General features: G+C 40.7%; 1 protein-coding gene and 1 pseudogene across 2 annotated transcripts; one reads left to right on the top strand and one right to left on the bottom strand.

The window, feature by feature from the left end:
* Window positions 1-6,225: 6,225 nt before the first annotated feature.
* On the bottom strand, window positions 6,226-118,847 carry PCGF5 (polycomb group ring finger 5). 2 transcript variants are annotated; one of them, XM_065894455.1, is made up of 10 exons: window positions 118,795-118,847; window positions 65,300-65,594; window positions 48,474-48,570; window positions 42,638-42,693; window positions 42,465-42,521; window positions 39,854-40,002; window positions 24,778-24,876; window positions 22,045-22,134; window positions 14,340-14,399; window positions 6,226-7,913 (listed from the first exon to the last, which is right to left on the bottom strand). In XM_065894455.1, the coding sequence occupies exons 2-10, from the start codon at window positions 65,409-65,411 to the stop codon at window positions 7,866-7,868; spliced, it is 768 nt and encodes a 255-aa protein (XP_065750527.1). In that variant the 5' UTR covers window positions 65,412-65,594; window positions 118,795-118,847; the 3' UTR covers window positions 6,226-7,865. The 2 variants fall into 2 exon arrangements, with proteins under 2 accessions (XP_065750527.1, XP_065750526.1); XM_065894454.1 differs by lacking the exon at window positions 118,795-118,847 and having other exon boundaries at window positions 7,866-7,913; window positions 42,465-42,524; window positions 65,300-65,411.
* Window positions 118,848-128,271: 9,424 nt separating this feature from the next.
* LOC136136003 (ADP-ribose pyrophosphatase, mitochondrial pseudogene) lies at window positions 128,272-129,289 on the top strand (annotated as a pseudogene).
* Window positions 129,290-144,179: the final 14,890 nt, after the last annotated feature.

Consider the following 144,179-nt stretch of genomic DNA (forward strand, 5'->3'; position numbering starts at 1 on the left):
ATCTTTTCATGTGCCTATTGTCCATCTGTGTATCTTCTTCGGAGAAATGTCTATTTAGGTCTTCTGTCCGTTTTTCCATTGGGTTGTTTTTTTGTTATTGAATTGTATGAGCTGTTTGTATATTTTGGAAATTAAGCCCTCATCAGTCGAATCATTTGCAAATATTTTCTCCTGTCCTGTAGGTTGTCTTTTCGTTTTGCTGTGCAAAAGCTTCTAAGTTTGATTAGGTCCCATTTGTTTATTTTTGCTCTTATCTCACTGGTCTGTTCTCATGATTAAATGGGTGAGAGTAAGGGAAGACATTTGTAAAGTATGTGCTAGACCCTGTACTGCATCCTTTACATATCATTAGTACATTCAGTGGGAATACATTTTATGAACGGCCATGTGATTGGAATAGCTCTAGGTAAGCAAAATTTGAGTTACTTGTTGGCATTTTAGCTCCCGGCAAATCAGAGAGAACATTGGGTAACACCGGGTTGCAATCTGTGGATGATCAGATGGAGATGGAGAATGGCTGTGCTGTTCTTTGTTGTTTCCACTGGCATTGCTCTGAGCACTTCCTGTGGCCTCTCATTCCACCACAAACCTATGGGATAGGGATCTTGTTCCTGCTTTTGGAAACTGAGACTCAACCAGTTAATTGCCCAAAGTCACACCACAGAAGGAGCCTGTATTTGAACCCAGGTCTATGGGGCACCACATGGCTGTTATGAACTGAATAGTGAAGCCCTAACCCTAGGATCTTAGAATGTGACTGTCTTTGAGATAGGGCCTTTGATTGAAGTTGATGAGGTCATAAGGGTGAGGCCCTAATCCAATATGACTGATGTCCATATAAGAAGAGGAACGATCAGGAGACTACTGGGGAAACGGCTAGAGACTTGTTAGCATTGCCTCTGCTTCCCGAAATCTGGATTCTTTCACTACATTGGTTTTATTGGTGCCAGTTACTATGCAAATTGTGTTGTGAGGGTGAGGATGAGGATATACCACAATGACTGTCAACATCCCTCTCAAAGCTCATAATCTAATGGGAGGACAAACATCAATTACTGTGGTTGTGATAAAAGTGTTAAGTGGTACAGAAGCAGCAGCCTCCTGGAGTTGACGGGATCTGAACTGGGCTCGGTAGGAGCAGAGCTTTGGGAGGCGGGGGGCGATCATTTGCTGTTTCTTCTTTCTGGGCATGATTCTCCATTTGACGGTAATCCTGGCACCCCAAATCCCACAGCAGGGGTTTGGGTGTCAAGCCGGACTCTACACGGCTTCCAGCAAAATACGGTCAGCAAATTCCTTGGCCACACGACAAGCAGAGGCTGGCTCTGTTACGGAGGGTGCAGACTCCTCCGTAACTTTCTAAACTGGTGAAAAGATCAGAGCTGAGCCTGTGTTGACAGAACACTAAGAACTGGGTAAACTGGCTCGTTCTCAAGTGCAGGCGTGGCACACTGATTAGCAGGAAACGGTTTCCTTTTTTCCTTGGTTGTGTCCTCCAGCCTTCCCTGAGGCCTTCCCCTGTTCTGGCCCCTGACACGGGGTGCAGTCCTCCCAAGTTCTTTCCCACGCTGCAACAGCCTGCGAAGGGTGATGCTGAAAGGTGAAGGGAGTTTTGCTCAGAGGATGCCGCTTTCCTACCTCGCTGAACGCCTGGGGTCTCTAGCCACCTCCATGGTATCACTAACCTAGGACAAAGCTTCAGGCACTGTAACAATGGGGCAGAGATACGAAGCATCACGACCTTCTGACTTGAATGTCTGTCTTCAGCCCAACTAGAATTCCCCAGGCAAGTTATTAATAAAACAAATCTGTTACCTAAGTAGCTGAAGAAAGCAGCCTGTCTTTCAAATCACTTGGGCCTTTCTTTGGTACTCAGTTACTTTCAGAAGATGATATGGATTAGATTAATTTAACAGAAAAAGAAATTGTTCTAAAGTGTACGTGGACACACACCTCAAGTGTTATTCGAGGGCCAGTCTGCCATCTTAAAAGTAAACAGTTCAGCAATCTTTAGAAAATGTTTATCGTTTCAAATATTCAACAAACATTCATAAAACTGGCTACAGTAATACTTAATGGAAACTTTTAAATGACGGTTATGATCTGCAACTACTGATAATGAAGAATGACAGACAGCAATAAATTATGCAATCAAAATTTTAATAACAAAGATACTATTTTTAACATGGTCAAATATACTTGGCTAAGTCCAGATCTTAAAAAACAAAAGTGTCTAGCCCAACCAGTACAACCATACAGCTTTGTACAGAACATTCCATAGATCAACAGAAAATACAGTTGAGCACAAAAATAAAAAATATTTAAAGAGAATCTCTAAGCAGCATTTTATTTCTGCAAAACAGACATATAGTACTGATTAAATATCTACAAGTGCTTTTCCTTTACAAAAATACATATATTCTTAATAGACTAAGTCATTAACAATGACCTGGTAATCTTTCACTTCAATTTGAATGATTTATAAGCTAAATCTTACAACCACAAAAAGGTTTTTATTTGTATTAAGATGTTACCACTTTTGACCAAAAAAAAAAAAAAACTTAAAATATTTTATATTTCAAAGGAAAATTAGCAACATAACTGTACAACATAGTCTATGATGGGTTTATTTAGTGTGAGGGCTACTCTATTAAAAACTGGTGCTTGCTGTTGTGCTGCCAGATGCAGGAACGCAGCACAACACTGGTGCTCCCCCCACAAGCTCTTGCCGACCACAGCTTCATAAGGACACTTGGGCCCCCATCCCCACTCAAAAAAATACAGTGAAAGAAAACCAACCCCAAACAACGTTAGGCTGATCCCATTCCATTTCGAATGTGCAGGACTCCTGCTCTGCTGGACTGATGTGAAGTCCACGGATACATAATCTATTCACTATCTCTGCACTGCCCAGAAATATTTAATCTTCAGTTTGTACTAGATTAGTTTCTTATTCCATGAAGCTCTGAACGATGGAAGAAAACTGGACCCAGTATTTAATGTGTTTCACTTGATTCTAGATTTAAAGGTAATTAAAATTAAAAAGCATTTCTGAATAATGACTCAAGTTTTGAATCCTAGAGAAAGGGGCATAACAAGTATTCAGACACATTCTAATGAGCATTTAAAATAATTTATTTTTGTTTAATTTTGTAACTTTCTGAAAAGGAAGTGCTCGAGCATTTTAATTCTATTTGAAAATATAGTAAGGATAGCAAATAAACACACTACTTGTGAAAACTACATTACATTAGGAAGAGAATCACTTTTAAATTATTTGGGAAAATGCCACTGTTTTAAGAAAAAACTATGAAAACCCTGTAATGTATATTTGAGTACATTTTAATGAACTTTCAATCTGAACTTTTTTCAACAAAATACTATCGAACTAGGTATATCAAGTAAATCCAGAATTAGTTGGTTATTTTGTGCTTTCAAAGAATTTGAGTTTCTAGTATATTTAATATTTTTCAATTTTTTATAAACCAGATCTGGCAGACATGTTATATTCCTTATTGTAGGGATAGGTATATATCTTAAAATAATAGCATTTCATGTTTCTAACCCAGAAAATTAAAGTTATGGCAAACTCACTCATGTTTGTAATTCCCACAACCAATATCTATATCTCACTGGTATAAAGCACAGCCTGCTGGAAAATTCCTTATGGTAAACCAGAGTATATAATGGAGTGCATCCATCTTTATCCGATCCAATGCGGTTTACCAGGTGGCCTGTCAGGAAGACTTCATAATGTGAGCTTTACTTGAGGTGGCCCACAGCATGGGCTCCCCAAAAGATTGGTGTGAGGGCAGGGCTTAACCTGGTGTATATGCTCTTCATCTGGGGCTTATCTTGCCGAATTTGGCTGTATGGCTAGATTCTAAAAACAAAGTCATTGCTGAGAAACAAGACAAAGAGTTACTTTAAAAAAAACCACAGGCCTTTAGGAAAATTCTGCTTTTGAATACAGAAAATGCATTTACTTATGTGAATCCAACAGAATGCACTATTTTCTATTACAAGTAAGCATGTCCGCACTTCTACCAAAGTCTGTCTTTAATAAAATTTCTCACATTACTAAGAACCCAGGAAGTAAATAGGTATAATTTTAGTCTGTATCACCTCCATGGAATAAAAAGCTTCTCAAATTAGAATTTAAAATCTCAATTTCAATTTTCTTTTCAAAGTATGTATTTCTCCCACTTTTCATCCAGAGGGAGGCTATTTGTTGTGTTAATCTCTTTTTCACCTTTGAGGATTTCCTAAGATCTGTCAGATGGTGCTGGAAAAACAAGAAACATAGCTGAAAGGAAGTATGTTCCGATTATTGCAAGAAAAACCTGCATTTGATTGATCTTACCATGAAAATTAAGTTTAAAGCCTTTCTTTGGTGATATTTTAGCAATTACTCAAGGTTATTGCCTAATTATATAAAAGTAACTTGCAGTCTAAAAATTTCCAACCTCCAAACAGTTAAACTGTCTCTCTAACATGGTTATTAACAGTAAAATGTCTTTGGTGATAACTATTTTCTTATGAAAATCTTTCAAAAAGAGATTATTCTAACTTACAAGAGCCTATTTAGATACAAAACCATTGATAAGAGACAGGGACAGAAAACTCAAAATTTATGCAGTAAATCTAAAACAGAAATGCACTTTAGCAATGAGGCACTTTCTCTTAAATAGTTCCATAAAGCTAAACAGTTCACAATATTATATAACATACTTTTTTTCCCTTAAAGAATCATTTTAAGTTACACATAGTTGAGCAAACTCATTACATTTATAAAATGTGGCATATTAATATGGGACAGATTTTTAATGAATAAAGAAAAATACTTTTCTAAAAGTAGTTAAAAGACATCACCCCAAGGTATCTGGACCTCAGACTGAATGACCTAATACTACCTCATCAGTGAATCTTTTAGTTTATTTGTTTTTATACCTAAAAGTATTCTGTTAATCTGGAGAAAGGGCCATATTTGGGTTTTTCTATTAACTAATGTGATTACTTCTGTTAAAGTGATATCTATAAATAAAGCACAGGCCTTCCTCAGATCCAAGGTTCCTTGACCCTTGTACATCTATGATATCTAAAGCAGAGAAAACAGATTACAAAATCCTTTATGGAAGTAAAGTTCTTTTAGTTTGTCGCTTAAGAAACAAGAGATTAAAGAAAAAATTTAGTTTTATTCTCCAATGTTGCAGATTCAGATGATTATTCCTATAGGCTATTTGTATAAGGAGTTTATCTTATTAGCACCCCAAGTTTGTAAAACTAACCACCTGTATATTTTTGCCTGTAAATTTTTCTATACCTCGTTTCTTACAAGTTCCACAACCTGACTCGGGATAATTAACTAGGGATTAGTGTATTACTAGACATGAAAGTAGTCCCATACTTAGAAAACCGTAGTTGAATATATATGAAGAAGTCTGTGGTTCTAATAGTAATACCACATTACTCAGGACCATCATAAAACGTGTACCTTTCCCCATATAACTGATGCCCTTCTTTATGCAAGGTTTTCACATGTTTTGGCACATATTCCATTGCATTTCAATAGAAGTGTTAATATATTAACATTAAATAAAGGAATTTTATATAAAAGTATTCTCAATTCCATAGTTGCTTCCTATATATTTCCTTGGAAAACAGTGACACTACATAAGATGAGGCAACAAGCCTAATTTAATGAGATCATGTATATAAGACTCATTTAAGGCTGCGAGTTTTGTCTGGGGACCCAAAAACATCCAGGTCTCATTTGTGGTTTTTAAAATGCACTCTCAATTTATTTTAAGTTAATTAAAATCAGCTTCCATAAGTAATCACTGACCTAGATGTGACAAGTTTACAAGAAATCTAAAAATTTCTTAGGGATGTCAGGGAACTGCATTTGACAGCGTAGCAAAATAATTTCTGTAGCTGGGGAGTAAATTCAGTTTCTGGTTTAGGGTAACGGTCTGTGCCAACCATTTTTAAAGAGTTAACAAAAATCTGCCTTTTAAATTCTCTTTGTGAGCCCCTCCAAGCACAAACACAGTCTAACAAAGTGAAATTTTAAAAGTATTGCCATAACCTTTTTCACAAGTCAGGCCAAAAACAACAGAAAACTTTAGACTTTTTGACTTAAAACAAAGGTATAAGGAAAAGATAATTATTACGTTTCAGCCTTTTTATATTGTGAAATGCATCAAGATTTAGCTGTATTTTGTATGTGTTTCTTGGTCGTACACTGTTTTATTTCTAAGAAAGCATTTTGAGATTCAGAAGGCATTACCTTGTGATACATTTTACTGGAAAATGTAGCACATCTACTATGTATACAGTATAAAAACTATGTGTGTAACACACAGATTGTGCTCATGTCAGATTTCTAGAACAGATGTTTTTTCCTAACTTTCAAGATTATTTCCTAAGAATTTCAGAGGTTAAATTTGAAACTGAGGAAATAGGCCTAAGTTTCAAAGCAAGTAGTAAAACTTAATTTCCAAAGAAGTTTATGAAAAATAATGCAAATGTTAAGAGGTTTAAAATGAAGTTCTTCATATAATTTAAGGTGACAAGACTTTTTCTGACTTGCAGACTCATCTCAAAATGAGTGGAAGACTTAAAAAAATGCAAAATCAAGGACATTATCATAGCTCTGACCTTAAAGAACTTATGTATAAAACAATATAATCCCATTTCCCCGATTACTACAGGATCTAAAATGAAATATCCTCAAACCATTAATTCTGGTTAGCATATTTATCTATTACACTGCATTCTGTCTATTTTATACGTATGGTTTGGAAATGTGACAGGTTACTAACAGTTTTAATCTACAATTGCTTTGAGATTTTTGAAATCCATAAAATAGCTAATGTTACCTGCTCTAAAAATCCTAATACTTAAATCATCATAACCTTCTGCATGCCACAGTGACACACACCTAAGGCCAACTGAAAAAGGGAAACAATGTACTTCATTAGATAAGAGCCACAGTATAACAATGCACACATAAAGTGGGCTACACAACGGCGATGACATTTCATGAGGCAGCACCCGCTCGTCATAAGGCATTATGAAAGATTAACCTCACTTACACATTAATTTTGTTAGAAGTAAATGTGATCAGCTGCCAACATTTCAAATGGTTGTGAATCTCACTTCAGCTCTCCAAGAAGTCACATACGTTTTCTGGAGGGTGAACAGGCCCTCCCTGTGCGACTGGTAGACTACACAGACAGATGACTCAAAATGCCTACAATTATAATGTGCTCTAATGTAAAGAACAATTGGAATTCTTCCCCAAAGGACTTGCACACTCAAGAGTGCACTATTTTGCACACAAAAAGCTTACTGAGAACAGGACAGTGGCTCAAGGACCACTTTTCTAAATATATTTCCCATACAAAATAATTTCAAGATATAATAATTATTAGTTCCTCGTACAGTACTCTATTTAAACAAGAATTAATCAAATAGTAAGTATGTGAAAACTGCAACACCACAAAGATTGAGCCATATTACTAGTGTAATCAAACATTAGAACAATCTTGGAACAGGCAAGCAAAATATTCAGAAGGCTGGATCGTGGCTGCATGCCTAACTGATTTCAACCATGACTTGTACTGTACACTGTGAGACAGCACAGATACCTTATGCAGATGGTTCAGTAGCAGAATGGCACTTGGTTTGCTCTTAATAGAAACAACAAAAATGTAACTGACGATTTAGAGACAGACAATGGCCTTATTCGCATGCTGAAAATCTGGTTGTGTCCCTCCAGTCCACACACCGTTCACTGTGCAGTCTGTCGATGAGTAAACACGCAGTGCAGGATTCATTCAGTGGGATCTAGGCCCCGTGGTCTAACCAAAATCAATTCTTGGTCGATACTGCAATACCATGGGGTATGACTATAAAATAAAAACATGATGAATAAGACTGTTGATATAAAAATAATATAGATTATACACAAAAGACTTTAAGAACGTGCAGTTATAGCTTACAGTATTTCCTGCTACTGGTGACTACGACAATTAAGGTTGTAATTATCATTAAGACTATATTTTTAAACGGCTACTATTTTCTAGAATCAGTCAAGTTTTCCATAACTGGCAACAAAGGTGAAGCTGGAAGGCCCGCAGATGTCATACTGCTTGCGTATGTGAATACTACTAATGTTAATACTTAGGGCGAGGCCGGGCCTGTGTGGAGGATGGAAAGCTCTCACCTGCATTCACCTGTGGGGCTGAACAAGACAAGCCCGCAGGCTGGACTCCGTCAGGGCTGCTGTTTGTGAGAGCCCATTGAGTCACGAATTAACAGAGACCTCCTGCTATGAATCTAGGAAAACTGGGATAGTGTTTACAAATCACACATCTTAACTTTGACACTTCTTTTCAGGATTGAAAACTTAACTGTCATTTAAAAAATGTTGAAAAACAAGTAACTAATTGTTAGACGAAACCGCCTCCTTTCAATAGTTGATACTACTAAATATTTGGACTTGACTATTATATAATTGAATGGTTCAGACTGTCCTTCTGTTTTGCTCTATGTAGGGAAGGTATCATACATCAACATACAGCACTAGAGAGGAAACAGCTTCCTGTGGTAAAAGCCACACTGCTACTTCTGTGTCTTTTTTACCCCTTGTTTTGTCATATCACATAGAACTCAAACATCAAAGTCAGAAAGGGTCTGAAGAAACAATGGTTTTCCTTTTCTTAAAGGTGCAGATTCCCCTTTTTAAAATGAAATTACCAGGAGCTACTTTTATGAAAACAAGAAAGGGCTGAGATGGCTACTGACTTGTTTCCCCCCTTGTCTCTGTGTAGGTGAATGCAAAAATCCTGTCTTTCTTTCCTATAGACAAAAGTGGTAGACTGAGATTCCAGAACCCTGAAAATGACTGTTTCTGTAGGTATCATTGCTATGCTACATCCTGGGAAGTCTCACCATTCAGCTCAGGGTTGGACTAGAGGGTAGGAAAGAAAATTCCTAGATCTTGCTGTTCCCAGCTTAAGAAGTAAGGTGACGCTCTACAGTTTTCTAAGGACTGGAGTAAAAGTCACAGTCTCTCAGGGTTTCCATGGTCTAAATCTACTGTGGTTAAATTTTGCTTCCTTGTTTTTTTCTTTTTTTTTTTTTTTGGCGGTACGCGGGCCTCTCACTGTTGTGGCCTCTCCCATTGCGGAGCACAGGCTCCAGATGTGCAGGCTCAGCGGCCATGGCTCACGGGCCCAGCCACTCCGCGGCATGTGGGATCTTCCCAGAGTGGGGCATGAACCCGGGTCCCCTGCATCGGCAGGTGGACTCTCAACCACTGCGCCACCAGGAAAGCCCGCTTCCTTGTTTTTATTTAAACTTTTTTCTGTTCCCTCTGAATCAGAATATCTGTGAGTGGGACACAGAAATCTGTATTTTACAAAACTCCCTGGGTTTTCTGAAGTTCAGGCAGAGTTGGAGACTGCTACCTAGACATCGTATTAACCTAACTTGACTACTTCCCATCCTACCTGACCCAACCCAGAGCTTGCCTCTCATTATAATAATCTTTCTAGCTTTGCTTTCCATTCCTGTTGAATCTGCATACTTTCTGCAAATAATTAAGTCACTCGTTCAAAAATCCATTCATCGTGCACAGAAGAATCCATCACCAATTCTACTAGGATGTAGGAAGAGAGGGAAGTAAAATGCCTTGGCTGTCAGTGGTTGGGATTTTCTCCGTTTTTGGCTGAAAATGGTTTTCTCTTCTCCTCCAAGTAACCATTTGTATGTGTGCGTGTCCTATGACAACGTGAAGTTTAAGAATTATTGGTGTTACAAAACTGGAAATGGTTAAGGTATACTTTAAGTCCTATCTGTGTTTCAGTTTGCCTTCTGAAGAAAAATGGCACTGTGTGCACTGTGATGAAATGTGGCCTATCACTCCTCTTAGCGTTATGGGACTCCACTGAGTGCAGACTGCCAGCCCTCGGCCTCATCATTTACTGAAAGAATCCATACTTCCAAAGTATATGTATTTCAAATGTGATAATTTTAGAAAATGATAAAAATTGGCTGGTTGATGTACTATTTTTCTTAAAAAATAAATTATTTACCATAAAAGTAACCTGGTTTTAGATTTAGAAAATATAGAAAACCACCAAGAAAAAAAGGAGAATCATTTAAATCCCACACCCAAAGATAACCACCACAGTCATTTTAATGTACATCCATCTAGTCTTTTTGTCTACGTTATTTTTCTTTTTAAAGCTGGAATCACGCTACACATATTGTTGGGTAAATAATTTTGTCCATAAAAGAATTCTGTCCATTAAAAAAATTCCATAAACTTTATTTCTACAGTATTTAATATGGTCATACATGATCATTTTTAAAGGCTACATATGATACCTTTATAGAAATGTACAATAAATTATCAACAAATCTTTTACTGCATATTTTAGTTTATTTCTTTTCTTTTGTTTTTGCTATTATAAATTTATTGTGACCCAATGATCTATTCCCCACTCCCCACCCTATCTCCCCTGCACCCTTAGGGTTGGTTCCTAGAAGTAGAACTGCTGATTCAGACAGCATAAGCATTTTAAAAGGCTTTTGGTAAATGCTATCACACTGGACTTTAAGAAAGCTGTTCTATTTTTACATTTCTGAGAGAAATATGAGCGCTCATTCTTCAGGAGCCTCATCAGTAATGAGTACTATTCCTTTCCTCTCTCTTAATTTGGAAATTTAATACGCATAAAATAGTATTTGATTTCTTCCTCCATTTTGACTTCTAAATAAGTTAACCATCTTTATACTAGCCAGTTGTGTTTCCTTCTTTTGTGACTTGTCTTATCATGTCTTTTGATTTTTCTACGGACAGGTGAACTCTGTCCTACAGATCTGTATGGATTCTTTACGTATTAGGGCAGCAAATTTTTCTGTCACATATTGCGAATATTCCTTATTTATGGTATATCTGCCATGTACTTTTCAGTATTAGTAGTCAACTTGGTTTGTTCTCTTTCCTTTTACAAGTACAATGAGAAAGGCCATCCTCACTCTGAGGTTAGGTAGCTATATTCTCTTCCTGATCTTTGATGGTATCATTTTTAATGTGTACCGTTTTAGCCATGAAAAACACCTATAATGGGAGGTATGGATTGAATCCCCCCACCCCATCACCACCACCAAAAGTCTCAGGACAATTAACTGAAAACAAACCCTACTAGATCACATCCCACCCCAACATCTATGCTCCAAGTTCCCCGATACCCGGTCAACTACTGTCTCTGCTCCAGGCCCTTGGCCGCCTTGCAGCCCTCAAACCACCAGACACGACCACATCTCTGGATCTTTGCACTGCGTGCCCTCGGCCTAGAGGGCCCTACCCCAGATAGACACACAGCTCTTACTCTCACTTCTTTTTGATCAAAAATCCCCAACTCAAAGAGGTCTTCCCTTGGCTATCTTATCTAAAATATTCTATTTATCTACTTTAATTTTTCTTCTAACACTATAAATTTTACTCATTTATCTTTCATCTGTTATCATTAGAGTATAGGCTCCATGAAGGAAATGAATTTTTTTCATTTTTACTTCTGTGTTCCCAGGGCCTAGAAGATTGCCCAGTGCATAATTAAGGGCTCAATAGATATTTGCTAATCTTTTTACCCTCCACTAATTTGAAATACTCTTGATAGATTCATGTTCCTGAGCTATTCTTTTTATTCATGTGTCTATGTTTAAGATAGTACCCGATTTTAATTACTTCGGCTTTAAAATACGTTTCAGTAGGCGGCCATGAATGTGCCCCGTGATCACTCATTTAAAAAGGGGACTGACCAGAGGCACCAAGTTATATTTCCTGATGAACTTCAGAATGACTGACTCTGTCAAGTTAAACAAGAATCTGGTAAAAATGTGTTTGAAACTATATTAAACTTCATAATTTAATTATGGGAAGAACTGACATCACTATAATATTTAATGTACTAAATTTCTTGTGTGCAAAGTGGGATTGTGGTTACATATGAGAAGGTCTTTGACCTTAGGAAACATGCTGAAGTATTTAGAGGTCAACTGTCACGATACGTGCAATTTAATTTCAAGCGGCTCCGTAAAGAAACAATAGATATATTTATAAAGAGATTAACGAGATAAGGAGAAGAGGAAGAAAGGGAAAGGGGGGCAAAAACTGTAGCAAAATGTTAATTGGTAAATCTAAGTAAAAGTAAATGATACTCCTTTGTATTACATCAACTTTGTTGTAGTTTTGAAATTTTTCAAAATAAGAAGCTTGCAGGAAAAATTAGGACTTAACATTCAAATTTTATCAAACGCCTTTTCAGCATCTACTAGTATTTATTTGACTTAGTGTTTTTAGGATATAATATGTATATAATTTCCCTCTCCCCAGCATGAAGCCATTCTTGCATTTCTGATAAAAATACTACTTGGTCTTGGTTTATTCTTCTTCTAGCATATTATTTTAGTATATTTAGTATGTTTTCATCATCTTTGTTTTCGTGTTCAAAATAAGATTTGATACTCGTTTTCTAATTGCAGGTTCTCTGTCAGTTTTTGCTTTCACGATTATGTTACCTTTGTAAAATGAATTTGGAAAAATTCCATCTTTTTCAATGACTTAAACCAATTTAGAATGAGAATGATCTATTCCTTGAAAATATGAGGGAACGTGACCATTAAAAGTAGTTTTATATTTAGGTATCTGTAATTTAATTTTTTTTATGTCTTCCACAATTTAGTGATTTACGTTTTCTTCTTGGGTGAATGTTGGTCCACTATTATTTTCCCAGAAAACTGTCTATTTCATGAAATTTTCACAAAATTAAAAAATTTAATAGCATAAAGCTACACATATAATAATACTTCCTTATAACAGTGATAATTTTTTCCTTGAAATTTTCTAGGTGATTTTTGGCTAAAGATGTTCTGACAGGACTATACTCTATAATGAAGTGTTGAAGTCAGAAAAGGAAGTGTGTGTGGATTTTTGAAATTTTGGTCTTATTCTAGTTCTCTAAAACTTTAGATCAGAGTTTAAGAATACCTTTATTTCTCAGTAAATAAACAGACATCAGTGCCAAGAGTAAAAGCAAAAAGCTATGTACGTATGAGTTATAACTAAAGGCAGGAGCATCACAATTCATCTCAAAATCAGCCGTGAAGCTAAGGTCAGCTGAAACATCTACACATATCTCACCAGCTCAGTTAAATTATTTAGTCACCCCTCACCCTCAACTGCATAATATAAGGAGAAGTATGACTTTTTTTCTCTACATGATTTTCTATTGGCCTTTATAGTTGCTAAATGTGCTTACTCCATTACTAAAAACAACAGGACTTAAAAAGTGTGTATTAAGAAACACACATTTTAATGACAGTGTGGGGATTTCCACAATCACAGCATGGACAATGAGACTGAGGGAAATTCTAGATAAAATGCTAATTTAACATTTTCGATTTGAAGTGGTTCTTCTAATACTTAACATATAATTATTTGTCCCAACCCTAAAACTGCAACATCAGAGGTAAGCCTGCTAGTTAAGTTTGTTATATAATTACAATTCTCCTTTCTTGGCTCCAAGGAAATAATTATGAAGACTACTTTAATTTCTGGGATAAAAGAACAATGGAGATTTTTAAGAAATGCCATGGTTAATCCATGGATTAAGGTTGATCATAGACCATCTCTACACTCAACAGTAATCCTTACTATTCTACACTTAGTCTCTTCTGTTTTCCAAATTTTTAAAATGTACTTATATTAGATAAACTTTTCTCAGGTATGTTCACGTTTGCTCAGTGCATTACTAAATCAGTTCACTATCATTTCTGTGCTAAAAGAGGTAACTCAAGTACAGTCCTTAGGACAGGGCCTAGTAAGCGAGCTCACAACTGCATTGAGATGTTGCTGTTATGTAGCTTCACCTAATCTGGCATTTTATCTTTCACTTGTGGGTGAATGATTAATTAAAAACACACACACACAAAGAAGTGATAAGTATAGAGCAGAGATCCAATATGGAGCAGAGATTTCTCATGGGCTGAAAGCGGTAATTATTAACAATTCCTGATGCATAAATAATGGCCTGAACATTTATAACTTCATTTTTAGTCTGGCAAAATTAAAAAGATAATTCAAGAGAACTAAAATAATGGGAAACTTTGGGGATATAAGTTGAAAAGATGAAGTTCTATAGCTCAAGTAAGTCTTAGTTTTGCAAAGTTACATGTCTTAGGAACTAGAGTTTGGGGTGAAAGCAGTCACCTTTGTGGCAGGCAGGCATCAGAGGGTCATATGTACAGTCGTGAGTGCCTCTTACCTGATACAAAGGGCCATCCTGAGGGCAGACTTGCGAAGCTGAGCAGTTCAGACACCGAAACTGCGGAGGAGATGAACTCATCAGATAAGAGGCATCCACAACTGGATACATATTTAAAATATTTTAACGTCAAACATGAGTCAACATGATTAAGTAAACACTTTCCAAAATATGGTAGTTGTTTTTGGAAAAAGTCTTTAATAACTTAGTGACTGGTAAATTTTAGCTTGAAATTATTTCAGTCTCTAGATATGAGTTTTGTTAATATTCTGCAAATATTTACCAAAACGGTGACCTATCCTTCCATCTCCTCTTCAAATACTAAATTCCTGAGAAAACCCTCGCCTTCTCAATCCAGGAGGGGCACCCTCTTTCTTCCAACTTTTCCTGTGAGTAATCTCTCCTAGATCTCCTCTTCAACCACCCTGAGAGGGAACACTGTCTGAGGATCTCAGAGCTCTGAGAGGGGCAGGGAACTTGCCTCAGCCTGTAAGTGATCCATGTTCTGTTTTAGATTAGGTTCTTTATATTCCTCCGATTAGACTCTTAGTCTCCATAACTATTTTAATAGCATTAGATTGTGAAATCTTTGAGTCTGAATCTTATTCATATTTGCAATCTTAAGAGCTAAGGCACAGAATTGGCACACAGCAGCCACTCAAATGTTTTATGAGTAAATCAATGAATTAACATATTTTTAAACCAGTGAGTAGATTCATTTCTAAATCTACCATCTTTTAACGGTTAACCATTCATATTAAAAAATCATTCCCAAATCTTGATTTTTCAATATTATCCTGAACCCTTATTAAGCATAAACATTTGAACTGTAATGGAATTATGAAACATAACACACTTTAAAATTATGCATATATGAATTCAACATCGTGTGCTTCTTCAAAACAGAAAAAAAAAGATTAAAAATATGGGGCTTCCCTGGTGGTGCAGTGATTGAGAGTCCGCCTGCCGATGCAGGGGACACGGGTTCGTACCCCGGTCTGGGAAGATCCCACATGCCGCGGAGCGGCTGGGCCCGTGAGCCATGGCCGCTGAGCCTGCACGTCCGGAGCCTGTGCTCCGCAGCGGGAGAGGCCACAGCAGTGAGAGGCCCGCATACCACAAAAAAAAAAAAAAAAAATGTGAGATACAAATTAACCAGGATAAATCTAACATCCCAGAGCAGGTTTTTAAAATATACTTTGGAAGAATATTTAAATAAGCAATTATTAAAAAAAATATACTGGTAGTTTTTAAAATAAAATTTTAGATATTTTCCATTTCCTGAAAGACTTTAGCAATTTTTTTCCCTAGAAGTTAGTCTTTGAATTTCTGTACTGGGGTCATCAACATGCTGTAAGACACACCCAGCACTGCTATCCTTGACAACCTTCCCCCTTATCTCCGAAGACTCCCCACACTGCGGCCTACAAGACTTTGCCTAACTATGCAAGTCCCAAATAGCATTTAACAAGTAAAGAGGGTAGAAAGAGGCAAATTTCACTGTTTTGTTTTTGTTTTGCTTCCTATTAATCTCTTTGGTATCAGTCAAGGTAGATGTTTGCTTTTCCTAAAATTGCTTGGTAATGCAAAGAAAGCAAAGCAAGGCAAACGTGGTGCAGTAACTTTAGGTAGGGACTGGCGGCGGGGGGGGGGGGGGGGAGTTGTTGGAAGAGATAAAACCAACCAGGATATTATCTGGGAAAAGGGGGAATCCTGAGAGTAGGTACTCAACCTACCCAAGGAAAGGTAAGCAGGAAGAACATGAGTTCATGGTGAAAGCTGAGGCTGAAGAGACAGAGATATTAACAGTTAGCTTGCAGACATGAGACTAAGTGTAGGAGGAGAGAATTATAATAATAATGAAAGCAAACATACATAAGCTATTAATAAAATAACATTTATTATGTCCGGCACTCTGCTAAGTACTTTATTATATTCCATTAATTCTTACTAAAATTTTTCAAGATAGGTATTATTACCCCAATTTTAAGGACCAAAAAACTGAGGCAAAACTATGCAGCGTGATACAACAGGGAGGAAATAGCTGCAAAATACATAATAAAAGATGAATATCCAGAATACATAAAGAGCTCCTAGGAGTCAGTAGGAAAAAGATAAAGTTCACAATGGAAAAAGGGGCAATGGATATGGAAAGAAACTTCACACAAGAAATACAAAATTGAAAATATGAAGTGTTGGTGAGGGTATCAGAAAATGGGCACTCATACATTATTGGTATGACTATAAACTGCTAAAAACTTTTTAGAGGACAATTTATCAGTACCTATAAAAATTTAAAACATGCATACTCTGCTGTAAATCCACGTCTGGAATTTAGCCAATAAATATGCTTCCACATGTGCAAAAAGATATATACACTGGAATACAGCACTGTTTGTCATGTCAAGATATTTGAAAAAAGTCTAAACGAGTCAAATCAAACGAGTATATTAATCAAATTATGCTACAGCCACACAAGTGGAATACTATAAATTTGTTACAAATAATTATTTTAAAATTTACTGATTCTCCACAAGACATATTAACAAATGAGAAAAAGAAGCTGCAAAACAGTACATATGATCCCATTTATGTTTCAAAAAATGTGATGAACACTGCATGGATATTATAAACAGAATCCATGTAATTAGATTGGCAATTAAGTCCCTTCCAAACTGAGGTCTAATTCTTCAATTCTACACCTCAATTCATGGATGTGGAAACTACAGGGTAGGTCAGTGGTCATGGATCATGTCCCCTAAAATCATCTTACTCAAAGGGTGGCCCCAAATATCAGGTGCACATACAACGCCTGGGAGCTTGTCAGAAATGCAGAATTTCTGTCCTCGCCCCAGAACTACTGAATCAGAATCTGTATTTTACCAAGATTCCCCAGGTGTTTTGTGATTTGCATTAAAGTTTGCGAAGCAATGGTTTAAAAAAAAGGTACATTTTCTCCCACTAATAAGCAAAAGATGAACACCAATCTTGAGGTGCAAATACTGTTATGAACTGAAAAATTTCTGGGACTTAGCTAAGTTTGTCTGGATATTTGATTCCTAAAGATAAAAGTCTTTCAAAAATGCATCACAGGACTTCCCTGGTGGCGCAGTGGTTGAGAGTCCGCCTGCCGATGCAAGGGACACGGGTTCGTGCCCCGGTCCGGGAAGATCCCACATGCCGCGGAGCGGCTGGGCCCGTGAGCCATGGCCGCTGGGCCTGCGCGTCCGGAGCCTGTGCTCCGCAACGGGAGAGGCCACAACAGTGAGAGGCCCGCGTACCACAAAATAAATAAGTAAATCGCTGCGATCTTTAATTGCAGACTAAATAAAAAAAAAAAAAAAAAAAAAAAAAAGCATCACAATGCGCTTCCCTGGTGGCGCAGTGGCTGAGAGTCCGCCTGCCGATGCAGGGGACGCAGGTTTGTGCCCCAGTCTGGGGAGATCCCACATGCCGCGGAGCGGCTGGGCCCGTGAGCCATGGCCGCTGAGCCTGCGCTCTGCAACGGGAGGGGCCACAGCAGTGAGAGGCCCGCGTACTGCAAAAAAAAAAAAAAAAAAAAAAAGCATCACAATGAAGACAAGGATCCAGAAAGAGCACAGAGGACAGAAAGCAGGCTGAGCCTGAAGTGAAACCGTCCCAGGATAAAGGGGAGGAGTGGCCCAGATGCTGTGTGGCACAGGCAGAAATGTCCTGTTTCTGAGGAGTGGAGGCAAAACTGACTCCCCGAGGTTCCCCCCAGGAGTCTAGCAAGAGGACAAGGCCAAGAGGTGATCTGAATACGGGGGATCCTGCCTGAGGCAAAAGACCCAGAAAGGCAGAGGTGGCATCCAACATGAAGAGGGAAGAAAACCACAGACTCTACTCAGAGGCACAGAGAAGAGTCCAGAACTTCAGAGGGCACCCCACAGCACCAAAGAGAATAAAGGACTGCAAATGCCAGCCAAGTCAATCAAGAAATTTAATACGATGCCAATCACAATCCCATTCTCAAGCCCACCTAAACAATAAAGGGGGAAAACTAGCCAACACAATTAAAAAAAAAAATAAGGAGCTTTTTCCTAACAGATGCTGATAGACATCATAAAGTAACCTAGAAGGCCCAACTATTTTCCTTTTAAGTTAGTTTGGACTTTATTTAAATATATCCCAAAGAAAATAGACAATTGAGGAGTTTTAGATAGGGCTGTTATGTGATCAGATTTTTATAAAAGCTATAATGTGAAATGCTGGTATAGGATTAAGCCCTACTCAGAAGAACAAAACAATGTCCAGGAACATAGATATACACATCTGCATGTGTACACATATGTCTAGATACATATGCACAGATAACGGTGACATCTCAAAACAATGAGGCAAAGTATGACTTATTCAATAAACTATTTCTGGCAAAAAATTCTTAGAATAAGTTTTAGAGTCTTAGCCTTGTTGTAGGTGTGTGTGTGTAAATGAACAAATCCCAGGTAGATTAAAATGTTTAATATAAAAAAGTACCAGAAGTAAGTGAAAGAACCATAAGGCGGTCATTAGTTTAGGAAATATGCCGACCCCAGGCCAAGACAGAGCCAGTTAGCAATGCCAGTAGAGACAGTAACGAGAGCTTTTCAGACAATCTGGCATCTTGCTGGCAATGAAGGGTACAGATGGGAAAGGACGTGACTGCAATAAATATGCTGGAAGGGGCTTAATCAAGAAAGAATTGTTTTATTGTTAGTTTGTCCATTCACTCCAACTGTCAGAATTCATCAATTATAATAACTCATAATTAACTGGAACATGAGCAAAAATTTAAAATTTGTTTAACAGAAAACAAATGGGAAACAGACTGAAATAAACAAAATGACCTTTAAGCTATATTTTGCCTAACTACTACCTTATAAAAGACAAAACTTTCATTCAATTTACTCTTCAAACAAATACTTACTGAGTATCTGTACTAGGCACTGCTCTAGGTGCTGGAGACTGAGCAGTGAACAAATAATCATCCCTGCCCTCAGGCTACATTTTAGTTGGGGACAAACAATAAACATACAGAAGAGGTATAGTGACGGTATGAAATACTGTGGAGAATGGCAAGGCATGACAAGGGGTTAAGAGTGCCAGATCAGGAGAGGGGTTGGACTATTAACGGAAGTCAGAGGCCTCACTGAGGAGGGGATGTAGAAGCAAAATTCTCTGGGTGAAGGGGGTAAAGGGAACAAGTTAGGTGGATATTTGGGGAGGCAAGGGCAAGCCTGGCATGTTAGAGGAAACAAACACAGAGGCCAGTGAAGCGAGAGGGAGGGAGCAAAGGGTAAGAGCAAAGATGTCTTTGGGGAAAACTGTGTGGGGTCCACCATCTATAGGTCCCTGGAAGGACTTTGGCTTTTATCTAAATGCCATTAGATGGTACGGGATAACTTAGAGCACAGAAGCGACATGTTCTAACTTGTGTTAAGAGGGTCACTCTGGCTGCTGTGCTGGGTGAAGATGGGAGGGGGCACAGGTGGTGGCAAGAGCAGAAGCATGGGATAGGGAGGGTGGGAGGGAGACGCAAGAGGGAGGAGATATGGGGATATATGTATAGGTATAACTGATTCACTTTGTTATACAGCAGAAACTAACACACCACTATAAAGCAATTATACTCCAATAAAGATGTAAAAAAAAAACTAAAACACACAGCTGTGAGAAATTCAAGACGTTAAAAAAAAAAAAGTAGAAGCATGGAGCCCAGTTAAGAGACTTCTATAGAAATTCTGGAGAAGAGTGACAGTGGCTTGGACCAGAGTGACAGAAGAGGAGGTGATAAGATGTAACTGGATTCTCATTACTGTATTTTGACGGTAGAGGTCAAAGAATTTGCTAAGGATGGATGAAACTAATCAGGACTGACTTTAGGGATTTGGGTCTGAGAAACTGGAAAAATGGAACTATTAATCTTGGAACTGATGAGAATGTGAAGGCTGAGGGAGAAACAGGTTTAGAGGAGGAGAACACACAAAAAACAGGGTAGTCATGCCAAAAAAACGAAATGGGCTATTTCTTTACTGTTGTACTAAGTATAAAATGTGGCATCTTTTTCCTATTTATTGGTTGTTTTTACCTGAATAAAAATAAGGTACTAAACCATTTTTCTGAACCAATTTTTATTAAAATATGCCTTAACCAGGGAATTTAAACTATTCGGAAATGTGTAATCAGAAGCGTAACTGTAGTGAAGACTGGTTTCTCTTTATTAATAACAATTTCTATGAATTAGCTCTTCCATGCTTTGACATTAAAATAACTGGCAGTGTGGGAGACCTTTGGGAAGGGATCTGGTGAAGGGACAAGTGAGTATCAGTAGATGTCTTGCAGTGGATGATGAGTTACAGCTCTTCAACCTTAAGGCAAACCTATTCATAATGATGATATCAAGCACTAACACATACTGAAGTGTCCAGTGAACTATCAAAGAAAGCTAAAATTATACCAATATTGTGGTATTACTATTATGTGTAATATCGCAATATTTAGGCCCCAGCAGGGCCAGGCAAGAGAACTGACTACCTCTGTAATCTGCACTTGGTACCCAAAACATTCTGGTTAGATGGATTAAATGAGAGTGATGTATGTAGAACCATTAAAAAATATATAAAATGTCATAGGCAAGTAGTAATTTACCAAATACAAAGACAATTAGAATTTTAAAAAAAGGAGCCCTAGAGAGGTTTCATGAGTTCCTCAAGGCACACAACCAGTTGGTGGCTGGGACTAGAACATAACTTATTCCTCCTGGTCACGAGAACTCAGCCTCACAAGGAAGGCGTCATCCAAGTGGGATGTGAATGGAAAAAAATTCTGAATTAAGAAGTTATGTGCTTCATTTATTATTGTATCATACCAAGACAGTTCTTCTGAAAAAAAAAAAGTTCCATAGATGTTTACATTCAACATAAGTATGTTTTTGAGCCACTGTAATTGTGTGAGGCTGCATTTCTTAATTTTGTGTTTTTTTATAATTACTACTGTATTCCTTACTGCTACATATCAGCCTTACAATCCCTAGCCCCTCAAATTTCCCTAATATCAATGTTACATATAACTCATAAAATACACTTGAACCTTCTAATTAACCCTAATCAAAGATATAGTTCAAAATACAAACTCCTTTGGGGTTTAAAAAAAAATTTCTTAGTTTCCGCCTTTTAATCATCTCTCCCATATTGCCTGGGGCCTAAGGCACGGCAATCTAATTCTGGCATCAGAAACCACTGCAAACTCACTTACCCTTCGGTCCGATTTTATACTTTCAATGTAAAGTCGGTACCTGAAAAAAAGATTATCTAGATTCTACCCTATCTGTTTCCTCTACCACAAACAAAAAATATCTTAACCATTAAACATACTAGCCAGGGCAGAACTTAAAAGTTCCCATAATTTACTGGAGTTTAAAAAAATGTAAGTGCTATCTCCTCCATCTCTAGGTTAGCTGAGTTCTGAACATATTCAAACTGATGTTTTAAACTTACCTTAAATATAACAAAACCACATCTAACACAGATCTCGGCCTTGTACTTGGGACCAACTATCATGGAGTAGCTGAGAAACAATAAGAGGAACCAGTTTCTTCTTTCCCAAGCTAGTTTTTTTTTTTTTTAAGTGTCTAAGTAACTGTTAAATTTGAATAACATAATGGTAAAGAACTAAATATACACATAGGTATATAAAAGCAATTTACGTTTTCGCCTCTTAGTCGCCATCGTGTCATGTAGATGAACTCCATAGTATGATCCTTCCCCATAATTTCACCATTGCACAGCACATCCAACTTTAAAAAGAATAGTTACAGATCCATTAACATAAATAATTCACAATTCGTAAGTGTTTTACATTCTTTTCCCCAAATTTCAAAAAAGATTCAAATACTTATATCAAAATAGAAGTAGTGTCCATTATTTGAGAAGAACACTGGATCTTTCTATTAAAAGCACAGGCTCCTCTCACTGGTATTAACAATTCAGATATAATTAACATGAATCACTGTCTGTCTTGTCCCACATACCTCTATCTCAAGTTCATCACCTAATTCTGAAACGCAATGTGAACCTTCTTAGTCTATGTCTCTGTGCAGCCTTTGAGATTTAGACATATTTCTGTGATTTCTTACTGAATGAGAAGAAATTGTGGAAACCTTATAATTCCTCATGGCACATTTGGCTTATGAATTCATCTCTCATTTGAAGGAGCTGCTTTCCTCCTCTGCATTCGTTTATATTTGCAGAGGGTAAAGGAATGGATATGGATACATGATTTTTGGGTGCTTCAAGGCATTCAAGCTGACAGAACAATTAGGACCAGGCCACAGGCCTGCATCTCCCAGGGCTCTCCCACCTCTCTGCTATGCTTAGCTGGTAACCTGCATAATATTTACCAGGCCATCTTCCCACCTTGTATGGAACTTCAAAAAAGGGTCATACTTATCAGTGCTCACTTTTGCTCTAGAGCTGCAGCCACCAAACCACCCCTGCTGCCCCCAGTCCTTAGGAAGGCCACAGGAGCTGTGGCTATGATTTACAAATTCAACAAAGCATCACTAAACAAGCATTTATTATAGATCCCTATAAATAAAACATTTCGGTTTTCTAGAGATGAAAAGCAAACTGATAGGATTTAAAGTATGGAAAGGAGGAAGAATGGCTTTTAAATAATTCCTGTCTGGCTAGACAGAGACTGGAGTTTTGAACTTTAAGTCTAAAATGAGTATAGTTCCAATTGTACTAGATAAATTATTAGCTAAATTATATTGACTTCTGGATGATTTATGGTGACTTAAATGGACCGCAGAATGTTTTTCAGACACCATTTTATTTTTAAAAGAACAAAGTAGATAGTTTCATTTTCTTTATCTTGCCTGTAAAATAAATTCATAAGCAAAGAGGTAAAGAGACTTACTTAGGATGCAATTCCCAACTAGGTACGCAGCTTCCATTATTGTCATTTGAAAACCAAACCATCCTGCCCCAGTTACCAGTGCTGTTACAGACACTTCAGCTGTTAGGAATGTCATTAAATCATCCCCTTACATGTGGGGCAGCAAAATAAGGGGGGGAACAGTAAATATTACTAAAAATCATAGGGAAAGGTCTTTGCATTGGGATAGATAAGGAGATGTCAGTGAATTCAGTTTCTCCCCCTTCCATCCTTTCTATAGAAAAGTCTACGGAGAAATGTATGTAGTAAGTGCCAGTGGTAAGACTGTATGAGAGTAACAGTCCTCTCAGCTCTAACAACTTCCTGAAAACTAGAAAATAACTCAGTGAGTCACACTTGAAAGTAAGGAAATAAAACTGCAAGTGGTATTTTGCAAGAAGAGAATAAAGAGCAAAACCAAATTATAAAAACAATTTCATTTTCTATTTCACTGTGTTTATATCTATACATCTTTTTCTTTCTTTTACTTCTATCAAGTACATATGGCTTTAACATTCACAATTTTTTTCCTAATGTAAAAGTTACTATCTCTGGAAATTTTTTTATGGGACCAAACACGTAAGAATTAATTCTTAATCCATAGATTAATTAGTAATCTGCAAGACATTTTAAAAGGTCAGGTTCAGAGGTTTCCTCAAAATACAGACTTAATACTTGTCAATACCTATGTTCAAATCCTGTTTAATTTCTACTATAACTGTTCATATGAATACTGTTGTACATAAGCCTGAAAAACTATTTTTCCTTTGATGTCTCTGTTTATACTGGAAGCTAGCCTCCATCTTTAGTTGTTTTAGATGAGACTAGAGGAACTCAAAGGGGAGGAAGAGGAAATTCACACAAGTTGCAAGACTGCCGTTTGGGCAGGTGAGAAATGGTGGCCACATCTCCTTGTAAGGGATAGCCAGAGCTATAGGGTCATAAACATTCTCTAACACTGCACACTTTACAAGCTGTACTGTGATCAACATCAGGGCAACTGACTTCTGTAAGAAACTAGTAGACTACATGTATGCAGATGCAGTATGTTGGTTTTACTTAGGTCTAAGCAAATATCATTTTTGCATGTTACAGAACTAAATAAACATTACAAAATCCCTTTGATAAAAAGACAATGTTTTACATTCTGAAAAAGAAGTCTACAAAGAATTCATTAAAATGGATTGAAAGGTCTCAGATTGAAAGAAAAAGACATACCATAAAGCATGCTGGCGTTAAAAAAAAAAGTATTCATTTAGCTGGGATATTTATTTCAAGAATACTTAATGTTATTTAAATATCTCCTCTAATTATAAAACGTTAGGTTTATTAGTATCATGTTTTAGTCAGGACGTTAAATTCTAAAACACAGATTACACAAATAGAATATTACATTCCAAAAGTTTTTAACATGAAACCAAAGTTTCCACAAAATTAATTTATTAGAATTTTACTTCAGATTAGAATTATCAAAATGATCAAGATTAGATTATTAACTTACCTCATAAGAACTTGGAAGTTTTAGTTTTAAACTTAGAAATTTTTTAATCGTTCCCACAGTTACACGTGTAGAACACCGAATGAATTTCTTCATTAAACCCTAAAGGAAATAAAGATTACTAATGAAAATATTTTACCTCGCTTTTAATAACACTACAGGTGTCATTTCCACTATCATTTTGAGTATTTTCAAGATGTATTCTGAAAATGTTTCAATTTAGAGCTCTTTAGTACTTGTGAGTAAAAATGTTCCTAATTCTTGGGTACTTAGATGATACTCTTCAAGAATATCGTGTACCATCACGTGTACTAGGAAAACCCTTGCAAACACGCAATCTGCATTCCTCTAAACCTTTTGGTAAAGAATACATCATGAGTTTAATTGAAAATAAAGTCACAAAAAGCATATAAAATATTTTGTCACTTCTGAAAGAATTAGGCACATTAAAAAAACCGTCAAACATAAAATTTTTTTTTTTTTTTTTTAAAGCAGTGATTTCAAATGGGGCTCTGAGGAGACTTCGGGTTCAACAGACAGAAGCCAGTTAGGCCACAAGATCCCCACCAACTAGAAGTCGTGTAGTATGAACTCTTGGTTGGGGAGAAATATGCCCAGTCAGTGTCTGATGGGCTGTGGCAGTACTTTACTGGAAAAACAATGTTGTACATGCCTTGATTTTTCGCATTTCGTTAGCAGTACTAATTCATTCATTAAGGCTGAACATCACTAAAATATAAGAACCAATCTAGAATGGACACCGAAAATGAGTCAAAATGAGGTTGCAGACATGATAAACATGAACCAATTTGTGAAACAAAACTATATTCCCAAACCTTAAAAATGATCAATACTAAACCAAAAACAAAACCCAGCAATTGAATTTTTTTTTTTTTTTTTTTTTTTTTTTGTGATATGCGGGCCTCTCACTGCTGTGGCCTCTCCCGCTGCGGAGCACAGGCTCCGGACGTGCAGGCTCAGCGGCCATGGCTCACGGGACCAGCCGCTCCGCGGCATGTTGGATCTTCCCGGACCGGGGCACAAACCCGTGTCCCCTGCGTCGGCTGGTGGACTCCCAACCACTGTGCCACCAGGGAAGCCCCCAATTGAATTTTTTAAAGGTATAAAGTGTTACTTCTACTTATGTTTAGGAAATTAGGTCAACAATTTGGAGATGTTCTTTAATTCACTAAGTCAAAAAGTAGAACTATCCAGTCAAAATATATTCCTAGCAAAATATATTTCCCAGCCGAGACCAACAGAAACTAACCTACAAATGACACCTGATCACAATTCAGATGGTAAAGTATCCATTAAAAGAAAACAAGTTAAAAGTCACATCTAAAGCAAGACGTATTCTACCCATTTCAAATGGGAAGACTGACATTCTAGCCAGCATGAAAACAAAGTGATAGATACACACATAGACATTCTCTGTTATCTGCTCACATCATCTCAACCTCATCAAGGTTTCCTATCTGTTTTCTTGCTCTAAACAGCTTATAAATAATTGTTAGCATGTTTCATAGGTCCCAGTTAAGTCAGAGAATAATGTGAGGGGACTGGAAGACCCTTTAAGTGTATTCTTATCTGCGAGGAAGTCTAACGTTGAAAGAACCTGCAGAAATGACCTGTCGTCATTAGTTATAACCTTCTCAAAATTATTAGTAAGTATAGAGATGTCAGAAAAGCAAAGATTTTAAAAAGTAGGCAAAAGCTTATTTCTGGAATTTATAATCCAATAAGGTTTGACATCGATCGCTAACAAAATTCCATCTTGGATTATTTAATATTTGATTTGTAAGTGCGTTGGAAATAAAAATATAACAATTATGCATTCTCTCTCTATAAAAATATAACTACACCAAATTAACCCTGTTGTTTCCTAGCTAGGTGCACTTGGGAACTGCTGTATAGCTCTCTGAAAAGTAGCTGACATATTTTAAGAGGGGCAATGACAATTAAGGGTGATCAGTACATGATGATAAGGCAGGTGGGGAGAACCTTAAAGAGATGACCCTAAGAGCAGTGCTTCTTCCCTAACCATTTCGTTTCATGACACACATAGGAAATGGAAACATTCGTACTACACACAGCGGGGTTAAAAGGGAGACCCCTGGGGCAGTGGATGTGGAGCCCAGACCCTGCTCTGCTGCCCTGAGGGGATCAACATTCCAGCACACCTGTATATTTGAAGAAGTAATATATGGAAAAGATTTGGGTTGTGTTTCAAGAATGTTAACTTCCCCTTTCATGGAACAATCCCCTTGCCTTTTAACCAGTCCCTTCTGACTCAGGCCAGAAGAGGAACAGTTCCAAAAAGGCTCCTTTCTGCTTCTAAGGTGGTTACCCTAGAGGCTTTTTTTACTCTTTATCCCTTTGTTTTTAGAGAGTTATAAAGACTAGATCTGAAGTCAGATAGTGGTCCATGTCACAAGTTAGATGGGCTTCCAGTTCTAGGACACACTTCAACAAATTCTAGTTCTTGTGATAATGATAATTGGATTTTTTGTTTGTTTTTAAGCCCAAACACCTTACAATGTTTCTTCTCTTGTCTTCAGAATGATATGGTTAGTATCTCCACCAGCTAACGCAATTGTCGAGCTTGACTTTTTTTGACTTCTAAAAAAATTGAAATATAATTCAAACACTACAGAAGTCACCATTTAAAGCATACAATTCAGTAGTTTTTAGTATAGTCGTGAGGCTGTGCAACCACTACCACTATTTGGTTCTGGGACATTTTCATCACCCCCAAAGAAACTCCACACCCACTAGCAGTCACTACTCATTCTTCCCTGTCCCCAGACCCTGACAACTGCTAATCTAACCTTCTGTGTGTATGGAACTGCCTATTCTGGACATCTCATATAAATGGAATCATACAATATGTGTTTGGCTTCTTTCACTTAGCATAATGTTTTCAAGGCTCATTCATGTTGTACAGGTTGTAGCATGTATCAGTATTTAATTCCAGTTTATAGCTGACTATTCCAATGGGTAGATTTACCACATTTTATCCATTCATAAGTTGATGGACATCTGGGCTGTTTTCACTGTCTGGCTATTACAAATAATGTTCTTATGCACATTCATGTACAAGATTTTGTGTGAACATATGTTTTCAATTCTCTTGAGCATGTATTCAGGAGTGGAAATGTTGGGTCATATGGTAACTCTGCTCAACTTTTTGAGGAACTGCCAAACTGTTTTTCACAGCAGCTGCAGCACTTCACCTTCCCATCAGTAATGTACAAGGGTTCCAATTACTCCACATTCTACCCATTCCTTTTTTAAAAATTATAGCCATCCTAGTGGATGTGAAGTGGTACCTCATGGTGATTTTTATTTACATAGCCCTAATGACTAACGATGTGTAGGATCTTTTAATGTGCTTGTTGGCTATCAGACATTTCTCCAGGGAAAATATACAATTCAAATCCCTTGCCCACTTAAAAAAAAAAAAAAAGATTAGCTTTTTGTTGTTGACTTGTAAAAGCAGTTTATACATTCTGGATACAAAGGCTTATCATACATGTGATTTGCAAATACTTTCTCCCATTCTTGCAGGTTGTCTTTTCACTTTCTTGATAGTGTTCTTTGATGTACAAAAGTTTTTAATTTTGATAGTCTAATTTATCTTTCTTTTGATGCTTGTCCTAAGAATCCACTGCAACATCCAAGGTCATGAAAACTTATCCCTATGTTTTCTTCTAAGAGTTTTATAGTTTCAGCTGTTACATTTAGGTATTTGATCCGTTGTGAATTAATTTTTGTACATAGCATGAGGTAGGGATCCGAGTTCATTTTTTACATGTGGATATTCAGTTCTTTTAGCATCACTGGTTGAAAGATTATTCTTTCTCCTTGAATTAACTTTGCCCCGTGTCGAAAATAAACTCATCATAGATATATGGATTTCTGAATCTCAATTCTGTTTCACTCATTTATGTCTACGCTTATGCCAGTTATCACACTGTCTTGATTACTAGAGTTTTGAAGCAGGTTTTGAAATTGTCCTTCCATGTTTTTGTTCTTTAGAGTGTTTTTGACTACTCCAGGTCCCATAAAAGGCAGTTAGAATTTTGGTTAGAATTTTCATTGAATATGAAGAGCAATTTGGGTGGGACTGCCATCTTAGCAATATTAAGTCAGTCTTCTAATTCAGAAACATGGGATGCCCTCCCATCTATTGAGGCCTTCTTAAATTCTTTTGCTGTATTGTAGTTTTCAGTACACAAATCTTACACCTTTTTTGGGTAAACATATTCCTCCTAAGTATTTTATTCTTTCTGATGCTACTGTAAAATGAAATCACTTTTTAAACTTTCATTTTTGGATTGTACATTCCCCATTTATTCCTAGTTCTTGTATCCTGTAACCTTGCTGAGCTTGTTTTCTAGCTAACATCCTTTTTCTGTGGACTCCTAAGGATTTTCAATATACAAGACCATACCATGTGCAAACAGAAATAGTTTTACTTCTTTTCTAGTCTGGATGATTTTAGTTTTGTTTTCTTGTCTAATTACTCTAGCTAGAAACTCTAGCACAATATTGAATAGAAGTGGTGAAAGCAGACATCCTTGTCATATTCCTGATCGAAGGGGAAAAGCTTTCAACATTAACTATGATGATAGCTGTGGGTTTTTTGTAGATACCTTTTTCAGGTTGAGGCAGTTCCCTTCTAGTCATAATCGAGTGTTTTTACCAAGAAAGAGTACTGATTTTGTCAAATGCTTTCTCTTCATCTACTGAGATGATTATGTAGTTTTCACACCTTTATTCTAGTAATATGGTATATCACCATTGAACCAACCTTGGTCATGATGTACAATCCTTTATCACGTTGCTGGATTCAGTTGGCTAGTATTTTGTTGATTTTTGCATCTGTATTCATGAAGAAAACTGGTCATAATTTTCCGTTCTTCTAAAGTTTTTTTTGCAATTTTAATTGTGGTAAAAAACACAGAACACAAAACTTACCGTCTTAACTGTTTTTAAGTGGATACTTGAGCAGTGTTGTGTATATTGACACTGTTGTGAAACAGATTTTCAGAATTTTTTCACTGGGACAAACTGAAAACCTTACACTGACAACTCCTTTTTCCCCCCCTCCTCCCAGCCCCGGTAACCACCATAATACTGTCTGTTTTTATGTATTTGAATAGATACCTCAAGTGGAATCACATAGTATCTGTCTTTTTGTGATTGGCTTATTTCACTTAGCATAATGTCCTCAAGTTCATCCATGTTGTAGGACATGACAGGATTTCCTTCCTTTTAAAGGCTGAATGATTAAAGGCTGTACCCACTGTATACACCACATTTTGTTATCTGTTGATGGATATGTGGAATGCTTCCACCTCCTTGGCTATTGTGAATAGTGCATCTATGAACATGGGTGTCCAGACTCTGCTTTCAATTTTTTGCATATATACCCAGAAATGAGATTGCTGGATCATAAGGTAATTCTGTTTAGGTTCTGAAGGAATCGCCACATTGTTTTCCATAGGGGTTGCACAATTTACAATTTCACCAGTAGTGCACAAAGGTTCCCAGGTCTCTATGTCCTTACTGACCCTTGCTATTTTCTGTTTTGCTTTTGATAGTAGCCATCCTAAAGGGTGATATATTATTGTGGTTTTGGTTTTCATTTCTCTGATAATCAGTGATGTTGATTGAGCATCTTTTCATATGCCTGTTGGCCATCTGTATATCACCTTTAGAGAAATGTCTATTTAACCCCTTTGCCCAATTCTTAATTGGATTATTTATTTTTGTTGTTGAGTTTCAGAGTTCTTTACATATTCTGCATATTAACCCCTAAAGTTATGCAAATGCTGGAGAGGGTGTGGAAAAAGGGAACCCTCTTGCACTGTTGGGGGGAATGTAAATTGATACAGCCACTATGGAGAACATTATGGAGGTTCCTTAAAAAACTAAAAATAGAAGTACCATATGACCCAGCAATCCCACTACTGGGCATACACCCAGAGAAAACCATGATTCAAAAAGACACATGCACCCCAATGTTCATTGCAGCACTATTTACAATAGCCAGGTCATGGAAGCAACCTAAATGCCCATCGACAGACGAACAGATAAAGAAGATGTGGTACATACACATAATGGAATATTACTCAGCCATAAAAAGGAACGAAATTGGGTCATCTGTAGAGACGTGGAGGGACCTAGAGACTGTCATACAGAGTGAATAACTCAGAAAGAGAAAAACAAATACTGTATATTAACACATATATGTGGAATCTAGAAAATTGGTACAGATGAACCGGTTTGCAAGGCAGAAATAGAGACACAGATGTAGAGAACAAACATATGGACACCAAGGGGGGAAATTGGCGGGAGGGTTGTTGGGATGAATTGGGAGACTCGGATTGACATGTATACACTAATATGTATAAACTAGATAACTACTAAGAAACTGCTGTATAAAGAAAAATTCAAAAAAAAAAGGAAGTCTAAAGAAAACAAAAAAACCCCTGAAGTTATGATTTGCAAATATTTTCTCCCATTTTGTAGGTTGCCTTTTCACCACTTTTTTTTTTTGGCGGTACGCGGGCCTCTCACTGTTGTGGCCTCTCCCGTTGCGGAGCATGGGCTCCGGACGCGCAGGCTCAGCGGCCATGGCTCACGGGCCCAGCCGCTCCGCGGTATGTGGGATCTTCCCAGACCGGGGCACGAACCCGTGTCCCCTGCATCGGCAGGCGGACTCTCAACCACTGCGCCACCAGGGAAGCCCGGATTAACACTTTTATCATTATAAAATGTCCTTCTTTGTTTCTGATAATTTTTGTCTGAAAGTCTACTGCCACTCCTGCTCTTTTGGTTACTGTTTGCATGGTATTTCTTTTTCCATTCCCCTACTTTCAACCCATTTGTGTCTTTGAATCTAAGCTATGTCTCTTGCAGACAACATAGAGTTGTATCATGTATTTTTAATGCAGTCTGCCAATACTTGCCTTTAACTGGAGAGTTTAATCCATTTCAAGATAATTACTGTTAAGGTAGGATTTATATCTGCCATTTAAAAAATTTGTTTTCTGTTGTATCTTAGGCCTTTTTGTTCCTCTGTTTCTCAATTACTGTTTTATTTTGTGTTGAAATGATATACTACAAAATGCCTCTTTAACTGCCTTGTCATTTCTTTTACTGTGTATTTTCAAGTGACTTTCTTTGTGATTTCCCTGAAGATTACAACTGACATCTAAATTTGTAACAGTCTACTCTGGGATAATACTATCTTAATTCCAATAGCACAGAAAAATTTGCTCCTATGTAGCTGCTTCCCCCCACCCCTGGCTGTTACTGTCTCATATTACATCTTTATAACTTAGTGTGTCCATTAACATAAATTTAGAGTTACTGCTTTATGCAGTCATCTTTTTTTTTTTTAATTTATTTATTTTTTAAAACATCTTTATTGGGGTATAATTGCTTTACAATGGTGTGTTAGTTTCTGCTTTATAACAAAGTGAATCAGCTATACATATACGTATGTTCCCATATGTCTTCCCTCTTGTGTCTCCCTCCCTCCCACTCTCCCCATCCCACCCCTCCAGGCTGTCACAAAGCACTGAGCTAATATCCCTGTGCCTTGCGGCTGCTTCCCCCCAGCTATCTACCTTACTACATTTGTTAGTGTGTATATGTCCATGACTCTCTCTCGCCCTGTCAAAACTCACCCTTCCCCCTCCCCATATCCTCAAGTCTGTTCTCCAGTAGGTCTGCGTCTTTATTCCTGTCTTACCCCTAGGTTCTTCATGACATTTTTTTCCCCTTAAATTCCATATATATGTGTTAGCATACCGTATTTGTCTTTTTCTTTCTGACTTACTTCACTCTGTATGACAGACTCTAGGTCTATCCATCTCATTACAAATAACTCAATTTCATTTCTTTTTATGGCTGAGTAATATTCCATTGTATATATGTGCCACATCTTCTTTATCCATTCATCCGATGATGGGCGCTTAGGTTGTTTCCATCTCCGGGCTATTGTAAATAGAGCTGCAATGAACATTTTGGTACATGACTCTTTTTGAATTTTGGTTTTCTCAGGGTATATGCCCAGTAGTGGGATTGCTGGGTCATACGGTAATTCTATTTGTAGTTTTTTAAGGAACCTCCATACTGTTCTCCATAGTGGCTGAACCAATTCACATTCCCACCAGCAGTGCAAGAGTGTCCCCTTTTCTCCACACCCTCTCCAGCATTTATTGTTTCTAGATTTTTTGATGATGGCCATTCTGACTGGTGTGAGAGGATATCTCATTGTAGTTTTGATTTGCATTTCTCTAATGATTAATGATGTTGAGCATTCTTTCATGTGTTTGTTGGCATTCTGTATATCTTCTTTGGAGAAATGTCTATTTAGGTCTTCTGCCCATTTTTGGATGGGGGTGTTTGTTTTTTTGTTATTGAGCTGCATGAGCTGCTTGTAAATTTTGGAGATTAATCCTTTGTCAGTTGCTTCATTTGCAAATGTTTTCTCCCATTCTGAGGGTTGTCTTTTGGTCTTGGTTATGGTTTCCTTTGCTGTGCAAAAGCTTTGAAGTTTCATTAGGTCCCATTTGTTTATTTTTGTTTTTATTTCCATTACTCTAGGAGGTGGGTCAGAAAGGATCTTGCTGTGATTTATGTCACAGAATGTTCTTCCTATGTTTTCCTCTAAGAGTTTGATAGTTTCTGGCCTTACATTTAGGTCTTTAATCCATTTTGAGCTTATTTTTGTGTATGGTGTTAGGGAGTGATCTAATCTCATACTTTTACATGTACCTGTCCAGTTTTCCTAGCACCATTTATTGAAGAGGCTGTCCTTTCTCCACTGTACATTCCTGCCTCCTTTATCAAAGATAAGGTGTCCATATGTATGCAGTCATCTTTTAAAGCAGATAGGAGAAAAAATGTTTACACACAAAACATACTTTACTTTTGCCTTTTATATTTACCTGTACAGTTACCTTTACTAGTGGTCTCTATTTATTAATGTGGATTTGAGTACTAAGTGTCGTTTTGTTTAAGCCTAAAGGACGCCCTTCATTATTTGCAGAGGTGGTCTGGTAGTGACACAGTCTCTTACTTTTTGTTTACCTGGCAGTATTTTAAATTCTCCTTCCTTTTTGAAGGGTATAAATTTTTGATGGATATAGAATTCTTGGTTGACAGGTTCTTTTCTTTCAGCACTATGCATATGTCATCCTACTGCCTGCTGGCCTTTATAGCTTCTGATGAGAAATCAGCTACTAACCTTATTGAACATCACTTGTAACTGATGAGTCACGTCTTTATTGTCGCTTTCAAGATTTTCTGTCTTTTAACAGTTTGATCATGATGAGTCTAGCTATGAATTTCTTTGAGTTTATCATATCTGGAGTTTGTTGAACTCCTGGGATATTTAATGTTTTTCATCAAATTTGGGAAGTTTTTGGCCAAAAACTTCAAATATACTTTCTGTCCTTTTCTTGTCTTCTTTGGGGACTTCCATTATGTGTATGTTGGTAAGTCTGATGCTATCCTACAGGTATCCACTCATTTTTCTTCATTACTTTTCTTTCTGTTCCTCAAACTGCATAATCTCAATCTATCTTCAAGTTTTGGGGTTCATTTCCCATGACTCAAATCTGCCACTGAATCTCTTCAGTTAATTTTTCATTTCATTTACTGCACTTTTTAACTCCAGAACATTATTTCTATCTTTTAATTAATATTCTCTAGGTGGTGAGATTGTTCTTGTACTTTCATGTAGATGTTTAGGTATAATTTCTTTTAGTTCTTTGCACATTAAAATTTTTTTTTATTGGAGTATAGTTAATTTACAGTGTTGTTAGTTTCAGCTGTACAGCAAAGTGAATCAGTTATACATATACCTATATCCATTCTTTGAGCTGTACAGTAGGTTCTTATTAGCTGTTTTATATTTATTACTGTGTATTTGTTAATCCTAATTTCCTAATTTATCTGCTCCCCCTCCCTTCACCTTTGGTAACCATAAGTTTGTTTTTTACATCTGTGACTCTATTGCTGTTTTGTAAATAAGTTCATTTGTACCACTTTTTTTAGATTCCACATATAAGTGATATCATATGATATTTGTCTTTCTCTGGCTTACTTCACTTAGCATGATAATCTCTCGGTCCATCCATATTGCTGCAAATGGCATTATTTTGTGCTTTTTTTATGGCTGAGTAATATTCCATTGTATATACGTACCACATCTTCTTTATCCATTCCTCTGCTGATGGACATTTAATTTGCTTTGATGTCTTGGCTATTGTAAATAGGGCTGTGATGAACAAGAGGGTGCATGTATCTTTTCAAATTACAGTACTCTCCAGATATATGTACCAATTTACATCCCCACCAACAGTGCAAGAGAATTCCCTTTTCTCCACACCCTCTCTAGCATTTATTGTTTGTAGATTTTTTGATGATGGTCATTCTGACTGGTGTGAGGTGATACCTCATTGTAGTTTTGATTTGCATTTCTCTAATAACTAGTGATGTTGAGCATCTTTTCAGGTGCTTTTTGGCCATCTGTATGTCTTTTTTGGAGAAATGTCTATTTAGATCTTCCACCCATTTTTTGATTGGGTCTTTTTTTTTTTTTTTTTTGATATTGAGCTGCATGAGCCGTTTGTGTATCTTGGAGATTAATCCATTGTCAGTTGCTTCAGTTGCAAATATTTTCTCCCATTCTGTGGGTTGTCTTTTCGTTTTGTTTATGGTTTCCTTTGCTGTGCAAAAGCTTTTAAGTTTAATTAGGTCCCATTTGTTTATTTTTGTTTTTATTTTCATTACTCTAGGGGGTGGATCAAAAAAGATCTTGCTGTGATTTATGTCAGAGAGTGTTCTGCCTATGTTTTCCTCTGAGAGTTTTACAGTGTCTGCTCTTACATTTTGGTCTCAAATGGATTTGAGTTTATTTTTGTGTATGGTGTTTGTTAGAGAGTGTTCTAATTTCATTCTTTTGCATGTAGCTGTCCAGTTTTCCCAGCACCACTTATTGAAGAGACTCTCTTTTCTCCATTGTATATCTCTGTCTCCTTTGTCATAGATTAGTTGACCATAGGTGAGTGGGTTTATCTCTGGACTTCTATGCTGTTCCATTGATCTATATTTCTGTTTTTGTGCCAGTACCATACTGTTTTGATTACTGTAGTCTTTGCACATATTTTAAATGGATGATTTTTAAATGTATATTTAGTCAAGTTCAGTGTCTGGGCATCTTCAGGGACATTTTCTATTGACTGCTTCTTTTCCTATATATGGGCTATACTTTATTGTTTCTAACTGTCTCATAATATTTTGTTGAAAACTGAACATTTAAAATAATGTGGTAACACTGGAAATCAAACTCCTGCCTGCTCCTCAGGGATTGCTGTTGTGGCTTTTTCTTGTTTCTCATTGTTTAACAACTTTCCTAAACTAATTCTGTAAAGCCTGTATTCTTTACAGTATGTGGCCACTGAAGTCTCTACCTAGTGGTCAGCTAACAACTGAACAGAGATTTCCTTATACACCTGGACCCAGTTAAGTCTCCTGGTCTTTGCTGAGGGACTCTATATGAGTTTTGGGACACACCTCCAACACTCAACCAGGTTGTTGACAACTCTGCCTAAGTCTTCACTTCCTGCTTGTGCAGAGCCTCAAGGTCAGCCAAAGGTGACAGTTTAGGGCCTACTAGTTGACTCTGAAAGTTTTTGCCACTTTTTTCACTGCTTTTATGGAGGAGCAAATTTTTGGCGGTCCTTACTCTACTATTTTCATTACCTTCTTGCTCTTGACTTTTGAACTGAAGTAGGTATACTGTATAAACCATACATGCAACTACTACACCACCACATTTGAGAATCTCATCCTACTACAGAGGAATGAGGTGGCTGAGAAGGCTGTAAAGGAATGCAGGCATAATTTTTCTGTCTTTAAGTGGTATGTAATCCAGTTTCAAGGAAAAAACACACACCAAAAAAGATAAAAGACAGTATCAGTGGCTGGTACCTTTAGGAACACAGTAAATGCTGATTTAATAAATAAATGTAAGTCTTAGAATTTCAGAAGGGATTCACTAAGGTGGAAAAAATAGAGGTCTCTTGGGTCTTGACAGAAGTCTAGGACGGTGGTGAGAACAGGGAAGAACATGCCAAAAAGGAAGGATTATTCAAAGTTTTAGAGGGTTTTAAACATTCTTAATACAAGCCTTTATATATTCTGGATGCAAATCCTTTGTCAAACATGGGTGCCAACTTTTATGTTGGTATTCACAAATAAATGACAATAATCATGTGTCTTGAGAGACAGAGTCACTGATGGGAATAATGGAAGATAAACTCATCAAGATAGGGATTAGTGAAAGAGCTTGAATGCTAACACAAGGAGTTAATACTTGATTCTAGAATGTGGCAAACTATGGCCATAGCCCTCAAGCCAAATCTGGCTATCTATTTTCGTTAGTAAAGTTTAATTGGAACACAGCCAAGCCAGTTTGTTCACTATCGTCTATGGCTGCTTTACTGCTAAAATAAGCAAGCTGAGTAGTTGCAACAAAGCCCATATGGCCCACAGCGCCCAAAGTGCCTCCTACTTGACCCTGATAGTGGCCATGAGTGCTTGCACACACTCAGGCTGAAGCCTCAGCCCTGGATAATAAAAGAAATTAAGGATACAGGAAACAGTTCAGACTACTTTCAAAAATCTAGATATAAGGTGAGCAGCAGTGGACTGAGGGGAATTTTGCAGGACTTATGACTGGTTGAAGGGGAAGGGTAGAAGGTCAAAAACGTCCAAGATTTTGAATTTCTATGATTGGTTGAAAGATAGTAGTGAACCAGATGTAAAATAGATAGTTAGTGGGAAGCAGCTGCATAGCACAGGGAGATCAGCTTGGTGCTTTGTGACCACCTAGACGGGTGGGATAGGGAGGGGATGTGCGGATATACGTATACGCATAGTTGATTCACTTTGTTATACAGCAGAAACTAACACACCATTGTAAAGCAATTATACTCCAAGAAAGGTGTTAAATAAAAATAAATAAATAAAACTTAAAAAAGAAAAATAAGATGGTAGTGGTAACTGAAACAGCACGTTTGGAGTAAACTTAGGTGGAAGTACAGTATGACGAATTTGTCTTTAAACGTGTTAAGTTTTATGTATTACTGAAACTCCCAACTAGGATACTGAAAGTAGTCAGAGATATAATACTTCCACTTGGGAGAGATGGCAGGTTTGGAAAGGGGGATTTGAAAGTTCTTTGAATAGCTGAAAACACAAAAAATAGAAGGACCTCCTAGGATGACTGTAGAGAAAGAATAATTGAGTGGAGGACTAGGTATTAGCTATACTCACATATATAAAGCAGAAGACAGGAAGAAGTAGAGTCAGTGGAGACAGTATAGGAGTGGCCAGAGAAAAGGTGAGAATTGGGGAGCACAGTATATGTCATGTAGGCTGTAAAAGTGGTTTTAAGAATGAAGGTACAAGGATGGAGAAAAGTCTATGAAGGAAAGAGTGAAAAGATAAAAAGTCAACTGGAATGGCAAAGCGTCCAAGATGCCAAAAAGAATATCAAGGCAGGGGGTAGTTAATTTTTCAGATGAATTTCTAAAATGCAATGTTTTATAACTTTCATACTAGAAAGCCTGCAGAGAAGTAGACTTCACATTTATGAAGAGATATTCCACCTTTCTATTGACTTAATTTTCACTACAAGATAATAACTCATGTACTAGAGAGCTAAAGGATGATCATCATCTCTATTAAGAGAAACATCCCCAAAAGAGGATTACAGAAATGACTGGGAATAAGAGAGAAGTGTAAAGTTATTAAAAATTGATGAAAAGACTGACAAAAAGGAAAGCATGCTGCACCAGAGCATAAAAGCCAATAGGGAAGCCTGGAAGGATAAATAGGTACAGTGGCCACTTCTCTAAATACTGCTGTACTCTATTACATGCCTTGTCCAACCAACCTCTCTTAACTAAATGAAATACCTTATTGTATTATAATTGTTTGTATGTGTAAGACCCAACCAAAAGTCCCTGAGTGAAAAAACCTATTATTTACATCTTCACTGACTAATATCCACATAGTGGATAAATATTCATTGAATCACTATGCTAATACATATTTCTTTTTGCAAGATGCTGGGAAAACTTAACCAGAGTTGAAAATTTTTGTTTTTAACTTCCTGACAGGAAAACGTCATTAAATGTATTAGTAAAAAATTCATTAAATGAATTTTTAAAATACATTTAAAAAATTAAATGTATTAGTAAAAAAAACTTGGGCTTCCCTGGTGGCACAGTGGTTGAGAGTCCGCCTGCCGATGCAGGGGACGCGGGTTCGTGCCCCGGTCTGGGAAGATCCCACATGCCGCGGAGTGGCTAGGCCCGTGAGCCACGGCCGCTGAGCCTGCACGTCTGGAGCCTGTGCTCCACAACAGGAGAGGCCACAACAGTGAGAGGCCCGCGTACCGCAAAAAAAAAAAAAAAAATTCAACTTACTGGCCTACAGATCACACACAGGAAGTAAAGGAAAAGTTCACGGGTACTTTATGACATCCATCAAAACCAATTATGTTGTTCATAAAATGTATTAGCCATGACATGGATAGCTTTTTTGAATTGCAAATAAAAACAGGGAAACAAAAGAGAAAATCAGAAGAGGATGAATAAAAGGTTGAGGATGTTTCCCACCATGAAACGATCTGAGTCTGAGTTGGTGACAACACTTAAAAAGGGAAAAACAGTGTATATGAACTCCCAACAAAGGTATAAAAGGAGGTTGAAAGAGGAGAAATACAGGCGTGATTCTCCTCATTGGCCACTAGGTGGTGGCAGTGACCCAGGACGGTTCAGTTGTGAGGTTTAGAAATCAGGAGCCTGAAGTAAGCAACTGCTTGGCTATTTGCAGGTAAGAGACTGTCGGAGAATGACATTCTATTTGTTTAATAAAAAATTTGAAAGCAAACGTTCTGAAACAGTAGGAAAATTCATCAACACGTTATGAAAGGTTTACTATAAAATGATTATGAAAAAAACAACTGTACTTGTCCACTCACCTTTACTACATTGTCCCCTGATTGTCCATTATTTCGTAAACAATCTAGACATATAGCAATTTGTGGGTCACTTCTGTGATAGTCTTTATCATCTTGATTTTCATCACCTTCTTCATCTACTTTAGGTTTGTCAACTTTTGAAGTATCATCTGTATAATTTAAATAAAGCTAAGTTAACTCAGTTATTTTATAGTTAAACAACAATATACTAACCATGAAAACAAAAATAAACTTTAAAAACATTTCTTAACAGTTTTTGAGGAAGAATATATAACTGAAACTTTTAGTACCTTTAAATGTCCCAAGCACTCAACAATGGAAATATTTTTAAAAAACCCATCAGTGACTTATGAACATAGCTTACGACTTCTAGGCTCACTGGGACATCCAAATGAAAGACTCAGGACTAGCTATATTTGGTCACAAAAATGACTGCCATTAGTGATGAGACCACTTAGAAATTGATAAGATATAAAATACTTCCAAATTCTATATATATTCAAAACTTAAAACCAAGTACTCTTTTCAAACTAAAATATTCTCTAAGTTCTCAAAATTTCAAATTATTAGATATTCATAAAATTAGCTAGTGAAATAAGTAGAATGAATTAGCTTTTTTAACATGTATGTAACTATGTAGCATTAAAACACCATCAAAGAAATCTGAGTAGCATACTATAAACAAATGTATTTAACCTATGAAATACCAGAAGGCTACATATAATGCGACTATATTTGTTGATTCATTCATTTACTGAGTGCCTTTAACTCTGTTAAGACTAAGCCTGAGGAAACAATATTGAAACTGTAGTGTTATCATCCTCACCCTCATCGTGTCAGAGTATCTAGGAGGAGGTACAGGCAAGTAAAGAAAACAGACGCAGATGTCGATAAGGACTTTGATATAAGAGGTAAGATAGACCAGGTGGGCACATATAACAGAGTTAATAAACCCAAACTCTGGGGTGAAGCAGAGATTCAGGGGAGATTTCCAGATAAAATGTCTGTAGGCTGAAACCTGAAAGAATTAGTCAGCCAAGCATTACAGTATAGAAAATCCCAGGGAAAAAAAAGACCACTTAGCTCCTCTTTAATGACTGTAGTAAAAGCATTACAGATGTTATCATACAGGGCAGGTGGGTTCTCTCTTCTGCCTTTTTGTATGGAACCCACATAGACAGGAGCTGCCTTCTATGAACCAAGATCCAGCTCCAAGAAAAGGTCCAAATTCTTCACCCAAACTAAAGACCAAATATGATAAAATACTTTAAAAAGGCAGAAATATGGGAAAAGGGATAAACGCAAAGTAGGCTACAGTCCTTCGCTAGTCAATCTGTAAGACACACAGTCATGGACTAACCCGACCCCATAGCTTCTGACGACAAGCCCTGGCTACTGTCCTCCTGAAAAAGCAGGCAAAAACTGGAACATTCAGTCAATTTTACCTATATTTTTAGTACAGCACTACTGTCTAAATTGCAATTTACACTTGGGTAAAACAAGCCTTTAGTTAAGTCGTTCTTTGCCAGGCTTGGCTTCTTTGCCCATTTCAGTGTTTTGATTATAGATTAAAAATAATCCCTTGCTACCTTATTCCAATCATTCAAAACTATTCTCAAACCTCCCCTGCTACAGGAAGCCAGCCCTGCACAGTTAAGTTGAACTAAAAAAACTCTGATCCCCATTTTACATATGAAGTGAGAAAGCCATTTTAATGATATGTAATTGACAATCCTGTGAATCGTATGGAAAAACCAGGGAAGGAAGACTGAGCTCACAAGTGAGCCTATAAAAACAGACATATATCCTTGAAAGATTTCAATGGTATTTTTAGGCCATCTTGAAACAAACCTCATATTTAATGTCAATAGGAAAGGATACTACTTAAAATTTCAGATATGTTGTACTTTTTTTTCTTTTGTGTGAATTATATACACGCTAAAAACATTACTCTGCCCAGTAATGTTTGCCACTTTCCTTAATTATTAAAAATTGCTGATTTCTGAGGCTCCTGGGACCCAAAAGGGAAATTTGGTCACTTAGCATAGGTGATGGGGAAAATTCCCGTAAGTGTCTAGAAATATTTTTCAAATTTTAGGATATATAAATTTGTATCATCTGAGCTCTACCTATGAAAAGTTTGTTCCAGATTATCAGAGCATAGCAAGATCCTCTGATCTGGCTCTCAGCTACATCCCCAGTTCCCTCTCCTATTAAACACACAAAATAAAATACAACAGCAAATGCCTCACTGTTTAGTTGCGGGCTATGGCTATTTCTTACTTCAGTCTCCTTTAGCTCTCCAGCTAATATTGCTATAATCAGCGGTCACTTTTCTGTTTTATCTCCTTTTTCTCTTCCCAATTTCCTCTATTTCCAATTACCTTCAACTGGACTGACTCCAGATTTACATGCATTTATATAAAATCTCATGATTCTATATAAAAAGTTCATAATCAGAGAAAGGTTCAGAATGTAAAGGGGTACATGAATTGTACCCCTTGTACAGGAGAAACTTGAGCTTGAAGAGACAGATTAGTTCACCACAGCTACAAAAAAGCTGACCAATTTGAGAGATTCCATCAGATATAGAAGTAAAAAAAAAAATCACCTTGTCCATTTTCTTGAGGCTTGTTTTTCTTCCAAAATTCAGACTCACGCTCAAGTTCTTCTAATTTAAAAGAAAATATTATGAAAGTAATAGAAACACAATCATGAAGTCTTTAACAGAAATGGTGATTTCACAAAACACAAAACTCTGCAAGAACCCAAAGAGCAACTTACGTTCTCGTAGTCCAGGGACCAACTTAAATATAATTTCCTCTAATGTGTTATCCAACCTTCCAAAGAGGAAAAAAGAGAATATACAAACAATGAAGACATCAAAATCCAACAGGTAAACCATTTAAGATCTGCATCTCACATATACTACAAAATATAGAACATACACAGTTTTGGCACAAGTACCACACCCAACTGCTCTGCGAGTGGAGCACATCTATTGTAGCCTGTCCCAGTGGAACACAGATTAGAAAAATGGTCCCGTCCCCAGCTCTGTCTACAATCTTGCCCCTCTGAACAGGACCTTGATAAAGGGATGGAGTCTATTTCTCTACTCTGAGAATATGGGCTAGCCCTGAAATGTGCTCGGGCCAAAAGGATGTGGCACAAGTGACACTGCTTAGCTCTGAGCGCAAGCCTTATGAGGCGTATCATGTGCTTTGTTGGTGTGCTTTCTTGGAATCCTGCCACCATTAGAACGAGTCTGGAGGACGTGACGCTATGTCCAAGGACAAGCTGCCCTGCTGAGGCCACCTCACACTAGGTCATGGACAGTCCAACCCAACAGGACAGAACCCAGGCCAGGATCGGCAGGGCAGCAACTGACCAGCCTCTGACTGCAGTCACCTGAGCGAGCCCAGCCAAGACCAGCAGACCCACCTGGATCTGTGAGCCACACAGAACTGTGAGGAATAGTAAGTGCTTTTACTGTTGTGTTCAGCATGAAAGTTAGGGGTGGTTTGTTATACAGCAATAGCTGATGCAGCCAGCTATTGCTTTCAAAATCTCCACCACAACTCTGGCTCTTTCCTATGAAAGAAATAATCTCCAGTCTTCTCTTCTGAGAAATTTAGACCATTTTTCCTAGATAAAAAACGTAAATATTTCCCTTGACATTTTTCTCGTCTCCTTTTCCTGCTGTATCTGAGCACAACTCTTCCCTTCCACGGCTTTCATTTCTTCATCTTGTCCTGCTGCTCCTGAGACACCCTTTCCGCTCATCTCCTTCACCCTGCTCGGAGGCACTACTCCTCTCCAACTGAAAACACGGCTACGCTTCTCACATCTAAAAAGCCCCCAAACCTTGGCTTAACCTATTGTCTTTTCAAGCTGTTAGCAGATACACAACCTCTTCTTCCAACCGGAAAAACTATGAAATCGCAGTTGACATTATTTCTGTCACATATTTTTGCTTCTTTTACTCGACTGAACTCCTCAAATCATCCATAACTTCCATAATGAACAGATATAAATTTCTTTGAGAGCTAAAATTTTTAAAATCTTACTTTTAAAGTCATTTTTCTCCTCATTGCTCTGCAGTAGTTTATCAGTGCTGCCTGACGCTGCCTCCTTGAAAATTTCCTTTCCTGGTTTTTCTTTTTTTCTATCAACTCCCTTTGTCCCCAAGATATTTTTCTTTTTCCAACTACCTCTACATCTGAGTATTCTCCTTTGCTCTGCTCTCTGCACCCTCTGACCTTTTCTACAGGCTGCCTTCCTTGAAGATCTCATCCACTTTTGTGACTTCAAAACTAACATATAAGCAGATAACATATATATATACACAAACACACATTGCATCTCTCTGCTGAGCTCAAGTTCCATACTTCCAACAGATGTTGAATATCCCAAGCACCTCCTTTTGTTCATATATGTCAAGACTATCTTATCTATTCTCCTTCAACAAAATACTGAATACCTGTCTTTTTAAAAATTAAATTTAGAAATGATACCATATCATTCCCAAATAGGCTCAAAATGCAAGCATTATTTTAACCTACCTGTCTCTCCTGCTTCACATACTTACTCACCAAGCCCCAGACAGCTGCTTCTCAATGTTTCTCCCACCCAGTCTTTCCACATTCCCATCCTTCCGTTCCCTCAATTACCACCCTATTTAGAGGACGGCATAGAGATGTTTCCCTTTACCTTGACATGCTCATCGTGAATTTTCCTTAAGCACTAATTTGATCATTATTTGCCTGCTCGAGAACTAATTTCTTCCTACCACCTGGCTTCACGTGTTTATATAACTTGAGTTCAACCTGCAAACTGTAACTGGTGCTGCTCTCTTGTTGCTCTTCTCTAGCCAACTGACTTACTCAATTATCCTCAAGAATGCCTCGCCTTTTCCAATCTGTTTTCCTCCCTCATGCCCTTCATCCTGGCTCAAATACTTTTTTCCAGTTCCTACTCTCCAACCAAACCGATGTTACCTGATTCTTCAGGACTTACCTACTAACTCCTCCACAGAGTTTTCCCAGACTATTTAATAGTAGCAGTGTTCAAGAGAAGTATTATTTCTCTTCTTCTTAATATTTGTTTTATCAATGTAATACACATGTATAATTTACAAATCAAACTTCCCTGTAACCTTATATGAAAACACAACATTTTTATGCCCCGCTCTCTCTGTTCCTGATTCCTACAACCCCAGGGGCAACTGCTTTCAAATCCAAGCTGTTTTGTCTAGTATTTACTTTCATATTTCTATATATATGATAGACGGATGATAGATTAAAAAACAAAGCCATTCTTTCTCTGCTGTCTAGGTCTTTCTGACCTCCTTCTGTGGGAGATAAAGGTTTAGCTCTCTGATACCATCCTGCCATGCCCCTTTCCTCCCAACATACGTTTTCCCAACTCTCATCTTCCTAATAGTCTTACTGTCATTTTAAAAATAATGAGTGTTTACATGGTTAGGATTATCTAAATATTCACAGTGTACTCTGATTAAAGATATCCCCTCCTTCAATTTTTTTCTTTCCCTGGCGTTAGTAATTGCTTTCATTTCTTCATCTGCTACATACCCATTGCCAAATTCTCTGAAAGCATTTTCTTCTCACTATGCACAAACGGTTCAGGAATCAACTAGTTCCATTCCTGTCCCCGTGGGACATCACCCCTCACCAACGTCATGTTCTCGCTGCCCTCGCCGTCCATTCAGGACTACCCCACAGCAGTCATTAGAGCCACAGCTTGCATGCACCTTGGACTCCCCTGTCCCTCCCTCACTTGCTCAAAATCATGTGGTGTAACCACACCACCAGTCCAATCCAGCTCTCCATCACCTTCTACCCATGCGCTGGAAAGCCCAACCACACCCCTTCAAATTCGTAACTACAACCCAGGTGTGCCTTTCAGGTTGCCAGGACTCACACTACACTTCGCAGTCCATTTATTCTCTTACTTTCCTGGACAACACACTTTCTTCTCTCGCCAACCCCTACACCCGCCTTTTCCATCCTTACTCTTGGCTGATAAACATCTTCTCCTCAGTGAGACACAAACTTGCAGACTCTGACCACCACGTCTACCTATGGCATCTGCACCCATGTCTACTCTGCCCTCCTACCTGCTGCTATACGTGACCTGTAGGAAGCCAGTCTCTTCTATTAGATTTCACTCCCTCTCAACCACCCAAGAACACTGCTTCAGCAATGCCCTCTCTCCCCAACTCTATTATTACCTTTTTGCTCTTTCTTGGATTAGTCCCTTCACACATGCCATTATTCCTCCCATATCACAACAAAACAGAAAACCTTCTTGACTGTACTTCTCTGAATGGCTACCACCCCATTTCTTTGCTCCCACTCCCATTTGTGGCAAAACTTGAAAAAGTTGTCTATACTCACTGTTTTTAATTCTTCTTCCTCCCTTTCTCTCTTGTAACAATCCAGTTAAGTTTTTGCCTCACAGCTCTACTGAAAGTGCTCTTGTCAAGGCTGATGACCTCCAAGTTGCTAAATCCAACTGTCAACTCTGTCTTCACCTTACAACATCAGACACAGTCCATCACTCCCTCTTCTTTGCTTGGCTTCCAAGCCACACACTTGGATCCTCCCTCTCCTGTATTGAGACTGTGCCTTTTCAGTTTCCTTTGCTGGTTCTTCCTCCTCTCCCTGACCTCTCAATGTTGGAATGCTCCAGGGATCAATCCTTGGTCCTCTACTCTTCTCTCTGCACTCACACCCGTGCATGATCTCATCCAGTCCCACAGTTTTAAATACTGTCTACATGCTGAAGACTACCAGATATTTAACCCCAGCCAGACCTCTCCCCTTGAATCACAGACTTGTATATTCACCTGCCAACTTCTCTCTTCTCTGAAATGATTAACAGACTCAACTTGTCCAAATCCAAACTCCCCATCTACCTGTCCCCCAAACCTGCTCTATCCTTAGTCTTCCTTATCTCAGTTAATGACAAGCCCATTCTCTAATTGCTCAAGTCAGAGATCAGGTCCCCAGTCTCTGAGCTCCTGGCCCACTACCCAGGCTCCCATGCTGCTCCTCAGACAAGTTGCAGGTGCCCTCCTAACTCCTGACTCAGGTGGTGAGCACTGGCTGCTGTCCTGACCTGGGACAGGCACACTTTCCTCAGATTTATGCACGGCTAATTCCCTCAGAGACAGCAATTCTGTGCTCAGATCTCACCTTCTCAATGAGGCCTATCCTCACCATTTTATTTAAAGCTGGCATCTGTCCCTCCCTTCATACCCCTGATGCCCCTCACTTGCAGCACCTTCTCAGAGTTGCTGATTCAGAGGGTCTGAGGCGGGGCCCAAGAACTGCCATTTCTAATAAGATACTAATGGTTTGGGGACCACACTTTGAAAACCAATGGGCCAGACGTTTACTTATAGACAAATTATTCCAACTATAGGTACTAACATAGAAAAGAAGTCTAAAATGTAAGACTTACAAATCCAGACTTACAGAATGATGGCAAACACCACACAGAGATGAAGTTAATAAGGGCTCTCTAGAGAATATCTAATTCTGTTTTTCAATGGGTACTTTCCTGAGATTGCACAGTTGATCTATGGTACAGCTATGGTAGGAACAGTGGGAAGAAAATGGGCTTAGTGGTGAGGACACCTGGCTTGTAGCTGGGAAGTAACATTTGAGTTTGCTAGGACCTTAGGCAATGTTGTATCACTTCTATAAATTTCAATTTCTAATCTTGAAAAAGGATTTGGATTAGGATCTTATGTAGCACTTCTATCTTTAAAAATATATGATTATACTTCTTTATATTATTACTATTTATTTGGTATAATGATTATACCAGTAAGTAAATGGTAAAAAGGTAGTCATTTTTAAAATTCTTTTAAGTTCTACATAAATGTCTGTACACTCTTTTTGAATATATGATACAGTTTTAAAAATTAATAGTATCCAGATTAGTATCCCTGACCATCAGGTCTGCCCTCTTTCCACTACCGCGTAGCTCAGCAAATATAGAGTATTTTGTAGAATATTAAAATACTGAAAATAGGGGACTTCCTTGGTGGCGCAGTGGTTAAGAATCCTCCTGCCAATGCAGGGGACACAGGTTCGAGCCCTGGTCCGGGAAGATCCCACATGCCGTGGAGCAACTAAGCCCATGTGCCACAACTGCTGAAGCCCGTGTGCCTAGAGCCCGTGCTCCACAACAAGAGAAGCCACCGCAATGAGAAGCCTGCACACCACAAGGAAGAGTGGCCCCCGCTCGCTGCAACTAGAGAAAGCCTGCATGCAGCAACGAAGACCCAACACAGCGAAAATAAATAAATAAATCTAAAATACTGAAAATAACTACAACTAAAGTAACTTAGAGCCTGAGATAAAGTTATAATTTTTAACTTGGGAATGTGTTTCTTAAATATTTAATATGCACAGCCTTGTTTTTCATGTCCTCTTAATAAAATACTTTAAATTGAAATAAAATGCTTTAAAATGAAAATCATAAAACCTACATTAACTGAGTCAAAGCGCTAACAAATATGATGCATAATAAAAATTAAGAGTTTATATAATTTATTTAAGTTAGTTGAACTAAAAATACATTTACGTACCTCAACATTTCTAACGGGTTTGTCTCATGAACCTGGTTGCCACACCTTGGACAATCATTGCTGTCTTCAAAGTGCTGGACAATACAAGTCTTACAGACTGGGAAGAAAAAAGATGTTAGGTTAAAATGCATCATTTGAACTTAATGTAATTAGAAATAGTCCTTAAAAATTATCTACTACATGTAAAATACCATTCTTTAATCAATAAAACCTTAAAATTATAACACTATAGGAAAGAACCAACTGAAATAAAGCCTACTGCCACAATATAAAAAGTACAGACTATTTTGCTTATTGTTTTTTTAAATATATTCACAAACCAAACAATTTATTCATAGCACTATAAAAACTGATGCGTTTACATAAAATGATAGGGTTTTCATTTAAAGAAGTAGAACAAGGAAAGGTAAAAGCTGGTAAGTCAGGCCCATCCTTTCTTCTCCAAATAAAAATCAAATCTGAAGCACAAAATCTGTGTAAATTAAAGATTCACTTTCCATGCAATGTTGAAAAAACCTGAAAATCTAGTATGTTATCTTTAGAGATTTTAGAAATTTACCCCCAAACTGGAAATATGAAAAAAATATTCTGTTAAAATTATCTCAAAATTAAATAGGGCTAGAAAGTACTCATAAATGTAAGCTTTGAACATACAGAATCTCAAATTCAAATATTTATGTGTGTGTGAAATTATTAATTACGAAACCATGGATTTTCTACGTAGCTCTATTTAGAAGACTGATGGTATCTGCAGATGTGGAACTCGCGGATATGGAGGGCTGACTGTAAGGGACTTGAGCCTCAGAAGATTTTGGTATCCACGGGGATCTTGGATAAATCAGCAAAATTGATGGATGGCAAAATAAAAAATACATATTATAAAAAAAAAAGTTGGTAAGTCTGCATTTATTTCTTTTACTAAAAGTTTATTTGAATGCAACATAAATAGTTCTTAATAATACTTGACAGTTTTCAGCATGTCTGGATTACTTTTTACTGGCAGGGTGCTCCAGTTACAACGGAACTTCTGGCCTGTGCAGAGTATGATGAGTCTGTGCTCACAGATACCATAATTCCAAGGGGCACTAAGTATGGGTAGTGACATCAAGCTGGTACAAAAGCACGAGAGGTAAACCGAAAGAATGACTGAGAAACCGAAAGGGATAATTAAGATTTTAAATAAAGATTATAAACAAAGACAACAGAAATATGATTTGTGGCTTTTTGGCCACAAGCCTATACAGCCTGCCACTCCTCCACATAATACTAATCTTTCTGGTTATGAATCTCTCCCACCTTTTCCCTAAGCTTCTTACCTATCAACTGTCTTGCTCAAAAACCTTTGACATGTTTACAGCATCTGAACTATAAGAATTTTTCAGTCCAATTCCCTATTCCAATACCCCCTCCTCCATTTTATTACCCTGTGTAATCTTAAATTTTCACCTGGTACTGATCAGCTGCCCCTTTTACAACTCCATTACAAACTACTTTCCCCCCTCCTTAAGCCCCACACTATCTAAAACAAGTAAAAGTTTATGTAAACAATTGATCAAGAGTAAACACTAGGATTCCTACCACTGAGATTAGGTCCGAAAATTCAAACACATCACACATACTGGTCAGAGCAACAATGGTCGGGGAAGAATTCTCCTCAGTAACTAATTTTAAAATTATCAGTACATACAGAGAATAGTATCTTGGTATTTCCTTTCACTTATTTATTCATTGATTCAATAGCCAAGCATTGTACTAGAAGTTGGGGGTGCAGGGGTAAACAAAACAAAGTCCATACCCTTATGGAGCTTATATTCTATTTGGGAAGTGAAAGAATTTTAGTTAGTAATAAGTGATATTTACAAAACAAATAGAAAAATGATAGAGTGTGTGTGTGTGTGTCAGAGAGAGAGAGAGAGAGAGAGAGAGGGAGGGAGGGAGGAGAGGAAGGGGGGAGAGAGAGAAGAAGGGGGGAGAGAGAGAAGGGGGGAGAGAGGGAAGGGGAGAGAGAGGGAGAAGGGGGAGGGGGGAGGGAGAGAGCACAAGAACGCGCACGGGCGTGCTGGGGGCTCGTAGCTATGTTAGGTACGAGTGATCAGGGTAGGACTTCCTAAGAAGGTAACACCTGAGCAGATTTTTTTGTTGTAAGAGTATACCCGAGTCCCCTATTCTCTACCTCTTTTTACCATGACGTACAGCTATTAGGGTAACAACCCTTTACTATAATTCTCACAAAATTTGGATGAAGACAGTATTAGAAAACCTTAAAACAGAAAAAGCTTAGATATGAATATATCTGTCCTCCAAATTTCTTGGCCTCCAAAACATTCTAAATGTCTTTTAAAAAGTTAATGTTTGGGAGGGACGGCTGCCTTGCTAAGCCACACTGAGGTAGAAGGAAAAAAAGCTGAATTATTTTGCAGATTGCTGGTATTTGCTCTTTTCCCAGGGACACTAGATACATCTCTGAAATTTGGGAAAGAAGGCAAATAGTACAGATAAGAGGCAAGAATGAAGGGGTATTATAAAGCCTGATCTTGTCCTGAATCTCTGATCCTGCCCTGGGGCTCTGTCGTTCAAAAGGTTTATCATGCTCAAGGTATTCAGGAATTCCTGGTTGTCTACGGCCTTGGCCAAACAGAGAGGCACATGACATGCCCAGAGCAAGTCTTCATCTAGGTCAGCCAAAAGGCTACGGGCAGGAGCCTATCCTCCCAGGGGCAAAGATACTAATCTAGGTTGTTCAAGAAAGCAATGTGAGGCTCATTTGTCCAGAGGTGCACACAGTTTCAAGAATAAGGCTGCTTAAGGCCAAGGCAGCCCCAGTGCTCAAGGGTGCTGATGGGGAATATTAATCTATATTCTAGATCTGGACTGTCCAACATGATAGCCACTAGTGGCATGTGGCTCCCAAGCACTTGAAATGTTGCTACTTCAAGTTGAGATGTGCTGTAAGTGTAAAACACTTGCCAGACTTTCAGAATGAAAAAAATCTCATTAATGTTATATTAATTACATGTGGAATTGGACATTGGATTAAATAAAATATATTAAAACTAATTTCATTTGTTTTTTTAAGTGGCTACTAGAAAATTTAAAATTACACAGGTGGCTCACATTTTATTTCTACTGAATAGTGCTCAACAGAGGGAGATAGAAAGCCCCATCAGGAGGTGAATTTATTTTTCACATCAACATCTGAGATACAGTATCTTATTCTACTTTTGCAGATGAAGGAGAAGAGGTTTTTACAAGCTAGGTAACCTGCCTTCCCTGATGAATGGCAGCACAGAGACTTGAATCCAGGATTTCTGATATGAAATCAAATTTTGCAGATTAAAAAATGTTTTTAACTTTACGAAGGAAAAGAATGTAATGTAGAAATACCATCCCCCCAAAACATCTTTAGCATCTCTGCTAAATCTGACCACCAAGTAAACATGACGGATAAGCCATCCCATAGGGCATAGGAATTAACCTTACTACATAAAATATTACATTAAAAGAATTTAAAAAATATTTTTACAGAGGCTAAGGCACGTAATTGCCTTACTTAAATTTTTTTCAAATAGTTTAAGAGAAAAATTTAAGATGTTGAAATATATTTTTACTCCAGTTTTCTTTTTTGTTCAGATGATTTGGTGGTGGATGTCATCATTTTCATCATAATCACTAACAATTAAAAGGTTTATGTAACAGGTACCACCCAAACACTTCAAAATATATTTAATTCGACACAATTTCATAATATTCATTAAAGCCCCATTAATTAGGTAATATTATTAGGCCTCTTACAGATGAAGAAACTGAATAGAGAACTTCAGCAGTTTGCCCAAAATCAATGGAGCCAATAAGTGGCGAAAGGCAGGATTTGAATCAAGAGCCCATTGTCTTATCCAGTGCATACCTATATGCTACATTGTCTTCTAATTTTATATCTATACATCTAAGGCATACAGAAAAAGAATGCCTTATCCCTTAATTTGGGAGCCTTAGATATGTCCACTTGTAGAATGAGAACTCCTTTTAAACTGAATATTTTGCACAAAATAGCCCTTTCAGGTAGCTTATATAGTCCTTAAAAAAAAAAAAATTCTAGAAAATACATCTCCCACATGCTTTTAAAAGCTGTTAAATAAAGCACAAACTTATATAAATTAGAACCTGAGGAAATACAGGCCACAACTTCACTGAAACTGAAAAAAAAAAAAAGTAAAATGAGAATTTGCTTTCCCTTAGACGCTTAAAAAAAAAAAATCACTACAAAACTGACCTTTGATTCTTAGTTTATAATTTGGTTTATACGAGCTGAAAAACACATTTTAAAAATATCTTAAAGATTTAACACTAAGCTAACTGCTCAACTGCTGTACTGGTTAACTGGTCCAAGAATGATGTTTAAAAAGGTCCCAGTCTGCGGTTAAGACTGTGTGTGGAGACCAAGGAGAGACTTCATCCTCACCAGCCACTCTACAGAGAGATGCTGGAGCCAGCAGAAACACCTGGTCAGAAAGGGAGTTAGGCTCACCAAAGATATCCCCAGTTGCAAAAACACTTAAATGGTAACAAGTGCCAACATTCATTGAGCATTAACCAAATATCAGGCTCGGGGCTTTGTACGGCCTACTGTATGGACTGCTATCAGCAAAGGAGGAATGCGATACCGGAGAGCCTGAGCAGGCTGCCCACATCTGCCCAGCTGTGTAGCAGACATGGCACCCAACCCCAGGCTGGATGTGCAGTTCAAGGCCTAAAATCCAAACCACTACGCGACACATCTTAAAATCAATACCATTTGGTCCCGAGCACCAGGATTTCATATTTTTAACTGATCTTTATATTTAGCTCATCACAACCATCATTAAACTTCTGCCCAAAGCTTACTAAATGAAATTGTTCCTTTTACCATGTCTTAGGTTTGAACTAGGTTGTTATACAGATTAGCAGGGAAAGAGTCACGGTGTCATCTAAAGCAGTGGTTTTCAAATTGAGATGGGCACCACAATCACCAATGAGATTTTTTAAAAGAACGGATTCATGGTCCCCATCCCAGACCAATTAAATCAAAATCTCTGGGAGATTAGCACCAGGACTCTAACTGTGCAAAGCTCTCACTGAAGCAGCCAGAAGACAACTGGGAAAACCCAGCCACAAAATCCTTACTGGCTAGTGCCTCAGTGAGGCGGCCCCATTCCAGGATTTGGCCCTCTGCCAAATCCTAACCAGAAGCCACTTTCTCATTCACCATTAGGGAATCACTGACACAGGACAAAACATAATCAAAAGAATATGCGATTAATGTGTTCTCTCTATATAATGCAGACTTACATGAGAAGCCCAGGCAGTATGGCACAGTTGTTCTAGATAAAAGATAATCTTGAGGCAGACAGCTGGATCTGAATCCCAGGTTCTGCCATTCGGCAAATTACTTTGTGCGCTTCTCTGTACAGGGAGATAACAAGGGTATCTACCTCACAGGGTTCTTAGGAGGACTAAATGAGATAATATATGTATAATGTGTAAACAAGTGGTAACTTATATTTAATAAATATGAGCTATCACTGTAAGTTGGATCGCTGGATGAGCATAAAATCATATGCATCAAAATCAGTAACCAAATACTGAATGGCATCAGACCACGATTAGTTTGACGCATCTATCTTAAATAACAGATGACCTTGCTAATGGAACCTGAAATATCTATCATGTACTGGTATTAACCCTCTGCAGCCATGTTCACCCTAGAGATAGTCTTGCAACTCAAGTATGATATTTATGGCACACTGCTTCACCTGAATGGGAACTGCCTATCTTTGCATGTATGATACTTCTTTTTCTGGGGTTGAGGGTCCAAGATTGACCAACACTTTCACATTATACACTCCTTCCTCAACTTTACATGTTTAATACAATTCTAGCACAGTCCCACTGGTCTAGGAGAAACCCTGTTGTGTCTCTTCCGGATCACTTTGCATATACCTGCTCTGAAGCACCATTTTATATGGATTCCACAGTTTAACTATTAAAAGGCTATCCTATTTTTTTATTTTCAAGTTCTTGAGGGGAGCGGGTTCTTCACAACAGGTACAAAGCCCATCTGTTGTTGCTATCTTGGATGTATGGTCCGCCCACATCTCTCATAGAAAGCTAACTGCCCAGCTTTTAATGACGCGGTGATCTACGGAGATTTCTCTTCTTGAGCACCAATTCTGCTATCACTGATAATAAAACAATAACAGTCTTTTCTCTCATGTCCTTGGTCATGTCACTCATTAGTAATGCTGTTTATTAAAAGTGATCAAAGGCTGACTTCGTTAAAATCACCTGAGTGTGTTGGTTTTATCTGTCAACCTAGAAGCATATTTTTTCCTCCTTCCTTAAGCACATCACTATCTTTATGTGCCCTTCTTAATAACACTCATTTGATACAGTTCACCTTTGAAAAATTTGCCTGTTATCTACTAACAATTTATAAATAAACTGTGGTCATCTGCAAAGAGAAGAGGCATCAGTTTGCTGCTTTTGATACATATTTACATGTGAAACTGACATTATTTCTAAAGTTTTCCAGAATAGCTGTAATTTGCTTCCATGAGACAGTACCTCCTGGTTTTACTCATATAAGGAATTAATGAACATCTTACGTTATACGTGGCACAGTTCTTTCAAAGGCCTACATGAGTTGCAATTTCATGGAGAACACTAAGGATAGCATTACTTTCTACTGAGGAGAATGCTTTATTCTTGTTTTTGCCAGGACAGAGGGACAGGCAGCAAGGCAGAGCCTGCTGGACAGGGTCAGGACACAGTCTTGGGGCTTCAGCACACTAGGGGAATCTGAGACCAAGCAGGTCAGGAGACCACGAAGTCCAGGAGGGCCTTCCACAGACAGGCTTATGGAGTCAAGTGGGACTCCAGGGTGAGGGCAGACTCTAGTAGGTCAGTGAGTGCAATAATGATCTCATTCCCCTCCTTATCAACATAAATTCCACGACCAGTCAGAATAATCACTTCCTCACACAGACTCTAAATAGCTTTGCTCTACTTAAAGTAGTCTTCCCTTCTCTTCTTTTGTCATGCTTGCTCAGTTAAACTATTAACCCTGGCTAAATCCAACTCTCTGCTTCCTCTGCGCTGCAAGATTACAGCTGAACATTGTGGGAGAAAAACATGCATCGTGCTGATTGGTCTCTCACCTTAAATTCATGACCATGACCCTCAAAAATGGGTCCTTCATCTGCCAGGCAGTCACCCTCAATGCCCTAATTCCATATGCTCTTCACCAATACTTCATACCTTTTCTCCTCTCTCGTCAAGCCCTCACTTATCCTCCCCCATCTCCACTCTCCACTGATGACCTCACTTCCTGTTCTACTGAAAACAAAAGGAAAGAAGAAAAAAAAAGGAAACAGAATTTATATCACCATACCTACTCACTCACTAACATCTAAACTTTGTGGTCTTGCCTGTTTCTAGAACTTTCACGTGTCAATCTCTGCTCTGTTCACTAGACCCCCTTCCAACGACCCGAGAACATTGCTCCATTGCTTCTCTCTCTCGCCTGTGTCAGTATTCTGCTATCTGCTGAAGATTCCCATCAACATTCAAACATATTATTTCCCTATCTTTAAAAAAAAGAATCAAACTTCTGTTGACCCTACTTCCCTTGTCAGCTATCACTCCATTTCAGAGCTACCTATACTCTCTCTAATACCTCTCTTCCCATTCTTTTTTCACCTTCTTTACCTTCATTAAGGTGAAAGACTTACATAATCATTGTACAATTAGCAAAACAATGAAATTAATACATTTCCATCCTCTCACACCCACCCAGACTTCCACTCCTTACCACTCCACTGAAAGTGCTCAGCGAGACTATCCACGGTGCCTGCGCTGCTCAGCCTGGGCCTTTCAGTCCCATCTTATAAACACAACTGACTCGGCCAGTCCCTCCTCCTAGACACTATGTGTTTGCTTTGCCTCCCAGGACCTACTCTGTTTCCTCCTACCTCACTGCCTCCTCCCCCTCAGCGCCCAGGGCTCAGCCTTGGCCATCACCCCTTCTCCATCTATGCTCACTCCCTTGGCGCTCTCACTGATTAAATATGATCTAAATGCTGATCATCTCCAGACTCATATGTCCAACTCCCAACTGGTTGGGATCAGGTATCTGATCAGCCAACTCCTTTACCTTCTTAAATCTGTTCAACTGCCACCTTCCTAATGGTGCCTACCCTGAGCACAGGCTTACTTTAAGTGGTCATACCCTCTCACTGACTGCCCAATTCCCTGTACCCAGCCTGACCTTCCCTTTTTCTGTAGCATTTATCACCAGAGCGTACCGTCATTTATACACTCTTGACTTACCGCCTACTATGTTGCCTGATGTGTCCCAGGTGCCCAGAATAGTACCTGGAGGAGGAGGTGCTCAGTAAATATTTGTGGAATAAATGAGGACACAAGGGTTAGGAATAGAAGAGGGAGCCACGATTTTAGGACTCACAGGTGTACTACTGAAGTCAAGTCAGAAATCAGCCTAGATTCTCAACTAAGGCAAGGGAAGAGAGTCTGAATTCACTAGTAATTTTCTTGACAATTAAAATGAGTTAATTCAATATAAGCTACATAATTTTCTAAAATAAAATGATCATTTTCTGTTAACTGAGTAATGTCAGCAGTTGAGCATTCTGAGAGAATATAGCTTTGTTCACTGGTTTCTGAATTTCTGATATATATATACACACAAGTCTGGCAAAACCCAGTATGTTATACAACACCAGTAGATATGATAGATCTTCAAAGTACCCAAACAGAAATTATCTTTTGCCTCCTCTACACTGGTTGGACTCTACTTGTTCATAATGTTTACACTCAACCTTTGTGCTAGACTCTTAAACGTACCTGTACACCGACCACAATTTCTAACTCTGAATACATTTGGTTTTTAGGTTACGTATTTTTCTCTCAATCCATCACTGGTATTAGTTCCAACTCATCCTGACCTAGATATAATTTATTCTCAGAAACCAATACAGAAGACAACTTATTTGTTATCCCCTAGTTTTGTCTTTCAGTGTCCACTATGAATCTTTGCTCAGCTTTTCAAACATTCTTTACTACCTAATGCATAGTTTCAAAAGCTAAAAGAACCATATATCTGATATAATTCTTCTTAACATTATTACCAATAATAGATGACACCAAGATTGTTTAAGGCCTATAATTATTCTTTCCTATTTAAAAAGAATCATCAAAATGAACACTATAATCATTTTCATGAATGACTAGTTTCTGCCAAAATATTGTTTGAAATATGTAACATCAGTTATACCAGTGACCTCATTTCTACCACAACCCTAGAACATTGTAGTTGCACCTACTGAAAGTACGGTTTCCAGTACGGTTTCTGTTTAGGTTTAAGTACAGTTCCTATTTAGGCCTTTGATTATTACTCTAAAAACAAGTCTTGACTCTAAAAATCAAATTTTATAAAGAATACATTCTTGGAAAGTTCAATTTATATCTCTTCTTCATTATAATGGCTATCACTCAGAATTATTAATAAATTCAGATCCTGATTGGGTACATAATGACAGGTATACAGTCATGAAAACACAGAAGAGGCTTACTATATATATTTTGAAAATTCACATGCTGCTTAAAGAAATTTTAGAAAATGTAGACTAGCAGAAAGAAGAAAAAATAAAATTAGCAAATATCCCAATTTATTATGAAGAGGTACCTGAGTCAGACAGGAATAGGAACCTAGCTCTAGCACTTGTTAGCTGTGTTACTTAACCTTTCTGAGTTTTGTCTCTGTGAAAACACTAGCATGCCAATCTGAAATACTCTTCCCTCAAACTTTTCATAGCTTGCTCCTTCCTATTATTTACGCTCTCTGCTCAGATGGTAACTTCCAAGCAAGACCTTATTCTGTCTTATTTTTCTTCATAGCCTGTGTTATACATAGAATCTAAAATTACATCATTCACTTGCTTTTTGTCTGTCTGTTCTATTGAAACATAAATTTAGGAGGACAGACTGTATCTGTATTGTTTATTGCTGTCTTCCCACTGCCTAGAGTAATGACTGGCACAAGGTAGGTGCTAATAAACATTTGCTGACTGACTTAATAACACCACCTAACTATAAGGGTTCTTGGGAAGATTAAATAAGGCAATGCATGTATAAAGCCCATGACCCCCAATATAACATTCAATAAATAACAGCCACTATCTTAATTTTATTAGCATTTACTTCAATTACTGTATGATTAAAAGTACAAACTGCCTACTTCTAGAGGTGCTGGTTATTAATGTCTGGTCCAGAGCGTGCTTCTCAGACTTTAGTGAATCACAAAATCACCTGAAGGGCTTGCTATTACGCAAATTTCCGGCCCTCTCCCCACATGTCCGGACTCAGTAGGTCTGTGGTAAGGCCTGAGAATGTGCACTTCTAACAAGCTCCCAGGTGATGATGCTGCTGGTGTGGAGACTGCACTTTGAACAGCAAGTATATGTGGCATAAGATTTTTAAACACTGAGTATCAACATATCAAGAGTGCTCTGTACCTTAATTAAATACTTTTATATTTATGATACTTGTTCAAAAAACAATAAATGATGGTAGAACTTAAAATTTTACCATCTTATGATTAAATTATTCTTTCATTCTTACACAGTACTACATAAAATTCCAAGTCCCTTAACTGTCACATCAATTATATTTAATTATCAATTAACCCTTCTTCTTTACATAAATTGAAAACTAAATACAACAATGTTTTTCCAAAGAATTCATCTTAGTTAAGGGACTACCACCATAATTTCTAAAAAGGCAGAAAGAAGAAAGCTTTCTTTTCCTGTACCACAGAATTCCACGTCTATAACCTTCCCTTTTTTCTGAGGAAAGAATCATCAGACTCTTAAAGAGGCCTCTAGCCACAAAAGAGTTAAGAACCAATGCACTGTGTTCTGCACATTTTAGCTGCTGGAACAAAGCTCCTTTGTTCTTAGTTTAAGTGAAAAGTCTTTCATTTTAAGTCAACAACCTATACAACCACCAGCAAATACACTCTAAGCAACCTCAAAAATTCCTCAGGACCCTGGTGCAAGAGATAGAGCATCCCTTAATTTAGAACCACCGATCTCTGCTCCCCAATCCTGCGTCTCTCCCTCTCCCTACCCATGACCCACAAAGCTCCCACCTATATTTCAGAAGACAGGTTTTCAAAATCCGTAGTTCCTAACCCACACTATCTACATGCCTTTCAAGGTACCTTTCACTGCATTTGAATCTTGGAAAGGAAAAACACACAATAAACTAATCAACTGATTGACCATTTATTTATTCATTTAAGCTTTTACTGAACACTCAAGTACCAGGTACTAAGGATACACTTAAGCTAAATCGGCCTATGGGAGTAGACAGGTGGCATATGTTGGAGTAGATGAGCTTTAAAGGATGGGCGGCTGCTAGCCAGGCATACAGGAGACGTTCCAAGCAGAGCAAGCAGCTGAACCATGTGTGTGCAGTGTGTGTCAGGTGGTGGGGGGAGGGAGAGGGCAGAAATCAGTCACAGCTGCGTAGCTTTAATTTATCCTGAGGGCAGTAGAGTACCTTTAGGAAATTTTGGGTTGGCTGAAGCTTGAGCGATGAAGACAGTAAGCCCTTGTAAATGATCACCACTGACACAGCTTAGAAGTGGGCTGCAGGGACTTTGGTGAGAAGGAATGAGGGCCTGAGCGAGAAAGGTCACAGGGGATGAGAGTGAAGGGACAGATTCAAGAGAGATTACAGAGAGAGACTAGATAGAACTCTGCCCCTGCTTTGTTAGGGTAAAGAGAGTCCAGCATGGAGCATATTTCTTGCTCGGACAACTGAATGTTGGCATCCCATTCATTCACTTTTAGGTAATGTTAAGTTCCAGGAGGCTTCAAGGACATCTAAGTGGACATCCAGTGGGATTCTGATGCTTAGAATAAAGATTTGGGAGACATCAGCATAGGCAGTTGAAGTCTCAGAGGAGGTGAGTTCATATAGAAAAGAAAAAAATAGATCCAAATACACCTGTAGAAATTTCTTCTTGGCTTATGAGTTTTGCTTAGCAGAGTTTAAGTTCCAAATTTATCTTATTTACCACGCTACTCCACGGGCTAGCAAAGTGCCTGACATCTAATTCTTTATTTTAGAGAATTCAATAATTATTTGTGTGAACAAATTTATTCCCTTAGGTTTGTTAGGTTGTAAAAATTACCTCATAGACATGTAACCACATGTAACTTAACAAACCACACTTTGTTAGGTTGTTAAAATTACCTCATAGACATGTGGATTTAGTTCATCTAGCATTAAGTGATCATTTAAAGGGAAAACTCATCTGTATTTTAAATTTTTACCTCATTTTAAAGTTTTATTATCTTTTTATCAAACGTCCTTGGTCTGCTGAAGGGAGCTGGTATTAGTAGTTGAGGTATGAGCCTACTTAAAGATGGGGCTTTTATAAGCCCTTTTTTTTGGCGACTCCTCGTCAGAAGCGTGGGACATTCTGCGCTGCCGTCTCTGCCCCCTCTTCCTTCTGACTGCCTTGCCCCTTTCTCTGTCTTCCAGAGAGCTGAGTGCTAAGAACACCAAGGACTGCTGCAGTCAGACAGTCTGCTGTCATTTTGGCCCTTGTTTCTACATGAACAGGGAAGCCAGGCAGTGTTAGCTCCCGAATTTCTTAATGGGAAAACAGGGATCAACAAACTGATTTGAGGAGAGAGAAAGAGTCGAGATGCAGGTGCAGAGTAATCTGAAAGAGTAAAGTAGCTCCGTTTATCCATATCAAAGCAGGGAGAGCCACTCATGATCCCTACACCTCCCGCCCCAAAGCACCTCCACTGCAGCCAGGCCCAAGCATGTATGTCCCTGCCTGAGAAGGCTTTGGGCCCATGGCTTTAGGAATTTCAGAAAACACTCTTTTTGGTTCCTTCTCTGGCATTCATTCTGCTGCAACATCCTGACATATATCTGCTATTACATCATTCTGTTTCCTCATTTTCATCACACTTACCAGCGTCCAAATTTATTGATATTTTATACATTCCCTAACTTGATTACTATTCCTTCAGAACAGAACCAGAGTTCTGAAGGGACTGGTCCTAAAGTCTGCTTTTGCTCACCAATAATAAAGCTCCATTTACACATCTCAAACTCGAATAGTAAGAACAAAATCTTTCTCTTTTATTATGAGTTTCCATAATAAGAACTATTGTTTACCCATTCTTTACTTATAGTATCATAAAATTATAGTTTAGGTACAAAGTTATTTTAATAAGATATTTTTATATGCCAAAGTCAAGATGGAAACTATCTGGGGGTACCTCATTGTCACTTAACACTTCTCACTTTCCTCCTGTCCCATTTGGCCATCTTCTCTATTGGGCCATATTCTCTATTTGGGATCTATACTGATCCCAAATCATTGTATCACATATATCTGTCCCACCTTATACCTAAGAAAACCAGGTAACATCAAAGAGCCAACCAATGATTAAGGAACATGCTTTACAGTACTATTTATTTTATCAATACAAATAGGGGGATATTTTGCAAGTGGGATAGTTTTTGCCTATAAGCCCCAGTATGAATATGAACCAAGAAATATATAGAAATCCAAGGACCAGAAAGTGCATAAAGCTTAGCACTACAGAATCCTCAGGTCTCCTAAGACACTGGGTTGAGTGCCTGACTCCACCATCATTTACTCTACTGTTCTGTGTTCTCTGTGGATGAAAGAGGCCATATTTGTGTCTTTTAATCACAATTCTGCCATGTTCATTCTCTCTCAGTAAAGGGGCTTGCTGACTGCCAAGGGACTTTTCAGGCCAGAATGATAAGAGCTATTAAACGGTCACCTATCCCTTTAGACCTTAATTAAATTGCTGTTGCAAACATAAACATAACCCTTGCTTATAAACTTATTGTTTATACTTCTAGAATCTTTTGTTTTTCCTTCAGAAAAGTAACATTTAGGAGATTCCGTGGTGGCGCAGTGGTTGAGAATCCACCTGCCAATGCAGGGGACACGTGTTCAAGCCCTGGTCCGGGAAGATCCCACATGCCGTGGAGCAACTAAGCCCGTGCGCCACCAACTACTGAGCCTGCACTCTGGAGTCTGCGAGCCACAACTACCGAGCCTGTGTGCCACAACTACTGAAGCCCACGTGCCTAGAGCCCATGCTCCGCAACATGAGAAGCCACTGCAATGAGAAGCCCGCGCACCACAATGAACAGTAGTCCCCGCCTGCCGCATCTAGAGAAAGCCCGCACGCAGCAACAAAGACCCAACGTAGCCAAAATAAGTAAATAAATAAAATAAATTTATATTAAAAAAAGTAACATTTAAACTGGGATTTCATTATGTCCCAAAGAAAATTTTCTTTCAGAAGAACAGATATAAAATCTGTATTATATAGATAAAAACTGGAGAATTTGTGCTTTCTTCTCATCTGCCAAACAGAACTGGCAGGTTTTGCTGGACAAATCCAATTATAAAAACAATGCACTAATGTCAGAAGAAGCAAAACAAAACAGACTGTGGACCATGTCCAGGTGCCATGCTTCGTGTAGTGGGAAACAGGAAAGTATAAGACAAAGTCCCCACTCTAGAGTAGCCACATCCTACTGGTTCTGCCTCCAAAATACATCCACAGTCAATCACTCTTCCCTGCCTCCATCTCACACCTCATTACCCTGGCTGAAGGCCCCATAATCTTTCAGCTGACCTGCAGCAATAGCCTTCTCACTGATTAGCTGTTCCTTAAACTTGCCAAGGGCATTCCCACCTCAAGGCCGTGTACTTGCTTTTCCCTCTGCCCGGAATGCTCTTCCCATATATCCAGAGTTCAATCCCTTCAGGTTTCTGTCCAAATGTCATCATATCAAAGAGGCCAACCCCGACACACTATATAAAATGACCCCAACTCTCCTATCTACAATCCTTCTTTGTTCTTCATAGCATTTAACACAATCTAACGTGGCGTATGTTTATTATTGGTTTTCCCCTTTCTTGAGAGCAGAGATTTTTGACTACCTTGTTCACTGCTGCTATTCTCTGTGCCTAGAATGGTGCCTGGCACATGGTAGGCATTCAATAAATACCTGTTTGATGATGTTTAACTGATAACTGTTCAAGTTAAGATAATGATACAGTGCAACAGTAAGTGAGCATTTCAAGACAGTTCATAGTTAACTGGTAATTGAACAGCATGGGCCCAGTAATACCTCCAAAAAGTATACATCAACATCACTTGGAGAGGTTTGCCAAAATACACATGTCCAGACCTCATCACAACACCCACCAATCTCTCCAGGTGGAGGTGTGAAAAAGTTTACGTTTAAACAGCATCCTAGGTGACTTTTTTTTTTGTGGTAAAATATTTATAAAATCTGCCATTTTAACAACTAACGGGTGATTCTTTTTTTGCAACCCTGTTTAAAACTACCGGTATAACAGTATGTAAGTTAAGCAGAGGGAGAATAGCTTAAGGGGGGATTAAAAAAATGTCCCAGGTTATCTTAGAAAGAGCATGGGCTTTGGAGCTGAATACAGGTCCACTACTCATAAGCTGCGGGACTGGGTAAGTGACTTAGCTCTTAAGCTCCCACACCCACAAGTGAAGATAATCTCTATACTCTCTGTGTCTCCCCACATCCCCTCCAAACTGCTTCAAGGTTACTGTTTAAAGCTAAAATGAAATCAAGTATATAAAGTATCTACTTTGGTGCACATAACAGGCATTAAACTAGAACTTACTGGAATTACCTTCATTGAAATAGGAAAATAAATTCATACTGGCAAAAGCACAAAAAATAGGTGAAATACTGGCCTAAGTGGCTATAAAAATGTCTCTCTACTGATAGTACAGGTGAAAAAGAAACTTGTCAGGAGTTCCACAGATATGATCATTCATTAGAACAGTGATTCTCAAACTTGTGCGTGCTTCAGAATCACCTGGAGGGATTGTTAAACACAGATGTCTGGGCCTACTCCCAGAGCGCTTCTGTAATTCTGGGGGGAGGCCTGATAATCTGCATTTGTAACAAGTTCCCAGGGGATGCTGAGGCTGTTGGTTATTGGTCAAAGGGTACAGTTTCAGTTATACAAGATGAATAAATCCTAGAGATCTACTGTACAGCATAGTGCCCACGGTTAACAATACTGTGTTGTACACTTAAAAATTTGCTAGGAGGGTAGATTTTACAGTGTGTTCTTATCACAATAATAATAAACGAGGGTGAGAGAAAACTTTTGGAGGTGATGGATAAGGTTTATGGCATTGATGTGGGTGATGGTTTCGTGTGTATATACTTATCTCTAAACTCATCAAGTTAAACACATTAAACACGTACAGCTTTTTTATGTCAACCATACCTCAAAAAAGTGATTGTAAAAAACCCACAATGAATTAAAGTAAGCATATCCTAAAAAATCTCTGAGCATATTAATTCTTTCAATAAAATTTTTAAAACGCGAAAACCTGAAATAGTTCACGTAAAAAAAAAACTGTTATAGTTTAACCAATAACTGCTTATGATTTTCAGAACATTTTAAAATCAGATAAAAGTGAACTATAACAATTTAAAAAAGAAACAAGAAAAAATTCATACCACTGGTATCCCAGTGAGAAATTCAATTCTGAAAATAAATTCAAAGTTAATTCTTAGAATACTCATTGTTTTAAAAGTTAAAATCTAGAGGAAAAACCCCAAAATGTGGTAGTTTTAAAAGAAGAAGTGTAACCCAAAACTTCTGATAGGTAGATGACAAAATAAAGAACACTTACAGGTATGGAGGCATTCCGTCACTGTAGTTGGCTTGATCAGGTACCCTTTACAGATATAGCAAGTGATGTAAGGATTGAAATCTTTCACCAAGTGTTTCCTCTGGGTAGCCATTCGTGGTTAGCTAGGACTGGCTCTAGTAGTTCAGGCAAACAGGGGTATTAAGTGAATGAAAGTCTGATCCCAGGAGCTGGTGTGGAGTTCCCAACTGGATGTCCTGAGGCATGAGAACTAACATCCAGACTTCTCATGAGATCACTGGTCATCACTCCTTTTGGTGGTTCTGCTTTCCCATATCTTCTTCCACAGTAATTTTAAAAAGACGAGAGAAAAAGGTGTCAAATTACCCGTACTGTATTAACACCAATGTATTAGCAACAAGTATTACATGTTCCAAACTGGGTGAACAGGTGAATAGAACATTTCCCTCACTGTAACATTAATTTGTAAACCTGCTATGATTAAGTCAGAATAATAACAAATTCATCCAATCCTGAGGCCTCAACTATCACATCTATACAAATGACACCTGAGGCTATTAACTCTGGTTTTGACATCTTTACCTCTTGAGTAATGCATTTTAACTATCTGCTTGACTGCTCTATTAGGAGTTCCTGCCAACACAAGCTAAAAGATTCAAAATTGAAGCCATTATCCTCCCTATCAAGATGCTCCCTATTTCCATTCTGTACCCCACACCTAGTCGGTAATCAAATCAAATGGATGTCCTTTTCCATTCCTTCCACAGCCATCCTACTCAAATATTACCTCTCCACCTGCAGCCCAACTTATGTTCCACCAAGTTTATTCTATCACATTTGGATCCTCTTCTCAAAGAATGTCAGTGTCTCCTCTTTACTCTGTAACAGAGAAACCTTTAAATTTCTCAGCTTGTCGTATAAGACCCTCCACAGGCTGACTTTAACATATCATTCAAAGCTCAGTAAAACTGAAAGGATGGCTCTTTCCATAGTCCATTCTGCAGGTCCTATGTCCTCCATCCAAAGAGCTCTTCTGCTCCCCTATCTAGAGCCTACCTATTCTTCAAACCCTTTTCCAAAGCTATCCTCAGTGTAATCTCCCCGGTTTTTTTTAACCCTTATTTCTCTGTTACGTTTTCCTTCTATTTTTATTTACAGTTACATTCATTCTTAATCTCCTCTATTAGACTGCAAAATCTTAAACAGACACCAGTCACATTTAGTAAATGTATAACCTGGGCAATGTTACTTATCGTCTCTAAGTCTTACGGTTTTTTAAACTGTAAAATGAAAACAAGAATGCCAGCCTCCTACAGTTGTGACGATTAAATGAGACAACATACATATAGCTAGCACACTGTAAAAACTGAATGTCATTAATTTTTTAACTTTTTTTTTCCAGAAACGTCTAGCATGGCTTGTCCATATGGTTACTTTAAAAAGTTTTAAAGGTTTCTTACAACAAACGTGTCCTCTTAGAGGACACAACATGAAAAAAAGGAGTGGATTTCCCAAGTTAATTCTATAAACAAAAACTTTTCTAACTCAGCTATTAACTCATAAGTTAAATATAAAGCAACCGGAGGAGAGGTAAAAGGTATCGTTCCATCTTGCATCGACAGACACATCGCCACTGAGAATATGCACGGAATAGGTTCTGCAAGTAATCATCCTATCCGCTCAGGAAATCGTGTCGAGGGTGTAACAGAAAGAGAGCGTAATTATCAGACAGGGGGTCTGGGTTCTGGTCCTGAGCCCCTGTATGACCTGCAGCAAGGCACTTATTATCCGTGCCTGGATCTCGGCCTCCTCCTCTATATACTGGGATTAACGGCCCTGCCTTTCTCACAGGTTTGCTACGAAGCTCCAAAGTCAAAGTCCTCTGAAACCGGACTTGCACAGTCCCGACCCGGGGTGGGATTATGATCTTAAGCCATAGAGCCCTGTCACCAAGAAGGTTAAAGGAAGCAAGTACTTGCAGTGACGGGGCGGGGGCAGGAGTGAACTTTTCCTCGTCCTCCGGCAGGACCCGGTAGCACTGCCCTAGGCGGTCCCAGCACAAGCCTCCCCGCCCGCCTGGCAGGTGCGCGGGCCAGGGCCCGGCGGACGCGGCGCTCGGGCCGGGCCGGGGCTGCGCCTGGGAGGACGCGCCGCCTCTCCCAGGGCCGTGCGCCCGCCGCCCTCTCCGCCCCCGACTGTAAGGCGCGACCTCAAAGCCCCCCAGACCCCGGCAGGCCACCCCCGTCCCCGCCCCCCCGAAGAGCTCTCCCGGCTCCAGGCGGGGCCTGCCGCGGCAGGTGCTTGGAGGTGCCGCTCCGGCTCCCGGCGCAAACTTGGGCGGGGAGCGCAGGGGCGGCCGAGTTCCGGCCCTTCGGCCGCTCTCCAGCCAGCCGGGTACCTACCCCGCGGCTGCCGCCACCGCCGCTCCTCGCCGCCAGCGCGCCGGCCTCAGAGGGAAGGAAAGTGAAAGAGAAACAGCGCCTGCCGCGGCCTGGCCGGTCCCCGCGCCCCGTCCGCCCTCCCCCTGCAGGCGGGAGCGCGCCGGCTCCACGGGGCCACTCGACTCGGGCCCGATAGGGCGCGGCGGGCCTCGGGCCCAGGGCCGGTGCCGCCTCCAAGGGCAACTCCACCCCCTTCCAACCGCCGGCGCCGCCGGCCGGCCCCGCCCCCTCCACGCCCCCCGCCGCCACGCCCGCAGGCCACGCCCGCCCGCCCGAGCTGCTCGCAGGTACCCCGGCCACCCCGGCCACCCCGGCCGCCCCGGCCGCCTCGGCCGCCTCGCCGCCCGGCTTCCAGGGAGACAGTAGATTTGACCAAATTTTATCTCAGTTCTTCTCCTCACCACCGACCCCTCCCAGTTGTTTTCATCATAACAATGTCTGGCATATTTTCCCTGGCGGGTTTACAAGCGATGGTCGGTGCTGAGAATGAGTCACCCTGCGAAATTGTCTACTCAGCTGCGTCTTCCCCAAACTAGCCCCACGTGGGCCGCGGTGGGGACGAAGGCCGCTTGATTTGCACCCTATTTAAGAACCACTAAGGAACTTGTTACTGGGCGGGGTGTCTGGAGATCAGGATCAACGACAACTGGAAGCAAGGGAGAACAATGGGGGGGGGGGGTGTTTGTGGAAAGGTGAAGAGTTCTTACTGCTTGCAAGGTTCAAAACAAACCAACCAACCAACCCCAGTTCTCTTTCTAGTGGACTTCAAGAACTACAAGCGCAAAATATTTATTCAAAAGCATACATTAAAGGATTCCTCAAAGTCATTCAATCCTAATATACTGCATTCCACAAACTTACAAATTTCTACTACAACCAGTATTTTGCTAAACATAAATTAGACTTGGTTCTTTGTTGCTTAGAAGACTGCAATCCAGTAATCCTAAAATAGCAGGCAAATCAGCATGGTGTACACCAGTAAACAAAAGTTCAAAAGAACATCCCAAAGGGTATCTGCCAAGGGCAACTTTCAATCTTGTGTGTTAGAAAGAGGAAAAGGTGCTGCAATTACATCATCTTTGCCTCTGGAGAAGTGAGGGCAGTGATGGCTAGGGAGCTGACAGTAATGGAGAAGAGATGGGGGGAAATTAGTGCAAAGTATTTGCCTTACCTCCAAACGACATGAGTCACCTTAGTTAATACCAGAGTGGAGATGGCTCTAGTGGCAAACCAAGGAACCCAGTGACCACTGGTCTAGTAGGGTGCAAGTGTTCTAAGATCCATTTCAAATTTAAAATACACCAAGAAGTAGGCAAGACAGCTTTAAAAATCATCCAATTTATAATTAAACTTAGGTAGAGTGGACATAACCTTTAAAAATTACCATTTTTAACATCATAGCAGGAGCAATACATTTTCTGAAACAGTTTTCAATGACCACATTTTCATAGTCCTTATAAGAACCATTGTGCAAAAGTATACATGCCAATTTCCAAGCTGGGACCAACTTCAGCAAGTCCTGGCAATCACAACGAACAAAGAAAACAAGTCCGATAAAATGACTTTATAGTTGCAGGATTCCTCTCCAGATCTTTCATCTTGGAAACTAACTAAACATATCAATATGTGAAAAGTCACCCTATTTCTAGTATATTTAAAATATGTAATGGGGGACTTCCCTCGTGGCGCAGTGGTTAAGACTCCGCGATCCCAACGCAGGGGGCCTGGGTTCGATCCCTGGTCAGGGAACTAGATCCCACATGCATGCCACAACTAAGAAACCCACCTGCCGCATCTAAGCCCTGGCACAACCAAATAAATAAATAAAATAGATATTAAAAAAATAAAATATGTAATGGAAGATTTCACTGTATAAACTACAACATATACATTATGACTTATTTTCCTAATTTGCATCTGAAGCTATTTTAAATGTATTTTTAAAGAATAACACTTAATGAAGTCCAGGGGGCTTAAGTGTTATTGGTGATCAACACTAAGTGGGGTTAATCAGCATTCCCTGAGGAGATGAGCTTGAGATGGATATTAGGAGGACTTACATTAGTAATGGAGGGAGGGGTCAGAAATATGCTACAGAGCAGTACCTGAAGATAGACATGGAGGTGGGGTTGCCATAATGAAACTGCAAATGGTGGACCTGGAAGCGGGGAGAGAATGACAGCCTTTGTAAGAAAATCTGTGCTTCGTGTCCTGAGGCAGCATGGTTTGTAGTAAAGTGTTCAGTAGTTTCTCCTTTCCCCTCTTCAGCTACCACCCCACCTTGCCCATTCCAAGAAAAAAAATGCGCACACACAAAAAAGAAAAAACAAAACCTCAAACATGTGTCTGGTTAAAAAAATAACAAAAAAAAATGGCGAGAGGGAATGTTAAGAAGGGGCCAGTTTCCTGACTTGTGTAAGTTCTGAGGATTTAAACATAGGACTTTTAGCTGCTGTGTGGCATCTCCTCCCTTGCGACTGCTTTCTACTTTCCAGTAACTCACCCCTTAGTCCCTTGGTTCTGACTGTGGGGACTAGAACAAACCATAGAAGCCTCAGTATGAGGGGGTGGCTTTGATAACAAATCTCAAAAACCAGTGGGACCCTCAAGTAAACAAAGGCCTGGGAGCAACTAGATATACAGGACCAGGAAAGAGAAAAGGCAGGTAAAAGATCATAGCTGAGAGTCCCCTTATCACTAATCTACTTGAGCTGTCTCATTTTACAGATGTAGAAACCAAGATCCTGAGAAGTGACAAATTCATAATCACAGAGCTCATTTTGGTAAAGCGAAGACCAAAACAAAGGTACCAGTTCCATATTATTTACACGTCTTAAGAGAACTTCTCAAACCCAAGAAGTTAAGAGGGGTTAGGTAAGAAAAAGATTAACTTACAAGGAAATAAAGGAACAAAGGGAGGGAAGAATAAATGAAGGGAGGGAGGGAAATGGTGACTACAGAGTACTTAGCAGTGAACTGGCCAGTGGTGATTTCCCATCAAAGCAGCAAAATCCCACAGTGATAGCTTGTTTCATTTGATCATTGATCCAGATTCTTCCAGGAAACCACAATTGGCTCTTGACAACCCTTGGAACTACTTGGAGCTATCTGCGTACCTAACAAATGTTTTCATTACTTTATACTTTATGTCTAGAGTTTTATTTCAGTTAAGGCTGGGCCATGGATGGGTAATTCTGTACTGAAAAGTTCACATTCCTTCCTTGCCTAATAAATACATCATCGATGAACAGATGTTTAATAGCATAACCTTTTAAAAGAGTTACATCTTTACATTTCCCTGAAATATTAAATGACTTTTCCATGATTGTCAATTATTTTATATACCTAAGTATGCTATTCAAGCTTTTAACATAGACTATCTCTAACATAAAACTACCCTCTGTAATCTAAAAGTCATCCTACAGAGATTTTAGAAAATATTAAAATTTAAAGTGTCCTACTGGGCCTGAATGTATTTATTTTATGGCCATGGATATTATAGCTCAAAATCTATGACTGCCTAAAATCAATGATGGAGGAATGGGAAGGAACAGAGAACTGAAGGACTTCCAATCACCCTTGACCATGTGTCTTTTTCTCTTAACATAACCCTCCCTTGTAATCAATAATTCTCAAGGACTGTCTCTGCTAAATGTCTCTTGAATCCTTTAACTTAACCTACCCTGGTTCAGATCACCATCATTTCTACCCGCCCCCATTACTTCAATGAACTCTTAGACTGTCTCCCTACAGCTCTTCTCTGCCAAACCACTCTCCACAGCACAGCCAGAGGAGAGGACGCTTTCTAACTGAAAATTTGATCATGCTGCTCCCTGACTTAAAAAAACCCTTGTTCTTAAGATAAAGCCCAAATACTTAATAAGCCCACCCCATATCCCTGTCACTTCTACAGCCTCCCCATTGAACTCCATGCTGCAGTCATAATGAACCTTTTTACCCTCTAGCGCTAGAGGTGGCTGTTCTTTCAAATGAGCATCCTGTCCCAATTCTATCCCAGTCCCCTCCCCACCCTTGCTAAATCTGCCCAACCCTTATTTATTCTTTGGGTATCTGATGATCTCAAAGGCCACATTCTCAGAAACCTCAAAGTAGATGAGGCGCCTCCTTGATGTACATACACTATATATAAACACACACACACACACATATAGTGCCGTGTGTGTGTGTGTGTGTGTGTGTGTGCACATATATATATATATATAGAGAGAGAGAGAGAGAGAGAGAGAGAGAGAGAGAGAGAGAGAGAGAGCCAACTCATCCTTATTCTCTCAAGTCCCACATTACACTGTCTTGTATTACCTGGTTAACTTGTCTGAACCAACTGCTAGCACATAAGCCCAGTGAATCCATCACTTGACTGTGCATGCCTAGCAGAGTGGATGGCAAACAGTAATCATTCAAATAAATATTGACTGAAAAACTGAATAACTGCACACACGCTAAGACATTCTGTGTATTTTGGGGGGGATTTCTTCTTGGAGGGATCCTTACAAAGGATACGTTAATCCCTGCCCTCCAGGACTACTAATTAAAATCACACCAGGGAGTAGAGACTTAGCCACAAGAAACAATTATGGAGCAGTACACCAAATTTATTAAAAAAGTGTCAAATGAAAGAGAATCAAATGACAAAAACTCCAGTTGAAAGAAGTCCTATGGGTGGTCAAGAAACTAGCCCTGCATGCTTAAGATTCTGCCAGTTACAAAGACAGCAAGGCAAAATACCAAAAGCTATGGATATGAAAAATAAATGAGAAAGCCAGAGAAAAAATGAGAAGTAAGTCAAAACACTAAAAGTGAGAACAGATAAACAGCATTAGGAATAGAGACAAGATTAGTCTGCTAAAGACTGTGCAACTAGATTAATAAATATTTTAAAGTGCTTTAGATACATTACGCTAAAGGGACAAACCAACCAAATTTTCTTTTCTCCCTTGAGAGGCAGAAAAAACTAGCTGTATTTTCCTCACTGTGATGTCAACAGTTGTCTGGGGCAAGTTCCACTTATACTGGAAGAACAGAGAATGGAACTAAAATAGGCACAGACTATAAGGAAAGACTGGATTTACTCCATCAGGGCTACCATAGTTTAAAACATCAGCACAGAGCCACAACTGTTATTTTGAGAGGTCAGATTAAATCCCTGAAGATAATAAATGCACAAATGCACAAATGCAGAAACTTAGAATATTCCATCAAATCTGAATGTAGATGATTCTAAGTTAGAAGTGACTATAGAAAAATTAGGAAAAAACTGTTCTATCAAAAAAAAAAGATATGAAATTCAATTGGGGCAAGTGCAATATAGAAACTTAGTGACATCGACATTCAACTATCAGAGAAAAGCAGGCACACGAATTGAAAAAGTCCTAACTTTACAGGTAGCTGTGGTTTAGAAGAAAGGACACTGTACACAGAGTCAAGAGAACCTCGTTTTTGTTTTTTTTTTTTTGCAGTATGCGGGGGCCTCTCACTATTGTGGCCTCTCCCGTTGCGGAGCACAGGCTCCGGACGCGCAGGCTCAGTGGCCATGGCTCACGGGCCCAGCCACTCCGCGACATGTGGGATCTTCCCGGACGGGGGCACGAACCCGTGTCCCCTGCATCGGCAGGGGGACTCTCAACCACTGCGCCACCAGGGAAGCCCGAACCTCGTTTTTTGTTTTGTTTTGTTTTGTTTCTTTGCGGTACATGGGCCTCTCACTGTTGTGGCCTCTCCCGTTGCAGAGCACAGGCTCCGGACGCGCAGGCTCAGCGGCCATGGCTCACGGGCCCAGCCGCTCCGCGGCATGTGGGATCTTCCCAGACCGGGGCACGAACCCGTGTCCCCTGCATCGGCAGGCGGACTCTCAACCACTGCGCCACCAGGGAAGCCCCCGAACCTCGTTTTTATTAAGAGCAAGTCCCTTAACTTCCCTTGGCTTCATTTTCTTCCTGTGAAAATTGAGACTAATATTACCTTAATCACTGGCCTACAGGGAAGATTTTCTTTTATACTTGTGCATTGTTATAATGAGCATATATAAGATTATATGAGATAAGTGAGAACTTTTTTTGTAAGTTGTAAGTGATAAAGGACTGCAAAAATATAAAGTATAAGTAGGAATTCTGTGGACCACCAGCAGTAGAATAGTACCTAGTAATCCTGTCCTACCCAACAGAGGCCCTGATAGTAAGATATACCCAAGAATGTTTGTAGAATGAGTGAGACACTCCTGGCAGGGCAGTGGAACCAGGACACAGCACAAAGTAAGGCATGCAATGGTCAGAAAGCACTGACCTCAATACTCATCACACTCGATTTTTACTAAAAAGATGGGGAAACCTACATAATTCACTGAGCAACTCGAAGTTCTACAAAGAAAACTAGTTCCACAAAAATGCTTAACAATTTGGGTTAGTTCAACGTTGTAGAAGTGGTATGTTAAATCTTTGTTCCCTCCCCTTGAATGAAGGGGTAGCAAAAGTGTTTTCCATTAAAATGCAAATTCTCCAGGCAGGGTCATAATTAAGCCCTTATGAGCCATCTCCGGCTATCTGTTCTCAGCTAATAAGAATTAGTAGGATTCTTGGTCCACAGGCAGGGAGAACAGACAGGAAGGACACGAGGCTCTAGTTATGAGTTAACACTTTAGCAGGGTATTAACTGTAACACTTTGTTGGCTGGGAGGCTGGGGAGCCATCAGGAGGAAGGAAAGCAGATCTGAAAAGAGGAGGATGCCAACCCACCAAAGGCAATCTTCTCTCTTGTGCTTAACAGTTCCATCTTGGACAAAAAACAAAAACAAAAAAGGACCTTCTGAAAACAAAAGGCGAGTTAAGTGTCTTCGCACTGTCTTCAACTATTCAAAGACTTAATGACTAAGATACTGAACAAGTTTCGTCCGGGTTTGCAGAAAAGCTACGAGAAAACTGGCTTAAATTAAAGCAGTGGTGGGGAGGGAGGGATTAGCTATAGTGTTAGATAGGCATTCTTAATTCTTGACCTGCAGGATGACAAACCCTATAATAGTCTCAGAAGCTTCCTGATGGTTCAAGAAGAGAGAAACAGTATTTGTCCTCAACGGTTCCTTCATTTCTGGCTGTTGAAAGGGGTTCTCCCAGATGACTGGAAAAACTGCCAGTTATCAAACCTTCTTTTGATACCTTCTTTTTTTTTTTCGGTACGCGGGCCTCTCACTGTTGTGGCCTCTCCCGTTGTGGAGCACAGGTTCCAGACGCGCAGGCTCAGGGGCCATGGCTCACGGGCCCAGCCGCTCCGCGGCATGTGGGATCCTCCCAGACCGGGGCAGAAACCCGTGTCCCCTGCATTGGCAGGCGGACTCTCAACCACTGCGCCACCAGGGAAGCCCTTGATACCTTCTTGAAGAGAAGCTGAAAAAAGCACCAGTATCAAAGCGTCTTGGATTAGATGATGAATGAGAATACAAGATGGCTGTATAGAAAACAGTTAACAGAGCATACACCCCATGAGGGCCAGGACTTTATCATTACTGCTGTATCCCTTGAATCAAGTCTAGAACATAATATGGGACTTCCCTGGTGGTCTGCACGTCCACTGCAGGGGACGTGGGTTCGATCCCTGGTCGGAGTTAAGATCCCACAGGCCGCACGGCGTGGCCAAAGTAAGTCTAAAACATAATAGGCTCTCATTAAGTATGTGTTGAATGAAGGAATGTATAAGCAAATAAACGAATTCTGACTTCGCAGCCAACTGCCCATGTTCAAATTCTGGTACAATCTCGTACTACTCTGTGTTCTAGGGCAAAGAACTGTTTCCTGCCTCAGTTTTCTCACTGCTTAAATGGATATAATTAAAAGTACATACCTCAGAGGAATTTTAATGAGGATTATATGAGACACTATAAGTAATGCACTTTGTACATAGTAAGCTAACAAACGCTTGCTGAGTTAACTTTAAGAATTTCATACCTAGACAAAACAATGAAAACACAGGACATAATTTAAGGCCTGATGAGAAACAAATACTTAGAACAAATGCCTTCATACAATTTATCTGCTTTTAGGATGTACATGGAGGTAACAGTCACCTAACTTTCCTGCCAGGTACCCTTCTTCCTCCTCTAAGAATTTTAAAAGATTACTCTCTAAGTGGTAAGTGTGTAAAATATGAAAATCATGGCTTAAATTACTCATCAAGATGAAATCAAGAAATAGGATGTACACAGCAGTGTAGACTTTTATGAACATTTAAAACTTCAACTGAGTGACCTGGGTATAGTCTCGGATATTACGAAAAGTTGATCAGCTTACCCTGGTCCAAGACAAGTGGTGAGTCAGTCAGGGAGAAGGCTAGGACTTTCCTGTTTCTGTAAAGCATAGTTCCTTCAATTAAAAAGTTATGGATAAGCTAGTCACAAAGGATGAATATCGTATTTTTCCACTTATAGGAGGTACTTAGAGTAGTCAAATTCATAGAAACAGAAAATAGAATGGGAGTTGCCAGGGGCTTGGGGCTGGCAGGGGGCAGCGATGGGAACGAAAAGTTATTGCTTAATGGGTACAGAGTTTCTGTTCGGGAAGATGAAAAAGTTCTGGAGCTTGATGGTGGTGATGGCAGTACAACAATGTGAATGTACTTAATGCCACAGAACTGTACACTTAAAAATGGTTAAATGGTAAAATTTGTGTTATGTTTATTTTATCACAATTTTTAAAAAGTTCTGGGATAAAAGATCTTCCTTTTTTAAAAAAGGAAAAAGAAATCACCAGCAAACAGTAAGACCCTTGGCAAGTCACTTCACGAGCCCTGATCTGCCCATCTATAAAAATGCTTTAGACTTGGGATACATCATCTCTAATGGGCCTTGAAAAACTTCAATCATATGGTTGTACAATTTGGGAGCATTACCTAGAGTGAACTGCATCTGTAATGAGTCAGGTGGGAACATTTTAGTCCTTGTGGGCCATATGATATCTGTCTCAACCATGCAACTCTGACCACATAGGGCAAAGGCTGCCAAAGACAGTATGTAAACAAATGGATGTAGCTAGCTATTTTCCAATAAAACTTTATTTAAGAAACAGGCAGTGAGCAAGATTTGGCCCTTGGGCTGTATTTTGCCAGCTCCTGACCTAGAGAATATCTCTGTGAACATGCATAGATGACAGCAATTAAAAACTTCCCTATATCCCAGGGTTGAAAACTTCTATAGTGGCAATAAGCTTCTGACGACAGTCTCAAACCAAAATGTTTTTAGTGCAACATTTTAAACTAACTTTAAGATTTCTATTTTCCAGGCAATGAGTAGGATATAGTGGCTTAACTATGAGAAGGGGGTCATCCTCATCACTATCGTCATCATCAAACAGCTAGGAGAGTTAGAAACAATCTTTTATTCCTCTTTGTAAAGGTCTGCATAATCTGATATTTCTTCTAAGTCACGATGCAGAAAGTTTACCAACAAAAGGAAAAGGAATATTAAACAAAAACATTCTCTCCTGTTTGCCAAAGAGCAGGCTTAGTCTCCCACCTCTAACTTCAAAACACCAAATCGTCCTAGTGGCATTTAAAGAAGTACTTCCCCATTCTACCTGGGATTCTAGAGTGCCGATCTGAGAGAAAACACAGGGCTTCGAGGGGTAAGCTTTCTGCTTACATACTGATGGACAGTGCTGCAAGCTGGCCTGACCCGGGGAAGCCATGCTGGAGTGTGTGTACATGTCATCTTCAGCCTCACTGCGGCCTGGACCCTGGTCTCAGAAGAAGCCCTGAAGGACAGGGAGGTGAGCGTTCACCTTCCCATCTCCTTTGCCCTTTGAAGGACAACAGCTGCAACAAGAGAGAGCACATTTGAAATAAGAATACTGAGTCTCTGGGAACTAGATCTGGCCTCATAGCCTAGGGACAAGGAGGGATGCTTCCATTTCTACAGATGCTGAACAAAGAAATTTACACAGCCCAAGTACTAATGATATTCGCCCCTTCTAGCTTTTTGGATGACTGTTACATGTAAATCAAGAAGAATCTGTGCACAGAGGAAAAGAGTTTCAAAGTACTTTTCACTCAAGTCATCAAGACTGAGGACCATTCACTACTATGCTGCTGAATTACAAAAGGAGAGGCTTTGACATTAGATCATGTAAATGCTGGCATTTTTAATTTACTAAATTAAGAACACTGCAGAAAAGTCCAAGGAAGAGAAGTAATTACATGTATTCATTTATGCTTTTAAAAGGTAAGTTTTGTCAAGAATTGTTCTTGATTTGAACAACTTACAATGATATTTCACTTCCTAAAATTTAAGAAGGATGATACTTATCACAAATACTGACAGGGAAGTTAACTGGAATTTGATGATTATAAATTAGTAGACCACCATTTCCTTTACAGTATTTCCTGAACAATTTGTTCTTTAACGCTCTTTACCAATGAAGCCTGAAGTTTTAGGTGAAGTACTCATTTCTACTGGAAAAGGAAAGAATTTTTGTAGTTAGAAACTGAATTTATTAGCATTGGCATGAATGCTTGTATGAAGCCTTTATGTCATATAAGTTAATTCACTTTAGAAGTATCCAACAATAAACACTAGTCATTAATAAAACTGAATAAATAGAATCTAACTGTTAAAAGTTGACATTTATAATACCCATACGCAACAACAACGTGAACATTTCACACTTTTGTACTTTATTCATTAACGTCATTGTTTTAATTGCCACATTAAAGATTAAATATTACATGTTAAATAAACATCCACACAGATTTCTTCTAAATGCCTATTACGGGTTGAACTGTGTGCCCCCAAAAGATATATATAAAAGTCTTAACCCCTGAAACCTGTGAATGTGACTTTATTTGGAGAAAAGGTCTTTGAAGGTATAAGTTACAATGAGGTCGTACTAGAGTAGGTGGGCTCTTACTTTAAGAGGACTAGCGTATGGGCTTCCCTGGTGGTGCAGTGGTTGAGAGTCTGCCTGCCGATGCAGGAGATGCGGGTTCGTGCCCCGGTCCGGGAAGATCCCACATGCCGCGAAGTGGCTGGGCCCGTGAGCCATGGCCGCTGAGCCTGCGCGTCCGGAGCCTGTGCTCCTCAACGGGAGAGGCCACGACAGTGAGAGGCCCGCGTACCGCAAAAAAAAAAAAAAAAAAAAAAAAGAGGACTAGCATACTTATAAGAATAGGAGACAGACAAATAGGGAGAACATCATGTGAAGACACAGATGCGCAGAGAGAAGACGGCCACATAACGACAGCAGCAGAGACTGCAGCAGCAGCACCAGAACTGCACGTTGCAGGGGAGGGAAACTCTCTCCAGGGATGTTTCCACCAGAAGGGACTACAACTCAGCTACCACTGGGTTAAAGAATTCAAGGACACTAAGCAAATTTAGGATCACGGCTACAGGAAATGAGAGAGAATTTGTCCAGGCACATATAGAAGGATTTAAAAACAAACAAAGAAACAAAAAACCCAGCATTGAGAATCCATTTGAATTGGTTACCATATTTCGAGTAGTACTGATCTGCAGACAGCCATGATGGACAAACGGATGAATGGACTGAACAAAAGGCTAACACGTGTGGAGACACATGGGGTATAGGAATGGAGGCTGAGAGAAAGCTAAGGGTGATTACATTAGGGTCTGAGGAAGACAAAGAAGGAAAGGGGTCAACTGAACTGAAAAGCAAGGGAGGAGTAGTGAATCCCCATTCACATTAATGTAATTTTCCCAAGTGTACAAGCCAGAATATGGTTGTTTTAAAATCAATTTATACTGCACTTAATTCTAGATATTCTTTTTGATCAGTTCACATGATATTTACAATATCTGGCATAGAATTAATTTGTGCTACATATAACAGAACAGTTACAGAGATTACTTGATACATATATACACAAACACACATGTACACACACATATGCATGGTATATTTTAAAGACTACATGGGCTAAGAACTAGAGAGATGTATTTCTTCAAATATTAGAGTCACACTCACTTTTTAAAATTTTTTTTTATTTTTTAAAATTTTTGCGGTACGCGGGCCTCTCACTGTCGTGGCCTCTCCCGTTGAGGAGCACAGGCTCCGGACGCGCAGGCTCAGTGGCCATGGCTCACGGGCCCAGCCGCTCCGCGGCACGTGGGATCTTCCCGGACCGGGGCACGAACCCGCGTCTCCTGCATCGTCAGGCGGACTCTCAACCACTGCGCCACCAGGGAAGCCCTAGCGTCACACTCACTTTTAACTGATTATCTCTTTTATGCTTTATAAGAGACAAGTATCAAGACTAATTAACAGCTGATGATGCCAGTCAATGCCTGGCATTATGTTTGGAGCAATGTAGCAGAACTACTAGCATTTGTAAACCGTGACTCTGGAAACCATTTAGACTGCACATAAGAACACTCTGCACCACATACGGTAACATCTATAATATTCAGAATCAAAATATAGACAAGTAGCACTTAGGAAGTAAAAGTTACTGTGATAAACAAAAATGTGAGTGTTTAGTAGTGTTATCCTTTGAAGATGCTGTTTCTTCATGTAGTATAATGCTCACGCTGTAAGTTTTCTCATACAGTTTCTACCATGAAGACAGGACTGAAGTGCAACTTATATCTTTACAAAGACGGATGACACCAAGCTTAGTAAAAACGCAAACTTCCTAGTACAATGATGAATTCAACTTACTTTCAGCTAAAGGTTTTATAGTTAAAAGAAAGAAAAGCTTCAAGAAAAGGCATGAAACAGAATTCTTGTTTTTATATAAGGAGGTGCCTTCCATTTTCTTACCCACCCAAAGTGTAAAGACAACAGACAGAAAGAAGTGGCATGCATGAGTTAACCGTAGTGAGACACTACAATCCTTGTAGGGATATTCATAGTTATTTTCCACTTTGAGTTATTCAAATTCAGTTTTCTATCTCATCCCTGTCTGCACAGCAGCCTCTAGGTACACAGTACAAAATATTAACCAAGTGGGTACAAAATAAAAAGCAAATAAACTTCCAGTTACTTCTGGCCCAATAATTCATTTCCTCTAAGCAACCAGCCTAAGAGTTCCCTGTGGCCGTTAAGGGGCACTGCCAATTACTCTGACCAAATCGTTCCTGAATGACTGTCAAGCATGATCATTCCTAAAAATCTGTGAAATGGAGATCTGGTGGGAACAGAGTGGCCTCACTCAACACGTCATCCTCTATGCTTTCCTGTTCCTTCCTGTACATAAAGGCTGGAATTCGGTGACGCCTTTGAAATCCTATCTCAGATGCCATCTAGGCAAAAGGCAGCCCCACGAACCCTCCTCAAGCTTCACTCAACCTATCCTGCAGGTCAGAGTCAGCTTTCTAAAGCCACTGCTTCTCTCCCTTGGTCAACAACAAATAATGTAGTGAGCTCTGCCAAGTACCCAGCAATGTCCTCATCTAACAAATGAAATCATGGCACAGAGAGTTTGCATGACAACTAGGACCACACAGCTCACGATGGATGGAGGAGGCGTGGAACCCAGCAGGGCAGTTCCAGGAGTGCTCTGGTGCTGCTGGACCACCTTCCAGACCACTTTGCTCTGCATAAGCACAGCACCTCTGGAGCCTGGAACCAGACAACCTTCATCACCCTAGCTCCACTCTCTCCAACACAGCACCTCCTCTCCACAGCTGCAGCGAGCTTCTCACTGTCCCGCCAACACAACGTGAACACCAACCTCTAACCTGGGCTTATTTACACCGCTCCCCACCAGATGGGATGCTCTATTTCATCCTCCTCACCATCCAGGAAGGCTAACTACAATTCTACATCTTCTCAAATTGTTCCTTCTTCCAGCCTTCCCACCTCATTTGAGTCTCTCTTTTCTGAGAACTGCTAGAGACCCGTGCACCTGATGTTTTAACGAGTTTAGGATGAGTACTGATGTTTGGTGTTTATGCGGTCTACCAGGTCAGGTGGGAAAACACCCTGGAGGCAGGGACAGGCAGGACCCAGCATTGGTTCGTGAACCGAGCAGATGCTCAATACAGGCTGCTGATTTTATAACAACCTCACGGTAATACACTGAGTAAAACAATGCAGCACACTGTCATGAAACACCTGGGAAATCATCTCAAGACTTTTGGGGCACACGTAAAGGTGCACATAACTTCCAGAGTATTCTTCAACTGAACAACCGATTTCCCCAGCTGATCATGCCAACTAAGAAGGCATTTCTGTGTTTAGATAGCACCAGTCTATGCATATGTGAGTGTGTAAACAGCCAGGGACTGACACTCGAGCCGTGTTCAAACACAGCACTGGAAAGAGAACGAGGGATCCCAGTATGTTGGAATCAAAATGATGTTTTGAAAAGGCTGATAAGACGGAAAATGAAAACAAAATGCACCCAGTTGCCGTTCTTTTTTGCTCTGGATCATTTAACAAACTCTTCCTAGTACCTCCACGTTAAACACTGTTTGGGGCACTGTGAAGGATGCTGTCATAGTCCCACAGAGGTTTTGGTGAAGCAGCTCACCTGATAATTTTTCAGGGTCAGAATGAGCTATTTATGCTTTTACATTTGAACGAGGTGAAACCTGCACTCTGAATATCATCAGAATGCAAACACAGTTTTGAGAAGTTACAAAGATACACAAAGATATGGGTCAGAATCTGAAGCATTGCTGATTTTCCGTGATTTTTTTTACGAGTAACTCACAGGAGAGGGAAAGAGAGGGAGCAAACAGCAGAAAGCAGGTGTGGTCTAATCGGTACCAGGTGTCTAGCACGAGGCACTAGGATAGCCTTTCTGCTTCCCCCAGGGCCTTGGCACCCAGCCACGGCCAAGCCCCTGAGCACCCTAACAGTGGACCGCACAGACTGCAGGTTCTGCTGGCCCCATGCTTCTATGGCAACCACTGAACCTCTGTGGGACAATCATCTCTTACTGGGCTAAGCCAATTATACAGCTTGATATTAGAAACCTTCAGGTGGCATACTCTAACAAAGAACACTTAAAGGGTATCTACTTGTTGATATATCTTATTAGGAGATTGCCAGGTTAGCTTTTAGATGTAATGTTTTCATAGTGTGGCTATTATTAAATACCCTTCTGTAATACACACATTACTCAAAGAGGGAGAATAAAATCCCTACTAACTCCGCACAGTTCAAGGAGCACACAAATATGTGCTGTGACCATGAGAGGAATCAGAAGAGCAATGGCACTTTCTGGCAGAGAAGGGGGCTCTGATAGCAGGTAGATTCCTTGCAATAAGGGGAAGAGGGCCTAGCACCCCTCAGCAGAGAGGTGGGGGCCAGCCTCCTGGAAAGAAGGGGAAGCTAAGGGAGAGCCCTGGGATGTACGAAGTTGTAAACCATTCATAAGTGAGAAAGTACCCAAGCTTTTCTGAAGTCTACTACTATTATCACCTGTCTCCTTAAATGTGAGAAACAGCAGAAAATACAAATGGTAGAGATTCAAACAAACAAAAACAAACACTCATTTTGGAAATCTTCTGAACTCTGTTAAATGAGCTGGCATGTGCACATTGGTTCCACACTCACTCACTCCCCAAGCCTGATCAGTACCTGCTAAATGAGGATGACTATAACTTGATAACAGCAGGTGTCTTAGTTCAGGCTGCTAGAACAAAATACCATAAACTGGAACGGCTTATAAACAACAGAAACATTTCTCACAGTTCTGGAGGCTGGAAGTCTGAGATCAGGGTGGCACCATGGTTGGGTGCTGGAGAGAGCCCTCTTCTGGTTTGCAGGTGGCCGACCACGGTTGTATCCTCACACATGCGAAGAGCAGAGTAGAGGAAGCAAGCTCTCTCGTGATTCTTTGGCTGCACTGCAAGGCATATGGGGTCTTGGTTCCTCGATCAGGGTTTGAACCCATGCCCCCTGCAGTGGAAGCCCAGAGCCCTAACCACTGGACCACCTGGGAAGTCCCATCTCTCATGATTCTTACAAAGGCACTAATCCACTCATGAGGGATCCATCCTTAGGACTTAACCTAATCTTAATTTTCTCCCAAAGGCCCACCTTTTAACACCATCATATTGGGGGTGGGGAGACATGATTTCACCATGGGAATGTTGGAGGACACAAACATTCAGCCAATAAGATTAGGTGTCCTCTGATTTGTCATGCATCCTCTAAGACCACCATAGAGGGATTCCCACACTTGTAAAGTTTGCTTCTATAAGGAAGACACCATCAATTTTCAATAGGATAAAGTAGGGGAAATATGAAAGTTAGAGGCCAGATGTTAGAAAAAAAAGATTACTGATAAAAATGTAAATAGATTATACAAGATGACTAAGCAGTACAAAATACCACATAGATTTGGAATTTTTATGAATGTAGTGGTCACAAATCGCAGATGGCCAAGGTGCAAACAATCATCTGTCTAGAAATAGCTTTTAATGGGAAAAAGGAAATTATTTGACTAAAGGCCACTGAAATCTACCAATGACAAGAAGCTCATAACTCCAACAGAAAAATAAAGGGGGGGGGAAGAAAATGAACATTTACTTTTTGATGAGGAGAGTTGAAACTACCTATCTCCCCTTGGTATTAATAAAGTTCCATCTGACTAATGGAGAATACCAGTAGAGACACCCTCCACTGAGGCTGTCACTATTTCTCCTGATCCCAGGCATCAGCTGAAGCCAGCTCCCTGGAAGGTCAGGATTTCTAGAGAAATGCAAAAATAAGACAGCTTTCCTCATCATCATGATTTCTAGGAATCAAGTAGCAGAGGCATGGCTCTTCTCTCCCCCATGCCTACCAGAGCTCATACACTCTTCAAAAGATCAGGCTCTACAACTGTGACCCTATTTCTGTTTCGTAAAGAGGTTCATTTATACCATTTTTTTAGATTCCACATATAAGTGATATCAAACGATACTTGCCTTTCTCTGACTTACTTCACTCAGTATGATAATCTCTAAGTTCATCTATGTTGTTGCAAATGGCATTATTTCATTCTTTTTATGGCTGAGTAATATTCCATTGTATGTATGTACCACATCTTCTTTATCCATTCCTCTGCTGATGGACATTTAGGTTGCTTCCATGTTCTGGCTATTGTAAATAGTGCTGCAATGAACATTGGGGTGCATGTACCTTTTTGAATTATGGGTTTCTCTGGATATATGCCCAGGAATGGGATTGCTGGGTCGTATGGTAGTTCTATTTTTAGTTTTTTAAGGAACCTCCATACTGCTCTCCATAGTGGCTGTATCAATTTACATTCCCATCAACAGTGCAAGAAGGTTCCCTTTTCTCCACACCCTCACCAGCATTTATTGTCTGTAGATTTTTTGATGATTGACATATACACACTACTATATATAAAATAGATAACTAATAAGAAGCTACTGTATAGCACAGGAAACTCTACTCAACACTCTGTAACGACCTATATAGGAAAAGAATCTAAAAAAGAGTAGATATATGTATATGTATAACTGATTCACTTTGCTGTACAGCAGAAACTAACACAACATTGTAAATCAACTATACTCCAATAAAAATTAATTGAAAAAGAAAAAATGTCACTAAATTGTTAAAAAAAAAAAAATCAGTCTCTTCCATGTTAATGAGGGGAATTTTTCATGGTAAAACAGGGAGAGCAAGACAGTTTTAAGTCTTCCAGATCAGCCTACAAACCCTTACACCTTTGCTCCTTCAACTGCAGTCCACAGACCGCCAGCATCAGCACCACCAGGGAGCTTGTTAGGAATGCAGAATCTGGGGCCCCAGGTGATTCATATGCAATTAAAATTTCAGAAGCACTGTGAATGCACTAAAAATATTTCTTACTCCTGGGATTAGGTATTTCTCCCCACATGCTAGGGGTCAGTGCAGTTAGGCCAAGTCTAGGACGATCCGAGCATCAAAATGAATGATAGTAAGGGATTATAACACACTGAATTTAAAGAAAAGAAGCCATGAGTCCATATTTATAACAAATGAATGAATGGGGTAAGTGGAAGCTCTTCTTTACAATGGAAGGCCAACTTATAACTATATAAGTGATTAAAGAGTTAGAAAAATCACCATTTTGCAACTACCATCATTATAATGGTTCAGGCAAGAATCTCCAGGGATCCTAAAGCCATTAGGTGAACGGTTGTTGGGGGACTAGGATATTTACACAGTTTTGCAGTATCTCTCCACATACTATTTATGAATTACAAAAGGATAAAGGTAACTTTACAGTGGAGAAATCTATTGGACACCACCTAAACCAAGTGATCAAATTTAACATCACTAGGAACGGGACCACCTGACATATGTACCTGCTGAGGCGATGCACTTAGGAGGATACAATAGCACTTATGTAGTATTTCTGCCCCCAAATGTAAAACCTGACTCTAATCATGAGGAAACATAAATAAGCCCGTATTGAGGGACATTTTACAAAGCAAACGACCTGTACTTTTCAAAAATGTTAATGTTATGAAAGACAAAGAAAAACTGAAAAAGATTAAAGAGGCTTGATAACTAAATGGAATGTGTGATCCCAGGCTTCTTCCTGGATTGAGACTTCCTTCTTGTTGTTACATGTATATTACTGTTAAAGAGTTCATCATTGAGACAGGTCTGCACATTAGCTAATGACGCTGTATCAATGTTACACTTCCAGAATAAGGTAACTATATCTCCTTTTAGGTGATACAAACTGAAGTATTTAGAGGCGAAGGGTCATATCTGCAACTTATTCTTAAATAGTTCAGTGAGATCTGTAATGATATGTATATATATATACAGAGAGAGAGATAAAGCAAATGTGGCAAAATGTTAACAAACGGCTCACCTAAGTGAAACGTACATGGGTGTTCACTGAACTATTCTGGCAACTTTTCTATAGATTTTGAATTTGTAGAAATAAAAAGTTGGAAATAGAAAAGTGCAAAAGATCAAAAAGTAATGCAATTATAAATGGCCCTCATCCTCCTACAACCTTCTAGAAGAGTTAGAATACCACTACCGACCGTACCCTCCCCCACCTAGAGTGGTCTTGAAATTGAATACAGGTAAGTGCCAGGCTGAATAAAACTCCTCTTTATAAGAGTTTTAGGAAAAAGCATTTTCTAGGCTACAAGCCTCTTCTTTGAAAGTGCAGCTCCTAATTCCTTCTACAATGTGCAGGGGGTGTTCTTGACACAGGAAATAGAGCAGTGAAGCAGGCGAAGGGCCTGTTCTCATGGAGCTTACATTCTCCCAGAAGGAAACAGACAATAAACAAACAAGGTCAGGCAGTAGTTAAGTGCTATGAAGCAAAATAAAGCTGACAGAGACGGAGTGCTGTTTCAAACAGATGGTTGGAGAAGGACTCTAGCCAGGTGGCGCTGAGCAGAGACCTGAATGAGGTGAGGGATTAAACTGTAAGGGGGGCTGGAGGGAGTGTATACCAGGCAGAGGGCACGGCACGTGCAGAGGCGCTAAGGCAGGATGGTGCTCAAGCTGGCGCAGAGAGAGTAAGGGGGGGATTGGAGGTGGTGAGGTCATGGAGTCCCTCCCAGACCATCATCAAGACTTTCTTGTTTACTCTGATACGCTGACTGGTGCCTCCCACCTGTCCATCTCACTCTGGACAGCCAACTACCCAGCCGTCTAATGAAGGGACTGCCGTGGGGAAGCAGCCAAGTGTGCTTGCTCAGCACGAGGCTCAAGCACGCTTCCCCTTTTTGCCAGCCATCTCAGGTTGTTTCTTCCTCAGGCTCCATACTCAAAAACACTCTGCCTAGTTCCTTTCTCCTTCCACTCCCATTGAATCCTCATGCAAAGGTCTCCAAAAGGTTCTCTTTGGGTTGAGAGGTTTAAAAAAAAAAAAAAGGAGCCCCGTCATAGCCGATCAACCTAAGAGCCACGTTTATAACATCCAGTGCTGGTTCTCACAGAAGTCATTATCCCTTCCTAGATGCTAAGTTCTGAAGGGGGCTGAGTCGCAACGAAGCATTAGCGCCATTAGCATAAGAAAAAGTCTTCGAAAATGCCCAGAAAGTGCTTTAGAAAACACTGGCACCTACCTCTCCATTCTCCTTTAATCAAACCTGCTTTTCTTCAAGTTCTGCTGTTAAGCAACTTGAAAGCAGGGGTCATCATGGTCACTCTTTTATTCCTAGTGACAAGCGAGGGACCTGGCATATAGTGGTTCATCAATAAATATCTGTGGGACGGTATTTTATGGGAAAAAGATTAAAAAGCCTATTTCTTATTAATTAAGCTGATGGAGGTTGCCAAAATGTTAATACACTGTACCTTTCATCTCTATTAACTGTAAATATATTGTAACTGACTCAGATGCAGTCTGATGCAGGACGTGGTGCTCGGCACACAGTAGGAACTTACTAGGTATTCGATGGATGGAGGGATGGTTAATTTGATGACCAACCACCCATCAGATAGGAGCTGTGTGGGCCGACCTGTGAAAGCCATCATTTATAATATTTATAACATTGTTTCTAGAGGAAAAAAATGTACCTTGGGCTTGGTTCATAACCCTTAGTTCATAAATGAACTTCAGAATACCACCTGGTCACTTGTAAAATGGATATCTGGGACGGCAGGTATGTTTTCACTCGCCGACTGTTTATGAGGGATTTAGAGTACCATGACTGATTTGGGGAGGAGTGGTGGATATCTGCTCCCTTTTAGCTGAATGAAGCCAAATATATAGAGATTAAATTTTTGTAGTAATTTGGAAACTCAGAAAGAAAGGAGATTGATTTCATAGTATCCTTTCAAACTATTTGGGAGCAACTGTGCTCAAGGATGGATGACATGGAGAATCAAAGAAATAAAGATTTTGCCCAACTTAGTGACTCTAATGAGAGACAGAAATATATTAGATGCTTTAAAAACAGTTATATTTACAGATCTGATCTCACTGGACTTGGAAGGACTAGGGTCCTAAGCCTGTTTTACATACGATTTGATTTACACCCATAAAAATTTTTAAAGTTGTTTATATAGATAAAAATTACAAACTTACTAGATAATTTAGATATATACTCAATTTAAATATAGCTACACACTCTGAATTTTAAGAAAATCTTTTTTTGTGTCATTTTATGAAAAAGAAGCTAAAATCTGAGCACCAAAGAAACCGTCAACATTGTGCCCAGATAAAGGCAGTTTATTACCTTTCTTGAACTTGGTGACCTACACAGTACCAAATCAATACCAAAAGCACTCATTTTCAGAAAAAGAAACTGAGGCAGTCAAAGGGGAATGGGGTTTAAGGAAGAGAGAGAAAAAGGACACAGGAACAATGAATTGCGAATGGGGGAACTTTTGCTATGTACAAAAAGTTTTATTCTCTGAGCTATCCCTCTTAGCATTTTCTGGGTTCTTATGTGTGTCACTTTCCAAAACTCCTGAGAGGCAAAGGTTTGCCTGGATAGAAATGGCTCCACCTTTTCATATCAATTTATTCTCCATTTTAGTAATTTCCAAACAGCCTAGTTAAAAACAGACAAAACCAAAAACACTGCAGAAAATAAAAGAGTTTGATATAGATGACTAAGAAGAGAATGTAAAGGAATATGCTAGACGGCTCTATGGTTCTCCTAGCTTGGTAAGGCCCTGGATGAAATGCAGTCAGCGTTTGCAGCATCTGAAATCGTCTATTATCAAGGTCTAAACACGGTCCTTATTCTGTAATGGAGTGAAAGTGAGTATGTAGTCTCAATCACCCCACAAATACTTTACTGCAGGCCTACCCTGTACCAGGCACTGGGCCAGGTGCCTGGAATACACAGGTGAATTAGGCAGACATGGCCCCGTCTTCATGGAGCTTACATTCCAGAGGAACTGAATATTAATCAAACAAATATCTACTAAGTACATATTAGTTAAGAGGCTCTAAAACAGCTGAGAGCAAACTTCTAACAAAAGGAGAAGGGACTAATATAAAAAGTTTTTCACGAAAACCCCAGGATCACATAACTTCAATGATTCAAATGACCTTAAAGGTCGTTAAGTTCAACGTACTGTATTATCCAATTCTGGGATCCTGTCTAAGACATCCCTAGCAAATAGCCCTCTTCTCTATTGCAAGGTTTGTCAGAATATTTTATAAGGAGTAAAGAATAGAAATGTATACAAATTAAACACTATATTCATAATTTTAAAAAATTTCTTTATAAAAGCCAATAACTAGACACGTTTAAAAACATGTTCTTTAAATTTTATCACCACCTCATTTGTAGTTCTGGTTACACTAAATGGAACACTTTTACAATTTTTTATGTCATGCTCCATAAACTCAAACACCTTCAATGAACAGCAACTAGTTGCAAAATCACATCATGAAAATTGTTATAAAAGTGTCACATTAGCTTCTATTAACATAACACTCATTTTAGAAATGTGGATCTTACTGAAGTCATTAGGTTCACAACTAAACAGCCTAAAAAAAATCAGGTTTAAAGCTTTTGACTACCTACACTTGCTTCTGCTCTTCACAGAATACCTACATCAAAAGAATGAAAGAGCTATAAAATATATTTCAATTTTGAAATTACAATGTAAAATAAACAAAAATGTTAGAGAAAGCAGGAAACAGTAAGAAAGGAAATTCCCATTAACAGATAGATAGTTTGTTAGGATACACTGTCAAGGAGTTAAAAACATAAGTCTCGTACAAATATAAATTGAGCATGTGTCAAAAATGTATTTAAATCATTAATGATGAAACCAGCAGGATGATACATCCGGCTCAGTGGAGTATAGGAAAGCCTGAAGTGTATACAGTCAATGAAAGACGGGATACTGAAATAGGATTGCTAATACATATATACAGCTGGTTAATATGCTATAGGTCAATAAAACTGTAACTTTGAGGGTTATCTTCTCTATCAGACAAAAATTATTTGCAAGTTATCAATCTACAATGAACATCCAACTTCACAGAATCTGGGTCCTAATCAATAGTAAATAGTAAGTTAAACAAAGGTACAGTTTCCTAGCAAATTATGTGATCCGTGACCGGGTATGTCTGCCAATGCTTCAGCATATCACTGAAAGGACATGCAACCACCCTTGTGCCTCATTCCCAAGTGCTGGATGATTTTTCTTAACACTTTAATATGCAGTAAAACCTTGACTACACAAAACCCTCATGTATGATTAGTCTTGATAATGGCATGGTCCAGAGACCTAAATTAGCCCTTAAAATGCTAGTAGCAAGGCATACACTGGTGACTGGCAGATGAACACCCCCCACCCCCCACCAAGGCTGCAAAATCCCTCTTTATTTGCTTGCCTGCTTTTATCACACTTGGCCTCTCTTCTTCTATCTCAGAAAATTTGCTGCCTACCTTGTGTTGCTTCTAGTCATTTCCACCAACACATTCCTGTACTGTTTATTTTCCTTTAAAAATATCCCTTTGTATGAATACTAATCATGTCAACCTTTTAACCAAAAAAAAAAAAAATCTAACTCTTTCAACATAAATACATCTAAAAGTTTGAGTCAGAGCTTGATAAGAAGCATCATATTCTATAGCATAAATAGTTAATCCCTCTGCCCATCCATCCCTTATTCTAATATTAAAAAACATAATGAAATATTTAAGATCAATAACTTAATTTCTACTAACTGAAAAATAATTAAGAAGGAACCTTCTAAAGGCTTCTTCCTAAGGGGTCAATATAGTAAAAACTTCTGGCTCTATATTACATTACAGTTACAGTATCCCTCGTTTAGAGCCTTCATAATTTATAGTAATGATGGCTATGCGACAATGTGCCAGATACTGTGCTAAGGGCTTTCCAAATTTCATCCTGTTTAATCCTCACAACACTCTTGTGAACTAGTTTGTCTTATCAGCCCCATTTTTCAGATGAAGAAACTCAGTCACAGAGAATTAAATTGACTTTCCCAAGATCACAATGGTGGTGGGATTCATATCCAGGTTATTCAGCTTCAGAGCCCTCCGGTTAAACCACTATGCTACATTAATGGAGAAGACAGAATTTTAAAAACAGATACATTAACAAGAACAATAATAACACTTGTGTGACACTTTTTATATGTAGCCACTATGCTAAGCAATGAACATACAGAACTTATTTCTCACAATAACCCTCTGGGGTATGATTATTATCTCCAATTTACAGAAGAAGAAATTGAGGCAAAGAGAGGTTAAGTATACTTGCCCAAGGTCACAATGCTAAGAAGATGCAAGGCTGAGACGCAAACCTGGACAGCCTGGCTTCCAAGTCCAGGACCTTCCCCTGATGCCATGCTGCTCCTTGCTAACAATTTGAAAAGCATAACACAAGTAAACAGTCCTAACTCTTTAGAACCTCTGAGGTTGGAAATAACCACATTAAAGCACAGACCCATAACGAAATGTTCACTACTATAATCAAAAGTCATCGAGAACAGGTTAAAACGTTTTCATTCAGCCTTGTTAAGAAGGCAAAGAAGTAACACACTTAAGCAAAATTTCATCCAAGATGAATTTCTAAAAAAATATTTTTCTGGAAAACAAACTCAATACAGAACAAATGAGGTGTTACAGTAGCTTTTTAAAACCTTTCTGTAGAAATTGTTTTTGTTCTTGTAGCTTGGGGTTTCTCAGAATTCCCTCAGGGGCTGTGGGTAGACGGGGAGGGGGAAGAGATAGGACCCCAGTTCCCCAACTCCACCTTCAAGCAAGCAGTTCTGTTTATATTTTTTACATATTGGATTTCCCCATAAACTTTTGCTTTGATGGGACCTAGGCTCCCGTGAGAACTCGGTCTGAGTGGGCAGCCCTTCTCAACTTCGGAAAGCTTTCCCCATCACTTCCCCAGCATCCCAGAAGGTATATTAATACTTCACAGCATTTCTCCTCTTCCTTCTCGAATCTCATGCCTTAATCATTCTCCCACACGACCTTACCTTTCCATCCTCCTCTGTCAACAATCATCACCACCACTGCTCACGTTTACCAAACTCCTTCTACACGGCAGGTTCTCGGTTAAATGTTTTCACATAACTCCTTCACTGACTGTGCTCAGCACCCCTGTGAATTAGATTCTACTATGGCCCTACTTTATAGAGGAGCTCACTGTCCAATGGTCACGGAGTGATGGAAGTAAGATGAAAAACTAGACGGCCCACCCGAAGGGTCCCCAACTCTTAACCAGTACGCTATCCTGCCTCTCAGTCAGGAGATCCCTGTTCAAAATTTCCCTGAGACACTGTTCCAGACTCAACCTCTCAAAACCAAAACAAAACAGAACACAAAGCTCCTTTCCTTCTGGAGCAGCCCTTCATAGCAGCACCTCACACGCTCAACGCTCAGCTCTCAGTACAATATCATCCACACACGCTGATGCCGACACTCATGAAATCATGTGTGTTCTTTCAGACACGCACCTGTGTTTGGCCCTCCAATTAGGTTGTTTCTCAAAACGAGGGACTATCTCCCTCGTGCTTTCTACATCCTCACTCTCCTCACTAGATCACCTAGAATGGGTTTGGGCACAGTGTCGGAAGATGTCCAACCCTCAGTGTCAAGAGTCCTGGCCGTGGTCGGGACCCCTGAGTTCTAGTCCCACCTGGGGCAATGCCCTGGCGAAGATGCCGTTGTTGTCCCCCACCCCTCCTAGTCTTCAAGCCTCCCCTCTCCATGCTGCAGGCAGCCTTCTGTGAGCCCTGTGCTTAGACTGTGGCTCTGGGCGCAGGCTGGGCCGGCTCAGAGAGTGAGCTGGGAATGCAGGGCAGCTAATGCCTCCAGGAAGCAGCCCTCAGTCAAGGGCAAATATCCCTGCTCCCTTGCCCTTTAGGGAGGATAACTCTCAAGTGTGTGGACTGTCTCCCCCAGTTCCATGGAGGGACTGAGCTCCAGGTACCCACAGCAGTAATTCTCTTGAAAATGCACCTTGATTTAAGGCTTCCTCCTCTGCCCTGTCCCGCTTGCCCACTTCCCTGCTGACAATCTTGGGAGAACCTCTCACATAAACCGCTTACTCTCAAATCCTTGTCTTGGGTCTCCTTCTGGGGAAGCCAAACTGAGATCTGCTCTCCTTTGTGACTCCATTTCTCCATCTGATAAACACCAGTGCTGGATAGAGGATCTCCAGGGTCTCTTTAGGTTCTAACATCCTTTGCTTTCAATGAAGTAAAGCACGTTGCAACAGCGAACCAAAACTGACGATGGAGGTTACTTCTTAAACGAGACGCTATACCCCACCTTGGAGCCACAGCTCCGTGAATGCAGAGGGAGCGGGCCGCACAGCCTGAGTGCCCGTCAGCGAGGTCCTTCTGGACGTGCTCGCAGGGCTGCGGTGGCTGCTGTGGGGATGGCCTCCAGTGCAGAGATCCTCTCATCCAAGGTCAAGGTCACACACTTCCAAGGTCGCCATCACGCACTGACTGAGGGATGCTCACGTGGAAAGGCCTGGTCATCTCAGCCCAAGTCAAGCCAACTCCGAGGGACCGCTCTAGCCCCAGAGCTACCCAGGGGGCCGCCAAGGTTGCCGCTGGGCTGGCCCCCCTGCTTCCTTCCCACCCTTCGAAGGGCTGACAAACATCCTGAGCGCTCAACTCCACTTCACAGTCTGCTTCCCAGGGGACCCCACCTGTAACAATTTCATTTTAAATTTTATTTATGATGTCATGAAAATCACAGACTCTGGAACTCTGCCTGGGGAAGCAGGGAGGTTCCTTTTAATGCTGTAAGACCAGGAAGTGGTAGAGACAAGGGGGGAATAAAGCAAAGTTTTTAATAAAATGGGAATGAGGCAGATACAGACAAGCTATGTATGGTATGAGATGCAGTTTCGGTTTCTGAACAAAAACAAGAAATACATAAAAGGTCAGCATAGTCAGTGAAACTGAATGCTGAGAACTCAGATGAAGCAGTCACAGAGGGCGATGAAAGAGAGAAATCTCTCCCAGAGAAGGAAAACAAGAATGTCCTTGCCAAGGAGAAGAAACAGACTAAACATACCATACACACCAAGTCAAAAATCATGGGGTAGAAATAATCCATCTGAAAGAGGGCCCTCGACTTCAGGAGACTACATGCAACCCATAAGAGGTTCTCTCCCCCGGTATGACCAAGGCAGATGCCATTCCGGGAGTTCCCACTAACGAAGCTCAGGGTTAGATCACGCTCCTGAACAGGCTGGGGAGAGTCCCATCGTGCTGCCACAGGCAGGGCCTTTCCTGAGACTTTGCCAGCAACACTGAGTGACACAGCTGGCTCTCCAACTACAGGCAGAGCTGCTCCCGGGAGAGAAAGCCAGTGATGCAGCTCTGCCAATGGCTGTGCCCAACTGGTAGCATCCAGTCACCCCCTCTGCTGGGCTATGACCTCCTGGAGAAGACGGGATGCCAGGGCTGGGTAAGGAGGGAGATTGAAATTTAAAATAAGATGTTAAGTTGCAAAGGCACCACTGAGAAGATGACACCTGGGCAAAGACCAGAAAGAGAGGAGGACCTAGTCTTATGATTACCACAAGGAAGAGTGGCTACACAGAGAGACACGGAAGTGCCATGAGCAGGAACGACGCCGATGCCCGAGGAACAGAAGGGAGGCCAGTGCGGCCGAGAACTGAGAGGGCCTGAGGTCAGGGAGATGAGGGGCGAAGTCATGCAGGGCCTTCTGGGCCATGGTAAGAACTGTGGCTTCTACTTGGAGAAGATGGGAAGGCCCAGGAACACAACTGGGTAGAGTGACATAATCTGACACTTCTATTTCCCTTCTCTGGATTGATTTTTCTCTGCAGCATTTCTCACCATCTGACAAAGTATACACGTTATATATTTACTGACTGTCTCAACCATTAAATGTAAGCTCCATGAGGGCAGATGATTTTTGTCTGTTCTGTTCACTGCTTAACACCCCATGGGACAACCCAGTGTCTGGCACTTAGTAGATAATCAACATTTATTGAATGAATGAATGAATGAATGGGTCATCTTGAGAAGAACCTGAAGAACTCTTCTAAATGGCAAGATGAATTCAGACAAAGAGAATAATGTTTCTACTTCCTCTGAAACTGTTTAAATCAGTGCTGTGAGGCCAAAACAACAAATTACCTACTTGTTCTTTTAGGCACCTAGGTGCCCACGTTTAAAAACATGTTTCTAATTTCTAAAAACTGGATGCTTAAATGCGGGGAAAACCACAGATGCATCAGCAGTTTGGGAGGTTTTACATGTATGGAAATCATTCATTAAACATATATTGAGTGACAGTGTCTATGAGATGCTCAATAATGAGGTTTAAAATGAACAGGATTCAGAGTGACTGCCTTTCTGGATGCAAAAGGCTGGCCGTTCTCAGGGCTAGAGGCAAGCAGGGGAAGGGAGGAGAGCATTTACAAGCGACACCAGCTCCCTCCCTATCGGGACAGAGGATCCCCTTTGAAAATCGCTGACCTAGGTGATTCTCAGGGGTGCCTTTTGGGTGCAAAAAAAAAGTTTGAGATGCACCAGTATAAGGAAGTGTGTCCTTTTTATATATAAAAGTTTCCAACATACCAATAGTTTATGATCTAGAAAGTTTTTAAAAATCAGTTCAGGTGTCTTTTCGTAATACTTATGTTTCCCTATCAATCCACAGACTCAAAACATAACTGAAATGATCTACGTGCACAGCAGGGGAAAATGGTATAGGAAAACATCACTGAAATTTAGGTGAACAAAATGGAAATATATTCACACTGGAGGGAAGAAGAGGGGAGGGATGAGGGACCCGGGGTTCCGTTTCCCTCTGGAAGGGAGCTCCCACCTCCTCCTCACCAACTTTAGCCATTTCATCACTGAATTCGGAAATCCTCCGTGAGCTTACACCAGTCACTTAACCCAGTTGAGTCTCCCTGTTTCACTGTAAAAAGGGGGCTACCTTACAAATTATTTACCTGCTGGGTGGTAAATAATACTCACACATCCAGCACTTAACACAATGCCTGGATCACAGTAAGCCCTCAGTAAATGTCAGCAGTACTGTCGTGAGATTTTATTTTCCAAAGATGGCCACACCAACAGGTACCTTCCATCCCACGTGGCTCCTTACAGCGCGGTGCAGACACTCCTCCCTCAAGAGCTGTGTCTGTGAACCCTCCACTTGAATCTGGGCAGGCCTGTGACCAGGCAGAAGTAACTCTACATGACTTCCAAGGTCGATCATAAAAGGCCACATAGCTTTCCTCTGGATCTTTCTCTCTTAGGACATGCTCACTGGGAGCATCAAGGCGCCATGTAACAAGTCTGGGTCCCTTGACGCCTCCATGCTGGACAAACCACATGCAGAGGTCACACAGAGAGACGGACATGTCCGAGGAGCCCAACTGTCTCAGACCAGGCACCAGGTAAGTGAGCAAGCCTTAAGATGCTGCTGCTGCTGCCAGCCTTTGAGCCTATGGAGACAGGCCACATAGGCAACCAGATTCTAAATTCCTGACCCACAGAAACCATGAGAGACAAGTTTTGCGGTGGGTCTGTCACCCTATGCATTGCTATTAATGACTCCCTGTCTGCTTCTAATTTAGAAACCATATCATGTTATTCTTCTGTTTAAAAAGGACTCCAGTGGAGCTCCACGTCATGCAGAGGATGAAAAGAACCGGGAAGCTCCACGGCAGACTGGGAGACTCGAGGGAGGGACTGTGTCTTATCCACCCGTGAATCCCCAAGGCCTCAGAGTTCCTCACTTAGTAAGCGGCTTCGCTGGGCGAGATGAGCCACACGGCATGGAAAAAAATGAACAAGAAGATGAATTATGAAAGCCATGTATTCAACAAGTATAGACTCAGCTCCTTCCATGTGGCGCTGGGGATCCTGTCGTCAAGCTACCCTCATGGGACTTCAGCTGCACCCTCATGTCACCTGCAGGAACCACTGAGTATTTTGACACGTGCACAGGGCTGTGATGGACTTCACACCCCACGGGACAACCTGTGACCAGCAAGGGATGGGAGCAAGTGAATGAAAAATGAATCAGCCCCTCCCCCAGTCTGTCTCTCCATCAGACAATTCTCAGGCACATTCCTGGAGGGTCCCCTCTGGGATCAAGTCCCAGCTACCCACAGTGGTGACCAAGTTGCTGAACAAATCTTGGATTGAGTTTCCTTCCTTCCCTGTTAACTCTTCCCAGGGGCCAACCCTGTTCTTTGGGATTACTCCTCAAAGTAAACTAACTGTCCATAAAGCCTTGTCCAGGTTTTGTTACTCAGAGGAACCCAGGCTAGGACAGCATTTAACTTTGATTTAGTAAAATATGATTTATATTCAACAATTTAGGAATATTAGTTACCCTTTAAGGCAAGTTATCCTCAAGGAATGTAGGCAGTGATAGAAATGATAAGAAAATAAGGAAACATTGGGTTTTCCTTGCATAACTCTGCACTTCACATTTTCCTTTAATATTTGTTTTTGTTTTTATTTTTTTGAGGGAGGCGATATCTAATATTAGGAGGCACTTTTCTCTAAGGTGTGTGGTGGCATTTAGTCCTTTCAATTCATGATCACAGATTTCTAATGGGCTTTTAATGCTGCCAGGTGATCCTACCACATGTCGCTAATTTGTTTAATCCCCCAAACCACCTTCTCCATTCTCATCTGCTTCCTATTCCACTAAGAAGATGGAAGCATCAGAAGAGAATGCCCCCACACTCCCACCACATTCACCCACCCTCCACTATGAACTCACCATTCTCCTACCAAAAGCAGATACCAACTCATGCCCTACAAACATACCATCCTTACTGCCTACCTGAGGACATTTCCCCGCAATTCCCTTTTTCTGTTACCGTCAACCCTTGCTCTCTAGTGAATAGCTCCCCTCAGCATACAAACATGCCCTGAACGCTACCTTTAACAAACACAAAGTTCTCTTCACACTGCTCTTCCTGCCAGTTGCCACCCCTTTTCTTTGCTCCCCTTCACAACAAATCTTTTCATTGGCGTTGCCTCACTCTTCGTCTGAACCGATCAGCAGCACCTCTCACAAGCGATCGCTCCCTCTTCCTTGATATGCTTCCTCCACTCGCCTCCCAGGGCAGCCCCTGTCTCCGTCTGCCCCCTGTCTCCTTGGCTGATCATTCCCGGTGTGCTCTGCTATTCCCTTCTTTATCCCTGACCTCTTGATGTTGAGTGCCAACGGTTCAGTGCTTTGTCCTCTTCTCTTCTCTCTCTACTCATTCTATTGGTGATCTTCTTCAGCCCCCGGGGACTTTAAATACCATCTCTATGCTTTCAGACCTCTCTCCCTCCCCTCCAAACTCAGGTCCAACTGTTGTATCAAATTACCACAAATGTAGTGTCTTAAAACAACACAAATTTATTATCTTACGGTTCTGCAGGTCAGATACGAGTTTCACTGGAATCAGATGTTGGCAGGGCTGTGTTCCTTTCTCAAGACTCTTGGGGAAGATTAGTTTCTTTGCCACTTCCAGCTTCTAGAAGCCACCTACATTCCTTGGCCCATTGCCCCCTTCCTCTGTCTTCAAAGCCAACACCATGGCATCTCTCTGACCATTCTTCGGGAGTTGCATCTCCCTCTGACCACCAAAGGAAAGGTTCTCCACTTTTAAGGACTCATGGGATTAGGCTGGGCCCACACAGATAAACCAGGATAATCGCTCCATCTCAAGGTCCTTAACTTAATCGCATTTGCAAACTCCCTCTTGCTACCTAAGGTGGCATATACAGGGTCTGGAGATTAGGATCTGGACAACTTTGGGGGCCATTATTCTGCCTACCACACGCAGAGATCCAGATGGATATCTAACAGACATCATACTCGCTACGTCCAAACTGAATTCCAATTCTCCCCCATCACAGATCTCCTCCACCCACAGCTTTCCACATCTTCGTTGATGGCAACTGCATCTTTCCAGTTGTTCAGGCCCCAAACTACAGAATCATCTTTGGCTCCTCTCTCTCTCTCATATCCCACATCTAAGTCGCAAACAAGTAGACTTTATCTTCAAAAAATATCTACAATCTGGCCACTTCTCATCACCTCCACTACCACTGGTCGAGGCCACCACCATCTTGCATCAGGATTTCTGCTGTCACTTCCTAATTGGTCTCTGGCTTCGCCCCTACAGTCCATTTTCAGAGCAGCCAGCATGATCTTTTTAAAAACTAAGCTGAATCACATTGTTCTCCTGATCGAAATGCTGCAAGGACCCCCTGGGTCACTGGGAATAAAAGCCGAAGCCCCCTAGCGTCCCTACCCTCCTCCCCAGTTGCCTCTCTCACTTACTTCTACTCGTCCCTTGCTACCTCCACTCCAGCCACGCTGGCCACTCACTATCCCTCTAACCCTCCAGGTGGACTTCACTCTAGAACCTGACTCTCCTTGTTCTCTCTGCTGGAATACTCTTTCCCTTGACTAGCTGTCCTCAGCCACTGTACTAGTTTTCTACTGCTGCCATGATCAATTACCACAGACTCAGTGGCTCAAAACAACATCCATTTATAACCTCCTAGTTTTGTAGGTCAGGAGTCTGGGTATAGCCAGGCTCTGCTGGTCTACTGCTCAGGGTCTCACAAGGCCAAAATCAAGGTGTAAGCAGGGCTGTATTCCTTTTTGGAGGTTCTGGGGATTCGTATGCTTCCAGTCTCATTCAGGTTGTTGGCCAGATTCAGGTTCTTGCAGCGGCAGGACTGAGGTCCCGTTTCCTTGCCGGTCTTTGCTCCTCAAGGCTGCCCTCCTTTCTTCTCAGGCTTTCCACATGGCCCCTCTCCAGCACTGGCGGATTGAGTCTGCCTTACACTTGATCTGCTCCAAATTCAGCCACATCTGTCTGACTCAAACCACTTACTCCACTTTTAAGGGCCACCCAGATTATCCAGGATGATCTCCATATTTTAAGGCCTGTAACTTTTTTTTTTTTCCTGTAACTTTAATTAAAGCTGCAAATTCCCTTTTCCATGGAACTTAACCTATTTACAGGTTCCAGGGATTAGAGCATGGACATTCTGGGAGCCTTTCTGCCCATCACACCTCCTTTCCTGACCATGGCATTTATACTGCAACCCAGCTCTCCACTCCCCATCACCTTTCATCTCCCTTTCTTGCTCAATTTTTTCATTTTTCCATAGCTCTGACCACCTTATAACAAACCATATAACAAATATTTATTTTGCTTACTGATTATCATATGTCTTCCCCTGCTAGAAAATAAACTCCTTTGGGTCAAGAATCTTTGTTTTGTTCACTGATAATCCAAAGACTAGCTTGAAGGCACTCAGTGATTATTTCTTGAATGAATAAATAAACTCGTCCTGGGCTTCCCTGGTGGCGCAGTGGTTGAGAGTCCGCCTGCCGATGCAGGGGACACGGGTCTGTGCCCCGATCGGGGAAGATCCCACATGCCGCGGAGAGGCTAGGCCCGTGAGCCATGGCCGCTGGGCCTGCGCGTCCGGAGCCTGTGCTCCACAACGGAAGAGGCCACAACACTGAGAGGCCCACGTACCTCAAAAAATAAATAAATAAATAAAATAAACGTGTCCTGTCCTAGAACATTCTCTAACCCTATTTCCACAGATTGTTTGTTTTCCAGAGATTGTTTTTAATTTCAATAGTTTGAAACCATTTATTAGAACAAAGATCTTGACTGGTTATGAGGAATATGGATAAATATCAAAGGACTGCTCTCTTAACTTTGCTCCACAGCTGAGGTCAATAGTATCTAACTAGCTCAGTTCTCATTTATAAAGACAGCAATGTTTGCTAGAAAAAAATGTTTGTTATTGCTACAAAAATAAGAATGCTTTATTTTTATGCTATTATCCAGGTACACAGGCAAAACAAATTGAGTTGTTGAGTTCATCTGGTCTCAAAATGTACAGAAAAATAAATGACTAAATTCATCATAAATGCTTTTTAAAAATCTCCATAAATGCCTGTGCGGTGGGAAAATGAACCATACTGGTTTGAGGAAGAACCATGAGAAAGAACTGATACTTGCTGAAGTTTAAGACTACCGGTTGCCATCAGTCAGTTTAGGGTCAGAGGGAGTATGACAAAGCAAGAAAGAAAGAAAAAAAAATTTTTTGAAGCCAAAGTCATTTTAGAGATCAAATCCAAACTTCACAGAGGAGGAAACTGAGGCTCAGAGAGGGTAAGTGACTTGTCTAATCTCACACAGCTAGTGAGTGATGTGATACTTTGGATATATATTCTTACAGACTAGAGACAGTGAAAATGAAGTTTCTGTAACCTCTCTAGGTATTTTAAATGTTCATTTAATGAGCTGATTCTCTGCTTCAAAGGGCTGGATAAAGCACAGACAGACAGGAAGACTCTGCCTACCAGCACTTTACTTGGCCCAACTAGGTCAAGACGTCTCATTCCAGGTGGAGTGCTCCAGACAGGGGACAGTCCCTGAGGTCTTGGCGTGGACACAGATCTTGCAACCTCAGAGTGATTGGAGGAGGCCCCCTCAGGACATCACTGCACTAAGGACAGGCTGATGCTGCAACACACTAAGAAATCAAAGGGCTTAGGGATAAAACATAATGATACCTCATAGATTACCTGTATGTTAATAGAGGAAAGTAATTGTTACCTAAGGATCTTGACAAAATCTGGAAGTATTTATAGACATGGACTTGTTGTCAGCAGAAAGGCAGAAATGAAGGAAAGTATATTTTAAGGGAAGAATAAATAAGACATATTTTGAATGGGGTTCTCACACAAACACAAAAGACAGCAGGAACTGATGCGAAATAGTTTCTAAATTTACCAAATCACCACCTTCTGCTTTCTGAATACCTACAACAGGAATGCAAAAGAGCACAATAATTCAGTTCTATATTTAAAACAAGAGACAAGGGCTATTTTTTTGGTGTTTCTTAAGACAATCTTTCATTCACTTTTGAGCTCTTGGCAATAAGAAAAAAAAAGTCAAGAAATTGGTTAAGGCAATATACACAGAGTGACTTCCTCAACGGGAGTGCATCAACATTTGCAGGAGGAGAAAATAAGTCTATTTTTGGAGTCACCAATCAACTTTCCTCTCCATGGTTACAGGACATGTTTCATAAGTTTCCAGAATAACAGATGATTCAAAATGACCTTGGTAATAATTTAGACCAAATCTCATATTTTATACATGGGGAAACTAAAGCTTAGGGAGGTGGGGAGACTGTCTGACACCACAGCCCTTTAATGATACATCATGACAGAACTCAAGTCCCCTCACTCCTAAGGAAAAACGTGAAATTGTTACCTCCGAAAAAAAGTATCCCTTAATTTCTCTCCAGGTTTTATTCATTTGTAAATGCCATGAAATTCTTTTGGCAGTTAAGATCTCTATATGTTTCTACACAATTGGGAAAAACCTTTTCAAAACTACATTTTTATACTCATAACTTCAATACAACTTAAAAACACAGATGTGTTTAATACTGGCTCACATGTTCCTTAAGGTTTTAACCTGTTTCCTACTAGCCAAGGCGGCCCATCTGAAAGAGAACAGATAAACCACGTGCAGTGCGCAGGCCTCTGTGACATCTATTATCCCAGACATTTAATATTTATTTATACTTTCCTCCATTTTCATGTACATAAGTATGTATGTATACACACATGCACATATGTGTGTACATTTGGAAAGATCTTGTTAACCTGGATATTTGGTAGGGGTAGATCAGACTAAAACTTAAAGCAACACAATTTTTTGTGTCGTTTACTACTAAGTGGAATTCACTTTTAAAGTGACTTCCAGGGCTTCCCTGGTGGCGCAGTGGTTGAGAGTCTGCCTGCCGATGCAGGGGACGCGGGTTCGTGCCCCGGTCCGGGAGTATCCCACGTGCCGCGGGGCGGCTGGGCCCGTGAGCCATGACCGCTGAGCCTGCACGTCCGGAGCCTGTGCTCCGCAACGGGAGAGGCCACAGCAGTGAGAGGCCCGCGTACCGCAAAATAAATAAATAAATAAATAAATAATAAAGAACTGATGACTCAAAAAAATTAAGCTAAAGTGACCTCCAATCCAGCAAGAACAGATTCTCAACACTTTATAGAGAAATCTTGTGTTGATTCATCCAGCATTTATTATATGTGTCTACTTCGTGCAAGGCACTGTGGTATGAGCTGGACATCAAAAGATCGCATCCCTGCCCTTGTTAAGTCCACAGTCTAGTAGAGACAAGTATGAACAGATACTTGCCATGGCGTGGTAGTACAGTAACAGCGGCTGGCTAATGGAACAGTGGGGACAGGATGGAGGGAGATGACCAGATATCATGGGGGTCAAGGGAGAATGTCTGGAAAGGGGAGGAAATTACCAAGGGGGTTTCTTAAGAGACTTTTTTCCAGGCAAAGACAAGGGAAGTGTTTTAGATGGAGACCCAGCATGTGCAAGAATAGAGACAAGAAGTGGGATGACGTAGTCGGGCAACTGGCAGGATGCAAGGCTTCACATTCCCCACACCTGTACCCCTGCAGCCAATGCCAGCCGGTCTCACTCTACATCTGTCATCACCTACCTCAGGAGACCGTCACTGCTGCCCAGCAATCACAGTTCATGTCCCTAGTGCGATCTACTCACCCCCTCTCCTAAACCACTCTTCCATGCCGCTACCTTCTTTCAAGCCTCCAATATTTTCTCCCCTACCTTCAATCTCAGCTAAGGAATGAATAAACTGCTGTCTAGGGAAGCGACAGGTGATGAGGGTAGAGAAAAGGTAGGGCCAGGTGAGAGAGCTCTACATGATACTCTGGAGATTCAGACTTTATCCTCAGACAAGGGAAAGCCCTAGATTTACCTCCACAATAGAGGACTCTGGCAGAACGGCTGTTAGGAACAAGAATGGAGGGAGGTCCAGTAAGGAAATTAACATGAATGAGAAGGAATGAGAATCTGACCGAAGTCAGAGGCCATGAAGTAGACAAGGTAGTGTTAAGGAAATAAAATCAAAGTCCTATTTTATGACTGAATGGTGGGGAGGTGGAGGAGAGGATTGCAATTCCTTAGCAGCACAATTATATTTAATTTTAATCCATTGGTTTTAATGCTTACTGTTTCCAAGAAATTGTAGTTAACATAATTTTAATATACAGAAAATTGTATCATCTGCTTCTAGGATCATCTTTGTAATAATAACAAAACAATTAACATTTGAACTGAGCTGAGGCCTATGATTTTTGAGCAAATCGAGTCACCAACTGCCATCAGCATTGGAAGATCCTGAGAATAATAACTGTCCCTTCACCAGGATGGTAAGTCACTCAATTTTTAGGACAAGTTAAGACCTAAAAGTAAACGTATAGGAGATAATCTAAATTTTTCTAAGTATCTGGCAAAGGAAAAGTACTAGAATTCTAGCTATGCCGAAACTCTGCAAGTACATATATTTATAGGTAAACATATACATAGTAAGTAAATGTATAGCCTTCTCTGGAGAAAACATAAAGCATCAAAGTTTATAACATAATTTTCCCATGATCTCTTACTGAAAGGATGTAGAAGACAGAAGGATCCCCTGAAAAAAAGAGATACCAACTTTGTATTTATTCGTCACTTTAAATATCTTTCCTATATCAAGTGACATGTGGTTTTAATGAAAAGGCCTTTTTTTCTTCTTAGGTATGCCCCCTCTGATAGCCACCTCTATCTGCTCTCTAGGAACCAAGCAATCCAAGAGGAATCGCTTCTCCATAGACTATCCATAAAGCAGGTGTATCCATATGTAAAGGCTATGGATACTTCCCAGACTGCTACAAAGTCCACACATGAAGATCTTTACCTGTGAGTCACAGCTAAAGTGTGCAGAGCTTGTAAGAGTGGTTCCCAAACCTACTTGCACACTAGTGTTACTTGGGGAGTTAGATTATATATATATATATATATGTACATACACATATATATGCACACATGTGTGTACACACGTATACACATATGTATACACTCATATACGCACACACAAATGCATGCAAACACGTGCACATGCATGTATGCACACAAACACATGTACACACGCACACACATATACAAATACATATGTGTACACACGTATATGTGTACACACACACACACATATATATGTACACACACACACATCACATCTTGGCCTCACTCTAGACCAACTGTATGGGGATCACCAGGGACAGGTCCTAGAAGCCCCCAGATGACTCTACAGAGCAACCAGAGTTGAGAACCACTAGCCAGAACCCTGTTCCTCTAAGTGTGGTCTGAGGACCAGCAGCATCCCCTGGAAGCTTATTCGAAATGCAGAGTCTCAGGCCTCCCCTGAGAGCAACTGCACTAGAATGTGCAGTGTAACGCCATCCCAAGTGATTTGCGTGCACACTGAAGTGTGAGACACACTGACCTCGAAGAGACTTGCACCAAGTGGGCAAGCTCTGAATAAGACTTATTGATGGGATTTATCAAAGTGTGATAAAGACCACACTGGCCCTGCTGCACAAATGTATTAAATGTAAAGTAACCCCTCAGAAACCAGCCAGGACAGCTCTTTATATACTGGACAGAATGCTAGAGGTAAGTCCTCTCACGGTATGGCGCAGGGCATTGGCCCGATGTGAAACAGTTACAAGCAGATCACTGATGCCTGATTCACAAGACCAGTTCAATCTAGGGAGGCAGAAATGGGACTGGGAAAAGGTACAAGAGAAACTATGTCTATAATTATTGATATTTTAAAAAATCTTAAGTCAGGTTTCTTTTTTTTTTTTTTTTTTTAAAGAAGTTCTTCCCTTAGGTCTCAACTGTTTCTCTCATCCACACAACAAACATTTTTCCTTTAAGGTATACAAAATCTGGGACTTCCCCGGTGGCGCAGTGGTTAAGAATCCACCTGCAAATGCAGGGGACGCGGGTTCGAGCCCTGGCCCGGCAAGATCCCACATGCTGTGCAGCAACTAAGCCCGTGCACCACAACTACTGACCTGTGCTCTAGAGCCCATGAGCCACAACTACTGAAGCCCGCGCGCCTAGAGCCCGTGCTCCACAACAAAAGAAGCCACTGCAATGAGAAGCCTGTGCACCGCGCCGAAGACCCAACGCAGCCAAAAATAAATAAATAAATCTATATATATATATATATATATATATATAAAAAAGGCGTACAAAATCTCAGTAGTCAAAGCCTAATTCAACAAGACCTCTAACCTTGGGAAATTACATAATTCTTATATTCCTTCATCTCTTGCTTGCTAATCTCCTTTTTAAGAATTCCCTCACAGAAAACTAGAGAGCTATGAAAACTGCGATGATCCCAGGTGCAAAACGGAAATGCTACTGGCAAACATCTGATAGACCACAGCTGGGAGCGTTGGGGGCAAAACCTAGGGGAGATAAAAAAAACTTGAGGGCAACCTAAGGGTGCAACAGATTTAGCCCCAGGAGGCAACACTAAAGGTAAAGAAATAACAAAATGTCATAAAGTTCAAATTTACTTGAACTTGAATTCTAAAATTACTCCATCAGAAATTCAAGATAAGGCCATCAATTTACATAGTTTCTGCAAAACAAAAGGAAACAAATATCGGCTCTCTGTACAGCCATTCTCATTATTTAGTCATCCAAATGACCTCTCCCATGTCTCTTCTTTCTCTCCTCCTACTCTTCCAACCCCAAATAGACCATATTGGTTCAGAACTGAGAGACAGAGAAGATCAGACCTGAAGCAGAAGCAGTGAGAGAGGATAGGAAGAATACAGGAAACATTAAAGCAGCAGAAGCAAGGGTATTTAAACTACTTGGCTAGGAGTCAGCCCTAGATATACCTCAGAAGCAGCTGGGGTTCTTCTAAAACTTAAGGATTCCCTGGGGCCCAGCCAAAGCCAAATAAGTCCAATGAATTTCGGGATGGAGGGAGGATTTGATTTTTAAAGCTGCCTCAAATGATTCTGAGACAGGGTGATTCCAGAGCGCTGGAATCAGTTGTGAGGGAGGATTCTAACTTCGAAACAATACTTCTTAACTTTAAATGTATATACTTTAAAGCTCTGGATCCATGTAAATCATTCTCTAATTCACTTATTAGAACTGCATTACTTTTTTTTCCCTACTAACTTTATTTTTACCAATATAACTCATGCAAATTACTTAAACAAATAGTACTATCAGGCTTAAAATGAAAACACAGCAGCAACCTCTCATGTCTCCACTCACCCCCAAACCCACTTCCCAAAGGCAATCTACTTTAAAAATAGTTAGCTATTTCTCTCTTGATATTAAATTTTATATTCCTAAACAATATGCATATACTAATATTTCTTGATTTACTTTTGATTTTAATTTAGTAATTAATAAAATTAGTGATGTCCTATTATGCACTAGCTTATCCTCTCCCAGACTCCTAAGATATAGTTATGTCAACATTTTTTCCCAGCCTCTTTTGCAGTCATGCATGGTCAGGGTATTTAATAGTCTGTATGTTTCAGTACATTTATGCCCACATTTTGATGTTATCCAATAGCCTCCTGTAAAAAGATGCACAGAGAGTAAACTTTTGAGAACTTTCACACCTTCAAAATGTCTTTACTGTATCTCCCACTTGACAGTTTGTTTGAAATTCTAGATTAAGAATAATTTTCCTCAGAATTCTGAAAGAACTAATCCATTGTTCTTTAGGTGCCATTACAACTCCCAATCTTTTTGTATGGGATCTGTTTTATCCTCCACAGAATTTAGCTCATTCCCATTTTCCTTAGTATTCAAAACTTTACAATGATATGTCTTATACACCGATTGTGTGGATCTTTTTTCATTCACTCATGTGGCTATTTTGTGAACTCTTTTAATCTATAATTGTATGTCTTCTAGTCCTGGGAAAATATCTTGTATTATGTCTGTGGTAATTTCCTCTCCTTTACTTTTCCCTGTAATCTTTTTTTTTTCTTTCTTTTTTGTAAACTTTTGATTTATTTATTTTTATTTTATTTTTGTAGTCTCTGCCTGGAACTCTTATTAATACGATATAATACCTGATCAACTGACCCTCTAATTCTACTTTTTCCCTCTTTTTCCTTTTTGCTTTTGTTTCTACTTTATCTTCTGTCCTTCCAATGACTTTTTTTTTTGCCATCTTTTTAGTTTCCAAGACCTATTTCTTATTCTCTAATTATTACTTTTTTACAGCCCAGTTCTTATTTTATTAATTCTAGGAGGATTGATTTTGATTATTTCCATTTTTCTTCTTCTTTTTGCATTTGTTTCCTCCATGATTTTTTTCTCATTTGTTCTGGTTCCTGCCTTTTTTCTTGTTGAATGCTTTCTTCAAATGTCTCATATTCACTGACTATTTGTATTTAAGGTACTAAAACACTGGTTGCAAGTTCCATGTTCACAGAATAGGGGGAGTTGGGTTGTTGCTGAAGGTTCACCGTAGGAAGAATGGATAGTAAGTCAGTTTTCTCATTGTGGGACCTCATATATCAGTATCTGTAGGTCTTTTCTCTAGGGCTGTTCACTTTGCCCAGAAAAGAGTTCCTCAATATGCTGCCTGGGTTGGTGATTACCTGGCTATCCTAGGATTGGGGGTGGGTTAAAAAGAACACACCAGGTCTCACTGTTTGGTATGCATAATTTCATTAAATTCCTCTGTTTTCAGTTCAGAATTTCACCCTTACCCTCTTTTTTCTTTTTTGCCTGCTATCCCTAAATCCAGAAGTGTTAATATATCTCAATTTCTCCAGAGAAAAAATGTCCAGGACTTCCTCTTGCTATATGGGATGGGGAAAGTGAACTGAGAGTCTAGTTCCTTTTATGAACTCTTAATCAATCCCTTATTTTCAGCCCCATGCCCTATTCCAGAGCCTCTAATTCCAGAGCCCTTCTGGGATTCTGAGGGATAAATTGGCTGTTTCTTCCCAGTATCTATCCCCAATCTCCTTTAAGGGCACTTGGGTATCAACTTTTTCCACTACACTAAGTCAGCTGCCACAGGTCTGTCTGCTTTTCATCCTCCAAAAATGTGTTGGTGTCTCCCATCTCTTGTTTACCATCACTATAGTGGTGCTTCAGGAGGGACAGACAGTGAACACAGGTCCAGTCCACCAAATTTCTGAATCCCAATAACTCAATCTTACAACCACAGAGACTGCCCCCAAAAGATGATCCTTTCCTTATCAGTTTTTTTTCCTTATCAATTTTTGAAACATTTACACCTTTTCTGTTTTTATCGATGCATCTGATTAGCTAAGACACATTCCCAATTCTTTTAATGTTTACCATCATTTTCTGTCTTAATCATAAAAGCATAAAAAACAAAACAGAATCCTTTTCTGGATACCACAAAATACTTCTGATTTATTGACTCATTAATTAAGCCTTAAAAGATGGTAGAATTTAGAACACTAGATTATAATTGAAGAAAATACAGGTTGTTTTCATGCAGTAAAGCTGTTTTCATTGACTCCTTCTTGTGACTTCAAATCTAGCCTATGGTGGCCTGAGCTGAAAGGTATTTGCCTTGATACTGTTCAAGTATTTCCAAGAAGACCTTTGACTACTGTACAAAGTCATCATCAACACTGCAGTCTTAGTTATTTTGCTTCTAAAAACAGGCAAAAGAGGGATGATCAGAACAAATAATTAGGCAGGAATTTTCTCACATCCAAAGGATCACAACTTTTTCACTCCCATTCAAATCTGAAGGCTCTAAGCCTGAAGATTTTGATCTTTAAGGCTGAAAACCCAGGACTTGTCCAAAACACTGAACTCATAGTTATAAGAAATAACTACAGAGTAAAACACTAATATTACACCTTTGATCTAATTCCACTCAAAGAAGCACATATGCTGGACCTGTCAATATTTATAATTGCCTCCTGCAACTATTCAAAACTTCCCTGGAAAGAAAAGAAAGCATCTAACAAAGAAAAAAAGACTCCAATGGTGGGTAGGGGTGGGGGATGAAATTGTCCCATTTCTTGAGCTGGGAGGTAGTTTCATGGATGTTCACTTTTTAATAATTCATTGAACTATACATTTACATTTCAAAAGTTATACATGTGTTATATTTTACAGTAAAAAAAGAGACCTTTATAACAGTTAAAAGAGAAACAGATAAAAAGGCAAATTTTTCATTTGTCATGAAACGCAGTGCTTTAATCACACTTGGCCAGAATTGTTATACACACTGACATGGATAAAGGGAGAAAAGTTACCATGATTTACCTTCAGTGCCTAAACCAGGGTCCCATCAAATTTCAATAGTCATCTTAGTTGTTTTATTTGAAACATTTTATTTTTAAAAAGTTCTTAAACTTCAAAATTTACCTTGTATACCATATGGTGATATTGATACCTTTTGTTTGCATGACACTATTTATTTGCAAAGAGCTTTCACATCAAATACCTGGGAAACAGAACAGGCATTATGTTCTCCCATGCTGTAGATGAGGAAACTGAGGCACGTAATAGTTAATTAGTAAGGTCACTAACAGTGACAGAATCAGGACAAATTCCAAGTGCCGTATGTCCAACGAAAGGCTCCTTAAACATGTTATGAGGAGAAAGAACTTTCCACTTTTCTAAAGTTCTGGATTCAGAAACAGGATATCAAAGCTGGTGGTCTCTGCGATGATATCTGTGAGCTTCCTGAGATTCCCCAGAGAGGAATGAGAAAACAACTAGACATTTCTATGAAATTGATGAACTAAGGACTATGTTCAAACCTTCTGAGTCATTTCACTCACTCCTAGTTAACATAAAAATGCACCTGCTGCCTCAGAAGTATAACCTGTTTCAAGGGGAACAAATGCCTCTCTGCCACTCACAGGGTTTCCAAAGGGGGGATATTCCCTATCCACGCCTGTCTTCTTGCCCTGCACCATACTCTCCCCACAGAGGAGGAGCAATTTATTTGCTTGGTGTGTGACAGCCATGGGTCTGTTTCTCAGTTTACAAATGGATGGAGTTTTTCTATCAAAGATACTTGGCATGAGAGATTTGGCCTCTTTTCTCTTTCTCTGTCTGAACAGTGAAAGGCAGAAACCTGGGTATTCCTGCTCTGCAGCCTCAAACTTTCCATCCGGTAGGCAGTTTCAAAGTCTAGCCTAGGGTGTAGAAGGTGCACGAGACCAGTGTGGGCTTCACACCAAGCTGCGTCCTCCAGCCCAGGCTGCGTCACACCAAGCTGCGTCCTCCAGCCCAGGCTGCGTCAATGACGAAGTTAAGTTTTTGACAACCTGCTGCTTCTTATCTATTTTTTAATTAGTGGGGAAGAAGGGGTGCTTTCCATGTGTCCTCCTCAAAGACGCCGTCACCTGCCTTTCGGTCAGAAGTCAGAGCACGTGGACACGACTCCACAGCTCTCCTCAGTGGCTTTCTGTGCCCGCAAACACTGGTGCTCTACAAGCAGTAGGCAGGCCGTGTGGTGAGGACAAATTGTAAAACTTTGTTCAGTGGATACTTTAATTACTTCTTCTGTCCTGGAGGGCAATACTGAACTGAAATTCAGGATTCCGGTTCTTTCCAGAGACAGCTCTGCCACATACATCTGCAGTGTGGGGCAGGTCTCAATTTTCCTAGAAAGCCTTTAAAAGACTTTAGCTTCCTCATCTTTTAAATGAAGGAATAACTTCCCTCTTTTAGGGTACTCTCCAGCTCTATGGACTAAAAGCTCAGAAAGGCTTTAATAAATGTATTCCAGAATTTCTACAGCAGCTATTGACACTGATATACATAATAGAATCATTTGACACCCTGGCCTCATAGGTCCTGAAGATCAGTGAGCTTCTACCTCATGCTGATGTCATTTCACCATTCTCAGGTTCAGCCAGACTTTGAATTCACATCACTGCGCATCACTGATCCCTCCATCATGGTAAGCTACTCAAGAAGTCCCTCAGGCCCTTGGCCACCAGCCCCAGGACTCCCCTCCACACTCCCATCTCTCCCTCTCCTTCGTTCTTGCCCAACCAGCCACCACACAGTCTAGTCTCACATCTCCTGCTCATTCTCCCAGCCCATCAACACTAGTTTCACTAGTTTCCTACTCAACCCGGGACCCATATGGAGCTGGCAGTTTCAACGATACTCACACCATCTCCACTTCCAATTTGCTCAGTATTGCTGGAGAAAGTCGTAAATACAGGCATGACTCGTTCTATCACAAGGCTAAGGCATCTGTGCGACCTGTCAGGCCCTTATCACCTTTGGCTCTCGCCACGCTCATACCCACAGCTACTCCAAACCGTTCCCCCCTCCTCCTCCTCCCAGCTTTGCCTCTCACTCTCAACATCCTCTCAGCAAAGAGAACTGGCCTCCTCCGTTTTTCTTTCCTTCTTAAAAAGGGGAACCAACCCATTTAAAATGCAGTCACACTCCCTCCCAGCTTCCAACTTTCCTCTCTAAATCTGTTTCTTTTTGCCTTCATTTAATCTTCTTCTCTCCATGTCACATCTGTTTTTCCACGAATAACTATCTTTGTCATGATCAAATGATTTAGTATTCGAAAAGGGACTTTGTTTTAGAATAAAAACAGGCGTTATTTGTTATCAGGTGTGAACGGAGACTGTCCTGGGCAATCGGAAGTGTGGCCACCTTATCCAGCTCCCGTGCCTCCTACTTGAGGAGCACTGACCTGGCGCACGAACCACCCTCCCACTCCCTCTCCAGATCCTCAGCCTCTTCCTCTCCACTGACAACCAATCGGCCCACAACGCTCTCGGGCCTTTCTCACGGTTTGGTTTTAAGACTGGCTCCCTGGCCCTCTCATCACCTCAAGTTACAGTCCTCTCCAATTTTCACAGACCAATCCTCACTTATACGACGTACTCTCTCCGCTTCCTTCCTGCTCAGGCACCTCTCAGGTACCTGGCTGACTTCCATCTCCACTGCCCAACTGCCCCTGATGCTCAAAGGCTACTGACAATGGTCTCATTGACAAATCTAATGACCTTTTCTCAGTCTTCAATCTCAGTGCCTCGACACTGCTATTTGTCCCGTCTAAATTCTCTTTCCTCGCCTTTCTTTACGCTATCTTTTCCTTGTTCTCTTCCAGCTTCTTTCCTCTCGGCATCCTGTCAGCCTCTTTCTGACTCCCTCCAAACCCACAAACATGGTTTTTCCGACTCTGCCCTGGTCTTCTACTCTTCTCACCCATACTCTGAACCCTTCTCACAGCTTCACCATCCCCCCTCATAAGGATGCCCTCAAATCCATCTCTGTTTTAAATGGCAGCCATCCATTTGGATAGCTTCATAGGCACAAAGAAATTAACATATCCAAATCCAAACTTCCATTAACTAGACAAATATTTACTGATTGCATACTACTTACAGGTGCTTTACTAGTGGCCTTTCCAACTATTTCCATTTCTGCCATCACCATCCAAAGTCACTCAGCTTCAGTCTCTGACTTCTCCCTCAATTCCCTCATCCAGTTAGCCAACAAGTCCTGCTGCATTTACTATTTCTACAGGGTCTCACCCACCCAACTGCCCCCACTCTAACTTAGGTTCTCACTGTTTCTCTCCCAGGAACTATTTTAATAGCTTTCAGAGTGGGATTATCCACGACTCCCCCAATACAGATTAATCTTCTTAAAGCATAGCTTTAATTCCCCCACTCAAACTACCTTTGATAGTTATCTACTGTCTACTAAACAGGCTCCTTAGCCCAGTGTTCAAGATGCCCACAATATGGTCCTAACTCTGCCAGGCAGCCTGCCGTCCCACTATCCTGCCTCCAGGCCCCTCACCCTACAGCTTAACCACACTCCTCTCCATCCTGGATATGCTCATATACTCTTTCCTTCAAGTCTTAGCACAGGCTGAGCCCTACATCTCTGCCAGTTGAAGTTCTACCAGTTCTTTAAAGCTCAAGATTCCTTAACTAAACCTTCCCCAATTTTTCTGCCTAGAAATAGTGTGTTCCTTCCTTGAAATCACAAAGCATTTTCTTGGGACTTCCCTGGCGGGCGGTCCGTGATTAAGCCTCTGTGCTCCCAATGTAGGGGGAACGCTTCGATCCCTGGTGGGGGAACTAAGATCCCGCATGCCGCCCAGCGCAGCCAAAAACAGAAAACGAAAAGCAAAAAAAACATTTTCTTTATGCCTCTATAACAGTGCCTCCATATAATAAAACCTTTGGTCACCTGTCTTATGCTCCCTACATGCCTCCTAAGCCTCTCAAAGAAAGGGTGCCTATGTCTGATTAACCCATATACTCCTTATACTGCCTTATATATAGTAAGCTGAATAAGAGATTGATATATTCAAGTTAACTCTGTATCCACCATATAGCATATATAATAATGAAGATGTACTTAATATCACCAAAGCTAATTAAGCCAAATTCTTAGGAAGGCCTAGAAATTAACCATTTTTGCAGTTGCTCGTTAGATCAAGGATATATGAATCATTTCAACTAAAATTGTAGAACTGTGCATTCTTTATCAGTTCCTTAAACTACAGAGTTAGATAACATCTTAGAGATCATTTAATTCCCCTCCTTCCATGCCAATCACCAATCCTCCAGCTGATAAAACTGAAGCTTTAAGAAATTAAGCTGCTCCCCTGGTCTCTTAAATCAGAAATCATAATATAACTGTTGCCATTTATTAACGGCCTAGTGTACCTTACCCCAGCGTCACAACAATCCTTCAAGGCAGGTGGTATTACCCCCATTCAGAGACAAGAGAATGCTCAAAAGAGTTAAGTAACTTGCTACAGAGAGCCCTGCTTGTTAGGGGCAGAGCTGAGCTTAGGTCCCTATTCTATCTGGCTGTACAGTCTAGGCTTCTCTAATTGGACACCATGGCAAAGGCAAGACCTACCAGGTGTCCTGAACAGCCTCCGATTGTTTCTTCAGTGAATAATTATGCCACCTAAGCAAGTGCACACACTTACAAGTTGTAAGCCATTTTATTTGAAATTCTGGAGGCGTGAAAATTAAACAGCAACCTCATTACTATAAAAGTTCTAAGGTTAATTACTGCCAACATTCTGACTTTCTTATCAAAAACATCTTCATTCTGGAAAAGAGATATGTTTTTCTGGTTTCTCAATTCTTAAATATATTTTCAACTTAAAATACATTTGTCCAACCACACCCAACAACTACATGTTGAGCCCCTAGATGTCCAAGGCACATCGAAGGCTACAAAGTTGAATACGACCTCATTTCACTCCCTGAGAGTTCACCGGCAAGAGGCGGACAGTCGACTAACCATAGCAACCACTCGTTCCCCAACTATAGGAGCTCTGGCTGATTTGACGACTTCCAACAAGAAGTCAGGACCCTTGGTTCTAATCCCAGACCTGCACACCGGGCAAGTCATCTCACTGTGCCTTAGTTACCTCAGTAAAGGGACTGATAAAAAGGGATGAAATATGCCAACCAATTTCAAGGTCCCATTTAGCTTTCAACCTGTATTATGTCTGAGCTCACTCTTGAGATTACACTTCTGAAAGTGCTCACAGATACTGCTATGGAAAGGGAACTCCTGGAAGCCCACTCTTCTTTGGCAGTGACTTTGGAGGCACTGAGTTCTGAAAATATTCCTACAAGTAAAAAGCCAACTAATATGCCTCCAAAGTTTGTTATTTATAATAAAAAAGTTTACTAAAATTTATCCTCAAAGGAGGTAGTATGAAGCACGACCTTCTAATCCTTCTTCCATTATATTACTGACATAGTTTTAACTTAATTCTTTACGATTCATTTAAGATGTTAAAATTAAAATATAATTTAAAATAACTCCTTCTATCTACTCTTCTATGGAGTTAAGCCATTGACACTAACAGAGTTAAGGCCACTGCAGAGATGTATATCTTGTATTTGTTTAGTTAAATTAATACTTCATAGTAAATGCTATCTACTCTGGACCTTCCCAAACTGCAGCTCAATTTGAGGTTGGTGTGCAGGCGATGGAGAGGGAGGAATATAGAAATATCAGTATTTCAAATACAAGTGGAAACATATAGCACTGTGGGAATCTGACTTTGCTGATTCCCTTTCAATATCCTGCACCTTTTTTTCAACTAGCACAGATAACATTTTTAATCATCCATTAACTTATACAGCCAACACCCTTTCTCTCGACAAGGCTCCACATGCCTTGTACTCAGCATCTTAGGATATGATGCTCAAACCCATCTTGTGCTGTAAGTTAACAGCATAGAGGAGGAAATGAATCAATCAAAAGAAAACTGGAAAAAAAGAAATTAGAACTGCACCATCTTAGTGTCTTGCCCACGCAAGGCAGTAAATCTCAACTGTCAAAGATAGTCCCACCAAGAAATAGGAATTCATTCATTCACTAGTCAACAAATCCTGACTGCCTAATATGCCAGGCACTGTTCTAGGTGTTAGAGTTACAGCAATGAACAAATCAGGCAAAAATTCCTGCCAGAGTAGAGCTTACCTTCCAGTGCAGAGGGACAGGACTTAAAGAACACCCAAGAAAGTCCTTTCAGATAGCGATTAAGTGCTATGAAGAAAATAAAATAGGACTGGGGGTGGTCCCTGGGGTGAGAGGTTACTTAAGGTGATCAAGAGGGCCTTGCTGAGTAGATGCCATTTGAGGTGAGTCCTACATGATGAGAAAACTTTATTCTTAATCCTACAAGTGTGCGGTATGGTGGGAACGAGTCAAGTTGAGTCTTCAAGGGTGGTCACAGTGGTCAAAAGTTCTTAATTTCTGGCAAACTAGGTTCCTTTTAGGATTTGGCTTATTAAAACAAAACAAAAACAAAACCCCAAACCTAAACCTTTAAGTAGAACTCCTCTACTTAGGAGCCACTGGTTTTTCTTTTAAGATCCACTAACTTTTAAACTTTTTGCTGATTACTTTATTGGTACTTAAGTAGAGGCAATTACTAGAAGGATTCCGTCAGAGCCATCCAGATTCTGAATGAGAGACGATCCAACCCTGCAGCGAATCAGCGCTCCTCCACCGACTCATCAACACAGCCAGGTGGAATCTTGTTAACTCTTCTAACAACGGGAAACAAGCCTCGGGAAATGTGGGGATTCTGACACCCCCCAAAGTTCCCCCAAATTGCGGGAGGAGGGGAAAAAAATAAGCCTCCGCCCTTTTGCATTCCCTCTCCCGCGGCCCTCCAAGGCGTCACCGCCGAGGAAGGGTCGCCGTCCCTGGGTCAGAGGCACACGGCGAGTACGCGCGGGGTGGACCCCGCAGGAATCATCGGCGCCCGGTTTGCGGGGCGATGATTCATTCACCGCCCCGGAGCCCACGGCCACACGTTCCGAGCGCACTAGGACGGCCGCACACGCAGCTTCTTTAATATTAAACAAATGTTTCAAAGTACAAACGCCCGGAGCCAATAACGAGTAGACCCAGGCAAGGCGGCGGAGAAGAAACAGCACGTTTCGGCCGCTGCCCGAATGTTCCCGGGGCCGGGAGGGGAGCTGCGGGCACGTCGGTCCACCCGGCCGCCGCCCCGCACCTCCCCGTCCCCGGCAGGCGCCCGGGCAACACCCGCAGGGGGCGAGGAGGGCGCACAGGTGGGTCCCCGCTCGCCCTGCCTCCCGCCCCTCCCCGCCCCTCGCGGAAGGCCAACGCGCCGCCCGCTCGCCCCTTTCCTCTCCGTGACATCTTATATAATAACCCGAGCTAATCAAAACGGAAGCGACGCGCGCTGCCGGGGCCCGACTCCCGGCCTCCACTGGATGCTCGCGCCCCGAGCCCCCAGCCCCCCAACTAGGCGCCGGGGCGCGCGGCTCCGGGCGGGGGGAAGGGCCCGAGCGCCGCCTCGGCTCGTCCCTCCTCGGGGAAGGCGCTGCCGCTGCCGGTCCCCGTCAGGAAGCCGCGAGCGTCACAAACTGCGTCAGCTTCTTCAAACACGTTTCACGGGCTCCCTCCAGCCGGGGAGCCAGCCGCTCCGGCGGCCGGGCCGCGGCCGGGGCTGGCAGGAGCCCCTCCGGGGAGGAGAAAGTTCCTCGGGGCCCTCCCCTCGCCCGCCGCGCTTCCAGCCCCTCTCGGCGCGACGCCCGCCCCGCCGCACAGCCCGCCGGCCCGCCCCGATGGCAGGTTAGGCAACTTGTGACCCCCAGGCGCCTGGCGGCCCCCTCCCGCTCACTGGGCTCCCCTGCCGCCGGGGGCCTCCTCCCGGCCCAGCGGAATACGGCGACGCCAGAAACTTCCCCCGGCCACGCCGGGCGGGGAAACCGCCCGGGTCCCAGCGCATCGCCCTTACCTTGCTCTCGGGAGGCCACGAGCCGGGCGGGCCGCGCGGGGCGCGTGGTGCGCGAGCGCGCGCGCGCGCGTGGGGCTGTAGGTGAGGGCGCCCGCTCCGGCGGGGGTGGGGCGGGGCCGCGGGCGGGGCGGTGGGGGGGGGGCGGCCCGGCGGGCGGGCGCGAGGCGAGCAGAGCCGGCGGCGGCGGCGGCGGCGGCTGCGGCGGCGGGCGCTGGGCGAGCGCCCGGCGGCTGCGGCGGCGGGCGCTGGGCGAGCGCGCCGAGGGGGCGGAGGAGTTGCCGTGGGTTTGTTTACGCATTGCTGCCCGGCTCGGGGCACAGCCCGCACTCCCTGATTGGACACAAACTGGGGCACAGCCTCCCGCCGCCGCCCGCCAGGCCTCCTCGAGCAGCCGCCGCGCAGCTCCCGGAGCGCCCTACCCGGCACGGCCCGCGGCGGCGTCCGGGCCTGGAGGGGACGAGCCGCGGCGGCGGCCGGGCGCGGGGCCCGCACGTTGGGCCGGGGCTCGAAAGCGCCCACCTGTAGGGGCCCGACCTTGGCAAGGAGAAATTCGAAACTTCGGAGGCTGGAGTCCTCGTATCTTCCAGCCGTAGAAGGAACCCCCCCCACACACCCCTTCCTCTCCCCCCTCCCCCTACCCCGCCAACACACACACACACACACACACACACACAGAGAGAGAGAGAGAGAGAGAGAGAGAGAGAGAGAGAGAGAGAGAGACGGAGGGCGCTTGCCCTTGGTGGAGAGAAAAGCCGCTCAATTGAGGTTAACATGCCCCTTTGGTGATGGTCAAGCTGAGGCTTCCCATGTATGAGCCATCTCTGAGACCTCGCAGTTCCTTCGCCTGTCTCCAGCTTCTCTGCGTGCAACTCCGTCCTCCGCGCAGAATTCAAAGTTGCCATCCCAGAATTGACCTTGCCACATGATGCTCAAGATCCTCCGATGACTCCCGTTGCCTCAAACCCCAACTCCTTAGTCTCAGAGCCTTCCATAGCTGGGCCTCCACCTTTCAGCCTCTTTTCCAGTGACCAACCCTCACCCCCAAAACCCTTGTCTACAGACAACACCTCAGATGACCCTGTTCTTTCACAATTGACTTTGATCCTGCTCTGTTCTCTGCCAGAAGACCCGTAGCCCCCTCGACCTGTCAAACTTTAATAGACTCAACTTGTCCACCATCTCTGTGCAGCCTCCCCGAACCCTGTGCAGAATCCTCCCTTGTGGCTGCCATCAGCCTGGCCTGAGGGTCAGTCGTGTGCCCAACTCTGTGTCCCCACTAAGCTGTGAATTCCTAAGAACAGGAACCTGGTTTTAACAGGGCTCTGAGGATGGGAGAAATGAACGCCTGAAGAATAAAACTGAGTGTCTGCAGCTCTGCTGGAACTGCAAAAACGAGAGTATCAGAAGGGTCTCTTGATAGACCATCCACAAACCTTATCTTGCAAAACGCAAACACTTCCCAAAACTGAGAATGTCCTCCCAAGATGTCTCTGTGTCTCCGCCTCACCACACCTAGCTACATGCCCTCTATACTCCTCATGGGCACTTAATAACCCTTGGAGGAATAAAACTGAGATGTTCCTTATACTGAGGCTCAAGGTGATCAAAGTGAGTACAGTAAGTCATGAAGGAATGGACACGAATGGCCACAAACCCAGTCATTTTACAGATAATTCCCTGGCTAGACTTCTTCAACTCTGGCAGCCACTGTGGATTCATCACTCTCTAATCAAACACTGGAGAATTGGCCCCTGACCCTTCGTAACTCTTGGGTTGGCTGGATTTCTTTCTCTCACAAAATGCATGGCTTTCCCTGAGAGAGCTGTCTTTGAACTCCAAGGGTGAATACAACTGAAAGTAAAGTTTTCTTTTCCAGGTACTTCAATAGTGATAATTTAATGCAGTGCATTAGTTACAAAGCTGTTGAAAGAACTAGAATTACAACCAGGAGAAAGTGAGGCAACCCTGAGATTAGCAACTGCTGGGTACATCTCCTCCCCTAGGGCTGGAGGGACAAAGGGAGGAGGCTGCCAGAACCATGAAGCCTTGTCCAGTGGGAGCTGGAGCCATGAAGGAAGTGCAACTACTGCTGGAGATGCCTCCCAAAGCAGAGAGAGTGGAAGGAATCCCCTGGCTCCTTCCTTCCTCTCACCTTCCAGGACCACACAGTGGTAGAAAGCAGCAGAGGGCAGGGGTCAGAACCCCTCCAATAACAGATGAGAACAGAGAAACAAGAAGGAATCTGAGAGCGCTCTGGACTTGGGTGCTTCACTTGCTTACCTCCAGGACTCTTCCTCTGGGGGTTGGGTTTTGCCAGGGCAGCACAAACCTTTTCTTTCCAAGCCCCAGAACTCTCTTCCTCTTTCTTTTTCTCTTTGCCCTTTTGCTTCCACTTCTCCTTCCATCCTCTTCTCTCCCATGACTCCTGTATGTTTACTTTTTCTCTCTTACTTCTCTATCTCTGGCTCTCATTTTTCTCCTTGTGTTCCCATATACCTCCTCCTGACCTCTTTTTTCCCCACTGAGTCCCATCCCACCTCTGCTTGTCCTACTCCTTCCTGGCCAGGAGGGCAGCCTTCTTCAGCATGAAGGAGATGAGCAAGTTCCTATGCAAGTAATGGAATTCGGAACTGTCACACTGTTGCCTCTCTAGACGCTATTTCACCTATGTTATCTCATTTTAATCCTCACCTCACACCTAGTAGCTAGGCATCATTGAATAGCACTTTGGCGGCTTCATGATTGTGCATCTCAGGAAAGGGTTTGCTGGTGTGGGTCACCAACGACATTACTGATGGTCCTCTTAACCTTCCTCATCTCCAGGTGTTTCCCTCCACCCTTTCTTCTCCTTATCCTACATCTTTTCCTTTCATTAACACAGATATTTTTCCTAGATCCCAACCCCCAACAGTCTAATACACCTCCAGTCTAAATCTCCAAAGACTGAGAATGGCTACTTGAAAGAGGTGGCATTTCAGTTGGTTTTTGAAGGCTAGAGGATAGAAGGATAGAATTTCAGTAGATGGAGATTGAGGAAGGACATTCTTGGTGGAGCAGCGAATAATATGGTCCAACTCTAATGAAACACAAGAGATGGCTAGGAAATAAGACCAGATTTCAGAAATTTGTCTTTGGAGCTCAGTTCTCTAAGACAGACCACTCAGAAACAGAGATTAACCCTTAGTATATTAAGTACAGGTATAATTCATATAATTGGAATCATAACATTTTAAAGCCAGAAAGAAATCTAGACATTGTCTGACCCAACATGTCCATTTTTAAGGGAACTGAGGCCTCAAAGACTTAGGTAACTAGAGTATCATAGTAGTTAACCACGGGCGTTAGAGTTTGACTACCTGTATTCAAATCCCTGCTTTGACAAATGTTAGGTAATATGATCTTGAAGTTATCTGTGTTTAAGTTTCCTCACGTATAAAACAGGAAACGTGATAGAACCTACCTCAGTGGGTTGTTGTAAGAATTAAATGTTTTTACAAGTAAAACACAGCACAGTACCTGTCATATAGTCTGTCTTCAATAAATATAGGTGAGTATTGTAATGTTTTCCTATAGTTATTCAGCTAGCAAACACCAGAGCCAGAACTGGTCCCCCAAATCTTTTAAGCCGTAGTTGAATATCCTCTCCGTTACTAGAAGTTATGTCTCAGGGTGCTTGTTGAATGCCATCTATGACACTGTGGTGCTCCTCTGGTCTGCTGTTTAAAGAAGTGCTCAGTTATCCTTCTAGTTCCTATCCCTCTACTTTTCCACCAGCCTCAGCAACCCCACTGTGTGGTCAGTCCTGCATACGTGAAGTTCCACAAGAGGAGAGGGACATGAAAAATAGCAATGGACGTGTGTTTCATAGTCAACAATATAGCTGACAAGTTCTGATATAGTCAAATTTTACTAATTTAAATTTCAAAGGACCAAAAAAATCATCGAATTAAAGGAATTGGAATGACCTGTCATTCTGCAGCCAATGGAGTATCACACCTGCCAGTTTAAATTTTGGTGGTTCCTTAGGGGAGCTCACTGAGATCAAGAAAAAGCCTTCCTTGAATCAAGTGTCCAATCCTTCAATGAGATTGTGATGGTAGAGAATCTTCTTTGTCCCTCCACCTTTCCTTTCTGAGTCTCTGGTCCCGCTTTTCAAAACTCCGCAGCTCCGTGACCTTCATGCAGCCCACTCTCTGGACTGTAAGAATCTTGAGGCAATGAACCACAATCTACTAACCTTTTCACCTCTGGAACGCAGCTCAGGACCTGGGCACAATAGGAGCCCACACATCGTTGAACTGACTGATGTGAGCAATGCCACACATATCAAAAGGATCCCTTCCACCTCCTCCTCCAAAGCTTTGTCTCCTCGGTTGGTTGTCCTTAGCTGGTTGTCAGCCTGCTTCACTAATTCACCAGAAAGCATGACAACAGCTGAATGTGAAATAAATGTGCATTTTACAAGACAAACCACATTCAAAGGGATTTATTTTAATGGTGGAAATCCAGGCAACATTTTAAGAGGATCAGAAAGATATTTTTGGGGCAGCTGGACTTTCGTAACACCTTCACATCACACCACGCAAACTGAAGTTTATCTCTCTGACAAATAAAGGCTACTTGACTTTGATTCTTATACATTTTGGTTTAGATTTCTTGGGTTAATTTGGAGACAGCCTCCATTCTAGATAAGACTGTATTAATTATCCCACCTAAGTAATTTCTTAAAAGGCACAGTTTTCTTTAATCTTAAAAATGTCAATCATTGTCCCATTTTCCTCTTTTACATCAAAGCCAGACTAATGACCCAATACCTTGAGCGCTCACTGACTTTTTAAGCCCCGATATCTTTCTTCCACTTCCTCTATTTCATTTTACATGCATCCTCTAGGAAGCTGGAAGGAATCCAAAGGATTAATTCTAGATCAACTCATTTTGTAGGAGAGGAAACTAAGGCACAGATATGTCAGTGGCAGAATCTCAAATTCCCAGCCATCACCCCATGCTCTGTCCATCTAAAAGCGAACTCCCCATTGCCAACTGTCCTCCTGACTTCCCTGTTTCTACCTGTTGCCACCATCCTTTGGGCCCTTTAAGATTAAAATGGGTGGTCTTTGACTCTTCCTTCTCTTCAGGCCTCCCCCTTCCACATCAGGATATCTCTGACTTGTTTTTCTAGGCTGAACTGGCCCATGATTCAGGGCATTTTCTCTTTACAATTGTGTCACTACAATAGGTTGCTAATGGTTTCATTGTCTCTCGCCAATCTCTTCCTCTTATACCGAGTGAGCCTAGCAGAACCATTTAATATAACTTAACTTTTTAAATAGGTATAATAAAGTGGTGACATTTTGCCATATAGAGTCAAATCCAACATGCATTTATACTATCAATGAAATACAAGTTTATTATTGTCAAGCTTTTCCAATTCTGAAACATATACCAGTAACTAGCTGTGTGACTTCAGGCAAGTTATTTAACTTCTGTGAACTGCCATGTCCTCAGTCTGTTAATCTTATTAGTATATGTGCCTAACTCATAGGGTTGTTTGAGAATTAGGTAAGATAATAAGTGTAAAGTAATTAATAATAATCATTGTAATAGGTACTATTTGTTGAGGTTTTACTATGGGTCAGGCATTATTCCAAGCTCTTTAAATGAATTATATCACATTGACCCTTTAATATAGATTCCATTATTATTCCTAGATGAGAAAACTAAAGTCCAAAGGAGTTCAGAAACTTTCCCAAGATCAACAAGCCAAGAAGAGGCTGAACCAGGATTCAAAACTGGGCAGTCAAACCTGGGCGAACCTGTAAGGCACAGACTGGTACATAGAAAGCACTTAGTAAATGATAGTTATTTTAGTGTTGTTATTTGTTCTGAGTACGGTCACTTTAACGAGAGGAGAAACCCTTTTCTCTGCCTTCCTTCCAGATTTCTTTCAGAAGTTGAGCCTTACCATCACTTTGGGAAGAGGTGGATAATTCATGATAATCCAGTTGCCTTGGTACCACTTGTTTCTGCTTCCCAAAGAGAGGTTGGAAGGATGATCAGGGATTCTTGCACTGCTAGGGCTCCGTAATCACCCTGGTCTTCCCCGTCCCCGTAATATTCTTGATAAAATGGGAATCACACACGCAATCTCTAGTCCAGGAATAGTTCAAAGTGACAGGTCAAAGATTTGTTCTCTCATTGTGCTGAGTTCCTTTAGGGCTTTCTCGTGGATGGGACCAGAACATTCTCTCTGTCTAGCTCTGTTTGTTTTTCTGCCTCAGAAGACAATTTAGGAAAGAGAATCTCCCCAGTGGTTTCCCAACAAATAATTCTTTTGGTCTCTATTATAGTATTTCATTTTCTTCCCTTAGGGCACCTTTTACACTGTGATCATCAAATGGTCTGATTTAAGTCTTCTTCCCTTTGATGATGCTAAAAGCAAAACAAACCCCTCATTACTGGTTTTGATGTTCCTTTCCAGGTGCTCCATCAACTCTTACTTGGTCCAGTCTAATTCTGAATTTACTTGACACACCATGCCTTCCTTGCTCCCTTGCCTTCCTCAAGTGTCATTGCCCCCTGGCATCTGGTTGTTTATATTTGAACAGCTGGTCTTTTTGCTTCATAGCATTTGACCTTGGCCTTCCAATGATGAGATTTTCATACATCCTGGAATCATACAATTTTAAAGCCAGAAGGACTTTTGTGGATAACAGAGGCCATCTGATTCCTTTTATATGAAGAAACAGGACCCAAGGAAGCCAAGGTCGGATGCAGAGCTACACAGCCTATGATGGGGAAGCTAGAACCAGACCCAATACTTCTACTTCTTTCGTTTCTTGTGAGTTAGATTATGATACCTGGAAATAATAATATGAGGAACTTACAAGTGTCTTCTCCCAAAATGTTTAAATTTTCATATCAGTGGTTTTCCTAATACATTTCCAGGAGGCTCAGAAGAATAGGAATTCCATGATTGAAAAAATGAAGCCATAAGAAGGCATGAGTTTCAGAGCTGGGACCATGTCCCTTAATGACCATCTTTCTTTTCTAGTGGTACTTTGCACACAGCAAATTCTCAACAATGATGACAATGGTTAATGATGACCAGGTCTCATATGTGTCTGCTTTCAATTCTCTTCTACCATTTTGTTCTCTATAGTCCCAGCTGTTTCTGGATTTCAAGGCTTTCGGAAGCGTGGCTCATTCAGTTTATGAGGGTGATGAGTGAGTATTCAGTAGCTGTCTTCCAATAGTGATGATGATGATGATAACTTGAAATGATTAGAGATCTACCCCCAAGCACACATATGTATTTTGAAACTTGAGGAAGTGTGTTCTTAAAATAATACCAGCTATTGCATTCTCTAGTCAGGTAGTTTGGAAAATACTGGATGAAACAGAATTAAACTGTTGGGTTGATTTGTTTCTACTGGAATTCACAGGATCTTTAAAACATTCTATGAATCCTAAACTCTTAAAGGAGGGTGATAAAATATGTAGAATTTCCCAAACATACTTGACCATCAAATCATTTATTCCTTGAACATCTTTCTCATAGGAGTGGTGTAACATGGAACAAATTTTGGGAAATGTTGAATATCCTTTGAGTTTAAATTAGAGTATATAGTACTCCACTTGTCCTAAAACTGTCTGTTTCAAATGTTCAGAGACCTTTCCCTAGGGTTTGTTTTCTTAGATATAATGACTTAGCCTGTACCGCTGTTTCACATATCATTTCAGGACCTAGACGCTGTTGTTTTTCAGCCTGAATTTTTCCAGACAGAGAATCGTAGCTTATTTAACTCTGATCTTGTATGTGAGCCACTCAATTCCCATGATCATTTCAACTGTCCTGTTCTAATCTACAGTTTGCAAGGAGCAGGGTCAAAAAGTTAATGATAACTATAGTAATGACAACTAGCATTTTTTTTTTTTTTTTTTTTTTTTTTTTTTGCTTGCAGTATGCGGGCCTCTCGCCTCTGACTGTTGTGGCCTCTCCCGTTGCAGAGCACAGGCTCCGGACGCGCAGGCTCAGCGGCCATGGCTCATGGGCCCAGCCGCCCCGCGGCACGCGGGATCCTCCTGGACCGGGGCACGAACCCGCGTCCCCTGCATCGGCAGGCGGACTCCCAACCACTGCGCCACCAGGGAAGCCCCGCCAACTAGCATTTTTGAATACGTATGATGGACCAGTTATGTAACAGCTTTATGTGTAACAGCCTACTTAATTGTCACCAGAATTCTATGAGGTAGATATTTCTATTTCCATCTTACACTTGAGGAAACTGAAGTGAGCTTTTGTAACTTAAGTAACTTTGCCCAAGAAGATCCCAGTTAAGGAGGGAAAGCTGGGATTTGAACCTGATTGTGTTCAACTCTTAAGGATTACTGTGCACTGCCCTTCCCATGTTACTCCTATTTTTTTTTCTTTATTTATTTTTGGCTGCGTTGGGTCTTTGTTGCTGCACATGGGCTTTCTCTAGTTGTGGCGAGCAGGAGCTACTCTTCGTTGCGGTGTGCGGGCTTCTCATTGCGGTGGCTTCTCTTGTTGAGGAGCACAGGCTCTAGGCGCGCAGGCTTCAGTAGTTGCAGCACGCGGGCTCAGTAGTCGCGACACATGGGCTTAGTTGCTCTGCGGCATGTGGAATCTTCCCGGACCAGGGCTCGAACCTGTGTCCCCTGCATTGGCAGGTGGATTCTTAACCACTGCGCCACCAGGGAAGTCCCTACTTCTATTTTTAAATGTATGTGCTGCCTCCTCAACCAGAATCCTTTAAGAGCAGAGGCCATGTGGTCCAGACCTCAGTACAATCTTCTGTGCTTGGCAGCTCCTGGTATGCGGTAGCCATTACTCCTTTGAATATAAAGCTTGTGCAACCTGCCTAAGCCATTCAGCTAGTAAAATGATGGGCCTGAGATTTGGAACCAGCCCCCATACCATGTGTGTACACCTCATGGATTTCTCACCAGGACCATGCAGGGTGCACCAAGTGAGCTTTCTCCTTCAAGGGCACCCTCACCAGGCTTTTGAGCATCCCAAATAAGGAGCCTTTTGTCCCCCGGAGCCTCCAACACATTCTTTCTGTCTTCTCCCAAACAGATACTGGTCCTAGACTAGTGAACTAAGTCTACCCAGAAGACTAATACCCTGCTACGCAAGAAAGCACTTTTGTTGTGCGCTGATTTTGTTGGTGGTGTTTGAACAATATTCTCAACCCTTTAGAATCCCTTCCAGACGTTGAAATCTTTCAATGTAGTGAAGTACAAACGCAGCAATGGCCCCAAGGGGGCGCTGGGCGGGGTTTGTGGTGAGGCGCTCATCCTCTGTTGCTCAGCTGTGCCGTTGGCCCCCTACTGGCAAGGTCGGGAGCCCTGCCCTTGCGACTGGAAGCGCCCCGCCTGAGAGCAACGGAAATCCTTACAACCTACTGGGTGGTGAATGGCTGGCATTCAGCCAAAAATGGCCTGGCAAAGGCTTTAGCGACCGTGTCTCTCTCTGTGGCCTTGGCCTCTGTGGCAGTCAGGCCCAAAAGCTGCCCTAACATCTCAGCCGGCTAGAGCCCATTTTCCTCACAAGTTTCCTCCAAACTTCATCATGTCCGTTTCAAACGGCCCTGCTGAGACGCCCCACAAGAAGGCCAGGACATCGCCTTACCCTGGCTCTAAAGTGGGGCGAAGCCAGGCCCCCAACGAGAAAGTGAGCTGGCTGGTTGAGTGGCCAGAATACAAGGCTGTCGAGTACACTTCTGGCTCAGTCTTGGCCGGACCCAGGTGGGCAGACCCTCTTCTGGGTGAAAGAAACTTCTCTCTTAAATTTAATGAAAAGGATGGGCATGTTGAGAGAAGGAGCCAGAAACGGTTGGTATGAGGTTGAAAATGGTAGACCTAGAAATCCTGCAGTTCGGCCAGGGCTGGTTGGCTGAGGGCTTTTGGGGCGTTGGGGCCCCAGTCGTGCTGCAGATCCCATCTTAACCAGGTGGAAAGAGGATAGCAAGGGAAATACAGTTACCCACCCTGTTTCTGGGAGAAACATCCTGCAATTTGTAGCCATCAAAAGGAAGGACTGTGGGGCATGGGCCATCCCAGGGGGGATGGTGGATCCGGGAGAGAAGATTAGTACCACAGTGAAGAGAGAATTTGGTGAGGGAGCCATGAACTCCTTACAGAAATCCAGAGCAGAAACACAGGAGTTGGAGAAACAATTGCACAAACTATTCAGCCAGGAACACTTTGTGGTCTATAAAGGCTATGTGGATGATCCTTGGAACACGATAACACGTGGATGGGGACAGAGGCTGTGAACTACCATGATGAAACAGGGGAGGAAATGGATCATCTTCTTCTGGAAGCTGGCGACGATGCCAAGAAAGTGGGATGGGTGGACAATAATGATAAACTCAAGCTGTATGCCAGCCACTCCCAATTTATTCAACTTGTGGCTGAGAAACGAGGTGCCCACTGGAGCGAAGACGTGTACCCCGACTGCCATGGGTAATGGCGTGGAGTCTCATGCAAGCCAAAGCCCTTCAGATGAACACAGGTAGATAAGAAGCAAACAACTCAGGACTCCCATTGAACAGGATGGGAGGATTACTTCTTTTGGTGATTATTTCCCAAACTGTTCACAGGCTGGAGGCTTTGTATCAGGGAATAATATTAGACTCATATGGGGAAATGGAATCACAAACTTTCTGGTTTTCTAATTGGAAGAAGAATATAGTGGCCTCTTCTATACGTTGTATACATGGCTTTAACCAAATTATACAACTAATGCTCTTTGAAGAATTATGGGTAAAGCAAAGATAAATTCTTACCCACCATAGCCTCTACTTTTCATACAGCTTGCATTTGTCAGTTCTTTCTTTCTCCTGATGTGTTAGACTGTGGTTTAATCTAATGTATAATCTGATTTTTGGGTTAACATTTGTTTTTCAAATTTAGCTATATGTGATCTTGTATTCACTGCTTTCAAGTACAGAAGCTCTTTGGTTATTCTTGTTTTAGAACCTTCAGTTTTATGGGAAAAGTTCCATCTCTATTTTAGTCCATAAGGATCAAGTACTTATGAACCAGGAAAAAAAAATGCAGTGACAAAATGAGCTTAATATCCATCCCTCCCCCTGGTTATCACAACTGTTCTGTCTGAACAGAATGGGCTAAGCTCAAGACATTTGTTCCCTCTCATCTCAGAGGATGAGACCCTCATCTCAGAAGACCCTGCAAATGCCAATTCCTGGCATGAAGAAGTCTCTATCAAGGAGATATATGTAATCACAGCCTAATAAAAATATAATTCACATCTACCTTTTCTCCATTAAAAAAAACCCCAGTGTATAAATGAGAAAGTGTTTATAGTCAATTTGAAAACAGAGATGCCCCCTGACAATCAAGAATGAGGGGATCTCAGTAGCAACAAATAGGCCAGAAATACATTTCTTCCCTCTCATCATCTAAAACAAGCAAGTTAACTTTATTCGTATGTAACACAATTATGGAGAATTAACTCAAACCACTGTGATGAACCTTTTATGGCTAAAGGGGAAAACTATTTGTAGTTTTGTAGGCATTGATACTCTCATAAGAAAACACTTCCATAACAATATCTAACACTTATATTCCACTTAATGTGTGCACACGCTCTTTTAAGTGCCTTATTATACTGACTTATTTATTCCTAAGGATCCCCCTAAGAGGAGGAGGGTACTCTTACCTCACAGGCTGGGCTCTCTAGGAAGCAGACTCTGTGAGGGTGATGAGAATTGCAAGATGTTTCTCAGAGAGAGGTGTTGGGATCCACTCTTGGGGAAGGGAGGAGAAGGAAGCAGGATTGGGCAGGGTGAGATGTTGAGGTTGAAGCCCAGTGAAGCCTTCAGTCAACCCCACATGGAGCTCTGGAGCTGGGAAGGCTCTTCCAGCTGCCCTGAATTGGGGTGAAGGTTCAGGCCTTTATACACTTTTTTGCTCAGTCATTGGATGTGGGCTGCACGTGGAAGGGGGTGTGACCTTAGGAGAGACCATCTTCCTCAGCCATGGCAATGCCCAAAGAGGGCTAATAGGTGAATGCCATCTTCTGGTAACACTCCAGCAGCTGAGAAGGGGAATCTGGGGAAGGGAAGGGGCAGGCACTACAGGGTCTACTGTATATCGTCCCCCTATTTTACAGATGATATAACTAAGGCACAGGGAAGTTACGGAACTTGCAAGCTATACCACCAGTGAGTGGCGGAGTGGCAGGTTTTTAGTCTACGCCCTTGGCCGCGATACCATAGTCCCTCCAATAGTTACCCTCCTATAGTCCCCAGGTGCCCTGTGCACTGTTCCTTTAAGAAAAGAAAAGAAAAAGAAATCACTATGATATCTCTAACTACATGCACATTTGGTCAGAGTTTCCCTTCCTAAACCCGAAGGACATGCGCACGGTTTCATTTATTTTCCTCATGAAAGATGTCATATTTACACGGGTGACGACAATTGTAAAATGGTTCACCCATGAATGCCCACCATTGTTCACGCTCAGGAACAAATTTAATACATCACTTTTCTTTGTGACTTCTATAACTGCTTGTTTTAAGGATGGAGCCATCTGTCCTATATATTAGTCTCAGCACAGTAACTTTTCCAGGTGAGATATGCTCCCTGTCTTTATTTTGAATCATTGGGGCACCTGGTTGGTCTAACATATTTTGAATGTTCCTAAACTTCACTATTTTTCCAAAATGTAAGTTCCTGAAAAATATAAATACACTCACACACACACACACAAACACACACATACACACACACACACACACACACACCCTGAAATAACGAAGGTCTAATGTCTCTAATGTATCCAGAACAGAATTCTTGATTTTCTTCCCCAAGAATACTGTTCCTCCATCACTCTTCCAAGGTAATTGGCACCAGAATCCCTCCAAGTTGCACAAGGAAACAAGGAATCCTAGATTCCTTGCCTTCTCTCACCTCCCACATTCAATTCATCTGCAAAATTTAGTCAGCTCCACCTTCAACACAATATATCTGGAATCATTCACTGCTTTCCACTTTCAGTGACCACCCTAATCAAGCCACCAACCTCCTTCTCTAGACTGTCGAAGTTGCCTCCAACAGGTTTCCCTCTTTCCACTCTTGTCTACCTGTTGGTCATTTTCCACAAAAAATGAAACAACATTTTTAAGAATGTCAGTCACATGTCCAACCCCTCTTAAAACCTCCCAGTGGTTTCATTTTTTACATAAAACACAAACTCTTTACCCGGGCCTACCTACTATGGATGATGTCTATGCTCTAGTCTGACCTGGTCACATTCTACCCTGGCTAGTCTAGCCTTTCTCTTCCTGGCATTCTTCATATTTGCTTCTGCCCCAGGGCCTTTGCTTTGCTTTTCCATGTCTAGAATGCCCCTTCCATATCTTCACAAAGTTGGTTTTTTGGGTCAGTCAGATCTCATTCAAATAACACTTCCAGAAAAGAGTTTTCCTGGCTACCTAATCTAAAGTAGCTCACCCAATCCGTTTCTACTTTTAGCCTGTTTTATTTTCTACATAGTATTTAGCACCAGCTGAAATTATCCTGTATATTTCTATTTACAAGAGAGTCTGGTGATTTTTCTGTCTTGTTGATTACCATACCACCAATATCTAGAATAGTACCTGGCGTGTCAACACATTATTTGCTGCTGTTAACAGTTTTTTATATACTCTTCCCTCTTTAAAAAAAAAAAAAAATATATATATATATATATATATATATATATATATATATATATATATATATATATATAAATGTGATCACATTACCCTTGGCCTAACTTTCTTATTTAAAAAGATTTTTATCTTGAAATAATTTTAGACTTAGAAAAAAGTTACAAAAATAGTACACAGTTCCCATATAATCCTTCACCCAGCTTCTACAAATGTTGAGAACTTATTTATATAGAACAATTATTGAAACCTAAAATTAACATTGATTTACTACTTTTTACTATTAACTAATCTACGGATCTTATTCAAAATTTACTAATTGTTCCACCAATGTCCTTTTTCTGTTCTAGAATTCAAGGATTCCACATTTCATTTAATTGTCATGTCTCCTTTATTTCCTCCAATCTTGTAAAGTAGCTCAATTTTTTGTTGTTGTTGTTGTTTTGTCTTTCATGACCTTAACACTTCTAGGTACCGGCCAGTTTGTTGTTGTTGTTGTTTTAACTAGAATGTTCCACAATTTGGATTACTCTGACATTTTCTCATGCATAGATTGAGGTTATGCATTTTTTTTATTATGAATGTCTTATCTGTGATGTTGTTTGGCTAAACTTTTATGCTGAAAAAATTAAGGTAAAGTTCTCATTTTTAAAATGTCACTGTGGAATTTCCAACCACCTTGTACTACTTTTGACCAGCATTTTTATATTTTTATGTATGTTTTTGTGCACACACACACACAATTGAATATATGTATTCTAATCCTTCCACCCCTCCTCTGTAGGAGAAGGTGACTAGGAAGCTCTGAATTTCATTCATTATCCTATCACCTTCCTTCAAGTTTATGGGACAACACTTGAATGCTGTGTTACCTCACTGTATCACTTACCTATTTCTACCAAAAAAAAAAAAAAATTCCTGCGAACAACCTCAAAACACAGTGGCTTAAAACAAAAATATCGAGTTTGTAAGTTTGAAGGTTGACCACTAGGGTTGGGCTTGACTGGGTGGTTTTTCTGGTCATGACTGGGCTCATGTCTGGGAGTTGGCTGGCTTTTGGCTAATCTAGGATGACCTTGGGATGATTAAAGAGAATCTGCTCCGCACCACAAGTCTCTCTTCTCCTATCTAAGCATGTTCTCATGGCAATGGCAGTGAAGCAAATGTCAAATGGAAACATGCAAGTGTTCTTGAGTCCCAGGCTCAGCACTGGCAAAAAGTCATTTCCCTGCATTCTATGAGAAATAGCAATGCATAAGGTGAACCCAGATTTGATGGGTGAGGAAATGACTCATTTCCCCACCCATCACAGGAAAGTCACATGGCAAAGGGCATGGACACAGAGAGGTGTGAAGTATTCAGGCCGTCTGAGCACTCAAGAAACCAACATCTACTGTGACTTTTTTCCTAACAGTTTCATTGAGATAGAATTCACATACCATACAGCTCACCCATTTAAAATGTACAATTCAATGGTTTTAACTATATTCACAAGGTTGTGCAACCACCACCAGGATCAGCTTTAGAACATTTTCATCACCCCGTAAAGAAACCCCATGATCACAGAACTCTATTACAATTTCTTTTTTTGGAGCCAAAGACTGTCTCTTAATCATTTTTACATCCCTAGTGTCTAGCACGGGGTTTGATCCACAGTAGATGCTCAATATATGTCTGCCAAAAAGAATCGAAGAGCTATCAGGTTTTGCCTGCTAAACCCCGCAGTTTGCCTATAAATATTACTCAGCCTTCTAGCGTCAGCCAAAAGTATTTGTTTGTTTTGGTGCAACTTTCTGCTACTTTCTCCACCTGGCAAGGGTTGGGCAATTGTTCCCTTTGATGAATCATTTCCAGTTACTGCTGCTGAGCGTTTTCTTTTCTTTTCATAAAGGTCTTTATCAAATAGGATGACAAACTGTTGAAAGTTAAATTATGGGTAATTATGAAGTAATTGGGTGGTGAGGTTTGGTTCATCACTTTCTTAAAATTTGGTACACACTGCCCCTGGGCACCTCCCTTGCCCCTTCCGTTTGGTAATAACAGTAATGGGTACATTTACTCTGTGCCAGGCACTTTGCATGCATTATCATTTATGCTTTCTTATCAGGGCCAAATGAAACATTTTAAGACAGCTTTATATTAAGCCAAGACATCTATCTGTGCCACTTCAAACTAGCAGCTTTTTGAGAGCAGAGGCTGTGCTTTCTTTCTTTTTCAGCATCTCCTATGGCTGCATGTGTATTTAATAAGATCCTGAGTAAAATATAAAAGCTAAAAACCATCTTCTCCTTTCTTATTAAAAAATTTAGAGTGAAGGAAGGAGTCAAACACAATAAAAGCCATTTGATTCAGCTTTGATGAGTTTCATAATGCTAGAGTTCACATGTGGCAGTATACTTTCTAGGTGAGAAAATTTTTGCCTTTTGGGAGTTCTCGAAAGGTTTTGGTAGTATACACTTTAAAAGTGGAAGATTGTCAAGATTGTCAAGATTGTCAAGACTTTCACATATGTTATGTGAATGTGAAAATCGCATTTCAGTGTGGTAAGTTTTGTTCTTGGATTTGTCACTGACTAGCTGTAGGAACTTGGGCAAGTTGCTTCACCTATCCAAGTTTCCTTGTAGCTTATAATTCTATAAGTGTTAAATTGACAGATATTTGCAAAACTTTTATATGTATGTTATTGGAAAGAGTATATAGACTTACACATTTATAAATATTATATACTTATAAAAAGCAAAATTTTCAAAACAGGAATAGGAATTTATATATGGGAGAAATCTGAATCCTGTTACGGCTATATTTTCTTTTAAGAAAATAGTTTAAGAAAATTGGTGTATTACTTATCTATTTCTATTTAGCAATATTACCTCAAATATACTTAAAATGACACATTTATTATGTGTCAGGATCAGGAATCTGAGCTCAGCTTAGCTGCCTTAGGGTATCAAAAAGCCACAGTCAAGGTGTTGACTGGGGCTGCTGTCTTATCTGAGGCTTGACTGGGGAAGGATCTGATTCCAAACTCATGTAGTTATTGGCAGCATTTAATTCATTTCAGGTTGTTGGACTAAGGGCCTCAGTTTCTTGCTGGCTCTTAATAAGAGACTGCCCTTAGTTGCTGCCATTTGGCTCTCTTCATAGGCTAGCTCATAATAAATAGCTTGCTTCCCCAAAGCCAACCAGAGAGAGAGTTTCCTAGGAAAAAATGGGTTACAATGTTATGTAATGAAGCCATGAATATGTGTTCATGTACATTCTGTCACATTTGCTACCTTCCATTGGTTACAAGCAAATAATGGGTATCAATACTCAAGGGGAGATGATGACACAAAGCATGAGTACCAGCAAGTTGGGATCATGGGGACCACCCTAGAGTCTACTGGCCACAACTGAAAAATTACAAAATGTATGTGAGCAGTAGAGTAGGATTAAATTCTAGGAGCCACTCCATCCCCCAAGTATGCTCACATATAAATCTTGCAACAAGGGAAGCATCCTGCTTCTCTCTTATTCTCCGTTTCAGAAAATGCTGCCATCCATAGCTCAGTCCTCAAACCTAGGAGCTATCTTTGACACTTTGCTCTCTCTAGCCAGCCCAACCCTCAATTCAACCCACCAATAAGATACCAAACATGATCCTTTCTGTCTGTTTCCGTTGTTTCCCCATCATCTTCAGTTACCACTGTCTTTTCCCTAACATTGACCACACCTCTCAACTGGCCTTCTGGATCCCACTCTTGCCCTCCTTTGTGATCCACCCTTCATATGGCAGACAGAGCGCTTTTCTTTTCTTTTCTTTTCTTCATTTTTGGCTGCGTTGGGTCTTCGTTGCTGCGTGGGCTTTCTCTAGTTGCGGTGAGCGGGGGCTACTCTTCACTGTGGTGCGCGGGCTTCTCATCGTGGTGGCTTCTCTTGCTGCGGAGCACGGGCTCTAGGCACGTGGGCTTCAGTAGTTGCAGCACGTGGGCTCAGTAGTTGTGGCTTACGGTCTCTAGAGCACAGGTTCAGTAGTTGTGGTTCGGGGGCTTAGCTGTTCTGCATCATGTGGGATCTTCCCAGACCAGGGATCGAACCCACGTCCCCTGCATTGGCAGGCGGATTCTTTTTTTTTTTTTGCGGTACGCGGGCCTCCCACTGCCCTGGCCTCTCCCGTTGCAGAACACAGGCTCCGGACGCGCAGGCCCAGCGGCCATGGCCCACGGGCAGAGCCGCTCCGCGGCATGTGGGATCCTCCCAGACTGGGGCACAAACCCGTGTCTGCTGCATCGGCAGGCGGACTCTCAACCACCGCGCCACCAGGTAAGCCCCGGCAGGCGGATTCTTAACCACTGCACCACCAGGGAAGTCCAGAGTGCTTTTCTTAAAATATAAATCAGATCGTGTTATTCTCCTGCTTAAAGTCTTCCATTGGCTTCCTACCGAATATGAGTCAAATCCAAACTCCTTTATCTGACCCACAGGACCAACATAAACTGACCTCTGCCTGTTTCTCTAACCTCTTCTCTTCTGTGACACTTCTCTTTATACACGTATGTATTGTTTAATTTGTGATAATGACATATATTTTAGATTTCATAGCCTAAAAATAATTTAAAGTAAATAAAATTAGTATTTTTAAATAATCTAACAAAGAATATAATATAACAGGGTAAAGTAAGTTTTAATAAAGCTAAGCATTTGAGGCTAAATATTTTTTGAATGAAAGGAACATTATTTAGCAATGGTGGCTTTATGGGTGATCCATCGCATCGTGTATCAGATAATTTGATCCCAAATGAGATATCCTAAATTAGATGAACTTCTGAGATAATATAAAATCCCAATTTAATCTACTAATATACACTGAAGCTAAAATAAGAAAGCAGGTTTATCTACAAAGTGGTGAGTTTTATTTTTGGGGGAGAGGGGCAAGCAAAATTTATTATATAGGCAGCTTATTAATTGACCTTAATCAAAATAGGAAGTTATAAAATCATGTCCATAATAAAATCTAAAAGTAGGATTACACATTTATACAAGGTAATTTTCTTACATTTCTTATTAGTTAAAACCAGGAAAATTCACTTTCTAATTATGTGGGTCCAAATTATTCATTTATTATAGACTACCAAGCCACCTGGGTATGTTCACCCAGATAAGATACAGTGGGAGAGCATAGCCTTTAGAGATAGACTGACTGGAATTGAATCTGAATTCTACAGCTTGGTAGCTGAATGACCTCATTCAGTACATTCAAATTTTCCGAGCCTCAGTTTCATCATAAGTCAATGGGAATAACAATACCCCCCTTGCAGAGTTATTTTAAGGATTAAGTAAACTTATTTATTGGCACATTGTAGGTACTCAGTACATGGTATTTTCTTTCCTTCTTTCTTTCTTTTTCATCACTTCTTGGCTAACAAACCCAAAAATACTATAAATTGATCCACTTTTTATTTCTATTCTCATTATGTTAGACCTAGGATCAACTTGGGCAGAAGAAAAGGATTAGAAAAGTATCATAAAGGCAGACTCTTAAGACTTGTCTGACATAGAGGAAGAATGAGGCAGAAGCCACATGTGAGACTAAGATTTCAGTTGGAAGTGAAAAGTTATCAATACATAGGAATGCTGAAGGAATTTGTGTTTGTGGCTGGGTAAATCATGGAAAATTACAGGACACATTTTGGTAACTGATATTATTTACTTATTAGATAAGCTATGCTGCTGTCCCCTCCCCCACATTTTGAATGTAATAAATATTAATTTGACATAGAAAATCTGTGTGGCTGTTCAGGGTATTTTAGAAAAATTAATTGTCAAGTCTTGAATGTAATACAAATTCATTACTTATATTTCTCACCAGAAGTAGTTGTTTTATTAGACGACTATTCTTTCACTCTCATTTCATTTCCAGAGCAACAGGGCCTTTGCTTTTTTTCAGATTACTTTTGGGAGAGAAGACATTGCAGTGACTTGCAATTTAATGAAGAAAATTCTTTCATGGCTTCTCACTTTGGGATGCTGTTAGATTGTGTTGGCATAGTGTAGGGAGAATCTTATATTTATAAGTTCTGCAGACTCTGGGTGGTTTTAATGTTGTTAAGATTCTAAAATATCACTGTATAATTTGTATTATGAAGAGGCACTGTTTCATTAAGTTAGCTTGATTTGGTTAATAACCTACAAAAAAAAACTCAATGAAAATTTTCACTTTCTTTTTTAATCCTAAATGCAACAGCTTATGCCTCGGTTAACCATGGTGGGAGATAATAGAAAATATGTATTGGTTTCTGCCCCCAGTTCCTGGCACAGAGTTTCTAAAACCTTTGGAATTCCCTTAGTAATTAGAGCATTAGGAGCGTCTTTTATTCTAACGGGGTGACTCTGGGTGGCTCCTGGATGGCGGCTGGTCTCCACAAAGACCAAGCTATGATTAGAAGCTTGGAATTGTCAGCCCCACTCCTCATTCTCCAGAGAAGAAAGAGGGGCTGGAAATGGAATTAATAATTGATCATGCTTACGTGAGGAAGCCTCCATAAAATCCCAATAGTATGGGGTTTGGGAAGCTTCCAGGTAGGTGAACACATACACATTGGGAGGGTGATGCATCCCACCTCCATGAGCACAAAGGCTCCTGTGATCAGGATCCTCCCAGACCTCACCCTGTGTATCTCTTCATCTGGCTGTTCATCTGTATCCTTTATCATATCCTTTAATAAAAATACGTAAGTGTTTCCTGAGTTCCGTGAGCCACTCTAGCAACTTAAACCCAAAGAGAGCGTCATTGAAACCTCTGATCTATAGCCAGTTGGTCAGAAGCACAGGTGATAACCTGACTTTTGACTGGCCTCTGAAGTGTGGGGGGTTTTGGGGGGGGTGGGCAGTCCTGTGGGACTGAGCCCTTAACCTATGGGATCTGAGCCCTTAAACTATGGGATTCATACTGTCAGAATTGAGTTAAATTGTAGGACATCCACCTGGTATCAAAGAGAATTGTTTGGTGTGGGGGAATACCTCCACACATTTGGTGACCACAAGTGAAGTGTTTTGTGTGAATAGTAAACAAAAATCACAGGGAAGAAACACACAGTACAAAGGCAGTAGACTGAACTGAATTTTTCAATACCTGTGGACACTCATTCTTTCGCCCATTTGGGTTTATTGATAAGTAGGGTGACCAACTGTCCCAGTTTGCTCAGGACTGTTCTGGATTTAGCACTGAAAGTTCCATGGCCTCAGAAGCTTCTCAGTCCCAGGCAAACCAGGACAGTTGGTCACTCTATCAGGTTTGTTAGGCAAAAATATTTATTGAGTACCTACTATGTGCCAGGCATTAGAGTTACAGTGATGAGCAAAACATACACTGTCCCTGCCCTCACGGATCTTAGAAACGTATAACTAGTCCACCCACATCACATGGAAAATAGTCAAGCCATCTCCATCAAGACTCCTATTTGCATGGGAGACTTGATTCCTGGGATAAATCTCGAAGCTCCTTTGAAGCTGAGAGTCAGATTCTAGGATCCCTAAGTAGTATAGCTCAACAGAGAGGAGATAAAATTTCCCAACCTCTGGGATCAGTATGCCTCTAGGAAGGCAGAGAATTTACTGTGAGGAGAAAAATATATACTTATGAGTGCTCAATGCGTATGATGATGACTCTTAGATCATCTCTCCCACCTCCATCCCCACTCTGCAGAACTTTCACCAAGTCCCTCTCCTCAGGGCTAAGCAAAAGAGGCCATTATAAGTGCTTAAAAATATTGGGTTGGCCAAAAGGTTCATTCGTTTTTTTCCATAAGATGGCTCTAGTAGCACTTAGTTGTCTTTAACTTCATTCAAAACAATTTTGTTAGATTGTATGCGACAGCTGTCATATCAATGTGCATTTAAAAAAAAGATATCAAAATTGGTGAATTTTTGTGTAGCCATTTTAATATTGAAGATGGAAGAAAAAAAGCAACATTTTCAGCATATTATGCTTTATGATTTCAAGAGAGGTAAAAATGCAACTGAAATGCAGAAAAAAATATTTGTGCAGTGTATGGAGAAGGTGCTGTGATTGATCGACCGTGTCAAAAGGGGTTTGCAAAGTTTCGTGCTGGAGATTTCTTGCTGATGATGCTCCAGGGTCGTGTAGACCAGTTGAAGATGATAGCAATCAAATCGAGACATTCACTGAGAACAATCAACGTTATACCACGCAGGAGATAGCTGACATACTCAAAATATCCAAATCAAGCGTTGAAAATCATTTGCACCAGCTTGGTTATGTTAATTGCTTTGATGTTTGGGTTCCACATAAATTAAGCGAAAAATACCTTCTTGACCGTATTTCTGCATGGGAGTCTCTTCTTAAACGTAATGGAAACGTTCCATTTTTAAAACAAATTGTGACGGGCAATGAAAAGTGGATACTGTGTAATAATGTGGAATGGAAGAGATTGTGGGGCAAAGTGAAATGAACCACCACCAACCACACCAAAGGCTGGTCTTCACCAAAGAAAGTGATGTTGTGTATATGGTGAGATTGGAAGGGGGTCCTCTATTATGAGCTCCTTCTGGAAAACCAAACAATTGATGCCAACAAGTACTGCTCCCAATTAGACCAACTGAAAGCAGCACTTGACAAAAAGCATCCAGAATTAGTCAACAGAAATGCATAATCTTCCATCAGGATAACACAAGACCGCATGTTTCTTTGATGACCAGGCAAAAACTGTTACAGCTTGGCTGGGAAGTTCTGATTCACCCACCATATTCACCAGACACTGCACCTTCGGATTTCCATTTATTTCGGTTTTTATAAAATTCTCTTAATGGAAAAAATTTCAATTCCCTGGAAGACTGTAAAAGGCACCTGGAACAGTTCTTTGCTCAAAAAGATAAAAAGTTTTGGGAAGATGAAATTATGAAGTTGCCTGAAAAATGGCAGAAGGTAGTGGAACAAAAGGGTGAATATGTTGTTCAATAAAGTTCTTGGTGAAGAAAAATGTGTCTTATTTTTACTTAAAAAACGAAGGCACTTTTTGGCCTACCCAATAACTGTAATTGACTACTTTCTCAGACCTCAAAGACTGGATTAAAATATTTTCCCAGCTTCTAGAACTCCTTTAGTGATTGCAGTAAGGGCAGTAGAGCCCAGCACCAAAGGCACTGGAAGGCATGGTCGCAGTGTTGGGGTACAGTGGGCTTCTGGGCATGCGTTAGAAGAAGCAGTGTGGAATGACAACAGCCAAAGAACCCACCGGAAGGGTGTACATGGGGAAGTACAGGGTGTCAAATATGGCCTCTTGAGGTGGATAGACACAAATGCCCTTGCACTTATCACCTGAGCCTCTTAGATGCAAAGATGGGTATAGTTCAGGGAAGCAAGGTCTACACAAGAGGTTAATGGAGACCTTGAAGGCATAGTCACCTCCAGTAATGCAGCAATGGCACCACAGTTCCTGTCGCCCTCCTTTGTGCTCCCAAAGCACTTTGTAAATGCCAACTGGAGTTGCTCATGTCAGCCTTGGTCTCCTCCATTAGAATGGACTCTTGGAAGGTCAGAGACCATGGTGTGCCTAGGCTTTTCTATCATCTTTGATATGTGTCCCCCTAGCACTTATACCAGTGTGTGTTCAACACACATTTATTGGATCGAATGATGAGCATGAGCTGGTATTTTGTAATAAGAAGGGAAGCTACAAACTAGACCAAATGATATAGCCAGGGACCGAGCCTCAAAGAAGGATTTATACAAATTGTAGCAATTCTTCCTGAATCAGGACCAGATAAAGAAATAAAGAGTTTGGGATAACACAGATTCCTTCTTTAAAAAGTTAGTCTTTAAATCCACAGGAAAGAAACATATTGTATTTTGTCCTGAGTGGTGATTAGGAATAGCTACAGGACGCAGCTCTGGGTAAACTGTTACATAACAGTGACAACATGATTGAATTCAGGATCTAGAGGGAGAGGAAAAGGACGGAAAAAATCCATTAAGTTGCTTAATTTTAAAAAGGAAATAAGATTAAATTGGTAGATTGAAATAAGTACCTGTAGTTCATTTTCTAAATAATACAAAGAATTTAAAAATACCTTCTTAAGAAATGAACGTCACCAATTGTACAAATTAGATGTTGGAGGAAAAATCCTATGCTGTTCACTAGAGCAGTAAACAAAATCACTAGAGAGAGGTAAAGAGTTTCACAGGAGAAGGGAGACATTCCACAAATGACAGAAACAGGAAAGCATATAATTTCTATCAGATCAAATTCACATCAAAAATTAGTCAGAAATTCAAGGATCATGTAGAACGAGGAACACCATTTTCATATGAGCCATCTCTGAGTGACTAGGACTCTGAAATACATCACTCAAGCTAAGAGATGGAGGAATACTGAGTCAAGCATAAACTCTCTGTGGAAATTGTTTTATAAGGAGAAATCATGCCTGAAAAATGCCCTAGGAACCCCCAGAGGGGTCACATATGTCTACTGAGAATGGGGTCTCCATGGATGTAGTCTATATTGACAATGATCAGCCTTTCACTAGACTGCATACCACAGACAAACCTGATGTTAAGATTCATGAAACTGAGGGCAACGTTTAGTCAAAGGCAGATGTCTTTGAGATAGAAAACATATAAAGCTAAATGGGTTCCTTTCAAAGGTAATAAGTATACAGGGATAGTCTACTCAATATCTTTATGAATGACCTGGAAAGGCAAAACCTCCAAATTTTCAAGTAACTCTAAGCTCCTCTGAGAAATGGATTGAAGACGTTCTTCAATCATACCTGTGAGCCATCATAAATGCCACCATAAACGCCACTCAGAAGCCTCAGTGTAGGCCAGGGTCAGATCAGACACACGGATAAAAAATAATCTGGGGCTTCCCTGGTGGCGCAGTGGTTAAGAATCTGTCTGCCAATGCAGGGGACAAGGGTTCGAGCCCTGGTCTGGGAAGATCCCACATGCCGCGGAGCAGCTAAGCCTGTGAGCCACAACTACTGAGCCTGTGCATCTGGAGCCTGTGCTCCGCAACGGGAGAGGCTGTGACAGTGAGAGGCCCGCGCACCGCGATGAAGAGTGGCCCCCGCTAGCCGCAACTGGAGAAAGCCCTCGCACAGAAATGAAGAACCAACACAGCCAAAAATAAATAAATAAAATAAATAAATAAATAATCTGGTTTATACTTTAAAGATGTTGGGTGTATACGTTAAAGACGTTATGCCCTGCTGGTAAGTTATGATCAAAGAAGACCTATAAATTGAGTTATCCTAGACCAGTGGTTCTCAAAAATTTGAGTCCCAGAACCAAGAAATTAAAATTTATTGAGGAGTCCAAAGAGCTATTTGTTAGTTTATTTTAAAATTACAATAAATCCATTACATGTTAATATGAATAAAAAATTTTAATTAACTATTTTTTCCAAATTAAAAAGTTAGTGAGAAGAATGGAATTTTTTTATTTTTAGAAATCTCTTTAATATATGACTTAGGAGAAGAGAGTGGTTGATTATATTTGCTTCTGTATTCAATTGTTGCAATGCTGTTTTGATTGAAGTAGATGAAGAAAATGTGGCCTCACACAGTAGTATATTTAGAATAGGAGTATATTTTCATAGCCTTTTTTAGGTAATTGTGGGTATTCTTCTTTGATACTACACTAAAACTCACCAAGTGGTGGTTTTTTAGAGGTTAGTTGTAATG

This window comes from Phocoena phocoena, chromosome 16 (genome assembly GCF_963924675.1).
Source record: "Phocoena phocoena chromosome 16, mPhoPho1.1, whole genome shotgun sequence".
Classification (NCBI taxonomy): Eukaryota; Metazoa; Chordata; class Mammalia; order Artiodactyla; family Phocoenidae; genus Phocoena; species Phocoena phocoena.

Excerpts from the sequence above, each read along its gene's own strand:
- PCGF5 (XM_065894454.1), bottom strand. The coding sequence starts at position 65,411 with ATGGCTACCCAGAGGAAACACTTGGTGAAAGATTTCAATCCTTACATC. Across the intron at positions 40,003-42,464 it reads GCCTCAAGAAAATGGACAAG|ATGATACTTCAAAAGTTGAC; the intron begins GTGATTTTTTTT and ends TAAATTATACAG. Across the intron at positions 22,135-24,777 it reads AACTTCCAAGTTCTTATGAG|TTGGATGTGCTGTGCAATGG; the intron begins GTAAGTTAATAA and ends TTCTTTTTAAAG.